Genomic DNA, 139,784 nt, shown 5'->3' with positions numbered 1-139,784 from the left:
ATCAAAAAACAGTTCAGACAAAAGTGGCACCAATCTCAAAACCTAACAAGAATCCAACATCTACTAGAAAGGAGGCTAAAGTTCAGAAAACTGTGCGGTTTGCTCCAACTGTTAAGGTTGCTCAGTGTGAGGAGACCTGTCAGCTGAGCCCGGGAACCAAAAATGAAATGCTCTCAGATCAGTCTGAACAGGGTCAGATGAATAAGTTCAATGATGTGAAAAACATCAGTGAGAATACTAAGAGTGAACAGCTCAGCCAAGAACACAAAGAAAGTGAGGTGTACCTTGAAATTCCTGAATATAAGAGCCAAGGTGAAACAATCAACAAGCCAGACCAAGAGAGTGATGTTAAAGAGCAGAACAGTCAAGAGATTCCACAAAATGATATTACAGCTCTGACTGGAGCAGTGGAGGAGGTTAATGACTCGCTAGACTCTCAAAGTCTCTCAGAAACTCTCAGTTCAACTGAAGATGACACAAAACAACAAGATCCACCTGAGAGACTGGATGTTATTCCAAGAGATCCAGTCAGTACATCTGATTCAGATAATCCAACAGCTCCACAAAGTCCTGCAGGACAAGTGAATGGAGAGGAGGTCAGTCCTGAAAGAAATGAAAACTCATTGGAAAAAACTGATTCAACCAATGACCAAGACAACAGTAGTAATCAGAAGAAGCCTGTTGCAAGAACAAATGCAAGAACTAAACTGGGATCATGGTCCAAAGGAAAGAGTCCTCTGTCAAAGCTGTTCACATCGAGTGGAAGTGACAAAAGCAACAAGGCTGAGCCAAAGGATGCCAAGAAACCAGATGTCAAACCTAGTGGTGGACTTCTTGGTAGACTGTTGCAGTCACCCTCTGATGTTACAAAATTGCCTGCACAAGATGAGAAAATGACCAAAACACACACTGATGAGAAGAATGCAGAGAAAGAAAAAGAGGCTGTGACAAAAGACAAGCAAGAGGAGAGAGACTTACCTGAAGCTGCACCTCTGGATCCAGATGTTGAAAACCATATCAAGTCAGAGTCTTCTGAGCCCAGTGTAGATAGTACTTGCACGTCTACAGAGACATCCAGCCTACCAGGAAGGTGTATTGATGTCACAGGTGAAGACCTAACAGCTCCAGCACTGTCTGAGAAAAATCCAGCTGATGATCAACAATCAGAATCCCAGAGCAGTGAGGCTGCAGGCCTGTCTGCCAGTGACCCTGCAAGAGACTCCAAAGGAGATCCCTCTGCTGTGCATTCACTGAATACTATGCATGAGGAGTCAGCCATGAAGTTAATACCAGAGAGAAGTAATGATGACATTTCAAATCATCTATTTAATGAGGATATTATTGGAGAAAGTGTCAGTTCAGCACTTTTTGGCGAAGCGACCACTCAGATGAATACAGATGAATCTGCACCGAAGCTGGACTTGCTCCCCGATGCATCGGAGGAAGGGACCGGAAACTTGATCAGTGATGCGCTTTTTGATCTCGGCAGTGAACCTCCACAACATTCCTCCACATTTTCTGACTCACCTGACACCCACAGTCATACATTTTCCTCTTCCCCGAGTGACACAGCTGTGTCTGCAGCTGCTTCTGCACAAGGTTTGAGCCTGATTGACTCAGAGCCAATGTTGGCTGAGATTGAAGAGGTTGCTGTCATGGCAGATCAACCTATTCTTCATGACTTGGCATCCATAAAGCAAGTCGACACCTCCGATTTTTTCGGGGCAGTTAACATAACAGGTGAGCAGAATACTGACTTTGATATCTTCAGCTCAAACGACAGCCAGTTTAAACAGCCTCCTGCTGTTAATGTTCCTGATCAAGGAGGGGCCGAGGCTTCCAAAGCTCTCTTATCAGCCTTTCCTGATGACATCTTTGGAGCTGGTGAAATCTCAAGCGGTGCGGATGTGTTTCATGTGCTATCAAGTAGTTCAGCTACTTCTGATTCACTGAATGACTTACTTGGATCTTCCCCATCTTTTGTCTCTGCTCATCCAGCTCAGATAGATCTTTTCTCTGATGGTATCTATAAGTCCAGTGATGTGAAAAACATCAGTGACAATACTAAGAGTGAACAGCTCAGCCAAGAACACAAAGAAAGTGAGGTGTACCTTGAAATTCTTGAATATAAGAGCCAAGGTGAAACAATCAACAAGCCAGACCAAGAGAGTTATGTTAAAGAGCAGAACAGTCAAGAGATTCCACAAAATGATATTACAGCTCTGACTGGAGCAGTGGAGGAGGTTAATGACTCGCTAGACTCTCAAAGTCTCTCAGAAACTCTCAGTTCAACTGAAGATGATACAAAACAACAAGATCCACCTGAGAGACTGGACGTTATTCCAAGAGATCCAGTCAGTACATCTGATTCAGATAATCCAACAGCTCCACAAAGTCCTGGAGGACAAGTGAATGGAGAGGAGGTCAGTCCTGAAAGAAATGAAAACTCATTGGAAAGAACTGATTCAACCAATGACCAAGACAACAGTAGTAATCAGAAGAAGCCTGTTGCAAGAACAAATGCAAGAACTAAACTGGGATCATGGTCCAAAGGAAAGAGTCCTCTGTCAAAGCTGTTCACATCGAGTGGAAGTGACAAAAGCAACAAGGCTGAGCCAAAGGATGCCAAGAAACCAGATGTCACACCTAGTGGTGGACTTCTTGGTAGACTGTTGCAGTCACCCTCTGATGTTACAAAATTGCCTGCACTAGATGAAAAAATGACCAAAACACACACTGATGAGAAGAATGCAGAGAAAGAAAAAGAGGCTGTGACAAAAGACAAGCAAGAGGAGGGAGACCTACCTGAAGCTGCACCTCTGGATCCAGATGTTGAAAACCATATCAAGTCAGAGTCTTCTGAGCCCAGTGTAGATAGTACTTGCACGTCTACAGAGACATCCAGCCTACCAGGAAGGTGTATTGATGTCACAGGTGAAGACCTAACAGCTCCAGCACTGTCTGAGAAAAATCCAGCTGATGATCAACAATCAGAATCCCAGAGCAGTGAGGCTGCAGGCCTGTCTGCCAGTGACCCTGCAAGAGACTCCAAAGGAGATCCCTCTGCTGTGCATTCACTGAATACTGTGCATGAGGAGTCAGCCATGAAGTTAATACCAGAGAGAAGTGATGATGACATTTCAAATCATCTATTTAATGAGGATATTATTGGAGAAAGTGTCAGTCCAGCACTTTTTGGCGAAGCGACCACTCAGATGAATACAGATGAATCTGCACCGAAGCTGGACTTGCTCCCCGATGCATCGGAGGAAGGGACCGGAAACTTGATCAGTGATGCGCTTTTTGATCTCGGCAGTGAACCTCCACAACATTCCTCCACATTTTCTGACTCACCTGACACCCACAGTCATACATTCTCCTCTTCCCCGAGTGACACAGCTGTGTCTGCAGCTGCTTCTGCACAAGGTTTGAGCCTGATTGACTCAGAGCCAATGTCAGCTGAGATTGAACAGGTTGCTGTCATGGCAGATCAATTTATTCTTCATGACTTGGCATCCATAAAGCAGAGAAACTGCCCCGATTTGTTCGGGGCAGTTAACATAACAGGTGAGCAGAATACTGACTTTGATATCTTCAGCTCAAACGACAGCCAGTTTGAACAGCCTCCTGCTGTTAATGTTCCTGATCAAGGAGGGGCCGAGGCTTCCAAAGCTCTCTTATCAGCCTTTCCTGATGACATTTTTGGAGCTGGTGAAATCTCAAGCGGTGCGGATGTGTTTAATGTGCTATCAAGTAGTTCAGCTACTTCTGATTCACTGAATGACTTACTTGGATCTGCCCCATCTTTTGTCTCTGCTCATCCAGCTCAGATAGATCTTTTCTCTGATGGTATCTTTTCTACGGATACACAATTACTGCCAGTGTCTGAGCCAGGTAATGAAACTGTGTTCATGGACAGTCTGTTGGTGTCTGAAAACATCAATACTGAGCAGAAATCAGAGAACAGCAGCTGGATGGATGATTTACTTGGATAATATAATGCTTTGTTTTAAAGATGAACTGCTGCGTGTGAAATCCTTTTCTAAAATCCACAGATATATATATATATATATAAAAAAAGAACATGAAACCTTAATCAGTTATCAGAAAAACATGTTGTTTTTTTTTCCCCATAGCATTCACACACAACGTGTAATATTAATATGATTTCAAGTTATTAGCAGATATATTAATGAACATTATTAAATGGATACGAACAATCACGAAACACTGCTTTTGTACGTTTGAGATTGTATTTAAATAAAGGGATAGTACAGAAATTTACCATGTACAAAGTCTTCAACATACTGAAATGACAATTATTTGCTCTAAATGTAATCATCAGTGATTTATGTTTAATAAAATTTCAACAATAAGAACTGAGGTAGTTTATGGTTGATTGCTGCCCCTAAACAAAACCCTTAATTTAACAGGGAGCTTTTCTTATAAGACTTAAAGAGAACAGATGATGGAACAATCGCTTTTTTTCTGTGACTGAGATCATATATTTGGGTGTCTAAAGTCCCTGCCAACTCAAAAGCTCAGAAATAACACAAGCCTGGCCTTATGCCCCATATATCAAAAGAGTGAGCCGTATAGTGAGCCGTTTAGATTTGCAGTGAAAAGTTAGTCACACTACAAGTTTAACCTGCCTTCTTCTTTTTTACCTTAACCTAACTTCAGCTTCTGTACTAGAAAGCTTAATTTAATTTGCTCTTGCTTTTTGCTTTGCTTTTAATGTCGGAGTTGATCATCAGTGTCATATCTTATTTAGGAAATGAATTAGTTATAATGCTCTACCAGTACCTTTAATGTTTTATATCTCAACAAGGATATTTGTGTTCTAATATAATATTTCTAATTTTTTTTTTTTTAAATTAGAGGGCCAAAGCTTCCAAAGATCTGTGACAAAATTTGACCAAATGATTTCACAGACATGTCATTAAGGTGCCTGGGACCTGTGTGAAGTGGTGGAAAAGGAGTATAATTGTTCTCCTTTAACCAAACAGTCTTAGACTTATTAGTCTAGACTCTCCCACTTGACATTCGGGCATGCAGCGCCATCCAATCTCCATACGCAGACTTTGTCACCAATAAATCCAACGCAATTAATGAATCTATGCTCCTGCTTCACACGTCTCACTTGCTGTAAGGCTGGGTTGATGCAAAATCTTTTTCATTTTGAGCACGTTATTAAAAGAAGTAAAAATAGCTAATGACATCATAGATTTGGGTGGAAAAAGATGTATTTACTCAGTGTTTAATCAGTACAGTTTCATCTTTTTTTAATCTAAATTCTGTTGGAGCCAGAGATGTTTTGGAACCAACACCTAGTGGTCACCATGTGTACTGCCCTTTAAAGCGTTTGCACAATGGCTTTGAGGCTGACAGCAGACAACTTTGTTCATCTGATAGTCGCAGCCAGTGTTCATACAACAGTGTAGTTATGGACAATCTGTAACTTTGGCACATTCATCACATCTGAATTTGAAACAATAACATCACCACGGCAGGAAGAGGAGCTCCTGTGCCGGCAGAACTACAAGAAAAAGAAAGTCAATAGATAAATGAATGTATAAATTTGTGTCGTTGCAGACCTTCATTTTTTTTTAATGATGAATGACAAATCTATGGATTGTATTTGTACTGGAAATTGAATTCCATTACGTTGTTTTAGTCCTGATTGATGCAGTTTGTTTGGGTGACATGTTGACATCCAAACTTAAAGTAATTCAGATGATGTTATTTTGATTTTCATGAAAAAAAAAAACTAAATCTTAAACGGTTGACTCAACCTGTGAATCTGTTTTTCTGAAATGACTTATTATTCTGACGGAACACAGGGAAAGTGAAATCAACGATATTTCCAGTCAGTGTGTACCTCTCTAATCCGTCTTTTCATTTCAAAGTTGGTGAATGTATTTCTGAAATCTACTAATTTCTTGTAACTTGCAAATTGCAGATTTTGTATGTGACATGAAAACATTCCTCTGGAAAAGCAGCTGTGGTGCAAACCAAGAATTGCATAAGGTGTTCAGCTGGAACTCACTCATACAAGTTATTAGTTTCTGGGCTATCAAACCCAAAACTTTTTGTAATATTGATGAGCTGGTTTTACAGCCACATTGAAATTTAGGATCACAATTCGTCTTCATGTTTGTATTCTTCCGTATGGTCCTGGATACAGTACTATGTTAGAGGCAGCCTTTTAAAGACAGAATAAAGTTTTTGGAAACACAAACACAGAAGCTATATTGACATCTATGTCTGCTTGTCTATGCCCACCACTTAGACCTGTGACTATGGTGGCTTCATCCAACATATGTACACCAACCCATTAAGGCTTAAGCCATTAAGCCGTATAGCCTTTGCTCCCTGATGGCCGGTGGTGTAAAGAAGCCTGGAGAGCTTGTACACCTTTAATTTTCATGTTTTTTTTCTCCCGATTATTTACTAATTACTTATTCATTCTTTCTTCTAGTTATTCATCTATTTATTCTTAAGCATCTTGTCAAGCAAAAAAATAAACATTGAAATATAATGACCACTTTGCCATAGTCAGTGTAGTATGGTAATGCTGTGGTACACGGTAGACTCGTGTATACCCTTCACAGCACTGCTGATGGCGCTGATGTGCACAGGGACAAACATCCTCCTCCCTGAGCGGAGTCATGTTCAGCAGCTGCTCTGGATCTGATTGGATAAAAAGAAAGCTAGCTACCACGGAAGCCTAAGTGAAAATTGGAAAGAAAAGTGCACACAGAGGGAACTGCTGGATTAACCCAAATTCTCCAAAGTCTGCCATGTTGATATCAGATTTCTCTTTTCTATAAAGATGGAGATGAATCTCAGACAGTAAATACTAATGTTTAACCATTATCTTAAAACAGATAACACACTTAATTAGATGACTTTCCCCTGAGGAGCACTAAAACCTAATAATCTTACAGAGGCCTTTTGAAGAATATATTTCCCAACAGATGTGAAATTGTTCTTATCTAACCTGAATTCCAGTGTGTTATTACTATCAGCACAGTCATATAAAACCATTTCGAATTTTCATATTTCTCCAAAAGCCTGTTGGTTTCACATCAACATTTAGCAAAAATCAGATTTTTTTTAAAGAGAAATCTGCAGCATATTGGGATCGGTAATAACTGTGGAAAAAAGGTCAAATGTTAAGAGTGTTATAACCCTAAAGTGTTATCATGAAAAAGCGTTTTAGTTCCACCAACACAAAGCTGGGGCACTGTGCTTTCAAAACTCGATTTAATAGCGACCTTTGAGATTAATTACAGCTTACTATAGCTATGAAATGGATTACACTAAACACGAGATATATTCAGAAGGATGAAAGACGTTTAGCTGGGAGTTCAGTGACACAAATAGAAAAAGTGTGTAAATAGCTTTAAAACCAATAAAAGCAGTTTTACAGCTTATTTTCCTCACTGGGTTACGTGAGGGTTTTCTTGCTGTAGCTGCTGATAAAGAAAATGGCTACACAGAAAGCACAGTGGTGCCTGTGCTTTCTGCGTAGCCATTGTTCAGTGGGGAGTTGTCGCCTCACACAATGTCTTTATTGTTATCTGTCACAGAAAATTTAAATGTGTGTTTACATCTTCGAATCCCAATAAAAAACTATAAATTCAACTACAAAAGAACTACATTAACTTTAAAGGGTAACTTACCCACATATATTTTACTGTCTTGGTGTAATCAGGTAGAATTAAAGCCTGCCACAACTCACGAGTGACCAATAAAGAATTAGTTAAAGTGTAACTAGTGAAAGAAAATGGTTTGGTTCAGTTCTTGTCCAAAGAAATGTGAGACCCACAAGATCTTGCTATATATAAGTTTATATCAGTTATCTGTGTTTGGGAAACTTTAGGGAGATATTTTACAATATTTTTAAAGCTACACATTTTGAAATGTAAGTTTTCTTAATAATATAAGAAAATTCATTTTGAGGCAATGATTCACACTGAAAAAAAGGCCATATTGGCAATCTTGTTTAATATAAGACATGCAGGAGAGATAAACCTACTTACTTGACAAAGAGACAAACAACCATGCCTGCACACATCCACATCCATTTCACATCCATTGAGAAGATCAGCAACAAATTAAAGAAAATTAAAGAAAGACTACAGGGACCAAAAAAAGGACCTTGTTGAAACGGCAACAGGCGACCAAGGAAGAACCCCCACTTTGATATTCTGTACTCGGTCCTCGGCGATAGACTGGCAAATAACGCCACCGGAGCCTTGTACCGAGCCTGACGTATACAGTGGCGTAATGACGTGGCTCCCCTTAGCACCCCGAGCTATGGGAAAGTAAACTGGTTCTCAGCTGGTTCGCAAGTTGAACGAGTTGTAAACCAGCACCAGCACTGGCCCCGAACCAGCCCTGGAACTGATTTGGTGGAAAAGGGGTATTTTTGGTTAGCTCCTTCAGACTGCAGAGCTGCACTTCTGGGTCTTTAGCTACTTGTCTGCTGTTGCACCACCACCTCTGTAGAATTTAGACTTTATGTTATGTTTATTTTTTTGCTTTGTAAATCTTTGGTTAATCTAAAGTATTTTCCTGTGTTCTTTCCTTTTTGTTTGACCAGACTGGACTTGAAGGGGGGAGCTGCCATTCTTGTTTGTTGTTAAAACCCATGTTTTTCTGTTTATCTTGAAGACAGGTTGTTCCTGTTGAAAGTTTTTATCGTTTTCACTTTTTCTTTTCTGTGGTTATGTTGGTAGTACTTTTTATTTCTATTTAGAATGGCTTTGTTTGTTGGGTTTGGCCATCCCTAAAGTGAAAGTGCCTTTCTGTTTGGATTACTGTTTAAAAACAACATATATATCTATACAACTGAAGGATAAACTGCCAAGATTTTTCTTCTAATTTTCCTTTTCTAGAGGTAAGTTTCTCCAGTCTTCTCTGAGACCAGCCTGGAAACGACACAACAACAGATAATTAACAAATATCATTCTATTGTGCCTAGTGGGTTGTAATAAGTTACATTAGAAGCAAAATTTTAAAGAAATGACAGAAATATATGTTTTAATGAATATCGTCTTTTCTGCATCTTTTCTCTGCGATGCCTTTCGTTTCAACAAACAGTGCTCATCTGGCGTAATTCGCACACAACAATAAGATTTTTTTTTTTTAGAAGTCTGGTAAACGTGTTTTAGAAAAAAAAAACTTCCCAAAGAATTGTTTAAATTTGTACATTGAACACACTGCTGTCGATGTAAAGTAGGTCAGCATTAGATAAATAATCGCGTAAAACAAAAGAAAAGGGCCATGGGACACATTGTATTGAAGGAATGCAACTGCTCTCAATCCTGGATGTCCTACAATCTCTAGGACATCCAGGATTTTTTTTTTTTAAAAGTGTTTATATTTATGTTGAGACAACTACCATAAACCAAAGTACACCAAAAATACAATTGGCAATTATACCATTAATCCGTGAATTGGTTGTTTAGTTTAATTTGTGGAGGCATGTTTGACAGCTACTGACTGCTGTGTGCCTAAAAGAATGTGCATTCTGCCTGAAGACTAATAGCATCTGCTATTATTAACAGTTTGAAATGGTGCAAATCAAAGTACTATGTAACTTGAGGGAGGTAGAAGATTTAAAGCCTCTAAAATGTACTTAGATTCTCTCCAAGGTCTTGTGTCATCAAAAGTTCTGTTAACTTTCAGCATCCTTGGTAACATTTAGAGCAATCGCCTCCCTATTATTTTGAGTTAAACTAAACAATGATCCCTCCCGAAAAAAAAAGAACTATTCAGACTACAGCCTGGTTGATATGTTTTCCGGTTTGATTGATTCACTTTGATTCTTCAATGTGCTCTTGTTTCTGTGGGTAAAAAAGGAATAGAGATGTTTATGGAATAGAAAAGTAAATTATATGAATATCCAGTAAATACTTAAAGAATATGCAATTGATATGCAGCCTGCTTACTTGATGCCCTCAGCCTCATCGGTTGAATCTGGGAGCTCTTTCCGTCTGGTCTCAGGAAGCAGAAAGCTGAGAACTCCACTAATGACTGTAAGGGTGCTGAAAACTATGGTTGGAATTGTCCAGTGGTACACGGCCAACATGTTGAGCAGCGGTGAGACTAACCCACCAGCTCGGCTCGCAATAGAGCCCAGACCAGAGGCTGTTTGTCTGGAACAAGAATGTAAATCGTTGTCTATACTAAACTCTTTCATGTCTGTACTGAGAAAAAAAAAGCCAAACCATTTTTACATGTCTTGGGGAAATGATAATCAGAATCAATCTTAAACAGTAGAGACTCAGCTTACCGGATAGATGTTGGAAACAGCTCCTGAATATACACATTGCATATGGATCCAGCCCAGTTAATGAAAAATCGACCACCAATTGCCAATGTGGTGACAGCAACAGCATTATCTTGAACAGAACATCAGAATGTGGAATAATATGGAATATGGAAATGTGAAAGAAATGAGAAAGGAACAGAGATTGAAAAAGACGAGTCTTCTAGAGTTTGCTTTTGGGATTTAGACTAGCGGTTCCAAAATGTTCCAAATTGTGACCTACAACAGTGGCAGAGAATTATGACTCCAAATATTACTGCTTGAAGAATAAAAACATCGCTAATAAGCCAATTAAAATGAGGGCATAATGACAGTCAGCCTCCAACAACAAAACAACTATTTTCATGAATTTATGACCATACATTAAAAATACAAAGTTTAAAATGCAAACAAGACGTCGACATTGGGGAAATTGTTTTTAATGTTGTCTGATCTGAAAGTCGGGGAATCACCGAAGTATTCAAAGATGTAAGGTTTCCACACAACAGCCACCTAACCTGCTAAGTCTATTTTGGTGGCTGGAAATGGAGAAATATGAAGGTCTTTACCTTGAGGAACAGCAAGGATTAAGAAGCACAATAATCCCCCAATCAGAAGTGTTGACATCAGTGACACTTTTCTCCCCACAGTTTCTAACAGCCAAATGCACATGATATGAGCCGGTAGTTCACTCAGGCCAAACATGGCCTGCGTCAGGAAAATGTCCAAGCCAAAGTTTCCCACGTTGAATGAAAGGCTGAAGTAGGTGACATTCAGTGAAAACCTGTGAAAAACAAAGAGAATCAGCTTCATTTAAAAATAAATAAATAAAAATGACTGCCGAATTCATGTGTTCATGTTTTTTTGGGTCTGATTTATAGGCTGCGGGCAGTTAATTTGTGTATCATGAAATATAACTTACCATGCCAATATTACCGTAAGGAAATACTTCCTAAGAACAGGTGATTTGAAAAGAACTATTACGCCATCTTTTTTCTCTGTTTGTTTAATTTCAATCTGTAATGCACAGGGGGAAACACAGCATGATGTTAACATTTGCTCCCCTTCGCGAATCATATCATGAAACTGCTGCAGTCTGGTGCTATCCCACTTTAACCTTAAAAGTTCAGCAGAAATCTCTCTGACAGTTCAATTTCGACTGGACGTGAGCACCGTACACTTTAAGCTGGCGAAATTCTCTCACGAAACAGATTTGCACATTAGACTACACACGGTGTCTACAGTTTTTTCATGTTCCTTTTATTATTTCCCCATTCGTGTTTTCATACAATCGCTGAAAAAAAGTGACGACGGGTACCTTTTCCAGCAGAGAGTCTGGAACTGTGCGTTTGTTGATGGCTGCCACTTTGGTGATCAGCTTTTTAGCCTCCTCTGTTTGCCCTCTGTCCAACAACCACCTGGCTGACTCTGGAATGAACCTGTCCGAAAACAAGTCAATGACACCTCTCACCAATCTGTTGCTCACATGTAGCTTGAATCAGGAGCGTGTTCGTGCATACCATATGTAAACAGTGACGACTGCAAACGGAATTGCTGTGACTAGTTGAGCCAGTCTCCAGTCTCTGATAAAGTAGATCATACTAGCAAGGATACTCTGTCCAATTGCACCAAATAGCTGAGTCACACATGCTCCCCATGATCGTCTGGACACCCCAATCCATTCAGTGGCTGGAAACAGGAAGCCAACTGTTAACATGTCATTAAAGGTACAGTATCTGATTCTCTTTAATTGCTCTTTTGGTCAGATTTGTTGACGTTCTCTCCCCATCTCGAAAGCGATCAATGAATTAGATTGAAAAAGGAAGAGAGAGTAAAATAATGTGTTTTGTAGGTCTGTCATAGGCCTGTAAAAAAGGTAAGCTGTGGAGGGGGCGTGGTGCATCAGCTGCAGGAGAGAGCTGTGGAGAGAGCTCTGGGGAGCAGGACTAGGTGAGTGATTAGTACACCGGCAGTCACTTGTCTAATCACTCTCCTCTTTTAAAAACTCAGTAGCGTGCTGGAGCTGGGAGGAGAATTGAAGTGGAGTCGGTAGCACGAACCGGGAGGGAAGGAAGGCCTGCGAACGACTCCACATTTGTGAAAAAGAGTTAAATAAACTATACGTTGAACCGTCCGCTGTCTCTGAGTCTCTCTGAGAGAACCTGCAACAGGCAACAGGCCGCCACATAAGCATTTTGTACGAATGCATTGATTGGATGGTCTATCACTTCAGCTCACGGTTTGCTCTCTCCTGGGCACTCTGAGCATTATTTTTTATTATACTGATTAGCTGACAGCCCGACTATGAATACATACATATATATATATTTATATATAACCCTGCATACAGCAATAGAAATCAAGTCAAATAAGGTTATTTTCCTTTTTACTCCTAACTATTTGATTATTTAGTTATTAAGAAAGACTAGTTACAAGGCTTATTCTCATTGTGGTTCCTGATGAGGACATGAGATTCATGCTGGGCTAATTTATGGCTTTAATTTGGCTTAAATGCCAACATCCTGATGTTGAACACAAGTGATGCTGGTTCGAAATCTTTGTTTGTTGGTGTTTGCAGCTATTTATGAACACCAGAGATTCAACAAGTAGGTTTCAACAAAAAGTGAACACCAGCCTTTGTGAAGTCACGATTGCAAGGCTATTGTCTTAGACTATTAAAAATTGTTACAACCTTATTTACAAGAAAAGTTGTGACATTGTGAGAAAAGCAAAAAAAAAATCCATTAATCTGGAAACCAGTTAAAGGAGGCCTACATTTAAACTGGTACTCAGAGTATCAAACACAAGTCTTATAATAACAATTAATAATACTTTAAATTGAGGAGATCTTGTAGTTTTGAACAAGCTCCAGTATTTTATCAGATTTACAAATGTGGCTTTTATTACACCAACTTTTATTTTAGACGGCATCAAATCATTTTATTGGGTGACAGCTCTGGAGTGCAGGCAGAGCAGGCGGGCACCTGGACTTCTTCACTTCAGAGCCGTGCTTTTGTAACATGCACAGAATGTGGTTTAGCTAGCAGAAATAAGACAGGTCTTCTTTAAAAAAGGTAACACTATGTGCTACTTCATCACCTCTGCTGTTCAAAGAAAATCACCTTTTAGTTGACAAGTAACACCTTTTCTTATTTTGATTAAAAAACAAGTATCCATAGTAAGTTTTTTATTTATAATTTATTATTTGATGTAAATCTTTGGGCAAATTCACACATAAATCAGTATAATAATCATCAGTGAAGGAACATATTCATATGCTTATTTAAATAATAGAATAACAGTTGTGAGAAGAACGCACTGATACTTTCAGTCAGCGCAGTTGTTCAGTGTGAAAAGATTCAGCTTTACAAAAGTTTATGAATTTTAGTTGTTATTTGTTGATGGATTTATAACATATTATGAAGAGATTTTTTTAGACTTATTTGTAAAGTAAAAAGTAAAAAAAAAAGTATCTTGTATTGATGTATCTTGAAGTTTTAAAAGATATTAATAAAACAAAAACAAAAACTGGGAATATCCCGAGCAAACACGGATGGTCTTGTGTGTGAATGCTAAACGCTGCTGCTGTTTTCTCTCTTGATCTTTTCGCTTTTGTATTTTCGCAGATGTTTTGGCGTCATGAATTTTTTGAAGCGCCTCCACAATGAGATCACTTCTGGGCTTTCTTCTTTGGGGGTTTCAGCGCGAAAAGGGGTTACAATTGGAATAAATTCCTGTGTTTCCACAGCTATTATGTCGACATCTTCTTGTTTTGGTTCTTGTTCTTGTTCTTGAGGCATGTCTTCGACATTTAAATGGTCTGGTGGTTGGGAGTCCTCTAAATGTTCAGAGACTGGTTCCATTCTGATGACAATGGTAATTTCTTCTTGAATCTCTTTTGGAAGTATTTCAGTTTCTTTTTCCTCTGCGGGTACAGAAATCTTCTCAATAGGTGGAGACATTTCCTCGATGTCTTGAGGTTCCTGGATGACTTCAGGCTGGTTGTTTTTTGCTGTAGGTTCTTCTATATTTTTATTCTATATTCTGTGTTGCCTGCGCTTCAACATTTGCAATATAACCATTTGTTCTTTAATATTGATGAGCTCCAACTGCAAATACAGCTGCTCCACCTCGGTTGCCATTGTTTAGTGTTGTTAACGGTGAAACTAGGCTTAAGAGAGCCAGAGCAGTCTCCAGAGTAAAGACAGAGTAACATTAATGCTCCACTATTATGAAGTTAAACATTAAATATGCTTTGCCTGGCTATAAGCATACATCGCATACTTTAAGAGTGCGAATGTTGGGGTTGAATACACAAACAAATATCTTTATGTAGTCAGACACTATGTGAGGGTTGTAAGCTACTCTCTGGCTCGCTCAATCACTCAGATTGTCTCACACTGTGTGTTAGATGGGTGTTTAGAAAGATACACATTTGTCCCTTTTAACACTTTTCCATGGAAGATTATTCACATTAAAGGTGATTGTTTTTTCAGAGTTATGGTAAGATAATTGGCTGGTTTGACCATATTGTACCATGTCAATCATATCGTTGTGTAACTATTTGAAAGCAACTTGAAAAAGATTCGGTACAGTTTTTTAAATAAAGATAGTTAGGTTGATTTCAGCTCCTTGGTGTTTGTATTTGTTTGCTTATCTTTGCAGTGCTTTTTGATTATTTTATCAAGACATTTCATTATACAGAGATATAATATGGGTCAACAAAAGAGGTGGATGAACAGGAATCTTCATTTGTTTTACTTACAGGTCTATTTGAGGGGTGCCTATGGTTTGTATGTTCTACATTTTATCATGAGTGTGTCATGCACTGTGGGATACTGGTCTGGTCTTGTCTCGGTCTCGACCCCTCAAAGTCTTGCTCTTGTCTTGGTCTGGATACACTGTGGTCTTGGTCTTGTCTTGGTTTGGTTTGGTTTAGGTGGTCTTGACTACAACACTGCCAGTTACGTTACTGATCATGACAGCAGCTTAACTATAAATTCACAATTAAACACCATATCAAAAATAAAAGGATCAGAGGAAAACTGGTGGAGTATAATACTGTACCCAGTATAACGCCATTAAGCCGATAACCTCCGTAGCCAATTCCCACAATGAACTGGGATGCCAAATATAAGTAGAAGTTGGGACATAATCCAGTTGCTATGGTAAATACGAGCATCAACACCACCGGAATCTGAGTTGCTCGTTTGCGACCAAACCTGGAACAAATAAGATTCCTCTTGTCAGTTTGGTTACTCCTGGATGAATTATGTATCATATTACATACTTATCTTAAGTGAACAAATGTACAATTACATATTATAATTAGGCATGTATCAACCAATATTCAACTTGCACTCAGCCTATCGGCAAATAGGATAACCTCAACTGATGGCCATGGCCACTGTTTATCTGAGATGTCCTGGTTGTGTGGAATTTACTTTGATCTGAAACTTACAAGATGTGTTTACACTTAATTTTGTATGGCACAAAAAAAAAATTTGCTGGGCCGTGTGAGCACTGAAAAGTCGTTGAGTTGGCAATGGTTTAACAGTCTAAACAAATCTTCCATCATTTTTCCAAAGGATCTTTTGTTTATGAGAAAGTGTGTGATACATTTTTCTTTTTAGACGCATTTGTATGAATAAACTGCACATTCAAAGACTGCATGAAGAGCTGAAATGCTTTAAAACTGTTCTTTTTTTTTCTATCATAGAGCATATGTCATCATTTCCCTGGCATGAAAAAGACTATTTGTGTCAATTAATTAATTTGTGTCAGCTATTGACCAAAATATCATGTTTAACATTGATTTCGGCTCAGAATGTCACAACTGGAGCATCCCTAAATATAATATAATATGAAACATAAGAAATAAACTAAATGTGGCTTGTACAAGACTTTGGGCTTACGATTCGGCAAAAGGACCAAGTAGGAGACATCCGACCAGGATACCAGCCATTAACACAGCTTGGGCCACTTCCAACAAATAAGACTGGTCACAAACAAGGCCAAACTGGGAAAAATTATAATAATAACACACTCTGTCAGTAAAAGAGAGATATTAAAAAAAAAAATTTCAATCCAAATGACTAAGATAAGTGTATCACTCACGTCGGTAACTATGGTGGTCTTATACAGCATGTTGCCATACACCCATCCATTCAGGCACCTGGTGGTATCATTAAGTCCATATTCCCTGATGGCATCGATGTCCCAGTCCACAGGGACAAACATCCGACACCTGCTGAAGGTCCCATCCTCCTCCCTGGGCAGAGTCAGGTTCAGCTGCTCATCTTTGGTGAGGTTAGGAGCAGTGGTGAGGATCCAGTCTGTGTTACAGTGTCGCTCCGGATCAGACTGGACAAAAAACACACTGCTAAAGTGAAAAGGCAGAAAGAAATTCGGGAAGCAAAGAACAAACAGGATGGTCTTCTGAAATAGTCCAAACTCTCCAATATTCCGTAGAATTTCTCCAAAATCAGCCATGTTCGGGGGTACAGGATTCCGCTTCCAGAGATGCTGCCAGAGAATGACCTTTAATCAAAGCCCATTAATGTTTAAACCCAGGACCGTATACTTGAGGAAGGTTGACGCAGCACTTCAGCTGCTGTTTTATTTTGTAGAAGGAGACGCTCATGTGATTATTTAACCAGATGTAACACATTTGTAGTTTTCATTGTGTAACACTCTTATAACATGTTTGTGCTTTGAACTGCAGTCCAAAGTTAAATTTGACTCTAGAGCGACCTTTTACAGGTGTATGACAACAAAACTAATAGAAATGTCCTGGATAAAGAAAAAGATATGTTGCCGTTTCCAGCACAGGCAATAAAACATGCACCGTGAGAAAGCACTGAGTCCCGTTCTTTCCTTATCTCTCTTTTGAAGTTCTGTTGATATTTCACTTTTACAGTTTGCTGACTTAGTATTACTCGAAAACCTGCTGCATAACATGGACTTTTACAACCTCAGAACAAGAAAAGTTAGGACAGTGTTTTGTGCGCTGTCTGCTCAAAAACACTGCATTTTGCATTATAATGTTTAATCCCATCTACTTTTGAATATCAGGCCTAAGACTCATTCCGAAAAAAAAAAACTTGGGACCTCAAGCTTTGACCATTGTCAACTAAAAAAATGTGGACACTATTCCAGCGGTAAAATAGCATCATATCTTTTAACATCAGTGGAGGTGCTGCCAGATTGGCACAAGTCATTTTTTCTTATTTGTTTTCCTATATGATGATTTACACCTGATATTTTGGTCATATGATAGAAGCGTACGCCCAGTTTTTAGGCAGATGTCTCATTATACTTATAAGATATAATAAGAACTGTGCGTATGGCTGTTTGCTGATCAGCTGACTTGTCAGGTGAACAGTTTTGCTTTATACTTGTACGAGGCGCCCTCTGTGTTCTTTCGTCTGAAGTGTGTTCACACTCGACCTGCCACTCTGTGAGTTGGCTATTTAAATGGTTTCCTTTGGAGCAGTGATGCTAGTGTGTGAAAATGATGTCCTTATTTAATCATTTATTGCTCCACCCAAGTTGCCTCTGAGCCCAGAGCCGTTGGCACCACCTCTGAACATGGTTAACATAAGGCTTCTTTTTTTTTTTTTTTTTTTTGCAGTAAAGTTTTGGTGGCTTTAGTGTTATGTAACTCTGGATTGTCGTCCTTGAGGGTTTTTCACAGTAATCCCACGTCCCTGCGGTTTTATCAGCTATGTATGAAAGAGAGTGGAGATCATGGCTAACCTGCTTCTGCTTGCACCTCTGCCCTTTAAAGACAGAAATTCCCTCATATTCCTTGAATCCTTTAATAATATTATGCATCTTATCCTTCTTTTTTTTAAGGACGTTGTTTTTAAACAAATTTGCTGAAAACCTGTTCAACTAAAAAAAAAAAAAATAATAATTCAGATTCGTGGATACTTCTTTTGTACCAGACAGTGAAAATGATCATGTTAACTTCACATGAGTTTTTTTTCTTTAATGTGAAATGCAAAAATGGAAGCATATTAAAATGTGAAATGAAGCTGACAAAGCATGTACTATCTTGGGTATATAATGTCTGCTAGGAGGTCAAAGTCAAACTCTCTTGCTTGCATTTTTTTATTTCAGTCCAGCTTTTTCAGCCACACGAGTGATTTGGTTGAATTCAGCTGCACAACATCAGTGCAGACGAGGGTCGTCTGACGTATCGAGCAGCTTTTAAGAGCACGTCATGTATGGAGAATTTCAGTGTCATGTGGGAACCTATCAGCTGCTAAAACCTCTTCAGACCTGTTCAAAAACATGTTTGAATAACACTTGAAATAAGAAATTAAAAAAGAAACAGATAAGCCATTTTCCACTCTTTATTTGCCTTTCAGGGTTTCCATAACTGTCTGCTGTTCACCAAATACAGCGTCTTTAATATGTGTCTCGTTCATTCCTTCGTGGGACCACCATCCAGCACTCTGCAGCGTGTTCATCTATTACACCAAATGCATCACTGCTGACGGGAGCTCACCAACTGCTGAGAGACTTTTAAATTAAAAGATATTTGTTACACTTTGTCACAAGCAAGCCAGGAGTACCATCTATTTCTGTAACACAACAGCAGTGGCAGCGCTATCAGAGTGCAACAAGAAATGATCTTCGAGTCGATGTACAGTTAAAATGGGACCTAGGAGAAGCTAGAGTTTGGTGGATTTTCTCTTGTCGTCTTCAGTCTTCTTGTAATCACTTCCAGTCTTCTTGTGGGTCGTGATCCTACGGGGACAAGGGAACACCCAGAGGTTTAAGCAATAAAGATCACAAAGAGTAGAAAACACTCAACAACAGGCAGCCAATGACTGGCCTGCAGTGACTGGACACGTGACCTTTTAACATGTCTTTGCATATTTAACCTGCGTGAATTACACTTTCCATTCATATTAAAAAGTAGACAGTTTGAAAGTTTTTAGCTTTAAAGTTTGTATTAATGTTGACCCGGTGTAGGGCTGCTGCATACAGAAATAAATGATGCTTACAGAGTTGAACTAACCTGTCCTGAAGATTTATCTATGACCAAAGGAAAGGTAAAGAACAGAGGAAACTAGCACAGTATAAGAAAAAAGAAAAGGCTCTTGAAATTGTCTCTATATACAAGACATATGTGCCTGTGTTTTTCTTGGCTGGTGGTAGCGGATTCTTAGAGAAAATCCTTGTACTATTTCATGTTCGTGACCCCATGTAAAAGCCAAGAGGCCTGGATGATATTTGCTTACCCATTGGTCTTGGTATCACCAGTTGACTCGGGCAACTCTTTTCTGCTGGTTTCGGGAAGCAAGAAGACAAGAGCGCCACTGACCACGGCCAGACTGCTGAAGACTATGATGGGTATAGAGTGATGATACACGGCCAACATGTTGAGCAATGGAGACAGCAAGCCTGCTACTCTAAAGGCGATAGAGCCCAAGCCGACAGCAGTTTGCCTAAACCAGTGGAGCACAGAATGAACTTTCAAATATCCAGTGAAGATGGATGGAATTATAAAATATAAGCATATTTTGATAGTTTTGCCTTCCAAACCTGACAGAAGTGGGAAACAACTCTTGAATGTAGACCATACAAACTGAACCGGCCCAGTTCAAAAAGAATTTCCCCGTAGTTACAAGAACTGTGACAACAACCGCGCTGTCTGGAATGCAGATGTCAGAGAAATGAACAGCTGTAAATGCTTTCACAGGGACAGACTCAGCATTTCTTCTTGGCATGAAGGGAGTTCACCTTGAGGAAAAGCCAGGGTTAAGAGGCAAACAAATCCACCTATGAGAAGTGTTGATATCAGGGACTTCTTTCTCCCCAACAACTCCAGACCCCAGATACAGAGGAGATGAGCGGGTGCCTCAGAAATCCCAAAAAGGAACTGAACCAGGAAGATGTTCAGACCAAACTTTCCCACATTCAAAACAAGGCTGAAGTAGCCCAGGTTTAACGAAAACCTTAAAAAAAAACAAAGTGGAATTAAATAGAATAGAATTAAATATATAAATGAATAAATTATAACTGCAGTTGGTTCAAATCTAAAGGAGAAGTGCATTCAATGTGCTTTGCTTACCAGGCGAAAGATATAATGAAGAAGTATTTTGCCAGGACTGCTGAGGTGAAAATTGTTTTGATTCCTCCACTTTGGACTTTCTGTTCACTGATTACCTGATGCATGAATGCATGACTTTATTACAGAGAACAGCTGCAATTTTCCAGCATTAAATAACTGACATTGAAAAAAAAAGAATACAAGTCATTGAAGATGATGTAAATCTATGACGTTTTCTTCCATCCTCCATCTCGACTACCTCAGTCTTACAGATCTGACAACAGTATTTGGCTTTGATCCATTTATTTTGTTGATAGTTGTCTCTAAAACTTCATGCATTCCTTTGATCTAGTTATTTGGTTTCATTAATTCAAAAATGAATGTAAGATAATTGGCCTACTGCGATCCTGTTTTTAAAAAAGCTGGGATGCCGTGTCAAATGTTATTAAAGAATAGGAAAGTCCAAACCGCTCTAATCTGTATCCATGTTCATTTCGTTCTGTTTTTTTTTTCCTCAACTGTTGCTGTTGGTTTGAAAGTCAAACTTTACGTGTTGCGCTGTATCAATTTAATCAAGCATCCAAACATTTTCGAAGGAAATTAGATTGTAGCAAGTTGTGAAATCTAAAAGGCACTTCCATGCTCCAGAAGTTTAAGATATTTGTTTCAAGGACCCTTAATCTAGAAAGATGCGAGTTCAAATCTTGGGTTGATGAGCAAATTCCTTAAAAATGAATTACAGTCCCATGTGTTCCAATGTGAATTTGATGCCAATAAACTCATTTAAGCACACTCACATCCAGTCATTTGAAAAAGGAAAAAAAAAGGCCCTCATTCAGCTCTGAGGTTTCACTTATCAGGAGATAATATGTATATATATATATAATATATATATATGAATCTGGTCCTTAATAGGTCTTGAAATGAGGTAAATACAACCTAAGATGAGCAACAACACACAGTGTAGTGGACCGTGTCATTACTTATTTAGCCAAACGCAAAAGAAGGGTGTGGAAAAAAGTACATCCTTAAGTAGTCCGGTGCTGATATTAAAATATCTTTTATCAATTCATCATCATCATCATCATCAGGGTGAGCACCTCTACAACAGCAGAACAGCACTTTGCTGGTCTGGAGCATTCAGGTGTGTGTTAACACAATGTCAAGGAGGAAAGACATCAGCAATGACCTTGAGAAGCAATTGTTGCTGCCCAGCAATCTGGGAAGAGTTATAAGGCCATTTCCAAACTATTTGGAGTCCATCATTCTACAGAGAGAAAGATTATTCACAAGTGGAAAACATTCAAGACGATTGTCTATTTTCCCAGGAGTGGACGTCCCAGCAAGTTCCCCCCCAATGTCAGACTGCTCAGAAAAACTGCAATAAAAACCCAGGAGATACATCTCAGACTCTCCAGGCCTCAGTTAGCTTGTTAAATGATAAAGTTCATGACAGTACGGTTAGAAACAGACTGAACAAGTATGGCTTGTTTGGAAGGGCTGCAGGAGAAAGCCTCTTCTCTCTGAAAGAACATGGCAGCACAGCTTAGGTTTGCAAAGTTAGATCTGAACAAACCACAAGACTTCTGGAACAATGTCCTTTGGACAGAGCAGACCAAAGTGGAGATGTTTGGTTATAATGCACAGCAGCACGTTTGGAGAAAACCAAACACAGCATATCAGCACAAACACCTCATACCAACTGTCAAGCATAGTGGTGGAGGAGGGCAGATGATTTGGGCTTGTTCTGCAGTCACAGGACCTGGACACCTTGCAGTCATTGAGTCCACCACAAACTCCTCTGTGTACCAAAGTATTCAGAATCAAATGTGAGGCCACCTGTCTGACAGATAAAGCTTGGCTGAAACTGGGTCATCAACAGGACAATGATCCCAAACACAGCAGCAAATCTACAACAGAATGTCTGAAAATGAAAAGAATCAAAGTGTCGCAGTGACCCAGTCAGAGTCCAGGCCTCAGTCTGACTGAGTTTGGCTTGTGTTGTGTTGTTGTTCATCAGAGTTTGTTTCCCTAATCCTAAGACCTGGGAAGGTTCAGATGATTTTTCTATTTTGCCCAAGACATAAACTCTTGGAACTGGAATAGGGTCTCTTTGTCCTTCCTTCCCTAAAGTCCAGTTTTAAAAAGGGAGCAATCGTAGTCTAACGTGATCTAATGCAACAACAGCTGAATCAGACTGACCTCATCCAGCAGATTCTCTGGGATTTCTTTTTTATTGATTGCTGCCACTTTTCGTATCAATATCTTGGCTTCATCAGTTCTTCCCTGTCCCAACAGCCACCTCGCCGATTCAGGAATCCACCTTAAATAGACCGCAAACCAAATGTGAGTTTTAAGAAACTGTAACAATTGCATCCAAACCAGTTTTTTCCGGATATTAATCGACACAAAACGTGTCAATGTCCAAACGCTGCCTTGTTAATAGTTGATCAAGGCTTTGAAAGGAGACTCTACAATCAGCACCCACCAAATGTATAAGCACACAGAGGCCTGCGCTCCTGCCATGATATACTGTGCTTTTCTCCAATCACGAATAACATAGACCAGCCCAGCCATTGCACACTGCCCGAGACCTCCGAACAACTGGCTCATACAGGAAGCCATGGACCTCCTGGTGATCCCAATCCACTCTGTAGCTGCAAAGAGAGTTTAAGCACCAAAATAACTGCTGAGCTAGAATGAGAAGGTTTTTTTTTTTTATTCCCCCTTAAGAACACAGATGAGAGCAGGGTACAACAGACTGAATAAAGGACACGTTGGACGTCTTTAACAGAAGTCATACCTAACACAATAGAGTTGATTCTGTATCCTCCAAGTGCAGCTCCAACAATGAACTGTGACACAAAGTAAACGTGGACATTTGGAGACGCACCAGCTGCTATGACGAACGTTAACAAGAGGACGACGGGTAACTGGGTGGTTCTCCTGCGCCCGAACCTGAAGTTTAAAACAGCCAAAGACGGTTTCGCGTTTAGTTTGAGCATCGTGTTCCTGAGCATATGCAGAAACTCTGACCTTTTGCGTAATCTTTTACAAGGCACTTACGAGTCCGCCACGGGTCCGAAGACGAATGATCCAGCAAGTAAACCCATCATGAGGACGGTCTGTGCAACTTCAGCCATTTTAGACTTTTCACAGACGAGATCAAACTGCAAGACAACACTGGAAAAAATCAGCAGGGTCGTGAACACAGACGGTATCCAGGAGAAAATGAAAAACCACGCGTCGTATTCTACTTACATCTGTGACTATGGTGGTCTCGTACAGCATGTTGCCGTACACCCATCCATGCAGGCACTTTGTGGTGTCATTGAGTCCGTATTTTCTGATGGTGCCAATGTCCCAGACCACAGGGACAAACATCAGACACCTGCTGAAGGTCCCATCCGCCGCCCTGGGCAGAGTCAGGTTCAGCTGCTCGTCGGCGGTCAGGTTCGGAGCAGCCCTCAGGATCCAGTCTGTGTTACAGTGTCGCTCCGGATCGGACTCGATAAAAAGAAAGCTACTGAAGAAAACCGGGAGCAAGAAACCGGGGAAGGCTAACCCAAGAATGATAAGCTTTTGGAAGAGGCCAAAGTCCCCGACTGTCTGCAGAATCTCTCCAAAATCCACCATTTTCACACAGCAAATGATCTGAAAAGAGTCCGGCAGACTGGCTTATGATGACTCAGCTGAAAATCAATCTGTAACCGTCTGTAAACTGTAACTCAGCACGTGGCAAAGCTTCAAACTTTCTTCACTACTGGTTTACCTGTTAAAGAACATTAGGAGTAAGGAGCTGTGTGAATAAAAGATGCCTCCACTCATTGGTTTCCATCATGTGACTTTATTCAAATACTAAAAATCAGTTTGTATGCGCTGAACAATGCAGATCATCGGTCGAGGAATCTCCTTTACATCTTATACCAAATATTCTGCTTCAAATTAGGTACGTTTGGGCATACACATTTTACAATTGGGCGTCATTTTTAAAATATCTGATATGCAAAAAAGAAAATAGAAACATGTACTTGCCAATCAAAATCAATACTCATCATTCAGTGACCTCCTGAAGAGGCAGAAGGAGTTTTCTCTGGAACAATAAAATAGATGCACAAAAAGTCTGGGTGACTCTCTTTGATCTATCACTCCATCGGCAAATCTCACACTCTCGCGCACACACACACGCACGCACACACACACGCACACACACGCACGCGCACACACACGCACGCGCACACACAGGCACGCGCACACACAGGCAGAGGCAGAGTAACGTAACTGTGCCAATGACCATCAGCCATGGACCGGTTTCAGTGAGAAAAACAATATGACTAACAGGAGAGCGTGCGACTACAAGCTCTGTATAGTTTCAAATGACGCATGTTAACATATGAATAAGGTGCCAAATGAACTAAGAATGTGTGCATGATTAGTAACACTCTGACAAAAGCCGAGAGTGGGAAACACAACAAAACAAATCAAACGCCGAGTTCTGAGCAAGAGGAGTCTTGAATCTGCTTGCCTCGATCGATATTTACAGGGAAATGTTCCTTTAATCTGACATGTACACTTACACAGTCAATGCATCTACATTATTACAGATAAACCTCATGATGTTTGTGTGACAGTGCACGGAGTTGCCATCTTATGTACATTTACAACATCTTTACAGAGACCATTTACACCAGTACCTGAACTGGGGCTATACGGCAGCCCTTTGCACGTGGCACACGACAACCAGACAGCTACAGCCGGAGTGACGACAGTGATTCGTTGGTGAGTGTTTAAAAAGCAAAGAAACTACAGTACTGTCAAGAAACCCCGCCTAGTGACAAAAAGCAAAAAAAAAGAAAGAAATTAACTAAAGCACTCACTGGCTGCTGCGGACATTTCGAGGGTTACTTCACTCAACGTTCGAAAGATTTAAATCGAGCGGAAATCCAGCCACGCAGACGAGCTTTGGGTTCGTTTGAAACTCCTGCTGCCTCTCAAGAGTAAAGCTGCGCGTTCGTGCTGACAAAGTCAAACCAAGCAGAGGCATTTTCATGCAACAATCTGAAATTTGGTGGTGGCCCGAGGGGAGAGTCCAAGGATCAGAAATCTGCATCTTTTTGAGGAAACTGAACGTCTTTTACCAAACTTCCCGTCGGTTGTAAATATTTTAACAGCAAACCAATAAAAATGTAAACTAACTGGTGGTGCTAGAAAAAAAAAGGGTGTCATTTTAGTCTAAAATCACATCTGTTCAAACACTTGAGTCAATCAAGCACACGTTGAAATATTCCACAGATAAATTGAGACACCGTCTCTCGGTGGCTTTACAGCAGATTTCATGGCACTCAAACCACCAGCCGCCATGAATATTCATCCTCACAGCGCTGGGGTGGCGGCTGCGTCTCAGGGACGTAAAGCAACGCTTCCACCAAAAGTATCGGCATGGCTGGTGACAAATCTGAACCAAAAATCGAGTGAACTGCCCCTTTAAGCTTTATTTCGCTTTGGAAGAACATTTTGGAGCTTTTGAGCAGTTCACCGGCACTCGGCCTGTAACAGAAGCCTCCTGAGGCTCGACACTCGTCACCAGCATTCAGGATACTTCCCCCAGCTGTTCGCTCAGCCATCAAAAGGCCAAACCATCTCTGACACAAGGGATCACAGAAAAGAAGCAATCATTACCCGCATCTGACTGTTGGCGCGTTAGCTTTTCAGTATTGGAACTTGCAACCTACTCCTTTCGCTGGTTGACACCTTATGAGCTCCTTTTGCGGTGCACGCACAGGAAGCCGTTTCGTGCAACACAAAAGCAGTCAGAACAGCAACCAGTGATCACATACGGTGAAATTAGCATTACCATTGCATAGTAAAGGAATATCAGGCAGGTCTCAGCGAGAGAAAACACAGGAGCTCATTTTAGAATGATTTCACTCCTTTTTTTAGGTTTTTCCTCAGAAGAACCACACCGACGAGGTGGAGGAGTACATTTTCCACACTGCTCAGGCTGCCTTATGCGGAATCTTTTTAGTAAATATGTCAAATTAAAATAAATGCATATGATTTCATAGATTCACAACACAAAAAATATGCTACTGTGTGTAAATCTTAAGGGACATTTTTTAGATTTTGTTTTTTTGGGGGGGGGGGGGTACAAAGAATACGCCAAATATTTACACACCGATCCAATTTTTCACCGAAGACACCGGCAGTCTGGTAACTAAGGCTGAACTTACACTTTTCAATTTCAGTGTAGCAATAAGGTGCCGTGTAAAGGCGGCACGACACGCACAAGTTTTGTGGCACGACTGATTTTTTTTTTTTTTTTTAAAGAAAGAAAAAAAGGCAAGAATTTTCCAGTACCGGCAGGAGATGGTCTGGATTGTGCTTGTGTATGAGGAGCAAGAAGAAAGAAAAAGAAACCGGGAACTGATGTAGTTGATTGCATTTCTTCTCCCATTTACTGTATAAGCGCACTGTAAACATTTCAAGTGTGATTCCTGTGATGAACTGAACCCCTCAATGTGGTCCTCATGCATCCTGCAGTAGTGTCCGCACTCCTGCCAGCCTCACACCTCCTCATCACCTCCCTCGTGCATCTCCTCTCTTTGGCAGTAGTGGTTTCTCGGAGTTGACTACAATGCAGCTATGCGATACCATTTGTTTCTGTCCTTTGTTTTCGGCTCTGCTTGACTTAACTGATGCTGAGCTGCGCAAATCCAATGAGTTTAATATCGTCAGGAATCTCAGACTCCTCCAAACCAGATGCCTGGGAGGGGGGTAAAAACGAGTCAAAAAAAATGTTTTACCAAAAGAAGTCATTATAAACTCAGAGCGTCTGTGAAAACTTACCAGTTTAAAGGTCACATTTTTGTTACTATGAGGATCGTCGACGATCTTTTGCAAATTGGCAGCAACTAGGTAGAGAACGAAAGGAAACAAGAGGACCACATCAAATGATAAAGCAATAAAAATGGGAGAAACTTCAAAGATTTAACAGCGTATAACTAACTAATAACCAGCTACTCTGATTACAGATCAGAGGGCCGCAAAGCAACTACAAATTGATTCTTGCGGCATCGTAATGTCCTGAAATATATTTGCTAAATATATTTAGCTAAATATATTTGCTAAATATATTTCATGAATAAGAACCGCTGCAAAAAGAAAAGTGGGCCTGTAGCAGCATACTGAATGAAGGTATTCTGACTCCCAGACGAGAAGTGACACAACCTGTTCTCTACAATGAGCAACATAATCGCACATTCACTCCCCGGCTGCCGATCTTCTCGGGCAACATACAGTTATGGTGACACAGGATTCTGTGGGGATCACATTTTAGAGCCACCTGGTTACCTGGTTTTGGAAAAATGTCATTCATAACTTTGGTTTTGATCTCTTTGCACAGGGTGGGGGATCACCGTGTGAACAAAATGTCTTTGAGATGGCTTAAAAGAGCGTAAAATATCACAGAAGCCCTGGTTCTGAGGCTGAATACGGACCCAACGCCTTGGCAATAAGAGGTTTAAAAGTTGCTTGAGCTTTTCCGGAAGGAGTTGGAAGCTTTCATGCTGCTGTGTTGGATGGTGCTCTGGTTTAGAGAAACTAAAATGCTTAATTTCCTCTTTACCAAGTCCCTCCTTTAGCATTCCATCAACGTTACCTCATCAATCAACTATTGGAAAATCTATTTTTGACATTTACGAAACAATTTTGAATTTCCCGTGTCTGATTCTTAATGCATCAAAGACTTGATTGCCCCCCCCCCCCATGAATAAATATACATGATTAAATGATGGAAGTCCATTCAGATCATTTAACACCAACAACACTTTTATATGAAAGCTGTACTCTGACACAATCATCTCAATAATACTGGTAACGTACCGATGACCAAGTCCCTCCCATCAACGAGACCAGCTGAGACCAACTCCTGAGAAACTCCATCAGCCGAGTCTGAGGACAGAAAAGGCAAAGACGTGAGCGTGGAGAGCAACGGCATGGGGGGGGGGGGGGGGTAAATAAAACCTGTGTTTCCCACCTCTGCCCTGCATGAACTCGAATCGGATGTCATTGAGCTCTTTCTTGGGGTTCCTCAATCTCAGGACGAGGCTGATGGGAATACTGGACGAAGTGGCCGGATCCTGCAAACAAAATGACACACGACAAAGAAAATGACTTATAAAAACGGACAAGCTCAAAGAGTTTTGGGACTCTCTTTTCTTTAAAGATCAGACTTAAAGATGCCCTCTTTAAAAAATAAAAAGCTTTTATTTCTATTAATATACTTGTTTTTGGTCCATTAATGAGTTAAATCAATGTTTTTTTGCCATTTCTGTCAATATTTACTATCTGCAAACTTTGTGTTTCACATGCAGGCTTTGGTCTTTTCAGGCCTTTGTGTTTTCACCTCGACAGCAGGTCCATGCGAGGGGCTCGCTGGCTGAGGAGCAGCCGGAGGTGCTGCATCCTCCGCTCTCGGACCCACACCGGCGGCTCTCTCGTGCGCTCCAGCAGGTGGCTGCAGGTGCGCTGTGGAGCCATCTGCTGGTGGGAAAAGCTAACGGATACAAATTTGAACAGACATTTGACCAGATCAGTTTGGCATGAATAAACTTAAAAGAAAAAATAACAATAATAATAATGATAATAAATAGAAGACAAACATATAACAGTCATGCAGATCACTCTGTCTTAGCATTATGCTAAAAAAATTTTTTTTTTAAAATAAAAGTCAAAATTTTCAGGTCATGTCCACTACAAAGTGACTCACCTCCATATTCTGGGACCCGTCCTTCACTCTGGGTGACTGCAGAATGGACATGACAAGATTGTCAGGATTATTTACATGCAATTTCCCTTTTATCCCCTCAGTGTCTGGACTGATGGAGTATTGTAGGATTGAAGAAATTTGACACAGAGGAGGTGGCACGTTAAACTGATATCACAGATAAGACAGAGAAGAGTAGAACCCACACCCAGAGAACAATTGAGTGTAAACACACACTGGAAAGTGATTTGAGCAATTGGTTTGGGCCCGTTGGGAGGTAGTCTTTTTTTTCTTTCCCTTGGGCATGAGTCTTAATCGTTAAAGGTGTTAAATGTCAGTGTGATTATTTTTTTTTTTTTTTTTTTTATTTTTTTTTAAAACCCAATTAAGCTTTACAGTTGCCAAAAAGCTGCAGCAGCATGTAAGTGCTGTTCAGGAGAAATTTTGAAATTGTTTTCTTTCTTTTTTTTCCACCCCAGTGACTTTGACTTCAGCAAAACACATTCCAGCCTGACTGAAATTGTTCGGACCAACAACTCAGCAACACCATCTGCTGTCCCACTGAAAGTGAGCACAGAGAAACGGCCTCGTAATGTAAACCGCACCGCCTGTCAGACGACGCAGGCGTGCGGGCTCTCACCCGCAGAGCCGCCACAGCAGCTTTCCCCTCCTCGCTCTCCTCGTCCAGCTCATCGTCGCTCCACTCCCACCCGCCGTCTTCTGTCTTGTGGAGGCGGCCGCTTGAACCAGGCACGCGACGCACCTACACAAGGCATTCAAAAAGGTCGCACTCAATACAGGCTCATCAATCACCTGTTTGACTCTTTACATGCATCTCCCAGCACGCCTCAGGCAGAAATCTGGGAAACTGGGACACACCCTGGGCAAGAAACACACCTTACCTGCCCTTAGCACCGTGATACAGCAGCTTACAAACACAATCTTCAGAAATTCAGTGTGATTGCAACAAGTGTCAAACCTTTTTGGATCGATCTGATATTGTTGGACCTTTATGTAGGAGCCTCTCGTGCAAGTAGTCCTTAGTCTGGATCGGAAAGAAAAACGTGCCATTCAGCATCTATAAATATTTGTTTTGAAACGTGCAAAAGTCCCTTCGGTTTATTTTCCCAACAGTGACACATGGCTCTCACCTTGGCTTTTGTGAAGAATTTGTGCTTCAGTAACTCAGCAGCAGTTGGCCTAGATAGCAACGAGACACAGGGCTCTTCATTATATTCATTACACAGCTGGAATATCGGATGGAAAGCAAAAGCAAAACAAAGCCGAATGTAATCTGAGAGGCGACGAAGAGAAGAGAAGTGTTGGGCCTAACTGACCTTTTTTCAGGATCTTTCTGTAAACACAAAGAGATCATCTTCCTGAAAGACTTCCCGTACTTCTTCACCATTTCCTTATCCGTGATACCCGTCTCCAGACAGGGAGGGTCGTTCTGCAAAGTCAGCATCAGCACCTACACACAGGCAAAAAATTCACCCTCAGTTAGCAAAAAAAACTAAGAAAATCTCTCTGAGCTGTCAATAACTAGAACAGCCCACATGACTCTAACTCTGAGAGTCATACATGTTCACCTTCATCGGCGGGTATTTGTGATACGGTGCAGCCCCAGTGGCCAGTTCAATGGCTGTTATCCCAAAACTCCAGATGTCTGCTTTGAAGTCGTAGCCACGGACCTGCAGATCAAAATTAGCACATCGCTCAAAGTCATTCTACTTGTATCTCAGCTAAAGCATTACAGAGAAAACTGAGGGAGATGAAGACTCGCACCTGCTCCATGACCTCCGGGGCCATCCAACACGGCGTCCCCACAAAGGTCTTTCGAACCTTGTTCCTCGTCATGTCTCCTCCGGCCGCTAAGAAGGCACTCACGCCAAAGTCTGTGGTGTGTAATTGTAAATGTAGGACAGGTTAAAGTCTGCACAGAATCCGTTATTCCAACCTGATCATACTGGATTATTAAACATCTCAGAGTGTAATATTTCTTCTTGATATGAGCAAACAAAGAAGAAAAACATGGTACCAGCAATTTGCACGGAGCCATCGTCTCCTAGAAGAATGTTTCCGGCCTTCAGATCCCTGTTCATGTAGAAAAGGCTAATTACATCACAATGACTGTGCCGAAACACATATGACTCAGCTTCACAAAAGAATAATCACTCTACTTTTATACACAAAAAAATGTTAAAGAGACCTTTGATCCACTCCTCCTTAATCCTCCTGATTTGTGTTTGCACACTACACACTGAGTGCACACTGTGCACAAAGAACTAGAATGGCTTAAGCTGGCCCCAACTGCTCCCGCCCCATCTTAACTGATTAGGTGTAAGTGAGTTAGTCACATCATCTGAGCTCAATCAGCAGCTGCTCTGTCTGTCAGCTGAGAAGCTGACAACGGCGCTCAGAAATGCATAAAAAAATACCAGCTAATCATATGACTATCTCACATTTTTGACAAAAAAAAGGAAACTGTTTTTTTTTTTTAACAAACAGAAAGTCGGTTAATTTGAAACGATCACACTTGTCACACACAGATGCACAGAGGATACAGAGAGGCCTTTATTCTCAGTGGTGGTTCACAGTGTTCCTGGGAGGAACTTTTATGTAACACAAACCTCCTCAATTATGCATTTTCTCTGTATTAAATATTGAAAGAGTGCGGTCTAGTTCAAACCTCACACTCTTGTCACACTGTCGTCAGACAGCAGTGCATTCTGGGACGCACTAACTAGGTGACATGTCGTTACAGCTTACCGATGAATTTGCCCGTTTTTGTGAAGGTACTCCAGTCCCTCCAAGACTTCTTTCAGGATGGAAGCGATGCTGGCCTCGTCCAACACTCCAGTTTTGTGCTCGCCGCGAGAGATGATATGTTTGATGATGTCCAACACGGAGCCTGAGAGAGAGGCAGAGGCTTGAAACAAGACATGCCGACAGTGGATGGACCTCCTAAACCTCTTAACTTACAGATGAGGTGATGCTTTTAATGTTGCTGTTTAATGTCTTTTGTCTGTCTCTGATAATACCGTTTAACTATCAGAACTCCTTGCAGGTAGACAAACAGAGGCAGACACTTCTCCCAAAGCACAGAAAACAGCAATTTACCAATTCAATAAATTCAAGAAGGCAAACATGAAGTTAGATTCATTGAAATTACAGAGCTGAAAGAGCAACAATAGAGCATTAACATGTAGCTCAATTTAACTGGTCTTCCAAAAGCTTTCTTGAGATAAAAGAAGGCAGACATGACAAAGAAAATGAAGACTTAGCAAAGAGTAAGGCAATTAAGAACCATGTCTCCTTAGTATTACAGCACTTACCACCACTTAGCAGCTTCATCACCAACCACAGTTCATCCTTCACCACAAAGGAGGTATAATAAGACACAATGTTTGGATGGTGGCACTGGCTCATAGCCTGAATCTCTTTCTGCACACAGAGGGGAAAAAAGTGCAGGAAATGGTCACTCATTGAGCAGAAAAAGTGTCACACCGAGCCAAATACGGACTCATATCAAACATTCAGGGATAAACCAAATCCCAGTCAATAAATTAAACTTTTTAATTCTGGCTTTATTTATCAAGAACTTACAGCAAGTGTGGCTTAAATTAAACCATCTAATTCCTGCTATCTTTGCCTTTACTTCCCTCCAAGTCAAACACTCCCTGTTAAAATAGCTCCATTTTGAACCAGGTGTACACACTTCATAAACCAAGAGCAGACAAGAAACAGTGGAGTAACTGCCATAACTGAGCCACAAGTCAAAGACATTTACAATGTAAAAACACAGACGTCGGGGGAGTCAGGACTTTGGTGCGTAAAATAAGCTATTGTAGGGTGAAAGCCTTGGAAGACGGGGCTTTCAATGTTCACGTCAGATAGCATACTTTGTAATGCTGGTATTTGGCACTGCTTGAAAAGCAGTCTAAGCCCAAGATGAGAAGGAAATTAATGACGCAGAACAAAGTGATCTCGGACGCTCTACTTTAATATGCTATGCACAGCTCAAAAAACTTAGATTATAAGGTCAGGAGTACTTCTAAAGCCCCTTTAGAGTCTCTTATTGTATTATCACACATAGCAATGCAATAATTTAAAGTGTTTAATTCAGCTCAGACAATTGTTCTGATTAACCACAAGACTTTTTTTTTTTTTTTTTTTTTTTTTTTAAAAGAAGCTGCACATAAGGGAGTAAGAACATTGCACTGTGTAAGAAACCTGCACGTTCAATGTACAAAATAGGATCCCCATAAAATGTTGCTGTGGCTTTCTGTTGCACCCACTGGACACTGCTCTGACAGCTGAAATATTGGCTGTACTCTAACAGTGATAACGTGTCGTAAACCAGCATTAATCACACCGAGTCTGTCATGACTAAGTATGACAATAAAGAGATAATGTGAAGAATACTTTAGTACTGATGACAAAAATAATAATAAAAAAAAAAACACATTTGACCTGTTCAGATATACCTACACAGAACTATTTGCTTCATTCATTGCACTGAGCTCTAGTATTTAGCAGTTGATGTGGGGTTGTGTTTTTGATCTGTCCTTGGCTGATATGACCCCACCAATTCAAACCACTCCCAGCTCAACAAACAGACACACTGAAATATATATAGAAAAATACTGGACAACAGATGTCGGCCTAATGTTTGCAATTGTTTCTTACCAGTAGTTCATCCATGCTAGTTTGACATTTTTCCAAGTTGATGCGTTTGATGGCCACCTTCTCATTTCTCGGCTTGCAGAAAGCTGCCTGGACAACTGCAGTGGCTCCACTGCCTGATTATATCATTAGCAACAAAAAGAACCATTAGTCAGAATATGACGACTCAATTGGGCAACTTCAAGTACGTTTTAGTACAGAAAAGTTGGTCAAACAGGTTTCTGAACAGATGCAATTTACAAGTCCATCCGCATTGTAATCAAATTAATGCAGTTGACGGTGACGAAAACATGTTTTTCCCCGTCATAAGTCACGTTATCTGGATTTGTCTTGAGGTTGGCTTTCTACAAGTTGTATCATCCTTTTGGCAAAGAGCAACCTCTCTCTAACAACGATTCTTTACGAATTGCCGGTTAAATTGCTTCAGCTAGCCCTTTAGCTTCATGGTGGTTGGCTAATGGACAGTTTCACTTTAGCTTTCCAACTAGCAAGAACAGTTGGCCTTGCCAAAGGGAAACTACCGGGCTGCTGACTATACTGTAGTGTGGCTACGGGTTGTGACTTGACTTCGGTTAGGTTCAGACATGTAATGCTAATAGGCTACTAGCAGTCGGCAGCCAACACTGTACTACAGGCAGGGGAGGCTAACATGCTAACATTAGCAAGCTAAGCTACTCACCTATCACCTCGTTGAGTTCATAGTCGTCCCTGTCGATTGACCAGGACTGAGAAGACTGGTCGTCTGCCATGGCCGTTTCTTAAACGATGTGAGCAATGCTTCTTGGCGAAAAAAAGAGACGCAGTCTGAAATTTGAGATTACTCCATTCGGGTCCGATGAAGCTGGCTGCTACTGCTGCTGCTACCGCTGCTGTTCCGCTGACAACTCCTGCCAACCCTGTCAACACAACTTCACGCGCGACTGACGCAGCCTATTACGTACAAACTGAGGAGGAGGAACCAAGATGTCGCCATCTTCAATGTACCAAATGTTTAAGATATCATTTGAAAAGCAGAACAACATGCATGGATGGGGTCTAGAGAAATTAGAAACGGTTAATCTACGATGATATTTGTTTTAAATGTTGAAGTAGTACCGCTACCATTTGCATTCACACTTCTAAAATGTTTCCAGCAAGCCCAGCAGGGGGCGCTAATGTCTCTGAGACGCGTGCGCCATGAGCTTTGTATTGACATAAAAAAAAATTCCAGTCACATTTGTCTTAAACAAAACACGAGGGTTCAAAGTTGTTACAGGATACTTTCTGGTTTGAAGTGTTACTCTGAAGAGGTTACAGTTCTCCAGGCATTAAAGAAAAGTTGAAGGAGCTAAACTAAAGATGCATGTTTCCATTTCTTTTGCTCATTATACTTGAATACAGTATAGCCTAACATGTCATAAAATACCCAGCAAATGCAGCTTATAGCTTATAGAGTGCTACTTCTATAACTGGTTGAGGTAGCACTTATTTCAGCGATTTATGTGATGCATAATCCACGATGATGCAATCTGCAAAACTCAAAGTGCTTTAAATGTAGGCATACGTACGTATTGTTTTGTGAAGTTATTTTCGCACAAAAGAATAAAGTATGGGACTTGCTGTAGACCGACCTTGAAACAATCCACTGTCTGGTGTTCACACTCTTTGAAATATGTTTTATGAAAACCAGATGGAGATTCCACTGTGCTAAAAACTATACATACTTAAGGATGAACAATTCAAGCAAACTGACTGAAGATTTTGTTGCGGGTAAGGCCTCGGACGCTTGTTGGAAAGTGTGTCTTTCTTTCAGTTTCTACATGCTTGCATGCTTCATGCTTTGGAAACACCAGCAATCACATGATCTGTTTCTGTGAGTTTTCATCTGTCTGAGAGAAATGCAGAACAGCTATGGATGGCATTAGTGGTATGTGAGGGAACAGCTGGGCCTGTTCTTGCTTGTTTTACGAGCCCAGACTCAAAGCAAATACAGACTTCTATCACACAAAAGAAGACTCTTAAAACTTCTGCTTCCAGGCTGGGGTCTCTCATGTTGTCTTTTATTTGGCATTTCAATCAACCGATTGAAAGGGTTGTTTTAGTTAGTTCCATTTGTGCTATAAAACGCATTTTTACCACTTTTAAAGTGCTTTTAGGATATGTAAGATAGAGAATGCTGCATTCAGGGTTCTTGCATGAACCCTGTCGATTTATTTTTTTTTTGGGGGGGGGTGCTCTGCGCTTTACCGAAGCTCTCCCTCTGGTGTATGCATTAAAGCTCAGTCATCCTGATGCTGACAGTGCGCCGAGGGTAAGCCAGGCCTGAAAGGGAACTGCTGAGGGTCACAGGAGCCCCAACGCACCAGTGACTGCAGTGCTATTATCCTGCAAAGGCTGAGCTGGACATGAAAAGGAAAGTAGAGACTTCATCTGCCCCATTCAATATCACCAATATCCTCAAGCTCAATGTCAACTATGTGGGCTGGAAACAAGCCAGCTGTGGCATTCAGGCCTTCTGATCATGTTTGTCCTGTGTTCAAAGGAAGGAACAGGTGTCCACGTGAAACTGTTTTGTTTGCCAACTGCTTCAACGGGAGTATGTTTTAATTTTGAATTTTCACCTTATAGAATGTCTCCAGGGCTGTAGGTTTTTCTCAGGTGAGCAGCCCCTCCCAGTTTATGCACATAAGTTTCTTGTTATTTTACAACTAGCTAAGAGTGTTTTCACACAACAGGATCACGACAGCACTGTGAGCTTTTTCCCCTGCAGGTGGACAAACAATGATGCAGTGTGCTTTACAATGGTGGTAACAAGGTCATTTTAACCAAGCCACTGCACGATGGCACAAGCAGGCGTAAAGGTGTTGCCTACCCCTTTGTGACATCAGCAGCGCATTGGATGACAGGCTCGTCAAACCGGTGTGGAAGCCTGCAGGCGCGCCTGCGTTCAGATTGCCAGCAGAAACCCACCTGTGTGGCTGCGTCGTCCTCATTCTCAATTCAACAGCCCCAAAAGCTGCTTTTATTTCTAAACTGCGCTCATGGAAGCAAGGAGCAGCTTCACATGAAAGGTTGGTTGAAGTGAAACGAGGTAAAAAGACCCTAACCCCAAAAAAAAAAAAAACGGATCTGACCTGAGTGGGAAAGAAGGAATAGAAACAAGAAGGAATGGAAACGAATGGGATCGAAAGGAAAACGACTGGTGAGATCATTTTGATTTTGTGTTCAGTTGTGCGAATTAAAGTGCGTTCAGCATCTATTGGGTGGTGCTACTTCCAGAACTGTCTTAACAGCGGGTAACCTTAGATCAAGGCATGTGAACACAATCTGAGAAGCTTTTAATATTATTTCTTATCATAGCCTAATAATTTTTAAAAAATGTTTTGCTCCAGCCACCCACTTCGTTCTACTTATCGCAGATATTATTGCTGCTGAAGCAAACTATGGTCATCTGTGCTCATTTGTTAAAATTAGACTATGCCGAAAGGTGTGGCCCCTTCCATCCACTTTGGTTTCACCTTGTTGCAAACACAAGCAAGCGTTGCCAAACCAAAACATTGCTTGGTGTCTGGTAAAACACTCAAAGCCTGTGTCTCAAGGGCTGCTACGGAGAGACGGTAGATGAACCACTATTTCGGTTTTGGTGATCTTTGAACTAGACCCGCACTTTTTTTTTTCATATATAACGACTGAAGCCTTTAGTTGCGTAGAGTTAGAATCACAGCACTGGGAAGTACCGCCGTGACACCGGTAGATGGCGCCATAAAATGGGGAATTGTCGAAGATTATAACCATATTCAAGCTGTTTAAGCAGTAAAGTTATTGATTGAAAGCATATTATTTATTAGGTTACAGCGTTGTTTAAACTATACTCTGCTTATTTTTCATGTGTGGTATTTTTTAAAAATTCTTTAATGTATTTTTTTTTTTTTTTTTTTGGCAAAAGTTTGTTTTGACGCTTATTGGCCAGCCACTAATGTAAGCTAGCTATTTGGCGTTTTGTAGCTTTACTGTCTCCTGCCTAAATTACTTTTTCTTAAAGTTAAATCTGGCTTCTTTTTTTTCCTTCTTTTTTTTTTCTTTCGAAATATTCAAGTGTCCTTAAAACATACAATTAGCATAAACCGGCCTGGAGTTTTAAAGTCGCCGGCTGTTGGGCAGCGGTCGAAATGAAAAAGGTGAAGTGGGTGTCAGCCTGGCTATCAGCTGACAGTTTCAAGGAAGTCCTGACAGAGATGAAGTCAACTGTAGGGTTGGTACACGCCCTTCAAACACACACACACACGCCTCGTGAATTCAGTCTGGTAGCGTTTCGGCACCCGGGAGCACCATGGCATGCATACGAAAACAACCTGAACTCAGCAAATCTGAGGAATTACGCCGCCATGCCAGAAGCCAGAAGGTGATACAAATGAACGTAAAGCTTCTAGGTAGGCTGCTCTGCAGTTATCTGATCGATAATCCTGAAGCAGATGGCACTAAAAGGTTATTCAGGGCCAGGCCATAGTGCTTCAATTTCACAGTTTATGATGTCAGCTTATTTGTAATGCCATGGAAATGAAACCTAGCTGAGTTTTGAGCATTCATTCTTTTAACTGAGTTTTCTGACTTTGAGATCAGAATGATGAGGCGGAGGCACCAGAAATGGGCTGGTTTCAATTAACTGTGGCGTGAAGTTGGTGTAAAATGGGAGTCAGCTCAGTGGGTTGGGATGATGTCTCCAGTTTTGGCTCGGGTTGAATTTTTTATTTTTTTTCCCCTGGTTTTACAGGCATGGAGGGCGATCCGGACCTCCAGTTCCTCTTTCAAGGGGGAGACCTCCTCAAGGTGAAGTCCGCGTCTTGGAAGAAGACCCGCTTTTTCAAACTCCAAGAGGACTGCAAGACCATATGGCGCGAATCCAAGAAAGCCTTCAAATCGGAGCAGACCTGTGAGTGTCCTCCCCACATCCCACCTAAACCTCTGGCACACATCAGTCTGGTCAAGCTCCACTCCTCGCCTTTACTTTTTTGCCTGTTATTTTTCTTTAATCATTACTTAGCAGCACACTGACACGCCTTAAATAGCCTGATAACTCTTTGGGTCGATTGGATTTTTCCCACACGGATTATAAAAGTGGAAGACTAATGACAAACTTCTGTCTGAGCGTCCTTGGTATTATCGGACACAACTGGGCTGCTCATGATAAGGGTGATAAGGTTTTACGGTGTGCTCGTTTCTTTTCTATTTTTTTTATACAGTGAGTGAGGAGTGGTTTAAATGGCTCTTGTTGTATTTTCCACTTTAATTACATCCATAAATTGTTGTCATGCGGTCGCAGGTTGATAAGTGCAGTGTGGGGACATCTTTATTGACGTTGCCTTGTGAACTAAGCTGCAACTCTCCAGCAACGGGCTCCTGTTTACCAAGCAGGCTGGGCAGCGATGCCCTCGGATACTAACAGCCGGCTCTTTTATTTAATTTCTGTGTTAGGACACTTGTTTTCTGAGCAGTTAGCATCTGGTAATGTAGCATAAATGGCAAATGGATAATGTTAAAAAACAATTTCTCCTGTCCTCAGTTCCAATAGATGACATCTCAGCCGTGCGGCTCGGCCGTCAGTCGGAGGGCTTGAGGAAGAACACAGAGGAGCAGGTGGAGGGCCGCTGCTTCTGCATCATGTTTAAGGGTCGCCGCAAGAACCTGGACCTCATCGCCAGCTCGGAGGAGGAGGCCAGGCGGTGGGTGAGCAGCCTGGAGAAACTGAAGTCCAACATGAAGAACCTGAACCGTCAGCAGACCACAGAGCAGTATCCTTACGTGGGCGTGGACGTCATCCCCTGAACCGATTCCCTGAATAACCGATTTACTCGAGCAGCTGTTGGTGAACGCTCCTATAAGTCTTAAGAGAGCTTAATCTTTCTTTTTTTCCCTCAAATAAAGTAAGCGTGTAAATAACGTCCCGAGCACGTAGACGGTTGTCAGATCTTCTCCTTACATCACCTACTTCCCAGCTGGATCTTCAACTGCCTGAAGAAAGCGGACAAGAACAAAGATGATAAGCTGAGTCCGTCTGAGCTCAAGAACTTCCTGCGTCTGATTAACATCGAGATGGATGATGACTACGCTGAAATGCTCTTCAAGGTGATGCAGATGTGTAGCTGATCTCCAGAGCTTTGAAACCTTGTTTTGTTGCGATGATTTAAACACCGAATCTTTCCTGATCCGATGGAACCAATAAAATGTGGACTGAAGAGGAAATGATTCTTAGAATTAAAGGCCAAATGTTTGGCTAATTGAATTGGTTTTGAAAAGAAAACATGAACTGATTTCAGTTGAAGGCCAGGCAGGCTCTACAGGCAATAAATCTTCATATAGCCGACAGTTGTTGTGATGCTGCATGGATGGGCATTTTAGCCTAATTTTCAACTGTGGCACAATGAAAATGCTTTGTTTTGTTTCGTGCATGTTGTTCTGTTCGGTAGGTCGTACATAAGGATCTGTTATTCAGATAACGTCTTGTAAACCCTTTTGGTCTTTAGTTTGGACTAACCCTTTGTGTTCTACAATACAGCAAAGTGACAAGTCCAAGTCTGGGTACCTGTCTGGAGAGGAGCTCGAACATTTCTATGACCTGCTGACCCATCGAGAGGAAATTGACGTCATCTACGGGGAGTACGCCAAAACCACAGGCTTCATGAGCCCCGAAAACCTGGTGGACTTCCTGCTGAAGGAGCAGAGAGAGAAAGCCACTCTGGCCGATGCACAAAAAATCATCGAGAAGTGCGAGCCAGACGAACAGGGTCAGTACTTATCAGGAGCGACACGGTTTCACTGGAGGTTATTACCCCAGAGTGGGCGTCAGACTGTGAGCATGACTGATTGAGCGAGGTTAGTGGACACGTACTGGTCCTCAGTCCTGGATGTTTCACCACTCTGACTTACTCTCTGCAGGCTTTTCCACTTTTGCCATTTTCAGCACTGACACACGGTACTATTTGCCTTTTGGAGGCAGGACACTGTGTTGCTGTGTTTTGAAGCCCATTCAAAACACAGCAATAAGTGGAACTTGGTCAAGTATTATCTTCTGTTTTTTGAGCGAATGGGTGTAAAGAGCTTTCTCTTATCTCTTTATCCATTGTGAGCTTTGCAGCATAAATCAGCACGAACAGGAACTCCACGTTAACAAACCAAAGGGAGCTCGGGTTGTTGCTCTGTGCACTGGACATAGATTGGTATCAGTCGTCTGTACTTTGGGGTGAGTCTAGACGAGGCCAAAAGTCCTAATGTGATTTTCAGCAGGTTAATTACGACTCTACCACAGTGAAGATTTGGTTGTGTAGTACTGTTCAATGCCTTACACCATGGTTTGTTTGTTTTTTTGTTTTTCAATCAAAAGGAAATCAGGAAATGGCTGCAATGATTTATTGAAACTTGTACAAACATAAATGAGTTTTTACAATATTAACAAGCTTTAAAGTCAGTATTTGGTGTGAGCTCCTTTGTTCTCCAACACAGCCTGAACCCTCTTAGACAAGCTTTCTGTCTTCAGGAATAGTTCTCCAAGCTTCTTGAAGGACATCCCAAAGCTCTTCTTTGGATGTCGGCTGCCTTTTGATCCGTTCTCTGTCAGATGATCCCACTCTGCTTCAGTAATGTTGAGATCCGGCCTCTGGGGAGGATTCATCCCTCCATAAGACCTGCTGCCACTGATTTTCAGTCCACTTCTTGTCTCATTTGGCATAGCTCAGTCTTCTCTCCCTGTTCCCCTTCCTTAAGAATGGCTTCTTGACAGCCACCCTTCCATGGAGACCATTTCTGATGAGGCTTCAGTAGATGGATCAGCTGAAGGTCCAGATGCATCTCTCTGGTCTTTGCTGGATTTTTCTTCTTTCTTAAGGACATCACTTTAAGATTTTTGGTTTTAACTTCTTCTTTTGTCCTCTACTTGTCCTGTTTCCTCTTTTTCTTTTTTCTTTTTTTTATAGACACTGCACAACACGTTGCGATACATTTTTGGCTAATATCTCTTTGCAAATCACCTCATTGTTACAAAGAGACTATTTAGTTTTTTGGCATTTCTTATAGATGAAACTAAAGAAATGGGGAACAAATAATGCGTCTGTGTGACCGGTTGCTGATAACAAAGTGCCTAAAGATACTAAATGAAGTTGGTTCTCTGATAAGTTGCCTGTTGTCTTGACACCACACCGGCTCACCCCTTGAGTTGGGCTCTTTTTATACTTGGATGAGTCATAGGTCAGTGTCGGGAGGCTTGACCACCAAAAGAAATAAACCTTTTGAAAGACTTTAGTATAGCCTGGAGAACCACTAAAAATGTTCACAAGAAATCCAGGCTCCTCTTCAAAGAAATGAGTGGTGGCTCAGGACTTTAGCACAGTACTGGACACATACCACAGTAGAATTACAACACGTCTACTGTGACTCCATCTTAATTAAGGGTGAAAGAGAGCAAAAAATGATTTAATCATGTGTAGTCTTTTCACTGGGGACGCTTCATCCTGGACTCCAGTGTCAAGTAATCACCTTGTGAATCCTCGCAGGAAGACGTTTTACTGTAAGAGGGAAACACTTTGAGTGGATAAATGACTTCTCTCTCCCTTTCTGCTGTGTTTTTGTGTCATTTCAGTCAAGGCGAAGAAGCTGCTGTCCAAAGATGGCTTCCTCATGCATCTGCATCACCCAGATACTATGATTCTCAATCCAGAACACAAGGTGGTGTACCAGGATATGTACCAGCCCCTCAACCACTACTTCATATCCTCCTCACACAACACCTACCTCATGGAGGATCAGCTCAAAGGGCCCAGCAGCACAGAGGCTTATGTCAGGTGACAAATTCAAGCTTTTTTTTTTTTTCCCTTCGACGTCTTGAACACTTTCCGCTGCTACAACTGTGACGTACAGATTAAAATCACTGCAGTCTGCAGGTATTTATCCGGCCTTTTTGGCTTGGTGTTTGTTAAATAGTGACTCCCCTGCTGTGGGTCACGTGTTGTGCATCTGAAGTTGCAGATTTACAGTGCGATCTCTTGTTCGCTGATGGTGACTGTCACTCTCTCAGGGCTCTGCTGAAGGGCTGTCGCTGCGTGGAGCTGGACTGCTGGGATGGATCAGACAACGAGCCGGTGATCTACCACGGTTACACTCTCACCTCAAAGATCCTCTTCAGAGATGCAATCAAAGCCATCAAGGAGTATGCCTTTAAGGTACGTTTAGCAGTATAAACATCAGGTCGTGTCCTGTGTATCACCGAAAAGCTTTAATGTTGTGGTTTTTTTGTTTGTTTGTTTTTTTCCTGTGTGGTTGCCCCCCCCCCCCAGACATCTGATTACCCAGTCATCCTCTCCTTGGAGAACCACTGCAGTGTGGAGCAGCAGTCAGTCATGGCCCACCACATGAGCTCCATCCTGGGGAGTGCACTCGTCACATCTCCCCTGTGCGACGGCATGCCCACAGACTTCCCATCCCCCGAGGTTGGTATCCACCCCCGCTTGTTACATCAGGATGCTTGTCAAGCTTGAAAACTGTGTTGGAAAATGGGAGATTTTTATCAGTCATTGTTACAGAGGTGTGTGTGTGTGTGTGTGTGTGTGTGTGTGTGTGTGTGTGTGTGTGTGTGCCTTCCTCTAGGAACTGAAAGGGAAGTTCGTGATCAAAGGGAAGCGATTAAACAAACTGGAGGCCATCTTTGCTGATGAGGCAGCAGCAGCTGAGGACACCGACGTGACGGAGGAGGAGGAGTCGAATGACGACGACGATGAAGATGAGCAAAAGGAGAAGAAGAGCAAGGTCGGTGTGACAAGAGCGGTATGTTTTCTAGATTAACACATTAGCAGACGTCTCATTACTCAGGATGTTTAACAGAAAAAGCTGAAATTGGCCAAAGAGCTGTCCGACATGGTGATCTACTGCAAGAGCGTCCACTTCCACGGCTTTGAGGAGGCCAGGAAAGACCTGAGCTTCTACGAGATGTCGTCCTTCAAGGAGGGAAAAGCCATGAAGCTGGTAGAAGAGTCAGGTGAGGAAATGTGCCAGACCGAACGTTTAAGTTAACTGCGCATACTCCAGTATTCAATCAGAAACTTTAATTTTGTCTCTAAATGTCTCGGTTTTGGGTTTTTTTCTCCGCAGCAAATGCCTACATCCGCCACAATGTGGACAAACTGAGCCGCATTTATCCTGCAGGCTCAAGGACTGACTCGTCAAACTACAACCCGGTGCCCCTGTGGAACGCCGGTTGCCAAATTGGTACAAAAACCTGACAAAGTCCTGATGGAAGATGGCTGTTTTTATGTAATTCTTCACATTCCCTTTCATTCTTTCGTTGCTTTTTCAGTGGCCTTGAACTTCCAGACAAACTGCACAGACATGGATGTGAACCAGGGCAAGTTTCTGGTCAACGGTAAGAGCGGCTATGTCCTCAAACCGGCCTTCATGAGAGAAACGGCCACGGAGTTTGACCCCATCACGCTGACCCGAGGTGACTGGCTGAGGCACAAGACACTGCATGTCATGGTGAGGCTACCGACCTGAGGAAGCATTCTGTTTGCAGCCGTTTGCAGCAGCTCACAGTGATGATATTTGTCCATCTGTCACCAGATTGTATCGGGCCAGCAGCTCCCCAAAGTCAACAAGAAGAAATCCTCAATCGTGGACCCGCTGGTCAAAGTGGAAATCTATGGAGTGCCGGCTGATGTTGCAGAGAAAGAGACCGGATCGGTTGATAACAACGGTACCGTTTTGTGTTAAGCTCTGTAAATATTCAGATTTTCAGAGTTGCTGTGAGCTGTTTAGACCGTTGATCTAAAATCATGAAGAATAATCATTATTACAGATCTTAAGGGAGACAGTCGCACACATCAGTGGTGACTTCAGAGCATAATGGCACAGACGATTGTCTGATGAGTCAGCATTAACACATAACACCCAAAGCAGCACAGACGGTGTATCCATGCCCTCTGGGATTCTGGGTCAGAATTCATACTGTAAAACAAGTTAAAAGCTGTTTGTCACCTAAAAACTCCTGAAGCGTGCCGAACATCAGAAATGAAAGACACAGAAAGTGAGAAATGACCTAATTCTGTTTCTCTCTTTAAGGTTTTAACCCCTCCTGGAATGTGAACTTCCAGTTTGATGTGTATGTGCCAGAACTGGCTCTGGTCCGTTTCACCGTTGAGGACCATGACTCCACATCTGGTAATGAGTTTATTGGACAGTACACGCTTCCTTTCAACAGCCTACAAATGGGTGAGTTTGCAGAACTGGCAGTGGATATTTACTAAGTCCCCCCCCCCCACCATAACCCAATGATGTGTAAAACCACTGACAGTCCATTGTTGTCACACTTCATAAATGAACAGCGACTGGAACTATCCCGTCTTTGGTGAAGCATACAGATCTGAATTCAGAGGCTGCACAAAGAGCTCGTGTTATTCCTCCTTTTCCGATCTCTGACAGCAGCCATTCTTTTCTCCCTGACAGGATACAGACACGTGCCGCTGCTCAATAAGAACGGAGACCTTCTCCCCTCGGCTGGACTCTTCGTACACATCATGGTGTTCGACGCTGAATGAGACGTCACGGATCGCTTGTCAGGACACAAGGACCTCCTGCCCAGAGCCATGTTTTAGCTGATCTATATTCAGGAGTCTCTTTTTTTTTTTTTTTTTTTCAACATACTTTTAGCTCAAAATTAACTTATTGGCTTAATTCCAGTGGCCTGAAAAAGCTACTGCAGAAGTCAGGTGAAGACCGCATTCTTGGCAAGGGACAGCATTGCCTTTTATTACATTAGACAGTGTTCAGTTTGTAAGGGTTTAGGTGTCCCAAAGTTTTTTTTTTTGTTTAAACCCTCTTATTCATATTAATATTTTATGAAATCCAGAGAAACGTAAGCCGATATGAATCAATGTTGTCACTTTAGTCATCAGTTTTTGGGTTTTTTCTTCGGTCATGTAACATACTTTTTGTAAAGCTCTAGAAATACATTTAAAGTGCTAAACACAAACAACCTTTTCTCAATGTTGTTTATTTTTTGCTCTCCCAGAACATATTTGGTGACGTATGGCTGCATACAAGCTCTGACAACAAATCCTGCATCCTTCACAAGAAGGAAGCCCGATTGAGGCTAAGCAACCTCTTCTGGAGACTCGATTCATTAACAAGTGACCTTTGAACGAACGCACCCTTAGTACACAGGCACTAAAAAAAAGAAAAGGTCCGGGATGGGATATACAGTAGCAATCAAAAGTGCGGGCGCCCCAGCTTTAAATTTATGTTCAGTGGCTTCAAGAAATTATCTCAAATGGCATAAAAGTTAAAGAACTTTTTTTTTTTTTAAGCAAGATTGTCTGTACTGTGCAGGGTTTAAACTTGAATCTGTCATTTTAATCAACTTGTTAGGCGTCTTGCATGTTCAGTGTTGGAAAGGGCAGATTATAGACATTTCAAAGCTTTACAAAGAACAATTCTGAGCTTGTGCATGTAGCTGCATATCACTCTGTAAAGTTATCGCTTAAACTGTGAACTGCTCATACATTTGATAATGAGGCAAATAAACGTCCTTTTTTTGGAAGGAAGAATGATTTGTTTAATGTTCAAGTTTTCAAAGTCAAAGTGAGGTTTTTTTTTTTTGGGTCACGAGGTGTACTTTAGAAAGAAAACGGGTGCAGATTTTGATGGAAAGACCAGCTCTTAAAGCGTTAAGAGGGACTGTGTTGCAGCCAAAGACACATTTCACTTTGGTCAGCGGTCCGTTAAAAAGAAATCTGACGCATCGACCTCAAGATGTTAAAGAGCGACGCGCCGCCTGCTGTAGAAACTGACACATTTCCACAGAAGAGAACAAGAGGACTCTTTGCTGGCAACAGCAAATGTTTACAAGTCATGTGACTTTTCAAAGGAAACTGTAGCTACTTCCCAAAATTGGTTTCGGCCCAGTTCATTAACAAACTGCAAAATGTGCACAAAAAAAAAAAGGGACATCGAGAAAATGTCATGAATTTTTGCCAAAATCGGGCAGATTTAGTTCAGTTCACAGCAACACCAAGGCAGGCTTTTCCACAGGACAAATCATACATTGTGCTCACATAGCAACGGTTTTGTATGTCAAGTTATTCGGCGCTACATGTGAAATGAAAAATAAAAGATACATTCCCTTTGAAAGAACACCCGATAGCGTGAGAAGATTAAATAAATAAAAAAACCGGGCTCGCCACCACTAACCCACTTATGCTGAACACTCATGTTGTCAATCTGTTAACAAAAGACAAGCAACATTCCATGAGAAAAGGTGCTTTATTGTGACATGTGGAGGGAATTTAAGGGCAAAAATAAATCCATCCGACTGGAAAATATTCTTAACAGAACACGATCGAGTCTCATGACTGTTGGACTGAACACACGACAAAGTACAGAGACGACAAAGCTCAACCACACCCGTCTGAAGTCATGATCTTTGGCCTCAAATAATGTACTGCAGAAGATGTTTGGGGGAGGGGGAGAAAAAAAAAAGAAGACATGACTAAATAGTTTCAATGACGCCTTTATTAAGGAAAGAAAGAAAAACTGATGCTCAGGATGACAAAGCTCTGCCGACACTCAACAAAAACGGACACTTGGGGAACAAAAGACAAAAAAAAAAGGTGAAGAACCCGACCCAAACAGCACAGTGACTTAAACTTAAGTGTTTTAGAACTTTGGTGGTAACCTAATACAAAATGCTCAATGTGTGATTAAGAGTGAGGTGATACACAATGAAAAACTGTAAGGAAGCAGAACACAAACACACTCGTCCCCTGATTGGAAACCCGAGACCTGACAGCGAGTTCTAACCAAAAAAAAAAAAAGGCAAGAGGGGGGGGGACGAAACAGATCTGAGAGAAAAGAACAGAAATCTAGATAAAATGAGTAATATACAGACTTTCAAACCAAATACTGACAAGATGTAGGTAGAAAAATATCACAATGATACAAACAACATTTCCAGAGAAAGGTAATCATTGAGAGGCGGAGAAGAGTCGACCGAATGCTTCGCATTAAAGGACATTGCACTGAAACCATCACGAGCTGAACACTCCCTGCCAACACAAACACGCTTCTGCTGAAGACCCAAAGATGTTCCGATATTTTCATCTGCCTGATGGAGCAGCAGCCTTTAAACTAACAACAACAACACAGAAAAATCAAGAGAAAACGATGAAGTAGTGTAGTTTTCTAACACTATGACTAAAAAAAAAACTCAAAGTAAAGATAGTTTGTTGGGGGATGCAATGTTAACCCGCCTGAACCACAGATGATCTACATATGTGGCTGAGCCGTTTTCACACTCCATTAAGAAATCAAAGCAAACCTGTTAATGTTAGCTCGGAGTTAAAAGGAAACATTGCTTTCCGTCTCCACGGGCAGTAAGGCATCAGTGCCATGACGAGGTTCCTCACAGTCCTTTTTAGGTGCCCCCCCCCCAGGAGTGTTTCATTTCAAGCTGGACCCTTACTGACTGAGGACCCATTTATAGGCTCGCAGGGCATCCTCTCCACGCTCTTCAACAACAAAAGCTGGTAACTATGGCAATGTAGTCGACTTGTCTGGCTGCCGTCAGTGAACTCAACCAAGCAACATTCAAGTTGTTCCAGCACTTTCTAACTTTGAAAGATAAATGCATGTTGAACAGTGGTGCCTCAACCAGTCTTACTTTGAACAAACCTCTACTAGCTTGCTAGTAGCTAGCAAGTGCTCTTAGACATCAGGATCAGACTGCTGGGGTGGAAACACGAGAAGCTTGAAAAAGGCTTATTGCCATGGTAGCCAATGTTGCAGCATTTGGTTTTGCTGGGCTCCTCTCAAAAGTAGGCACTGAGGTGAAGAAGAGAGACAAAAGCAAGAAAAAAGTCTGGGAAGATAAACATCAAATATGGTCTGCACTAGTTTTCCACCAAAGCTGGATAAATCCAAGCCTCGTCCACATGGAAATAAGGAGGATGGTGCGATTTTATGACACTTAATTCTATTCCTTAAATTACACCCATGTCATAAAAAAAAAAAAAAAAAAACACCATGGCACTCGACCAATTAGCTGTAAGATCCCAGACTATTTCCAAAAAAAAGAAAAAAAAGGACACCTTTGCAAATGTGCACCACTTTGGAGAAAGATCATCCCCCTTAAGGGTGAAGTTACAACCCTTAGTGTGTGCCAAAAAGAGAGAAGAGGCTAAAAGCCAGCCGTCTGGTGAGCGCGACAGACACAGAGCTCCAAAGAAAAACTAACGGACACGTTTTACATTGAGAAAGAAAACTAGAATGCTATACTTACTAATAGTTGAACAGTTTTAGCTCAAACCCTGGTAAAGATATGAAGCCTGTTAAAAAAATAATTTCCTTATTTGGCAAATAATAAAAGGAGATAAGGGAAGTAATGTGACAGAGACAGAGTAAATGGCACAGTTTTTATCTGAGATTTCAGAGCAAACAAAGAACTACGGGTACCTGCAGGCCGAGCTTGAGCTCTTAAGCTTGGAGAAAATAAACAAATAACAAAAAAAAAACAAAAAAAACAGCTATTTCTACATATAATGAAAGCAGAAAGAAAGTCACACCTATATAATGGCACAAGCATCCCGAAAAAGAAAAGAAAAAGAATGGTATGAGACAACTGCTCAGTGTGAGCCATGATCCAGAAAATAGTGAAGTAAAACTTTCATATAAAGATACTCGTGTCCATTTTAAAGCATATTGTGGGTGAAAAGACTGAAGTACTCTGGAAATAGACCATGTACAAAATAATTCCCCCATATAAACGACACTCACACAAGGCACTTCATTCAGTAAGAAAAGAGTCACAGTCCTTTCTACTACCAGAAACTGCCTGCATAGCAACAATATGAGGACAAAATCTATTCCAGACTTCTGTGTGGTACCACAAAAGAAGTCTCAGACGGAAAGTGGTGTTTTGTTTTTTTTTGATTGTGTTTTTTTTTTCTTTTGGTTTTAAAATGAGCACTTCACCGAATAGTAAAAGTTTGCCGATTTGAAAATAAAGACCAGAGTTCGTTCCTCTTAGCATTTTGTCCCCAATACCATCAACTACGGATGCTCTGTACACTTTCTGGTGTGGTTTTTCTGTGAGACACAGTGGTCCTGGGATAAGAAGTGTTTTTTTTGTTTTTCTGATGGCACTCAGAAGGCAGCCAGTCGCCAGGAGGAGAGGGCAGAGACGCGGCCGCACGGAGCTTTCCACAGTGAGACTCCTTAGTCGTCCCTTTGTGTCAGACGCGAGAGGGCGCCTGTGGGAGGATCTGCCTGAGTCTGAGAGATGTGGCTGTAGAGAGGGACAGAGATCGACAGAGAGGAGACTGGAGAGCACAGGCAGTGCTGCGGCCTGTCCTGCTACCTGCTTCTGAGATTCTGAAGGACTCCGTAAACCTCTTCTTCTTTGCTGAGTCCCTCGAAGAAAGGCAGCAGGTCCAGGAGCTCCATGTCATTCATATCGTCAAACCAGGACTGAACCGGGACCTGGACAGATTAGTAAACCACCTGCTGTTAAGCTTTTATTTACGCCAACAACAGTCACCACAAAGGACTGAACACCAGTAACTGGAAGTCCAGATTAAATATTAATGGAAACCATTACGAGCAAAGGCTCAGTGAGGTGCTCATCGTCTGTCTCGTGGTCCATCACTTCATAAAGTGTTTACTGTTGAATTCTATGCATTAAAAGCTGCCTTCCCTTTTATACACACTGGATATTCGTAGGAAATTTAAACTTAAAACCCAGAGTGGTGTGTGTGAGTTGAAATGACTGTCAGGACATCTGCTCGTAACTTTTTTTGGTTTTAAATTTTAAAAAAAACCTGCAGTGAAGTAAACATATCATCCATAAAGTAGGACTTATTTTCCAGGAGGGTGCTGAGTTAAAGTTAAAGAGGGGGAGGAGCTCAGGACAGTTGCATAAAAAAAACAGAGTTAAGGCGAGATTCAGTGTCACCGTAACAGCGTGTGTGTGTGTGTGTGTGTGTGCGTGCGTGTGTGCGTGCGTGCGTGTGCTGGTGAGAGTTCTTCCTCACTGCTGACTTCTTTGCTGCTCGCTCCCCATTATTTTGGGTACAAACCCTCATCTGCTAATCCCAAATTGAAAAGAAAACAGTGATTTCCACAGCGCGCTACCGACACCGGTTCCCTCGCACCCCGTAACCCACCCCCCCGCTTTGCATGTCCGGCACATCTCCAGCAGAAAGCCGGTGATGTGCTCGTATGAACAGAGATCAGATCAAACTATCCCCACAGTCTCCGGAACATCTCACACTGTTCATGTGGCTGATTAGGAAGAAAAATAATTGATGAACAATCGGGTTTGCCAATAATCATCTTTGCTGCATTATTAATGAATTTTGGTGGCTTTGGTATGAACCAGACGATTTCCATTAATCCCAAACCGTTGTTTTAATGTAAAGAAAGTGATAGCGAACAATGGAGTTTAGTTGGTGTCCATCTTAAATAAAAAGGTATTCCTTTTTATCAGGGAAGCATTTATCAGCAATTTAATGAGAAAACATGAAAGTTTTGAAATGATGCTCCTGTATATCATTTTTATGCTAAAAAAAGTGCTAAAAAACTAGACCTGAGGCCTGAATATACTTTAAAAAAAAACAACAACTACAAAGTGTTATTCTACATTTTTATCATGTCCTCTTATAAATGTACAATATTACTTGAGAAAACTACATGAAAACATCAGTTAGGGGGTCAACTTACAGCATTTTCTGGATGGAAAATGTAAGAGGCAGGTGAATTGTCAACGATAATAACGTTGCTGAGCTCTCGCCCCAGCCGGCTGAGATCTTTGACGTAGTTCCCTCTGTGAAAGACGCAGGATTCTCTGAAGAGCCGCGCTCGGAAAACGCCCCACTGGTCCAGCAGGTCTGCCACCGGGTCTGCATACTGTTCGGGTCAAACATGCACGGTAAGAGGTCACACGGCCACAAACACAAGCGCTGAAGGCACAGCATGAAGCGATCACTGTTTAGCATTTTGTGAGGATATAATTAACTGAAGGCACACTTTTCAGACCAGATTTTTAAGCAAAAAAAACCAGAAAACATGCTATGCAATTATTCTTACAGGCAGCAAAGCTCGTTGTCTGTCAGTAAGCTTTTAACTAACGAGGATTTATCTCTAAGGACATTCTAGACTAGAAGGACAGCTGACTTTTTACCCAGCAAGAAAAACACTGTCTACTGCAGAAGCATTAGTCACGTTACATAACTATCTCTAGAAAACTTACCCATGTATTACTGGCAAAGATATAAAAGAAACAGGCAGAGAGCAGATCCCCCCCCAGAAAGAGCAGGTGAATGTTCGGAGATGTCCACAAGCCTAACGAGTTGGTAACCATGACAGGTGAGAACAGAGAGCACAACCACATCTTTACTCACCTTGGCAAGACTGGCTGTGAAGAGCACACATTCAAACAACTCTCCCATCTTTTGAAGGAACTCGTCAACGTGTGGCCTTTTCAGCACATACACCTGGAAGACGACACAGAGCTTAGTTTTCATGAACACACACACACATACACACACACACAACAATAACTTACTGATATTACAATCATTCTGCCACAAAAAGAAAGAGCACATCATTATCCCTCCAAGTCTCTGAGTGTTCGCCCAGTAGCTGCCACCCAGTGCAAGTAATCACGAACAGGCCAACCGGGATACACACAGCCTATCCTGGATTACTTGAACGGGATAACAGCCAGTCACTTCGCTTAGGACCGGGAACGAGCCAACCTTCATTTCCATCCCAGGGGAAAAGGTGGGGACCACAGACTACTTTTCCAAGTCTGTGGTCCCCAAGTCCCCAAGTCTGTGGAGAATTCACTCATATCTGTTGGGGCAGCAACATCTGAACCGGAGACTTAGACTTAGAGTAGATCCAGAGCAGCCCCCGGAGGGCGCCGTGCACAGAAGAATGCTTTCAAGTTGATTAACACAGCAGACAACGCTGCATTCCTCTACACAACACAGTGAGGAAACGACAAAGTGTGTTCAAGTCAGAGGCGTCTTCAGCTCCCCTGCAACACAGAACAGTACGTGGAGCTCATTCCTGCCAGCAGCCATTACTGTAAATACGCAACAGCAGCTTATGATGGAGGAGACAAACAACCTACTAAAACATAATGATTCCCTACTGGGATTGATAAAGTACAGGATGTCCCTGAAATTCATCTCATTCAGTGTGTTCACACAAGAAGAAGACTCCCCACCTCCTAAAACAGGTCCGCTTTATTCAAATTTAAAAACAGAAAAGAGTAACGTCTGATTGTGCATGTACAGTACCTGATGAACGGTCCCATCAATCTCCACTGGTACAATGAAATCAGCATTGCTGATGGGCTGTGAGAAGAGAACAACACAAACTTAGTGGCAGCATTCGATTTGTAGGTGTAATATCTTAACTGACAAGCAGAGGTCCTACTAGCATTTAAAAAAAAATAAAAAATACACTAAGAGACTGTCAAATCTCTCAAAGAAAGAAAGAAAAAACTTTCGTTGCCAAAGTAACCCTTATCCTCGTGCCCTCTTTCTGCAACCTGTGCAGTCATCAAACAACACAAACAATGAGGCAGGCGTCTTCAGTCGAGGAGGAACGAGTAGAGGTGATGAATAAATTAATGTAATGAAGACGATCATAAACAAGAGCAGAATCAAGTCATCTAAACTTCCCAAATACTGCACTTAAGAAAACATTTTGATCAGAATTATTCAAGCTAAAGAGCAGACAGTACTAGACTGCAGTTTCAGCCTTTATAAAGGCCCAATCAGAACTCGAGTCCATGCTCCATGTACGGTGCATCCTCCATCACCTGCTCCTCTTATCACCGTTTACAAAGTCATCCAACGGATTCAACAAAGCTTAGACTTCCAGCATATGATTGGCTGAGCTTTGACTATGAAGAAAAAGACAATTCCACAATATGTAGACTTTTCTCTCTGCAAGGCCAGCGTAGATAAGGGTAACTGATTTACAAAATGTACAAAATATGTTTGTTTTTTAATGCGACTGGATGGTTTAAGTTAAGTCATTTGTAGCTACAAACTGATTTGGCAAAGCTTTCAAGATATTGCTAAAAAAGGAAATGTACGAGCAAGCTCGCTCCTAAACACTTACAGCTGAGGAGAAATGTGGTTGAAAAACTGAAACAGTAGGCATCATTATAGGTTTTAGCCTCTTCTTACCTTAAACGAGCTGTGCACGAGTGTTTCATCCAAGTCAATCACCACACACTTTTTACCATAGTCAGAAATTTTCATCTCTGGTAAGAGGTATTTGGCTGGTGGCTGTGGGGAGGATGAGGCACGTACATGTCAGTTAAACAGAGGGAGACAGAGAGATACTTTACATTTAACAAAGTGTGAAGAAAGAAAAAGCCCAAACCGTGTTAGGAGGGTGCAATTTGTATCGATAACAATCAAACAAAAGTCTACAATGATTAGTTAAATGGGCAAAAGCTTGAAATTGAACAGCAGCAGAAGCCCAGAAGTACACAAAGTAATGACGTTTTACAGTCAGGTTCATGACAATTTGGACAGTTCAAAGAATTCTGGAGTTGAAGGGAAGCATTCGAGCTGTGACCCAATCTTTCACTCTTTTTTCTTTTTTTAAAAAACAAAGCACCTCTATTTTTTTTTGGCATCTAGTATTTGGACAATTGACCCATAAGGAAGTCAACTTCCCTGGTAATTCATAAATCTGAGAGGTAAATTTGAAAGAGGTCAAACAAACTGATTATTTGACAGCTCCTCTGTCTCTGCTAACTCTTTGATCAGTCTGGAACATTCCTAAAAAAAGAGGAGATGCACACATAGGGCTCAACAACCTGGAAGACCACAGAGGACAACCAAAGTGAATCAGTGGAGAGAAAAACATCACTTCACGACCTCGAGCTGAGCCAGGAGAACTGTAGAGGACGCCGGCGTATCAGTAGCTGCGTTTAGATACAACAACAAATGGTACTGAAGCAAACTTTTAACATTTCACAGAAAGAGCGAACCAAATAAGTTTGATCGCTGGGGACACTTAGAGGGATAGGAACAAGATCCGTTTGACAGATGAAGTAAACACTTTGTAGTAGAATGATGGGAAGAGAAGCGTGTGACAAGGGAAAAGTCAGGATAATGATCCAAAGAATGCCAAATAAGACCCGGTGGAAGCTGTTGTTATGGCGCAGGACTGACTGCTGAAGGAACTCTGTCAGGAGGGTTTAAATATACTGTGACTGAGGACAAAAGTCACAGGATGATGTCTGAGGTTTATAGAGCCACACTTCCTGCTAAAGTGATGGAATGATGCTTCACTGAACAGAAAGATGATTTACAAAAATGGGGGATGGTTGATACAATGTTTTTGTTAAACCTCTTGAATTCAAGTTGAAAGTCAGATCTTTTTTTTTTTTTTCCAGCTGTTTTGGTTCAAAATATCAAAGTGACTGTCCAAATACTTATGCACATGACTGTAAAGCCAGAAAAAATGTTGTCACTTATGTGGGAATAAAATCAAACTTGGACATATTCTTACAGACAGAGAGCCATGCAAACATTAGTTTGTAAGTTTGAAAATGCCAGTAGCCCCAAAATGTATGTGTGAACATGACAGGATGAAATAAAATGAGAAATGTGCCTCGGTGCAGGAACACAGCTGGATTAGAGCAGATGAATCAGAGAGTTGAGCTACATACAGTCACCGATGGGTAACTTGACCAACTGTTGGCAAGGCCACAGGTAACCAGATCACATCTAAGTCCATCTTTGAGTGGCAGGATCAATTAGTTTCACCTTAGCTGAGGATGCAAACCTAAAGACGAGGAGCTGGTGTGGAGTTCAATTCTCACTCAACATTATTCAACCTCATGAATAAGTAGCACAATGAAGGGATTTACTTCCTGCACGGACGCTCCTGGCTATTGATGAGAAGGTTTTCTACTTAAAATGCTAAACAGTCTGTGTGGCAGTATTTTCAAAAGTATACAACGCCCAAAGTGTCAATCGTGCAGGTGAAGCAGTGAGAAATTTCCAACCGTTAAGTGCACATACACGTTCCAAACAGCGAGGGCTCCGATCGGCTGAAAATGAACCGCGTTAAAAAAAAGGAGCTCTCTGAGGATCACTGGAACCCACACTGAGAGGATGTGACAGCACCAGCCCACTCAGCCTGGCATGCAAAGGAAAAGAAATGAACACTATACATACACTAGGGACAGGGATGACCTCAACCTGGTCACACTACAACACAAGAAAGATTGACGGACAGGGTACAAAAACAGGGTGGAGGGTTAGAAGAATACACACACAAATAAAGTTTAAAAAAAAATAAAAAAGGGTTCATCAACAACAACGAAAACAATACACTATTCACACAAACGTACTGTTTCCAACAGAGAAAATACACTTGCAGATTAAAACCTTTGTTTGGAGTCCAAAAAAATAGCAGTTTTTATTAGCAATTAGCATGTTGAGTGGAGCAGCAGCTCACCTTGGGAGGTGATCCGTTCTCCTCAACGGGGGGAGGCAGGGGGCTGGTGTTGCTGTTAGTGGCTGGTGGCTCCACATTGTAGTTGCGAAAGCAGCAGAAAAATGTGCTAAATATGCTCCGGCTCCTCTGCTTCTTCAGGCTGCTGTTTGACTGGGATGCTGTCAAAAGAACAACAGCGGGTAAGAGGAGGCGAGGGTGAGCAGGTGCATATCTAAATCAACAATGGATAACACAGATGAAGCGGGCCGAGGCTGGAAAGCATGCGTGTTGTGCTTATCAACGTGTCACAGTACACCCTCTGCTTAAAGAACTTTTGAGCGGTCATCACTAAGTGACCACAGTGGTGCGAGTTGCACTCAATAACATTAGCCTTGACAGTGCGATTAAATGGCATTAGAGTTTGTTTTGTCGACTATCCCTGGCAGAACCACTGATCAGAAAATAACCTTGCCGGCCGGGTGACTTCATCACTCACGCACCGTGACAGTTCAGAGCATGCTCTGCTCCAATTGCAAATCGCCTCTCATTCCAGGACTACGAAGTACGGCCTAAAATCAGACACTGAGCTTTTATTAATAGTGACAAGTTAGAAGCTGCACAGTCCTTCCCCCTTTTTTCGCTATGGTGATTCCCATCACATGATTGGCCAGGGGTCTCCATTTTGAAAACTTGCTTAAGTTAAACCCCCCCCCACCCAGTTTCAGCTGGCAGGTGAGTGACTGAAGCAGCCTGGATATGCACAAGAGAGGAAGAGAAGAAGGAGGCGGCAGGAGGCCCTAAAACCCAAAGAGCCTATACAAGGCTGCATTCCACTCCACCCATTAGCCCCCCATGCTCATCCCACCAGAATACTTTTGGAACTGAAGACCACTGAGGAGCAAATAGCATTATGTCATGTCTTTTGGCATCTTAATATACTGATACTTTGCACTCTTGACTGTTAAAAAAAAAAAAAAAAAATGTCCACGTTCTTTTTTCAAAAATTAGAATTCGATGCAATATCTAGTGTTCAAAAAAACCTTGAGATGTGGACAGTACAGCAACACTGAAGCTACATGAAACCCTCTCTGCACCCTCCAGTCATTTCCTGTCACTAGCTTCCAGAAACATTAAATACAGCCTATCAAGTGAACACGTGCTGGGTATTTAGGGCATTTCTTATCAGTGGCACAAGTTCCTTCCCTTCAAGACACGTTAAGCACGACACATGACCAACAACAAGGAAAAAAACATTAAAAGGGCGACTAGATTGAGAAACTTCAAACTGATACACTCAAATTACCATTCAGCTGATTGTTGCGCTCCAAGTGTAAATGACTGATTTCAACAACTGATAAAAATGACAAACTTTTAACACAATTATTGAATGACTTTGTACAACAATTCTGGAACACGCTTATAAGACTTTAACAAGTTGTTCTGTGTGGTGCTGAACAATAGTCGTATTGGCCATTCTAAGCTTTGTTTAATCCCAAAAATAACCCAAATAGTGACACAGCTTCTATTCATTAAACTGGAATCTATCAAAACTCTGCACGGTAAAAGCGTTCAGCTTCCAGAGACTCACCACAAGCCGCCACAGCAGCAATTCATGCACAGAACCTCAGAAGAATCCAAGAACTGCCCGATCACATTGTAGATTGAGTCTCACATCAATCATTTTGTCTAAGGTAGATGGAGGGTCGTAACACACAAATAAGATCTCGGGTATTATTTGGGTCGCAAATCAAGCCGTTTCATGACTGACTGGTAGTGGGTCAATAAGTTCACTTCAATTCTAATCTCTGTTGTTTTACATCAGTGGAAACAGCAGCATTCAATGTAAGTTAATTAGCACATGACTAATTAGCACATCATGGTAGATTTCTATTGGCTGTAGATAAATGTATATAGATTACCTTTTCCTTACGTGTCCAAACCTGTGACTGCTACTGTGCATTTAGCAAGTACTTTGCTCACGAGTAAAATAACTGCAGCTTACCAGTGATACTGAATCAGGGGGAAATGGTCAATTTAGATGTCCCAATTTTACTTAAAATTTTTTTTTTTTTTTTTTAAACGCAATAAACTGCAATGTAACATATCTATGTTTCTAAAATGTTGTAGTCGCTCAAACACAGTTGTTTTAAAACAGCAGCACATTGATGCTGCACTTTGTAGAACTGCCTTCTGTAAAGCCTGTGTAGAAACCATCTTTGCTGCAAAGCATGGATGTACAAAAATAATAAAATGGCATATTCTATGATCACGTGTATGTATGTATGTATATATATATATATATATATATACACACATATACATATACATATATATATATATATACATATACATATACACACACACTTTTTAAAAAAAAAAAAACTTTAAGAAAATAAGAAACAAAGATATTTCGCCTTATTACACGGTCGAGCCACTGAGGTGTAAAGTATATAAATGATATTGATTTTAATCACTGTCATATACTTACGGTGTTTGGTTTGCAGTTGTGCTGCAAGAAAATTCAAGTATCAGGACTGATTAAGATTAAAATCAGATTTATTGTCATGTACATGCAGGGGAATGCATAAAAATTTCTCCTCTGCACTTAACCCATCCAGGTGGGCACCTGTTGAACGCACACATGCACGTGGTCACACACTCATGGTGACAGACGCCATGAACTGGAGCGGTGGGCAGCCATTCACAGCAGCCTCAGAGCATGGGGGTACGGTGCCTTGCTCAAGGGCACCTTGGCCGCAGCAACCCCTCCAGCTGTCAGTTCACCAATCTTTTTGAGTGGCAAGAGTGGGAATCGAACCGCCAATAGGACGACCAACTCTAACCACTGAGCCCCGGCTGCCCCTGAGACTGAGACTCTGTACTGACCCATACTATTTTAAATGACTTGAATTGGTATTATGGACAGAAAAACTTGATTGGAACACATCCATATTGATCACCAGATCTATCAGAGGCCTGAGGGTTTGTTCTATGAAGTTCTTGGCGTTTTTTTAAAACTTCGCTGTTCTGGACAGAGATCTCTGAAGTTGTCCCTTTAATCTGTGGGTCACGGCCCAAAGGGCTCCAATTATCACTAATACCAATGTTACCTTCACCAATGTTATCTTTCGTCTTTCAGTCCTTGGTATTTTTCGAGCTTCTTGTGCCTAACTCTTGATGCTGCTGTCACTTGGAATAACAACATCTATCATAACTGCTGCCTTCTGTAGTTTGAGGACCACCACAACAAAATATGCTTAGCTGTCCCACAGGATCTCAGCTCTGTCATTCTCTACCATCCTTGAAGATGTCTCCCACTTTGACTACGGGAGTCAAACCCATTCTCGGCACATTGTTCCTGTACACTGTACCTGCCGCTTGGTTATGGCATTCACTGTATGCCATATCTGCCTGCATCTTACATCCTGCCACTATGTGCTGGACTGTCTCAAAGGCCTGTCTGGTGTGGTCGACCCTGTCCTCTTTTGCACTTGTGCTCAGGGCCTGTTCTTGTGCTGCCATGATTAGTGCCTCTCTACGGTCTTTCAGACCAACCGTTTGTAGCCAGTGATAAGCCCTTCTCAACATCAGCCACTTCTTCAATCTGTGGTACCTGTGGAGGCACAGGCTTCGTATATAGCTTATATTATATACATATATATATATATATCATTGTCATATTTACAAGTATCACAAGCTGTCTTACTTGGCCTGAAGGTCAGTGGTGCCCAGCCCAACAGGGTGAGTCTAAATATACGCTGCTGCTTGGCAGTCAAACCAGTGAGAAAGGCAGACACATGTCATTAGACGACCAGCAAAGAACATGAAGACCAAAGGTGGTCAAGTTTTGTCCAGACTGTTTGGAGCCTTTTCAAGCAATGGAAGTACCTTTAAAATACCCCCAAGACAGCTGGTGGGATGGGCTACATGTGAAGAGATTTATGACATGATAAGGGACAAACAAAACAATGGCTGATTCTGTAGAACATCCAAGGAATAAAGCTGAAAAAGTTGTGTTACGCTGTCAATGAAAAATATAGTCTTGAATTCTATCTATTACATTAAAAATGCAACATGTTATTGGGGTTCAAGAGGGGTTTTTTTTTTTTTTTTTTTTTAATATATCAGAGCACATCCCTATGCCCCTTTACACTCAAATATTGCTTCTTTCAAAATCTCAAGAAAGCATGGGAGACGGGACAACGTCATGCAATTCCTTTAGTGATGGTAATATTTTACTTTACCCCACGGGAAGAATGCCGTACGACTCACTCTCAGGAAAAAATGAAAGAGGCAGGAAACAAACACCAACATCCCTGCTATACTTTGTCCTGTAACTCAGCTATGTTCCACTTTACACAAACTCTTACTCAGTAAGGTGCTGTTTTCAAACAGCAGCTCAATGCGCAACTGTGAATCCCCACAGTGCGACTGTGTGTAAGGCAACTCAAACACCTCAGTTGGTAAACAAATTAAGACCTGACTTGATGCCCTCAGAGCAGTAAATTGCATCCACTTCCAAAAGCCGGCCTCTAGTCTATAAATGAAACATTTTAAATGAACATTTCCTCGTGCTTGGGCCTGACTTGTGTTAAAAGGCCTGTGACGCGTCTTTAACCTACATAAACTCCCACACAACAAACCTTGACAAATGTGTCACTGCATGCGTGAATTTAAACTGGAAACTTTTCAATCAATAGTGCATTTCTAGACGTATAGATGCATACCAACATTTTTAGAGGTAATAATTATACCCTTTAAAAAGTTTAAAGCGGCTAACAATATATTTTTATACCCGTCACAGTCATGACCACAGTCATGACAATATGTGTTGTGCAATAACGTCAAGCTATTCTTAGACTTTTGTCGGCTGAGGAATCTGCATATCTTACAAAGATATAGGGATATAGTTTAGGCCAACCCCCATATGCAGTGTCACATTTGGCTATTAAGATCATCCCCAGGACACCCACACATGAGTCACAATGATTCTATAGTTGTGACAGGGGGATACGTTTGCACCCTCAGAGAAAAACGCATTGTTGTGTTTGAGAGACTTAAGTTCTCACATAACTAATGGTCCCAGAAGCAAGGTGGTGGCAGAAGATACTGACCCACAACACACAGACAGATCGACCCGGAAAGGGTCACAGAGACCTAGGAATAAGAATCAATGGAAGTAAATACGACATCCAGTGCAGATCATTGTCAGGTAGAATTGGGGGATGAAGAGGTTAACGCTTAAATCATCATAATGAGCTCTCCTAAAACTGATGATAAAACTGAGAAAGCACTCAGCTAACTGGTCGTAGATTTCACTGAATTATACAAAGGTCAGTCACCACAGAATAACTGGCGATAAGACGGCCTCACAGTTTGGGAAATAAACAAAGACATAATCTGGCATCAGTTTAAACCCAATACTGTGCATATCACGAGGTAATCAAAGACAAGGTGTCTGAAAGAGAATGCTGTTCCACTTTCATTTACATAAAGCACTGACAGCACATAGTTCCTGACGATGCCCTAAACCTGGGAATTTAAAATTGTCATTCATATCATGAATCATCTGTCAGATTAGCTGGACCAGTTAAATAAGTGAATCACAAAAAGAAGTACATATTGTAAATGTTTAGCAAAGGCTTGCCATCATTTACCTTATTTTGATATGGACTGCAAGCTACTGTTTGAATATTTAGAATATTTTACCCCGATTTTATCGGAAATATAAGTACGTCAATGTTATTCATATTTAACACTTAGCGAATAAACGATAGACTTATTCGCCGAGAACAAGACACATCCAAATAAACTTGTTGCTTGCAAAATATATTTTACCCGTTTTGATTAGGACCATTTCACACTAGCAACCAGTGCCTCCATCTACTGCAACAGCTAGCGAGCGCGAATAAAAGCTAACGTCAATTTTAAAAAGTAGTTAGCCCGCTAGCATTAGTTCGTTGTCGTTAGTTTTTCCACTTACCTTTTTCTTGGTTAAAGGATATTATTTCCTCCTCCTTAGGATTGGAAACTTGGGTTATTATGGACATGTGGTCCATTGAGACGGGTGGTTATTCCTGTTTCGTTTCCCACAATGTTGCTCGTACTAGCGCGCTTGCTTCGTTTGCTAGCTACTGTAAGCTAGCAGTTTAAGATGAGGGCGACCAGCTTGCCCACAAAGCGAGGAAACCGTCCGAGGCGAAGTGTTGTGGCAGCGGTGGTAGCCAGCCAGCTAGCACGGTGGTGAATGGAGGCCAGCGAATAGCTGTCATCTATGGCTTTCCGAAAAATATCATTGCTACAAACAAGTGTTTGTGAGCAACACCGACAACGCGTGTCTAAAAAATATATATATAAAAAACGACGTTGAATTGCTAACCAACTTTGGTTAGCAAGCAGCTTGGGTTAGCGAGCTAGCGCTGAAGCTCCGATCATCCAAAATATGAGGCCGTGTAGGAAACAACGCTGAAAACACTTGGAAGCCCGTCGGAGGGTTGCTGTCGTCCAAAAACACACAGCAAGTACACTCAAGTTGCCCAACGTTAAAGAAGGCATACAGTTTAAAGAAATGGTTCACATCTGCTGGCCCTACAGTCCCTGTGCAACATGGAGGCTTTATGTATTTTGAGTTGCATCTGAAGCGGGGGCGCTCGGGGTGGGAGGGGGCGGTTTGTTTCTGTGATGAATTCTTTCAGGCAGGCAGCACAAACTCCCCGCACTATATTGCTCAACCCATGCAGCTGGCAGGACGCTACCTTCTCAAGCTTACTTTCCTCTGTCATTACTGTCGGTCACACGCTGCAAATCATACCTCTCGATTAATTACACTTAGAGATTTACCCAAACAAATTACACTTCATGTAACCTTGAAAGCTCAAAACAAGCTGATTAAACATGTTCCCAACAGGTAAACAACAGCCCGTCTAACAGACAGAGCTAAAAGTTTATGATGATCCATAAACCACGGAGTGTGAAGTCGTCTTTTGTGGAGTTTTAAAGATCCTGGAGCGCCACCTAACGCGTAAATTAGGAAAATGTTTGAGTTACTACACCAGGTGTTGTGCCAAAAAGTAATCGACCGCAAGGGACTGATCTAACTCCGCGGGAGCGCGCGTAAGCTGTCTGAGATACTTTATCGTTCTTTGGACAAGAACAAAACTGAATCAGCGGTTTGTAATGCCCATTTGAAGACATTTTAGGTGGTGCAATTGATTACATAGGCCATTATCTGTTAGTTATATCCCTCTTCAATTATATCAAGTCAATTCAAGGCAGAAATAATTTGTTAGTCGCACGCTATGAGCTGATCTGGCCTTTTTGAGATGTTTCTAAGAGTACAAATGCTTGGGTGGGCTATTATTTCTAAAAAGTTCAATTAAGTAATTTTCGAGTGGTCATGTCATTTTCATGTCAAGCTAGGGATCATAAACACTTTTTTGTAAAATAAAAAAGGAATTAATCAGCTACGTGGTCATATCACCTTAAAGGTATTTCGTTGAATTAAACTGATTACATGGGCTTCATTCTTCATTCATTCTATATCAATAATTAATTTTGATTTAATCAAGTTATTCAAAGGCAGAAAAAACAATTCAGTCAAAAGGCAGAGCCATAATAACTTTTTGACAGGTTGAAAAAAGGCATTTAGGCTTTGTAATGCCCAATTCAAGGTGCAACGGATTGGATGAGCTATGAAATCAAGTCATTTTATGGCTGTGGCAACATTTTAGACACAAGTTATTAGCTTTAAGCTTCTTTTTTTTTGGTAAGAGGAAAATGTACATGTTTGAAATTACAGTAAAATTTGATCAACAGGCTTTCTGCTATGAAATACTCAAACATTGAAAATGATCGCCTCTAATCTACTGTACAGTGCAGGTTAATAAAGCAATCCCATTGATTGTACCCACATATATTTATTCAGTGTAGTTACAGTATAGGTTCTGAATATTAATGACGTGAACAGCCTAAACACTGTAAAATAATGGTCCATATCAATACTGCTACATCTCTAACAATCTACGCTCCCAAGGAGGCAGGTCAGTTTTTGGCAGATGATTATTTTCTGCCACAACACCACTACTTTAAAAGTTCAGCCTGCATTTGTAGGCTAATCAGTCTTAGCAGTTGTAGTTAGGATTTTGGACTGGGCGTTTTCTATCTAATTACCTTTTATGTGCTCGGTTTGTTTGATAGTTTGCAAAATCATATATTTTTGCATGAAAATTTCACCAGTGGTGAGGAATGACCTCACATAAAACTTCTTCATTTCTTGTCGGTCCAGATTTTTAGAAAATTAAATTTTTTTTAAAATGTAATCCTTGGTAAAGTTGTACTGACACAGACTTGTGTTTATTGTGTTTGTCCTAAGCATTATTGAACAGGAGAGACATTTTTGGTCTGACATGAGCCACTTTTGTCACCTATATGGTACAATAAGTTTATACCAACAAGTAATGTGAGGGTTAAACATGGCCCAATTCAATGAAATTCAATTTTATTTATATAGCACCATATTACAAGAAATGTCATCTCAAGCCACTTCAAAGATACAATCCAATTCAATCCAGTTACAATCCAATTCATTGTAATACAATCATAATCCAATCAAATTAGTCCCATTCATACATGAAGAAAGTAGTCTAGTTAAGGAACCAACAGATTGCACCAACACTTCTCTTAGATACAATCTTCCATCCTCAGCATGCATGAGGCCACTGTGGAAAGAAAAAACTCCCTTTTAACAGGACACCATAACACCAGACTGGGGATACCTGCTGAGAAAGATAAACACAAGTCAAGGGCAAAATAAAATGTTGTATGTACATAGAGAGAAAAAAAAAGATAACAGAGTGTGGAAAGGTACATCATGGGAGATACCCCAGCAGTCTAGGCCTATATCAGCATAACTATGGGATGTTTCAGGGTCACCTGAGCCAAACCTGCAGTTTGGGAGTGAAGTTAGGAAAATTTTGCACTATGAGATCTTTAAGATATGATGGAGCTCGGTCATTAAAAGCTTTATATGTGAGGAGAAGAATTTTAAAGTATTTTCTGAATTTGACAGCAAGCCAATAAAGAAGCTAAACCTGGAGAAATATGATCTCTCCTGTTAGTTCTCATCAGAACTTTGGCTGCAGCATTTTGGATCAGCTGGAGGCTTTTCAGGGTTTTTTTTGGACAGCCCAATAACAAAGAATTACAGTACTCCAATCTAGAAGTAACAAACACTTTTTCACAAGTTTTTCTGCATCACTCTGAGACAGGATGTTCCTAATTTTGGAAATATTACGAAGGTGAAAGAAGGCAGTCCTAGAAACCTGTTTATATGTGCGTCAAAGGATAGATTCTGGTCAAAAATAACTCCAAGGTTCCTCCCTATAGTGCTAAAAGGCAAGGAAATACCATCTTAAGTAATTATATAAGAAGACAGTTTCTCCCTGAAGTGCTCAGGTCCAAACATAACAACTTCAGTTTTGTCTGAATTTAGGAGCAGGAAATTCTGAGTTATCCAGCTCTTTATGTCTTTAAGACATGCTTGTAGTGTGACCAACGGATTGGTTTAATCTGTTTTTATAGATAAGTACAGCTGAGTATCATCAGCATAGCAATGGGAATTTATGTAATGCTGTCTAATAAGTTACCTAATGGAAGCATGTACAGAGTAAAATAATTGGTCTAAGCACAGAACCCTGTGGAACCCCACAACTTACTCTGATGTGTGAGGAAGATTCTTGGTTTACAAGAACAAACTAGAATCGATCAGATAAATATCACTTAAACCAGCCTAATGCAGTTCCTTTAATCCCAATAATATGTTCAAGTCTCTGTAATAAAATGCCACGATCGATCGTATCAAATGCAGCAGTGAGATCCAAGAGGACAAGCACAGACATAAATCTACTATCAGAGGCTAAGAGGAGATCATCGGTTACTTTCACCAGTGCTGTTTCAATGCTGTGATGCACTCTGAATCCTGACTGAAACTCTTCAAACGGATTATCTCTGTGTAAATTATCAAAAAGTTGAGCTGCAGCAATTTTCTCAAGAACTTTAGAAATAAAAGGGAAATTGGATATAGGTCGATAATTTCCTAACACTCCTGGATCAAGAGTAGGTTTTTTAAATAAAGGTTTAATTACGGCAACCTTAAAAGTCTGAGGTACATATCCTGTCAACAAAGACCGATTGATCAAATCTAATATGGAAGTGTCAATTAAGGGGAAAATCTCCTTGAACAGTTTAGTTGAGATTGGGTCTGAAAGACAAGTTGATGGTTTAGAAAAGACTATTGTTGTAAGCTCAGAGACTTTGACTGGACAGAAAAAGTCTAAACATACAAATCAGGTTCTAAAGATTCTTCTAAAGCTGCTGTACTTGATGATACATCAGTGATAATAGTGGGAAGGATTCCATGAATCTTCTTTCTAACAGAAACTATTTTATTGGTAAAGAAGTTCCCTCTCTCACTACAGAGAGTAAAAGGAATACATGGCACAACAGAGGTCAGACTCTTTGTCAGCCTGACCACGTTGCTGAAAAGAAAGGTCAAAGGTCATGGCTATGTTCAGTGGATCTAGGGCATAGTTTAAGCAGCAACATTCATTCTGAGTCAACGCCATCAATCAAGGCCAAAAGTGGTCTATAAGTAAACTGCAGATGTGGACCATATTTAGGCCAAACATTCTAGGGCTCAGGGCCCCCACTAGTTTTATCATGTAACATAAGACTATACATAAGGCTATATTCCACAAAGAAGCACAAAACAGCCAAAATGAGACACATAAAACAACTAAAGAAATCCTATAACCAACAGTAGTCCAAAACAAACATGAAGGAACACAACATAAGGTGACAGGAGGACCATAATAGATGTAGATAAAATACTTTGAGACACAATTTGCAATAAAAGGCACAAAATAAGATTTTAAAAAGAACCATAGAAACATGCAACATTTCCCACAGAGTCACCGCATGGTTCAAAGAAGATGCAAAAACAGACAGAAGAACGCTTGTGGCTCAGGTTTAGATAAACTCACGTTTACTTTAGAAGCTTTTGACTTCTTTTATCTCATGCCTAATCCGTTTTTAATTCTATCTCACAAAAAAATAAAATAAAAAAATGTCTGGTGAGCTGATGATGCGGCTACTGAGCGATGCAACTGCTACCATGCTTTTCCTCTCCGATGAGATGCGATGGGCTCGGTGTGGACCACCCCTCACTGCGGTACTGTAGTGAAGGATAAATATATCCCCCACCTCCACCTACTCCTCCTCCCCCTCCTTTCGCTCAGTCCGCAACATCCTGACTGACTGAGGCTGGTGATCGCTGGCAGCCTGCACAAGACGGATTAATTAAACCTGCCGTAGCCGCCGCTCGTTGTTCTTCTATATCTTTATTGAGGAGTCTTTCTCTAAACGCAGCGGTCAACAAACTGATAGCGTGAGGCGGATACAAGGTTAGTAAAAAAAGATAATTAAAAAAACAGTCTCCTTTTCCCCCCAAAGGATTCTATATTAGAGTTGTCAAATCATAATAATTAGAGTAAAAAGGACGTGTGTTAACTAATCAGTGCGCAGGGGCAGGGAAACACTAAGCCTGAATTTGTATGCAGGGCGCTTTGCTGGGGTCCTGCACAGCCATGGTTACATCTTGGCTTTGGCATGGCAGACTTCTTAGTCCAACTCCTTTAACTTCATCTGAGTGCGCTGCATGAACATGACACGCACACTTAACCAGGCGAAAGTACGCCATTCTGCAGTGGAAAGGAACCATCCTTAGTTTTCTTACTCCCGTGCACCATTCTTGGTCATTCAAGTCAGTGCTAATTATTCTGTGAAGTGAGTCCCCGGCGACGCTCAGATCACATAGCACTGCAGCTGCCCTGCTGTATGCGAGAGCTATAATAGGAAGGAGAGGTAGGGTTGCGCAGCTGACGATGCTGATTCCGAGGAGCCAGAGCTCTGCAGTCCTATTTAAGTCAATAGCTTGTGGATCCTGAAGGCTTATTGGTAAAATGTCGCCCCATTCATAACAATAAATAAATAAAAATCTTTGATCTTTTTCGAACATTTGTTAAGAGTTTTTGACAATAAATTTTTATCTCCAGCCATAAGTGTACATTTAGCTGCTTCTTCTGCAGATGAATTTGATGTGAAAATGATCATTCGATATTGCCTAATGTACCCACAAGTATCAGATGGCATTGACTGCTTACCAGTCACATTTAGTGGTTTGCATCACATATTTCTAAGAGAAAACTTTCAGACTGCCTGTTTTTATACTGACGTCTCTCCAAATCTTTACAAAACCCCTCAAAATATATAAAATAATCAGAAAAAGTACTGATTCAAGACACTTTTTAACATTCTTAGCTCACATGTTCAGACGTTTTAATGTGTCCAAATTTGTATCCATCTATTTGTGTTCAATCGTGAACCGTTTGCCTGTCACATCTAATGCTGTCTGCTAACTGCTTTTCAATCCCTTAGGCCTCCAATCTACAGATTCACCATGGGAATCAAGGCTGCTCTCCCCAGATATGAGCTGTATCTCTACTCTGTGGTACTTGCAGTGGCATTGATATGGGCAGGCAGTTGGATATTTGAAGCTTCAAGTGGTGAGTGCATAACAACGTCAAGAAATGTCCACAAATGTCCACACACAGTGCTGTGCAGAAGTCTTGGGCCAAGTACCCCTCATTTCTTTATATTTTGCTTCCAAAAATGCCAGACTTCCTTGTAATCCTGTAAAATGGTCTTCAGTAACAGTTCTCTGGGTTTTCTGATGGTCTTTTAAGGGTTTTCTTTGGATATTAGCTGATGTTTTTACTCTTTTTTGATCAGTACCTGAGCATTTTCAGGGGAATGTTTTTTTTTGTTTGGTTGCACTGTATGCAGTGTATCCTTTAAAAATATGAGGAAAATGAACAAGTGGAGGACAAATAAAGAAGTGGTCCTTCACCTGATCCATCTACTGTTTGCTGAATAATGTGCACTTTCAAGGTCCAACAACCAAGTTTAAGGATGAAAAAACCCATTCAATTCAATATTTCAAATGAAAAAAGATGAACTGAAAGACTAAGAACAATGGGAAATTATCATAGAAACTGGGTCTTCATCTATTATTGCACTCAGTTTGAACTAAAACTGTGCGGACCAAAGTTCACTCAGCAAATTAAAAAGAGACCTTTTCCCCAAAGGAAATCAGTCTTGTTCTTATTACTGTAACACAAAGACAGCTGAAAGATGATCCACTCATTTTCTCATCATGTCCCCGTTGGAGATATTTCACACTAAAACATGCGAAACCAACTGACTCCAAACCCATTATTCTGAAACAACGACAACTATTTGCACAGGCCATTAACTGCTTAAGCTAGCCTCTATGAACACTGATCTGAATGGACGGAGTGTAATCTGGTGGCTGGCACTATCTGTGCTGTCACATTTGCCAGGCAGAGTCTGTCAGTCACCTTTGTGCCCTGTTTTCTCGAGAATGTAACTCTCCGTCTCCTGAAATGGCCTGTCTGATGGCATTCATACAGTCTACAGTAGCAGTGCATCCTGGTAATAAAAGTCTGGCAGTATTCCCAGAAGTAAAAGGCTTTCCCTGTAATGACTCTCACATTTTGATGTCCTTTTTCACAGCCATTAATGTAAGCTGGCAAAGCTGTGGGAGCTGCTGCGGGGGTGCATGTCAGTCATTTGTGTCTGTGCACTGAATGTCTCTCCATCACTACAGTTACCATCCATATTTTGATTATTACAATAGCTGTTTTGCTCGTTACCGTCATAATTTATATTGTGGTGTTTTGTTCAGGCCACATAATAAATGAATCTCCCTGAAAAGATTATGAGTGGTACAGTTGTAGATTTCAGCATCAAAAATAGAAAGCTCAGCAACAAGTGTGTTATGTAATATTTGCTGTCATCAAATGGACAGATAGTGCTCTCACACCCTAAACTCACAATGTGAATAATCCAATAATCGTAGCAAAGCTTTAAAAAAAAAAAGTGATTTCCTGCAGGATCTTTTCCTTGCACAGCATTTTTTTTAAGTGCCAGAAAAATAAAGCTGCCCAAAGCTTGGACTCGACACTTCCCCTGCATAGATGTTTTAGCAATATTCTGCCATGTTTTGAAATCAGCTTGGGTTACTGATGAAACTCGCCTCCCCGTGCACAAATTGTGTACATTTTGTTTGGTGTTTATCCTCTATTTTATCCCCTTTATTCAGAGAATGTAAATAGAAAGGCCTTCAAAGAAAGTGTGAAACCAGGATGGCATTACTTCGGCAGGAAAATGGTGAGTTTCTCATAGTTAGTCTCTGTACGTGCTGCTCTACAGAATGCAATAAGCGAGTGGTGTCAAGTGTTGCTAATGCATCTGTCTTTATTACAGGATGTTGCGGACTTCGAGTGGGTGATGTGGTTCTCTACATTCTGCAATCATGTCCTTTTTGCTCTCACCGGTCATGTGATCTTTGCCAAGATATTTACCCTGTTAGCTCCGAAGGTGCGTGTGTGTTTTGGACTAAACGAGGTGCTGTGAATGTGCACTTTTTTTTAAAACTTCATGCAGGTGTAACTGCATGTCTCTTTTGTCCGTAGATACTCTGCTGTATGTGTGTATTGTACATGTATACATATGAGTGTGCTCTTGCGAATGAACACAAGCTTTGCTTCAATCAAGGCCATCCATCAGATTTCATTGGGTATGTGGTGTTCCCTTCAAAGCCACAACGCAGTGATGTGATCAATAGGCCTTGGGCTATATGAGTTATTGGATCCAGTGGAATTCAATAGAATTCTATTTTGTATTTAACACAAACATTTACGTAATATGTTTTTATGACCCAAAGTCTAACATATTATTGACTTGATGCATGAGCATGAGCTGCACTCTTTGAAACTGAGATTTGTCTGTTGAATGCACCTATCAAGTTGTCATTATTCTTGATATGCTGACATATTTAAAACTATTCATCATGTTTTAAACATGTTTTCTGTCTTGTTCCATGCTTACAATGAAGATTGGTATAGATGGATGTAAGGTAACACTGATAAATTTGTTGATATTATAACATTTGTCATGACATTCATTTCTGATTATGGGACAGTAGTTACATTTGTTTCTTATTACCGTTTAATCATCATTCTTAATGTGTTTTAGATCCAACAGTGTTGTACTAACACTGCCCTCGTATATGTTGTGTTGAATTCTAATTGAAGAGCAATTCCTTTCGAGATGTCACACTGACACTGGCCCCTTTTTACCTACAGCACAGATCCTTGATCTTTGCCTTGTATGGGGGTTTGGCAGTCCTGGTCACGATGGGCTGGACCTTCATGGCTCTGGTTCTGTCTCACTGCATCATACTATATAGCGTTGCTCTGGTGAAGAAGAAATGGATGTGCTTTGCCGCAGGTCTGGGCACGCTGGCCTCCATCAAGCTGGAGCCCTATAACTCCTGGCAGGTGAGTGGGTGGTTCCCACTTAGGCTTCACAAACACCGAAAGATCTGTTGCCTTATTTAGAATCAGCAGTGGGGACCTGAACGCCGTGTAGACCGGGCTCATTATAGAAGATCTGTACATAGAATTCAATATGCACATCACAATAGCGTCTTCAGCCAAATCGTTATTGTTGCACATATGTAAAATGTTGATGACAGATACTCACAACAACCGGCTCCTTCTGCAGGAGACCTTGGTGACTGGTTCTTTCGACCTGCAAGACATCTTGTTCTACGGAGGCTGTGGCTTCAGCATCATGCGCTGTATGAGTTTTGCTTTAGAGAACTGTGACAGGAAGGATGGCAATTACACTTTTTCTGACCTGCTGAGATACAACTTCTACCTCCCATTCTTCTTTTTTGGACCGGTGATGACTTTCGACTGCTATCATGTCCAGGTGAGGTCTCAAGAGTAAAAATAAGCCTGAAGATGAACTCAGTGTGTCGCAATGCACCTGTATTTCTGACAATAGTGATATCAAGAGAATGAAATATCGTGTCGATAATACACGTCATAATATCAGGTTTTGGAAGTAATTTTATTGCCAAAAAAGGAGATAAAAAAATAATAATCTGGAAAAACAAAGATCAATTTGATATTGCGATGATATTGTTATAATAAATGCTTTTCACCAGTATAATAAGAAAATTAGATATAAAAAGTTAGCAGCTGTTTGATATTTGACAGTAGATGTTCATTTGTCATATGAAGTACTCACTGTAAAAGAGACTTTAAGAGTGCATTTACACTTTCATTTCAGTTAAAATGTCTTTTATTCTATTGCAGTTGCGTGATCCAACTAATATTAGAGCTCTTTTACCGCTATAGTCATTTAATATTTACAGTACCGTGTGACACAGTTGCCACTGTAGTCTACTTGAGGAGATTACTGAAGGATTGTATTTCACAGGCAAACAACACTCAACTTACCCGCAAGGAGAGGGAGATGTGGAACATCACCACCAAGGCCCTGTTGCACCTGGGAGTTATTCTGGTGGTGGATGTCTTCTTCCACTATCTTTACATCCTGACAATACCCAGTGACATGAAACTGGTTACCAAGCTCTCTGACTGGTGTTTAGGTGAGTGAATAAAATATAGAGAATATATCTCGCGCTGATAATGCTGAAGTTCGTTTTTGTAAATGTAATGTGCGATTGTGTTATTGTTTTCATTTTTTCTATCGTAGAAAAACCCAGCCAAACAGTTTAAGACAGCTGCAGTGAGTTTAAGACCTTTACTGACAGATCTCAAATCAGCTTTAAAAGAACCTCACTATTGGGACAGACCGAGCAGAGTTCATTTTCACTGAAACAAACTGCTTAAGTTATCAAACTTGTTACACAGAGAACGTAACTGTCTCACAGTGGGCATGACCTGCCAGAGATTCAGCTAAGATATTGAAGAGTGTGAACACGCCAGTGAGGTGGGGAGTAACTCAATCTGCCTGTTGCAGAAGTGTATCAGTGTATCTTTTATCTTTTATCTTTTTATTTCTGTCAAGCCTTAAAAAAAACCTGAGCAGAAAATAAAGAAAACAATCCAACTCTAGAATTCAGGACAGCATCATTTTCAGTCTTTTAACGTATTCAAAGCAGTGAAGCATATAGCATCTTTCCATGCTAATTTCTTCATTTGCTTGATTAGGACCGAAACGATTGAATTATCATCAGCATGTGTTCTCTGTTTGTGTGCTTTGCAGCTGGACTAGCATATTCCAACTTAGTGTATGACTGGGTGAAAGCAGCTGTAATGTTTGGTGTCATCAACACCGTGGCTACACTCGACCACTTGGACCCTCCTCAGCCTCCCAAGTGTATCACCATGCTCTATGTCTTCGCCGAGACGTATGTGTGACTGGCTCTACAGTTGTGTGCAGCCTTGTTCACTGTGTAGTTTCTTTGCCCACAGAACTAAGCCTTTAAACTGGTTGAACATATAGTATCTTTATAAAGAAAAATGTCCCTGTTTTGCAGGCACTTTGACAGAGGCATCAATGACTGGCTGTGCAAGTGAGTGGTTGAATTTAGATTCCTGAGTTTAAATGGCAGGACCTGCCATATACAGTATAAGGTGACTTTGAGGCGTCATTAAGCTAAATCTGAGTTGAAATTTTGCAGGTACGTTTATGACTATATCGGTGGAGATCACGAAAAAATCTTCAAGGAACTCCTTGCAACAACCTGCACATTTGCTATCACCACCTTGTGGCTGGGCCCATGTGAGCTGGTTTACATCTGGTCATTTTTCAACTGCTTTGGTCTCAACTTTGAGCTGTGGGTGGCCAAGTTCTTCTCCTTTCCACCATTTTCTATTATGGAGGTGAGAAATATTGAAAATTCCCTTCTAAGTATGTCTGTAAATGTCTAATAATACTCTGCTTTGAATATTTACTTAGTCAGTAGTAGATGCTAACCATTTGGGCATTTAAATACAGTAAGTTTCTTTATTGATGTGGCCAAGTCTGAGTCAGCAAGAATTAGCATGTTTCTGTCTGTGTGTCTTCTGTGTGTAGAGAGCTATGGGTGAAGCCATGTCTCGCAGGATCAGAGGTGTGTTCAATGCTGCCAACTTCTGGGCCATCATCCTCTACAATGTCCTTTCCCTGAACAGTTTGGAGTTTGCCAAAATGGTTGGCAGAAGACTGATTTTCAAAGGTGGGAACAACATGAGTGTATTTTAGTGTTCCCCAGCCACTCAAAGAGAGATCAGGACAATAAGTTTTAGTGTTTAAGTTTAGTAATTTTAGTAGTCTTATTCTTGTAAAACTGGCTGTTTTCCTTCAGCCGGAATAAAATGGTTGTTCAAAGAATTATGGATGGTGGGAGGAAACGGGAGGACTCAGAGAGAACCCTTGTCAAAGCACAAAGAGAGTCTTTCTATTTCAAAGTCCTACCTTGCTGTTCTTACATGTGATTCTTCCCCCCTCTCTCTTTCCCCTCTCTTTCCTTATTATTTAGGATTCCCTCTGTCCACCCTGTCTGTGCTGCTTGTGACCTACTGTGGTGTGCAGCTGGTGAAGGAAAGAGAGCGACAACAGGCCCTGTTGGATGATCCGGAGCCGGTAAAGCCAGTGGATGGTGGCAAAGACAAGGAAGAATAATCCGACGGAAAACCAGAGTTTCTCAGAAGTCGTGATCAACAGGCCCTCCTTCATTGGCCTCGCCAGCTGTAACAGAACCAGAACCAGACTGTAACGATCAGTCGGCAACTGTCACACAAGCCGGCATGTTTGCATTTGCTTGTCAGAAGCAAGGCGATTTTTTCAAACTGAAAGTATCCTCAAGTGCACTTGCTGTTGATAATCACCACACCCTTTGGCACAAATACACCAAAGGCGCATTTTTGTATTTTATCAGAACACAATATTATTTAGCATATTACAAGAATAATTATGAAAGTATATGTAATGACATTTAGTATTTTACAAGAAAAACTACTTTGTCCTGTGTGGTTGTGACCTTAATCATTTTTGATTTGTCTGAAATTTGAACATTCTTGCTTTTTATCACCATCATTACCGTTCAGTTTAAACAGATGGTATCCTTATTTTTTCGCCTTAGATGTTTTAGACCCTAATGATCACAGTTGTTAGTTCTACACAGAGTGGTAAGACTTGAGAAACTTAGTGCAAACTTTTTTTTTTTAACAGAGTGCAATAAGGAAAACAAATGGTGCTGTGGAGATCCTCCACATACAGTAGCTTGCAGCTGATTGCAATGTATCTTCGTTCCACTGTCACTAAGCAAAAACACAACTTATGGTGGAGAGGATAGTCCACTGGGAAGATGTATTAGATGTCTTATGATGTTGAAGAACTGATTGTAGTAGAGTCACTGACAGCTGTCTGTAGAGCTATTGCCTTACTCCGCCACATACCGTCCACAGGAGATTACTGTGGCATGTCAGACTATCTTTCCTCCACCCTCTCACATGCTTCAGGCCTTCACTTTGCTATGAAAGGCAATAAGCCCAGCAGGGAATATGGGTCAGTCTTATCCTGCTGTCACCCAAACGCACAGCAGGAAAAGAAGAACACTGTAAAGAGTCTAATGCCTTTTTCGCATTTAAGGATTTTCCTTTAAAGGTTTTCATGTGACTTGAAATAAAGTTCTGTTTCACCCAGGGGTGACACCTCTGCAATGAGTTTGTTTTGTTGTAGTGTGTGGTGAAGATTGAAATGGATGTTATGTTTATGTGGATGAATTCAGCATTCAGCGTCCTAATATATTCTTTTTGTTTAAACGGAAGAACAAGGCTTTTGATAAGTAAATGATATCTGTGTGGGTTAGGGTTGATCATGGCTGTTAACATGTGGTTGTCAACACACGTTTACATTATGAATAACAGAAACATTAAAAATGTCTCAGCCATGCTTGCTTGTTGTAGGTGTGTATCGATATCTTCTTTCTCGTTTTTAGTTCAGAGAAAAATCCCCTTTTCCTCCCAGCCAAAGATTTTCTATCATTTCTATGGAAATTATATTTCCCCAAGTAAGTTTTCATTTTAATAATCACCACAGTGACAAAAATATCTGCTATTCTCATAGCAAATAAACTCACGTAAGTGTTTTCAACCTCCAATCAGCTGATGGTACACCATACCTATCTACGAGGTATTTTAAAGAACAAAATAAATTAAAAGCTGTGTCAAAATATGTCTATTTCTGTTTTTACACAATCTCCATCATCCCACAATAACATTTTGTACATGCTATAAAACTCAGTTTTGCAACGGTTTGGTTAGTTTTTATATAGATTCTCACCACAAGTGACAAGTCTTCACACAATACCTCACCTGTTATCTCTCTCATGCCCAGAACTTCTTATTTTCATTCGACTTGTCCTAACTTAGAAGCACGGACATTTGTTGAAATAGATGTTTCGACTTAGTTGAAATTAAAACATGCATGTGTCATTGAAAGTCAATTCAGTGTAACACCAATTTCTGCTTGGCTTCGCAGGTGTTGTGACACCAAATTGGGCAAAAAAAAAACGCAACAAAACCTGGCGTTCCCTGTCAATCATTTTCAACCAGTAGATGTCAGTGTTGTTCAACAGAACCTCTGTTTCAGCTGTTTGAAAGTAAGCACACGGACATGAAAGAGATATGGAAATATGTCCGAGCATGGATCACAGTCTTATGAATTCCACATGTAATGAAAATTTAAATGAAACAGATTCAGTCTATCGGTTTTTGCCTGGCTTGATATTCACAAGCACATTAAAAAAAAAGAAAGAAGTTGTTTAATGTTTTGAAAATAGTGCAAAAACAACAAATGGTGAAACAGAGAGGAGTTTTTGGCAGATCAGAAGGACCGTGCAGCTTATCATGGTATAGCAGTGTAGAGGCAATAATAGCCTATGATATATAATGTTTTATCTCAACAACAAGTGATGACAGCAGGTGATTGTAATCGGGATCTGTTATGTTTATGCATTTGGCAGACGCTTTTATCCAAAGCCACTTACAAATGAGGATATAACAATGCAGCTAACATCAAAGCTAATGAAAGCTACATAGAAGGAAAACCACTGGTCAGGCTCTGTCAGAGGTGACGGGGTGACAGTGTAGAAATAGAGTGCAGGCACAGAGGGAAGTACAGAAAGAGAAAGTGCAGCAGAGGGGGTAGGGAATTGCAGGGTAAATGCAGGATAGGAGATGCTCTCTTCAAGAGTTTCTGAAAGATAGACAGGGACCCCCCTGTTCTTGTATCGCTCGGTAGGTCATTCTACCATCGTGGAACGACACATGAAAAGATTGTCTTGAGCCTGGTGTAGGCACTGCTAAATGACAATCCTTTGACAACCGGAGTGACTGAGTATTCAAGTAGATGGGAGCTGTTCTACTGAGCACTTTGTAGGCTAACAACAGTGACTTGAATTTGAGGCTACAAAAGTATTTTTCCATAGAAGGCTTGGCAAAGATTAACTCTTTTTTTTGTCAACAAATACACTGGGAAGTGTTTAAAAAGAATAAACCTGAAAGACCGTTTAGAAGTGATTTGCATATTCCCCCACACTGCATAATATCATAAAACAATTCGAGCAATCTGGTGAATTTTAGTGTGAAGGGCAGCAGTGTAAGTCTAAATTGGACACCTGTGATCCGTAATCCCTATGAAAGCAAATCATCATTATCTGTCATTCAACAATGGCTGATGAACCACAGTGGCGAGAAATTCAGAGTTACATTCACAATACAAAGTCAAACCGTATGGTGACCTTGTTGAGAGGCATCAACATCAACTTGTCAGGGCTCTAAGGCATCTGGGATAGACCATTACATAGTATGAATATGTATTATGGTAAGACCAAACAGTACAATATGTCTTTATATACAAATATATATCTATATCTATATCTATATCTAGATATAAATATGGATATAGATATACATATCTACATATATATACATGTATATATGTGTGTGTGTGTGAGACAAATGTTCAGAGATTGTGTCACCTGTTGAATTTTTACAAAAAAGGAACCTCCGTCAAGTGATGCAGTAAGTATATTTATATAGCAAAGTCTGTCACTTTCTCTTCCTGTAACCAGATGAGGGTTCGCTTGAACACTGTTGATTATTGACAGGAGTGTTCACTGTCATTGTCACTGACGGATTACAGAGAATGACGGTTAAAAAAACGTGATCAAACCCAGTAAAGCTGCCTGATGAGTCGTTCTGCTGGATTTAACAACCCCATCGTTCAGCTGTTTGTCACAGGCCATGTGGGAGTGTGTTGCACCAGTGGATAGGAACTCTTTCTTAGCTTTGTGAGGTTCACTTCTATAAATACCTCTGACTTCCACCATGACTGACAGTCACAGACAGCTGCAGTCATCAGCCAACCAACCAGTGGAGACTATCCACAGCAATCTGAACAGCCCCGTGAATACTGACAGTGCTGCTCTGCTGAGGAGAGTAAGTAGGGAGCCCACGAAAGTCTACCAGGACAAGGCAACAAAATGGCTGCCATGACAATTGACCCGGTACAGCAGCCTCGGATGTACCAACAGACTTTGCTTCAGGATGGACTCTGTGACCTCTTGGAGAACGACAAGTTTGTGGACTGTGTCCTCAAAATCCAGGACAAGGAGTTCCGCTGTCATCGCTTGGTTTTGGCTGCCAGCAGCCCCTTCTTCAAGGCCATGTTCCTGTCTGACTTGGAGGAGAGCAAGAAGCGTGAGATAGTCCTCAAAGACGTTGACGCCGGTGTTATGGGCATGATCCTGCGCTACTTATACACATCTGACATTAATCTGACAGAACAAAATGTCCAGGATATATTCATGATTGCTAACATGTACCAGATACCATCCATCTTCTCTGTATGTGTGACTTATCTTCAAGAGAAGCTGGTGCTGGCCAACTGCCTGGCTATCTTCAGACTTGGGCTTCTTCTGGATTGTCCCAACCTCGCTCTGACTGCGAAAGAGTTCATTTGTGAACGCTACCAGATTGTTGTCAGAGACCAGGACTTCCTGCAGCTTGGCGCCAGCGAGCTGGCCATCATCATCACCTCTGATGCCCTTAACGTTGAGCGGGAGGAGCTGGTGTTCGAATCCATGATGGATTGGGTCAAGCACGATGAAACAAAGCGACTAAAAGATCTACCTGAGTTGTTGCACTGTGTCCGATTCAGGCTCATACCGACAGATTACTTCAAAGAAAAAGTTGAGCGTCACCAGTACATCCGGTTCAACCAAGAGATCATGAAGGAGCTGGAGCTTGTCAAGGATGCTCACAAAGGGCGTTTACCCAAACCCAAGAAGCACACCAGCGATGGGGCAAAGGGGGGGGAGGGGAGTGAGGATGAGGAGACGGAGGAGGAAGGATGCCTGCCGGGGATACTCAACAACAACCCTCGCTTTGGGATGTTTGAAATGGACCTTATACTTATGATCAGCAACACAGGGACTATGGCCTATGACCCGATAGGAAATGAGTGCTTTATGGTGTCAGAATCGACAGAGATTCCTAAGAACCACTGCAGTCTGGTGACAAAGCAGAACCAGATCTTCGCTGTTGGAGGACTTCTCTACAATGAGGAGGACAAAGATGAACCATTCAAGTCTTACTTCTTACAGGTAGTGTGTCAGTCATGAAAACAGTCAGTAGCTCATCACAGACTGAAACCATACAGTTTTTTGTCTTAATACTTTAAAAATCTTTTAAAAAATTGAATAGCTTTCCAGATTTGCAGATTTCGGGTAAATCTAATTCCCATATGACCTTATTCTCATCCGTAGCTTGATCCAGTAAGTTCGGAATGGATGGGGATGCCCTCACAACCAAATCCTCGCTGCCTGTTTGGCCTGACTGAAGTTGAAAACTCCATCTTTGTTGTTGGTGGAAAGGAACTGAAAGAAGGAGAGCACGCCCTGAACTCAGTCATGATCTATGACAGACAGTAAGCTCAGTCTACGTCATAGCACTGACTGTTCACTGTATCCACGATCAAAATCTCTTCTGGAAAACAAAGCCTGTTATTCACTAAATAAGACTCCACTTCGTACACTGAAGCACTTTTGTAGATTTTCTCAACTTTTTTTTTCTTTGTTGCTTTTCCATTACAAAAACATCCCATAGAGTAGAAAAAAGAGAAGAAACAAACAAATCGGGAATGATTTGGACTCCTCTTTCTGCACCCTAAAACAAATGTATAGTAGAGGTACAAGTTCATTCTCTTTTTTTATCATTTCCATTTCTCACATTTCTCTTGACACTGCTCTTCTTTGAATCTTCTTTTATTGTTGTGCATTTCCTCGACAATTTTCATCCTCGACAATTTTTTCAGGCAGCCAAAAGGGATTTTCCTGTCCTCTCTCTGCTCATTAACTTTGCATTTCTCTTTTTGATGATCTGAAAAATGCAAACTCGGCAACTTCTTTGCACACAGGTCATTCAAATGGGGAGAGTCTGACCCGCTGCCTTATGAAGTATATGGTCATGGAACGGTATCGCACAAAGGTCTCGTCTATGTTATTGGAGGAAAGTCTGAGAGCAAGTGAGTAACACATGAAACGCATTTTGAAAATGCCTACTGTTAATATTACCATACATAAGATTATCATATGGTGGAATAGTTAGTTTGCCTAATTTTAAAAGATCAAGACCATTATCTCATGATTATCCCATGAGGCAACTCAGCATAATCTGTCATTACAGTGCTGCTTGAAAGTGTGTGAACCTTTTAAAGTTGACTTTACTACTGCTAAATATGACCTAAACCATTGTCATATTTTTACAAAGAAAAAAAAAAAAAGAAAAAAAGAACCCAACTTTACTTATTAATGAAAATGTTTCAGTGTTTCTGGTAAATGTTAATCAGTCCTACACAACAAATAGGGATATTAGTCCTTCCCTCCAGACAGAAAAAATCCAACTCTGGTATGTTAGCAGCTTTCCTCACAAGAGAAATATTTTTATGAAATATTATGGTCAAGATTTTGGCTATTCCAAAATACTGACCTTAGTCTTCTTTAACAATATTTTAGTGGTATAAACTGAGCTTTAGGTGTTGTTTTTCTATGTGCTCCACTTGCTCCTGAATATCAGTTGACAGAGAGGAATCTTAACTTTTTTTTGTTTTCACAATAAAACAAGCCCAAGCCATGACACTACTGCCACCAGGTCTCTCATTTCTATGAAGTCCTCAGAAATGTCTTTAGATCAGACTTTAATATATCTCTGTTAAAAAAAAGAACAGGATGAACGCCAACACTTGGTTATCATCCCACTGAATGAAAACATCTGAATCTAAATTCACCCTCAAATTAATAGCTCATTTTGGCGGTTCACACATTTTTATTACTTACATATATTTGATATTCGATGAGTATCTTTGATTAAGTTTTAGGGCTAAGTTTTTAGGGTTAAGTTTTTTAAAATAGTTAATTCAGATTCCTCCGTTTTCCTCCTCCCCACCTCCTAAGTGTTCACTTTATTCAAACCTGAGACGTCCAGGACTGTATATATATCTGTTAAAAACAGATACATATATATATATATGTGTATAAAGTATGAGTCCAAGCCAAACTGGATGGCATCATCAGTTATTTTCAAAACAATGACAGGATGAGTTGTACTACTCTTACTACTCTGTACTACTACTCTTAAGTAGTAAACCAAATTCCATGTATAAAATCACAATGGAACACAATGTATGAATTGTTTTTTTTTTTTTTTGCAGGAAATGCATGAGAAGAGTCTCTGTGTACGATCCTACTAAGTTTGAATGGAAGGACTTGGCTCCTCTTAAGACAGCCCGCTCTCTGTTTGGCATCACCATCTACAATGACCAGATCTTTGTGGCAACAGGAGTCACAGACTCAGGCCTTACCAGCTCTGTGGAAGTCTATGACATAGCCGCTAACAAGTGAGGCAAATCTGTTTTTTTTCTTCTTTTTACATTTTTTTTATGGACCACTTAATCTTATAGTTATGAGGTGAAGCATCTGTCCACAGTAGCACAATGACTCATAGAGCACAACTAGCAGATCACTAGAGCATAAAATACCACTTGTTATTCTGGCGCACGTGTCATACATCATACCAGCTAATTTAACACCATTCCTTCCATGTGTGTGTGAATGTGTGTGTGCTTCTGTTATCCTACAGGTGGTCTGAGTTCACAGAGTTCCCACAGGAGCGTAGTTCCCTCAATTTGATCACAATGGGAGGTTTACTTTATGCAATGGGGGGCTTTGCCATGATGCCCAGTGAAACCAGTGAGGATCCCGTCCCAACAGAAATGACAGACGTCTGGAGGTGAGAGCCTACTACACATGATGACTATGATGTGATGAGAAGAGCTTTGTTTGATGGTGCAGTGAAACGATTCAGTGGTTGTGATTTCAGTGCAGTTCACTAATTTCCTAAAGAGGAAATTAAATGAATGCCATATGACACGAAAGAGTTTGAAAAAAATGCAAGCCCCCTTCCACAGAAAAGGTTTACCTTCTTCTGCATGTATACGTCCTGTACAGAAAGACAGAGTTGAGAGTTTGTCCAAAAGTTGACATTTTCTCAGATTTGCGGCAGCATTCTGGAAAGGAACTCGTAGTGACCACATCAGTGACAAATTAATATTGTTTTTCAATATATTCAGAAGTGTCAGGACGGGACACCCAAACAACACAATGAAGAAAAGTTAGATGCCGTTCACAGATAATTTGTTTTCAACGGAAAAGCACGAGTTTAGTTTGTAACCGAAGTCGTTGTTTTACTCATCATCAGCAAATGCAATTAAAAACAAATCAAAGCATTCCATCCAATTAAAGAGCAGCATAGTGCAACTGAAAATATATCCTTCCTGCGCTCCTGCATGTCACTTATCTTCTTTTAAGTATTGGTCAGAAATGTTGAGATGCTGTTTAAATGTGAATGAAAACTCAATTCAATGATTTGCAAAGCTCATAATCGAACAAATTTATCCACAACAGACAATGTATCAATTACTGAAAGTGTGACCTTTTACTATTTCACAACAACTGTTAGCTTTCCTTTCAATTTGATGCTTCTCAAAAAAGTTGGGATGGGGTAAACAAAAGGCTGTAAAAGTAAGTGTTACCAAAAAGAAACAGCTGGAAGAACATGCTGCAATTAATTAGGTTATATTTGACAACAGGTCAGCAACATCATAGAGATAAAAAAAGAGGACTTCAGAGTTTTTCTCAGAAAAAAGCAAAACTGCTTCTAAAACATGTTTTCTCTGTGGAGAAATTCCTGAATAATGAAGACTTCTAATATTCCAAAATCTGCTATCATCCAAAGATAAAAAGATATAGAGGTTTGAATGCCCGTGATCTGCGGACCCTCAGTTAGCAGCATGATTGCGTCGTGAACACAGTTCAACGTGCCATCCACAAACGCAAGTTTAAGCTCTATGGTGCAAAGAAGAAGCCAACCGGTAAAATAATAACGTCACCCCTAGACCAACATATGCTGTCAATCAGTCTTTTTAAGGGGAGTTTGTGCATATTTCAACAAGACAATCCTAAACCACATACTGCATCTATCACAGCCTGCAGTCTTGACTTTTCCCTAATTGAAACCATTTGGTGCATCATGAAATGCAAAATATGACAAAGACCCAGGACTGTTGGGCAGCTAGAATCCTATATGACACATGAATCCAACAACGTTCCTCTTCCAAAGGTCCAGCAACTGGTCGCCTCAGTTTCCAGACATTTACAGATTGTCATTAAAAGAAAGAGGGAACTTTTCTGAGACGTGTTGCTGTCATCACGTTCAAGATGAAGGTTTTCAATAGAATTGTAGAGTTTCTCATTTCTATTATATCATGTTTTCTTCGTTCTATTGTGAATGAAAGGCAAAGTATAGAATACAGCCTGGTTTCTACTTTATTATGACAATGATTGCAGACTAGCTCCATTTCCATTGTGGTAGACGTAAGCTCATGTAGGCACATCCCCGCTAACCTGAACATCACATCACAGCAGCTTTGCCTGCAATAACAAGTTTTTCTGTGAAAAAGCTGTTCTGTTCTCAAACGTATCCTTCCAAAAAGAATTGTACACTTTAGCACTCAAGTACACAAGTTATTTTTGGTACAATAAAGGAAATAAAACTGCCTTCAGTTTAAAAGATTATTAAAGTTATTTAATGGAGCAATAATTTTTTGTAGACCTAAATGTGGGTTACTGAGATCTTGTTGTTACTGTACACTATCTTAGGGAACTACAAGTACAACTAACATTAACACATGTATCTTTCCCACAGATATGATGAGTCAGAAAACAGCTGGAATGGGATTTTGCGTGAAATGTGTTTTGCAGAGGGATCCACCGTTCTTCCAGTTCGTCTCAACACTCTCCGTCTCACCAAGTTATAACCCAACTGAACTGTTCATCCCACAAGGTCAATGATGTAGGACTTAACTAGCACTGTAATAAATGAACATACAGGCCCAAAATACAAAATGATTCAGGGTAACAACTAAAATTGAGGGAAAGATTATGAAATCAGCATCAAATTGTCTTATCCATTTTTTTACAGCAGGGGGAGACAGACACAGTAGAGTTGGAGGAGAAGATAGAGCATCACACCCAATTTCAATATTAAAAGCTAAAATGTGTATTTGTACTTTTTTTTTTGGTATTGTATCTCAATAAATCTATTTTCTACATGTAATGCTGTATTCAGGTAATAAAGATAATCGTGATTATGTTGATTTCAGTGCTGATTCTTACTGACTGAGCAGGAACAATATAGTTCCACTTCCACACTGCAAACAGTCGTATTCATTTTCATTTGTTCAATAACATCTTTATATCGTACTCCACATACTGAACAGTACAACAACTGTTTAAAAACGCTACATGGCAACAAATAAGAAACACCATCAACTTTATACTGACATAATGCAAATACGAGTGAGGAACGTAGTTCTAAATGTAAACATTGTTTCCTAGTTCGACACCTGAGCACAAAGAGTATCACTGTCAAACACATTATGAACACATTTTCATTCATATTTACAGCTTAATCATATATACAACAAAAGCTGAGACATTTAGTTTGAGGTACGTTCAGTTATTTCAACTTTGTTTTTAGTTTTACACTCGCTGGTACAATCACAAGAAGCAGGATCTACAAGAAACATGAACCCCTCCCCATGAGTCCTATTGTTACAATACCATAGCCTGTATGTACGAGGATATGGCTTCAAATAAATCCGATATTGAAGAGAACACCAGCAATCATGATGAATGAATCATTTAGCTCGATAAATTATATTTACATCGAACAAGACAGAGTCCAAAGACGAGCTAGCAGAAACTATTCTTTGAGATAAATACATCTGTATGTGAGCATGCTCTCAAGGAACAAGGCTAACATGGTGACATTACACAGATTAGATGATTACTATTGTCATCATCTTAGATTAACATCTCATAAGTGCTAGACATAAAGGACAGCTAAAGCTGAAGACATAACATTAGCTTTGCAGAAATTTGGTCACAAATCAAAAGTATTAGAAAACTGAACATGTGACACTGATGGCACATAGTGGTTGGGGTTACAGAATATATACTTTTGTTTGAAAGAGATATTTCAGGCTTTTTTAAGTGGGATTGTGTGAAGTACTTAAGAACAATTTGTGTCGTACCACAACTTTGATACTTAAAGGGGAACTCTGGTATTTTTAAACCTAGACCTTATTTCTGGCATGAAATACGTTTATCTACTCACCGAGAACAGTTTGGCGAAAGTCGGCCTCCTTCGGAAGCTATTTAGATAACTCGCGACCCGTGTATTTCCAAATAATTGGAAATAATTGGCTTAGACGATGCAGCCTCTAAATAAGGCATTATCTGTCTTTATTTCACCAATACTTTTAGACGAATGAATGAACGAACATGTACTATAGCTCTGTAAGCTCATTGGTGCTGTTATGTGGCTACTTGCGGCTATAGGAGAGCTACCAGAGGGATTTCTACACAGGCACTCTACTGGGAGGACTTCATCCACACGCCCCCCCTGGAGCAGTTTATTTACTCCTTTCTCTGTGACAGTCGGCTAACTTCACACGGAGTTTGCTACTGCTAGTTTTGTGCTAGGATATTTATCAAATTTTGACAACGTGAACGATGACTTTGAGTAAGATGGACATTCTTACCGGAGTGAATGAGCTGTGCTGTAGCCATACGTGTGGATGAAGTGGTCACAGATAATGCCTTATTTAGAGGCTGCATCGTCTTTGCCCCGTTCACTCCATTATATGGATCGCGAGTTATCTAAATAGCTGCCAAAGGACGCCGACTTTCGCCAAACTGTTCTCGGTGAGTAGATAAACGTATTTCATGCCAGAAATAAGGTCTAGGTTTAAAAATGTAAACTCGGTTCCCCTTTAAAATGTTTGAGCTGCTTTAAATGGTGAAAAATTAAGCTTCTGGTGGTTTACTTTCTTAGAAGCTGTTAACTTGGCTTGCCTGTCAGGAATCCTTTTTAATTTTCCAGACTGACAGAGCCCTGACTGCTGTGTATTGTAGATAAAGCCAGGTTCATGCAAAAATATTTTAAACCAGATTTCCACATCACAAACAAATGTCCAAGTTCTGAAAAAAATCAGTGGCTTAATCGTTCATCACCGCTGTGTATATATGCTTTTAAGATGTGATTTGTGAGGGTTGAGGATTTTTGATCTTTTAGAGGAGTCAGCGTGGAAGGAGCTGTGAGCTGGCCAAAGCAAAGAGCTGCAGCCAATGAGAACACAAGTGAAAGGGTGAGGGGCCACGAGAGGGGGAAACCCAGAAGATGAAGACAACAAACATACAGCAAGCGTGAAGGAGAGACAAGGGGAGAAAGTCTGGTCTGTTTGGACATGGGGAACTTTCCACTATGCAACATCATAAAAAAGTTGAGGAAAGTCGAGGAAAGAAACTGCCAGTTCCATTAAACAACCAGATAAGCAATTATTGAATATTGAATCATCAGTTGTATCACGATGGGACATTAATGAAAACAGAGACTTTTCTCTCTCACAGCATTAACTGCTTGATAAAGATCAATCAAAACCGCTGAGAGTTATGTTTGGTGAGAAATCTTGTTTAGCACCTGAATCCACTCTTATGCGACCCCTCTCTGCTGATCATTTGTATAGTGTGGACCCAGTAGGACTTCAACACTCCCTATAATAAAGCAAGTATGCCAAGCAGTAATCTAACAACACTAAAATTAGCTTTAATCACAAACTACTCATGAATACTTCACACAACCCCAATCCCTTGAGGGAAACACAAATGTCTGAAGTAAATTTGATGGAAATCCATCTTGACTTTGTTTTGGTAGCATAAGAGAAAAGCTATGGAATGAACTATTGTGACTTATCACCTCAGAACTATGTACATAATCGTTTATGACAACAGTACAGCATTGTCTCGCAAGTGAAAATCTTTACCTGCTGGTGGCACTAGAACAAAATATCAACAATAAATGAAATCAAATGAACTATCCATGCAGTCTAATTACTGGAAGTTGGTTACTGTTACCACTTCATTGTCTACAATTCTGTGTATGATGGGCTAATGCAATGCATCTGCTCCATCTGTTATGAGACTGTGCACTTAGACAAAACTAAGAGCCTGTGTCATTGGAGCCAAATTTCACAAGCCACAGCTTCAGTGTCTCCTCTGGAATGTTATCTGGCAGTTGCCCCATATGCCCCATATAAAACTGTCACAGACAGGATACAAACGTCCAGTACGCTGGCTATGCTATCGACTCTTCTCTACAGTTTATAACATCCTGACAATGTCATTCATGTTGTTACCATTTGTCCCCTACACAACATGGGTCATTAGATTAAGTGGTCTTCTTGTGTAAGAGATCCTTGTGATAAAAAAAAACAAAAAACATCTTGCTTCTTATGGAACAGGCTTTATCCATCCATTGCTTAGCATCATATGAAAAATACTGGCCAAGAGTCCCATTTTCTGTCGGTGACAAGCGGTCAGAGAGTTATCTGTGCCTGCAGTAGCATGTTACCGGACAGTCACTAACATTGCTCCGACGACTGATTTTTTTAACCATTGCCAATGGTAAATTCGAGATGACTAAATGTCGTTGGCTCACCTGCTTACCTATTTGTCAATGTGTCTCTGACCTTTGTGTAAATACCTGTCTGTCTGTGCAGCCAAGTTCCAGTGTCATGAAACGTCTCCTGACCAAACTTACCTTAATGCAATCTGTAAAAATGACAGTGTTATTTTTTTGTAAGAATTTCATCCATTCTTTTATAACACAGTGTTTCCATGTTAGTGTCAGATGACCTTCCACTCAGGTAAGAAAAAACACTGAGCAGCTCTCATTTTTTGACAGCTAACGCAGAAACGTACAACAAATAAAATCAGTTTCAGTACTGAAATGTCATGTTGCTGCTGCTGATGATGATGATGATTATGATGAAACGTGGCGAGTCAACTTTCGATGGGCTTCAGATTGCGGACAGGTGCTCCTGACATGCAGATGCACGCCTTGTTGAGGGGCTGTATTTCGTCAGCATGGTGATTTGGGTGCTAAAGTTGTTGCCGTTGCTGCCAATGGAGGGCTGCTGGTACTTAGTGTCAGCGCCCAGGAACCTCTGCAGCATCCATCTGCGCCACTTACGCTTAATCTCTGACTGCACCTGCGGCAGAGGTGGGGTGGTAGGCAAACAGTTGAGGAGGAGTGTTAACAGGGTATGACACACAGGAGGGTTAGGTAAATGGGGATTTGGTGACATAAAGGGACGGTAAACATCTCAAAGAGCTGTGTTTTGTTTGAGTTTACTCACCTCTCCGTTCAGAAAGCAGTACAGGACTGTGACACCAAAACCCTGTTGAAGAGAAAAGCAGATGAAAGTAGAGCTGCTGTTGAAAAGAAAGCTGTGCTTGATAGCACAACTGGAGAAACACTCAAAACATTTTTTCTATGAATAATGATGGTAAGATTATGACCAACTTCAGGCTCAGACAGGAGGTTCATCATGTAGATGTCTGGGACATGTTCCCAGGAGATATCATTCTGAGCCAAATGGTTATAAACTAGGAATACTTTCCACTGCTCCGTTTCCATTGTTGCACTTTCCTCTTAGCGTTTATATCATCTTTAATCCTCAGTAAATCAGCTAACTCACCATCAAAAATACAAAATTAACCATTCAAATGCAACAGTCCAATCTCACCTCAGATCCTGTTCATTGTATTTGTCAATAAGTAATAAACCTCAGATTGATTTTATGGGATGTATTACCTGAAAAGACCCCAGAACAAGATCGAACATCATCCTCATTTCTGAGTGGATGTTCTCAGGCATAAAGGCAAATATTATGTAGTTTATGCCAAAGAGAGGTATCAGCAACAGTGTAGATCTAGCCAGTCTCCTAAAAGCAACAGGAAAATGAAAAGTGAAGAGAAAGCTGGTGTTCATATGTCTTGAAATTCACAAACATGAGCTTCAAGGCTATATTTACTTTTATGCAAGAGCTATTGCTCCACAACAAAACTTAGTAGCCGGAAAAATAATTCAATCAATCTCAGATGATAAGACATGACTGTAACCTTTGCTATGATAGAGTTGTTGACATTTGGCACTGAAAACCTACGAGTACTGATTGGACTCCTTCCTTCCGATGTCAGGGCAATTCATTTTCTGTAGCAATATCCGGATTATACAAATGAAGAGGAAAAAGTTCACCTGCCATGAGAGTAGCACATTTTTTGATGTTGCATTATGCTTTGTTATATATGTGAAATGTTACAAGAGGACAGGTGCGGTTACTCACAAGTATGGCAACCAAAATAGGTGTTTTGATGATCCACCAAGGTTTGTCATCAATTGTTTCCCAGCATCTGACAGAGGAGAGTGAAAATCTCACAAAATGACAAACTATTGAACGCAGCGCAGTAGCTGCACAAACATAAAGAAAAGAAGTTCTGGAGCTAAAGTTGGCTAAACCCAACGAGGTACCTTGAATACACAGTGAAAAACACAAAAATATGTAAAGATTTTATTTATATATTTATAGTATAATAGTATATCTATACTATATATATATATGATATGATCTTTCTCCTTCATTTGGGTGAGCATACTCTCTTACTAATGTGTTGTTATTATCATTATTATTATTATTGATCATTTCTCAATAGAAAACATCTTGGGTGGAAAGTGAAACTTCTGCTTAAGCTGTGAAAAACAGTGCATTAAAAAAGTTCCATCATGTGATTTGTTATCTTTGTACAATTACTAAATAAACATAGGGTTTTGTGTTAAAGTGAATTTTTTTTAATTATTGTTTCTACTACATACAGCTATTGCATTTTAAACAATTTGCAATCACATTCTTTTTTATTTACTTTTAGAATTAAACACGGAGTGTTATAAAATTGAATGTCATTAAAAAAATGTTTGGCTTTTGGACTCTTAAAATGTAACAATTTTACTTTTTTCTTAGACATAATCACTTTTGGTGTCACTGAAATTGAGTAAAACATGACAAATGAATAACAAATAACACATTCATTACCTTCTTATTGTACTTTAATAATACCAAATGAAAAAAGAAGTATTTTACACAGGTTTTCCCAGGAAATGTCTTGATGTGCTCTTAAAAAGGTCATTTTGAAGACTCCTGAATCATTAATATCCACAGTGCCATTTGTAGGGTTAAATTACATCATTATTAAAAGACACCTTAATACAATTTCTCTATCAGATTCACTGACCACGAATAAATGAAGCATAAACACACAAAGCTTTTTTTTGCCCCTACTGACACTAAATTTTGTGCACGTAAAAACACTTCACTGCTACAGCAAATAAATGCTTCCGCCACTTCTTTTGTATATCAACCTCTGTTCCTTTTGCCATATTTTACTCTTAGAAACAACTTAGTTTATGATTTTTATGCACAAGTGCACAGGACACTGCTCGTCTGCTTTTGCTGCAGTGCTTTTGTCATCAGACAATCATTTTCTAGAATTCTTTGACAATTTGATGCATCAGTAATCATGAGGGTCGTTAGCAACTGGCTCTGTCTATATAAGGAAGAAGAGTGGCAGGCAGCTCCTTACAACTTGGACCCTCAGGCTGTGGACAAGACATAGAAGGTCCTATAGGTGCAAGATAGATGGCACTTTTGTAGAATAATGAAGATCAGTGGATCAGGAAGAGTTTGTCTTTTTTTTTCATTTGTTTTATAGTTTTTCGCTTTCATCAAATCTCAGTGGTGATTGTTATTTGAGAAAGAGCATACCTTTCAGATGTTGAAAACAGTCAAAACTCACCCAGGGTGATCTAAATAAGCCTTTGTAATCACCCAAGCGGAGATAAAGATGGTCGGAACTCCTGAAAACAAACAAAACGGATTGGCTCGGAGTTACACCAACATTACAATTATCTCTAGATCTCAGACAAAAAATAAATCATTTATGTCCACTGTCTTCAAACCAACCACACACAGACTCAGCACGACCAAATAAGCGGCCAATACTTGAGCATGTGTACACTGTTAATCTTTTGAATGGCTTTATAGCCAAAGCAAAATTGAATTTTGGTTATGCTTATCATTTTTAACAGGAATCATGTGCTCTGTGCCAATATTGGTTCATCTTGGGGTCTCTGCAGGAAAGTCAGAAAGTCTTCTTTCCATTCTCCTGCTGGCACACACAACATTTCAGGCCTATTTATGGTCATTTTGTTGGTGTGGTGGAAGAAAACATCAGATATTTGGATAATGATTCTTACACGTGCATTTCAAATGGAATTTTAGGACCAAAATGAAAAAAAGATAATTATTCCACAAAATAAATGTAGATAAATGCAGTCAAGGACTCTGTTGGCTGTTTTTTTATGAATATTTGCATGTTGACCAAAAAAAAAAAACTGCTGTTGAGAAGAGAGTATTGATCTTTAAAAGTATAAAAAGTACAGATCAATGTGCTAGATCTCTTATTCATGTCTGCCATATATGCGAAAAGCTGCTTTTCCATTAAAAGCATGACCAGATTTTTAGACTAAACTATAACAAGAGCAGAGAAGCTGCTGCCTGCTGCTTCCAATCTAAATAAGCCTCATTTGTATGGAGATGAAAATGGCTCAACATTTTTCTGAGGCAGCTGCATCCCAAAAACATCACATAAATAAATTGTTTACTCATCCTACAATACATGTTGAAGAAAAGAGTAAAGAAGGCCTTGCAGCTGTCCCGTGTTTGAATTTGTTGATTTTAGGTTGCCACAAATGGACAAACATGTAAGCATCAGTTCATGGCCTATGATCACTTACCCCAACCAATCAGAATATACCACCAGAGGTACTTCCTCTCAGAGAAGAAGGACACGGCCAACAGCGCGTGAAGATACAGGCCCTCCACCAGCAGCCAGAAGTAACTCGCCATGACCCCGTAATGGAAGAAGACCATCACTGCCTTGCAGCCCACCTACAACGCATGCATGTGTCAAAGTCTTGTTATTTCTGAGATTATATAGATGACTCACTAATAAGATCATTTGTCTGTTAGATCTGGCAAGTCAAAAGCAGCCAAGAGGAGTTAATGAACATGAGCATTACATGAATACAGGAGATTCTAAGGGTGTCACTTCATAGTTGTACTGCTAATACAGCGAATTAGCCAAGCATTTAGTGTTTGTGTATTTCAGATTCACGTTTATTGAAAATAGAAAATAGAAAAGAAACTTTTGGTAGATTGAGCAGTTATGGTCGGACAATCTGTGTATGCCAAAGAGGAAATGTCTAAACTCCAAAGAGATAGTAAAGCAGATGATTTACAATCTACTGATCTAATTTTCTCTGTAATAAAGCAGTAAATTCAGCTGGGGCGAGATCTGAGAAAACAACACTGACGTTGATGGCTTACGCCATCAAGAAAGATGACAACAGATGTAACATGTACAAAACTGCACCGCTTCCAGGAGTTTATCTAGCAGTTGATGTTAACTCAGCACTCATGATATTGTTGTTGCCAAGATAAAGTGAGTCAGACTGAATATCGGAGCCCTGAAAGTGATTTATTGATAACGCGGTCTGCAGTTCAGGTTTAATGTTGAGCAAACAGGAACTCTCAAAACATCCTGTTTAACAGATGAATGGGAAACCATCGTCTCAGGAGTGGAAAGGACTCGGTAAACACTGCTACACCCAGAATGTTAAGTAAACTCTGAAACAATGTATTTTAGTCAATAAAGTCTGGGCGAGTAATTGCCCGAGCGATGGACAGAAAGTTACAGTTGGAAAAAGTAAATTATGACACACAGCTTTTGGAAGGATCATCAGTCAACTTTGCCGAGTCATTAGATACAGTCAGACAACTAAGATAGTACACCCTCTTAAAAATTTTAAGATTTTACATAACATTACATCATAAAAAGATTAATCTGTTTCATAAAAATACGTCAATTCAACTTCAGATTAATAACAATACATGACATATTAGACTGACCATTATTCATACAGAACAACAAACAGTGTGTGAAAACCACCCATACTGCAGTCAGGTACTGATAACTAAATACACTTGTTTAGCTGATCACTATAAAAGCAGAAGGTTTGTCAGTTTGCTGGTCTGGAGCATTCAGGTGTGTGTTAACATGATGCCAAGGAGGAAAGACATCAGCAATGATCTTAGAGGAGCAATTGTAGCTGCCCATCAATCCGGGAAGGGTTATAAGGCCATTTCAAAACTATTCAGAATCCATCGTTTAACAGAGAGAAAGTGGAAAACATTCAAGACAGTTGGCATTCTTCACAGGAGAGGAGGAGTTCAACCCGAGGTCAGATCAAGTAATGCTCAGAGAAACACCTAAGAGCTACATCTACAGACTCTTCTCTACTCTTCTGAAACTGACAGGATTAGCCTGCAGCTGCAGATATGGCAAACATCCAATAGGTAGCGGCCTAATTCCACAGCAGGCACTTCATTTTTCAAAAGAACATTTTGCTGGACCAATTGAGTGCTAAAGTAATTAAGTAGGCAACAGTTTAACAGACTAAAGTAAAATGAAAAGCTCATTTATCCAGCGATGGACTTTTCTCACGTCAAGGTTAATGCATTTAAAGTATGAAAGAATTTGTGCTCATTCACAAATATTGTAATGAAGGGCTGAAATACTGACTGTTCTATTATTCCTTTAAAATGCATAGCTCAATGTTTCACAGATATTAAAGGAAGAAAAATATAGCAAAAGTAATCGGTTGTCAGCTAATGACTATTGGCCAGATTATTCTTTTCCACATGGGTATCCGTGTTGGCCCACAATTTCACAATCGGTGCTTCCCTGATCTGAACAAACCACAAGACTTCTGGAGCAACGTCTTTGGGACAGACAAGGTTTGATGTTTGTGGAGATGTTTGGTCATAATGCACCGCAGCACGTTTGGGGAAAATTAAACACAACATACCAGCACAAACACCTCATACCAACTGTCAACGGAGGGTTGGAGGGCAACGGGACCTGGACACCTTGCAGTCATTGAGTCCACCATGAACTCCTCTGTGTACCAAAGTATTCTAGTCAAATGTGAGGCCATCTGTCTGACAGCTAAAGCTTGGCTGAAACTGGGTCATCAACAGGACAAAGATCCCAAACACAGCAGCAAATCTACAACAGAATGTCTGAAAAAGAAAAGAATCAAGGTGTCGCAATGATCCAGTCAGAGTCCAGACCTCAATCTGACTGAACCTTAAGGGACCTTAAGAGAACCGTAATTAAACAAATACTGTAAACCTCAATAAACTGAAGCAATGTTGAAAAAGAAAAGTGATCCAAAATTCTTCCACGACAAGGTGAAAGACTACTAACGTCATACAGAAAACATTTACTTCATGTTATTGCTGCTAAAGGTTGTTTGTAAATCAATCGAATCATGGGATATATTTTTTTGCATACGTGGCCTCCACACCTGCAATTTGTTGATGAAATAGTGGCACAATATAATATGATATGAGAGGCAGCATTCATTCATCTAATTTGAAGCCCTGGCAAAAGCCAAAAAAAACATTTTATCATGTTGTCATATATAAAACCTTGAAGTTGACGAACGGTTCATTTTTCATGTTTTATGCATGCTGGCAAGTGAAGTGCAACTTTCAATGGTATAAAGAGGTGAGAATGAATGGTACTCACCGATGACTGGCAATTTTCCGTCTCATTGACCTCATACAAAACCACATCCTTAATGATAACAGTCACAGCTTTGAGTATGAGCGACACAAACAGATTCAAGTGGATGTAGTTTCTTGTGCAATGCAGCTTCCTGGGGGAGAAAAAGGGGGTTAAAATGAAAACCCTCATATCAATTAGGTACTTTCAAAGAGCTGCTCAGATGATCCACATAAGTATTCACAAGAAATCATCATGCATCAATTTCAGTGACTGCAAGACGAGCTATGTTTGACACTTTCACTTCCAGTGAGGAATGTTTATTCATCAAGCAGAAACAATTGCAGAATAAATAAATAAAATAACTCCAGCTTGACCTTCACCAGAGAAGTATACAAGAGCAAATGAAAAGCTTGACAGATAAATATTCTCCTCTGGGTGTTTATGAACAAATGCCTTTCTACTGAGCTGATGACTTGGGTTGAATTGTGTAAACCCATCGGGCAAGTCAGCAGGTCGGGTGAGATGACACACAGCATCAACCAGCTGCCCGAACACTGCTTCTGAAGCCGAGCAGAAACAGGGAAGGATGTTCACATCCTGTGTTTCTGCTCCGAAATACAAGCCAATCGCGTTTCATAACCCCATGGAGTAAACACACCCTTTGTTGTTTAGCCCATAACACACAAAGAGTTAGAGTCTAAACTGAGCAGAGTGGGCTTCTTTCTAGAAGTGACACACACACACGCGCACACACACCAGTTAAACCTTTCTAATGATCAGTGTCACGTTATTGTTTCTCTGCAACCCCCTGGACATGTGGTCAAGAGGGAGAGTGATGAGAACGACAGCTTCCCAGCTAATTGGTTTGACTTTATAGCTGCTTGCAGGTGATCGCTCTGAAGCGTCGATGCGGATGATGTGTACTTTTGACGACGCCTCCTGCAAAATCCGTTTACGTTACTTTGTGAAAAACACTGTAAAACCTATAAAACCTATAAAATACAGAACATGATTTGTGAAATGAGAGATTGACAGGGTTTTATTGCTCTTGTTGATGAAGAAGGGTTTATGCTGTGACATTAGGCAGCTTCTTGACGAATCTCCTTACCGAAAGAGACACAGTATGACGATGGCGACCATCAGAGAAATGAGCGACACGCTGTGACCAATGGTGTAACCCACTTTGATGGCGCCGTAGAATTTCCCCTGAAACTACATATTCCATTACACTAAATGGAGACAGTTTGACATTTAAGTTGACGCCACAGCAGCAGTTGGTTGCCATACTCACTGAATGTTCATCCACGGTGTGGTTGGGATTGTAATCACAGTCGAGTATATAGGAGTCCATGCTGACTGGCTTCCAACCACCCACAGTGCAGGTCTTTGACAGATTACCTAGTGGACAGAAGGACAGAGGGAAGACTTCAGTGTATTTCATGAAAAAAAAAACCAGTAAAAACAGTGCCTTTTTTCAAAGGAAAGTTAACTACATTTACTCATTACTTAGTTATGTCACAAAGATATGGTTGAGTCTCACTGGAATACTTCCAAATACTAAAAGCAGAAGAAAGGAATGACTGAAGGGGATCAGTTGTCTAACTCGCTCAGAGATGCTGAGACATCTCCCATGTGTATTCGCTTCCATCAGTTTCTAAATTATTCTCAGGCTGCACAAACACTCACATACATCAGGAGGCCTATTCAGAAGCAGAGATGTTTTATTTCTGGCCTGCCCAGAGGGCAGAGATGAAGGGTCCAAGTGCATTACTGTTGGCTGAGAGAGGAAGGGCTACTCTCATCTAGGACATTTTACAAGCAGAGCAAAGCTCGGTAACAAACTTGCCAGACATCGGTGCAATGCTGTGGAGAAGAGATCAGTAGAAAAAGAGAGGAGCTCTGAGAAGCTCAGCAGAATGGAGCAGAGATCAGAGGAGCTCTGTAGACCGGATCACAATTTAGCACAGTTGAGTAAAGCAAAGGCAAGGAGACTTGAGCTCAGTAGAGCAGAGTGGACAAATATGGTGGACAAAAGCCCAAAAGCAGAACAGAGCATCAGCTCTGCAGAACAGATTACGGCAGAGTACAGCTCAGCAGAGTGCACAAGACCAGAGTATAAGAAATTAGAGATGTCCTCACACACACAGTTTGATTGCTCTGCTCCAGACCAATTGATGAGTCTCTCTTTAGTTAATTTTCCTTTCATACAGATGAATCACAGCTGTAGGTCAGTTACCTTGTGAAGCAGCCAAATTCACGTGAGAATCACAAGGTCACAATCATAAGAGAGCCCATCTTGCAAGGCTCAATGCTATCCATTTATGGCAAAAACACACAAGTTTGGACTTATCAGTAGCTGCAGATAGATTTTACATTTTTTTGTTTTCAATATTCAAACAGATGCTTCATACAAATAGGTGCTTATACAGTGGCATGCAGTATTTTTTTAAGTGCTTCCATTTCCCAAACAATATCTGGTGAGGAGGTACTAGACAGTTCTGTGAAACAAACCATGTGAAGTGTGGAGTGGACAAAGGGGGGAGAAAAAAGTTTAAAAAAAAAAAACATTGTTATCTGGGTGATAACTAGGCAGAACTACCAGCAGAATGGCATAGCTGCCTTCTGGAAATGTCTTGGAAAAAAAGAGCAGAACAAAGGAGCACAGTTGGGTTGAGATTCACAAGCAAAGTGAAGAGATCTTTTGAAAAGGAGCGAGAAAGAAATGTAAATCAGGCAGCATGTGGCAAAAAAGAAAATGTGCTAATAAATGTTTCCATGGACTGATTTAAACCAAATATACTATGCTGCCTTGTGTAATCTGAGGATTGTGGTATAGGCTATGTTGGTAGTGGTTGTAATCCAATAGAAGTAGTTGTCCGAACCGAAAAATAACCTTGAAGAGGAAAAAAACAACTGCAGTTGGCCATCTATGATAGATAAATGGAGAGAGCTGTTCTTCGGGGAATAATATAGGGGATACTACATCATAACTGGGAAGACACCAGTCAGGTACATCAGTTTACTGTGTGCCAGCTCAGAGTGGGAACAGCTAGTGAGTCATTTTGTCATATTACCAGTGTGTTACATCACCCTTTCTTTAATTAATTAATTTTGGGAATACTAGAAACTAATTTCTGCATTTTTTTGCAAGAATTTGCAAAAGAATTGTTGAATTACAAGACTTCAGCTGCTCCTTACAGTCCACAGCTGTTGTGGTCAGATGTTTCTCTGTATGATACAGCATACATGTCAATGGGACACAGATGTGAACAGCAGGCAGGTATGACCGTTTCTCATGTTTCACATGTGGGATTGAAGGTCCCACACGTCTAACACTGGTTTCCATAATTGGCCTTGAATTGACAGAGATTCTCCCCAGACTCCTTGAATTTTTTTCCGTGATATTAGACAGTGTAGATTTTAACAAACCAAGTTTTTTTTTTCTTCCGTCTTGCATTGCAAAATACTTTTTGTAACTTTGTGATGATTCTTCACTGCAAAAGTTAAGGATTCTGAATTTTGCCATGAAGCAGTGAGCCACAAACCATCTTTACTTTGAAAGACTAAATATTTGGTGAATGCTCCTATTATACTCAATCCTGGCACCCTCATCTGTCACCAATTAATCTGCTGATAGTAGAATCTATGAGAATGGGGTTACTTTTATATTCTAAAAACTTTTCTGTCTTTCAGTGGCTCCCTGCCAACTTTCATTGAGTGTGTTACTGGCATCAAATGCAATTAAGTGGTCAGTGAAGACACTAATAAATCATCTCTTCTGGACTTTTGTCTGTCAAATACGGGTTCATATGAATAAACAAACAACAGATTTAGGTTTTTATTCAATTTTAGAAAACGTATCAAGTTTTCTGGCAATGGGTTTGTAGTAATAAATAAAGTTCTGTTTGGAATTTATTTTCTCATTTCTGTCTTTAGTTAAGACATTACTTTTGAATGATGTTTGCTGTAAAGAGAATATTAACAAAGCCAAACTGCACTCCCACTTTGTGCTTGATTTTCTGTTTATGGGTATGAGTATGTATGAGTAAGGATAGAAGACTAGACTTCAGTAGCGCCGGTAGACATGAGCCCACAGAGTAAAGCAGAGTTGTGTAGATAACACTTGGCTAAACCTCAGTGGAGTACAATAGACTGGAGCTCAGCAGATTACAGTAAAGCTCTGGGTGCATTGTAAAAAACTTCAGAGCTCAACAGCTTCAACAGACAAAAGGGGGGACAAAGGAGGGGGGGGGGCTAATAAACAAGTGAACGGATTTGAATCTTTTGAATTACATTTCATACAGCTGCAGAAAGCTATATTATTTCAAAGTACAGTTATGATCAAGTAAAATGATCACGCGATATAAGTTCATACTTGCATGACTTCAGAATATCATCAATCTAAATTAGATAATTTTTGTTTTCACTCAGCTTTTTTAGTAAATGTGTAGCACCTACCAATTGAAATATCATGGGCCCTCCTGATGGCCCTGTACTTAAGATGCATACCATTAAACAGAAATGTCCCCTGCCTGATTCTTTCCAAGGATTTTTGCCGTATAGCAAATCCCCGTCTCTCCCAGTGGATACTGTCTGTTCTTGAGGTGTATGTAATCCTGCAGTTGCAAGACAGACTGACAGGTCTGCTATTGTGTCAATTTTTTTACTAGCATTTCCTTATCTCCTTTTGTGACAAATAAAGAAAGAAACCTGTGTACAATGCTGACAGAGTAATCTGTGGCCTGAAGGCTGCCGCAGAAATCGAAATGCTGGACATTCCTCACATTTCCCAACCGTATTGCTCCAGTATAGCTCCGTCAAATCAAGCGAGAGTTGGGAAAATGACCAACAAGCCAAAGTCTTAGAATATAGTTGGCATTAAAATTTGGTCAGCTCGCAAATACCTAAGCAGCATATTGCTGAGAAGACTGAGGCTTAGCTTCTTCAAACAACATGACAAGACACAAAGGCGAAGATAAGCCCCTGCTGTTTCAGCCCATGCCACCACTGGATTTTGCTTGTTTGAGGGATTGCCAGAAGAATGCTTTCATCATTCCCCAAAACATGACTGCAAGGATTTTCAGAGTCATGCGCTAAAACGAGGAGGCTCAAATTAGTTTATCAACCCATAATCGTTTTTATTTACAGGCTTACAGTAGGCACTGTCCATTCTAATGCTTTATCCGTTCTAACAGTGGAAGATTTATTTCAGGAACATCGTATCAGCTTCAGCAATATTATGGCATGTTGGTGAAACCATTGACAGCCAGGCACTCTGTTACTGTAAGGCTGGAGGGAGGGTGAGACTCCTGGGTTGTTAAAAGAGACGAATGACTGAGTGTTTGTGTTCAACCTACTAGGTAAAGAGTTCATGAGAACAGCAAACTGTCTGATGTAAATTTTACGACTTGGCCCCTGAATCTTTGTGGCATCGTGTTTCGTAATGCTTGTTTTTAATGTATGAGCCTAACAAAATGAATGGCTCAGCATGTGTCAATAGCTTAAGTCTTTCACAACCGCTTCGGAACAGGGAAGCTGAACTGGCTTTTTTAACAACTTGTATAATATATTCACCACAAAAAAGGAAACTTATCGGCAAGGAATTATAAAGTTTCTCTAACCTCCCGGGGGTCTGAAAACCCTAACTAAATGAATACACTGAAAAAAAGCGCAACACAAGCTAAATTAAAATGCACAAAGCCCCACACTGTTAATCATCCCTTAATTAAGCCCTCCCTACCAGACCTGAAAACAGAGTAGGTTTAACCGGCAGACACCTTCGCTGATTAGTTGATTTACTACACAATTTATATCACATGCATCAGTGATACAAAGGTCACTCAGAGCAACTTCTCTTTCTGTCCTCTGTTCTCCATCATCACGTGCACAGTTGGGGCCTGTTGATCCAGTGAATCTTTGACATTTTAGGAAAATATACTTCTTCTGCCTTGAACCCTATAAAACTGGTGATTCTTCATCTTCCTCCCTCTTTTCCCTGGAGTGCTATCATAGCCCAGGTCACACTATTTCCCATCTGGGTCACAGCACAGCTTCCCACAGAGGCCTTCGTCTCCGTACTGAGCCTTCAGATGTCCATGATAAATCCTTGCTTTCATCCCCTCCCATGTATCGAATATATAGATGTGGAAAATACCGTCATCAGTGCTTCACCATGTCTGAGGCACACAAGTTGAGCGTATAAGCAATGCAATCACTTATAGGTGACATGTGCAATAATAACCTAGATAAATATGCTGCAAAGGTTATGAAACACTAGGAGCCTGACGCATAAAACCTGGTGTACACATGGTCTTCTACGATATAAAAACACTGCGCCACAAAGTTATTTGATGTGCCAGCAGCAAAAAAGAGTCAATGCATCTAACACACAAAGATTTGTGGCAATAAGCTATCAAGAGTACCACAGTTACAATAATTTAAAAAAAACAAGAGGTTCAGTAAACATAAGCATGCACTCAATCATCATAGCGCTGAATTTTCCACCTCACTACATCAGATTATACTTGCTTTAAGAAATGTGCATATGGATGGTCTGAAGAATGCAAAGCATAGAACAGTCTAACCTTTCGAAATACAGGTTTTTGCGTTGCTACATGCGCATCTGTTCAGTCTGTAATTCTGTCTGACATACGAACTATAGGGACCAGCATGAGAAAATACACATCTTTCCAGATGAATAAACATCACTGCAGTAATGTCGAAGGCTAATTTTAGCAGTTGCCTGTTCAAATTATTGGAATATGTGCATATAACTACCCCTAATCAAATTATGCTCATAATCGAAGGCGAGCGGTCATTCTGTTAAAAGAGGTTGGTCGGCCTGGTGGTTATTGTTAACTGTTATAAGATGCATGAATTACTATGCATGCAATATGGACATTGTACAATTTCAGTTCCATTTAATCATTATCCAGCATTGTACTACAGTTCATCTAGAAAGTATTCACAGTGTTTCACAAAGTGCTTTTTCCACATTTTGTTATGTTTACAGCCTTATTTCAAATGGATTAAATAATTTCTTTCCCTCAAAAATTCTGCTAAAATGATAAAATGATACTACAAGCTTGGCAATCCTATTATTGGGCAGTTTGTCTGGGCTCTGTCTGGGCCACTCAAGGACATTCAAAGAATTGTCCCTAAGCACACCGGTTGTGAGTTGTCCTTCTGGAAGGTTCTCCTCTCTCTACAGAGTAACACTGGAGGCCCTTCTAAGGCCCTTCTACCCCCATCATTGAGACTGGCAGGGCAGCCAGTTCTAGGAAGAGTTCTGGTGGTTCCAGAGTATTTACGGATGATACGGGCCACTGTGCTCACTGGGACCTTCAATGCTGCAGAAATATTTCTGTATCCTTCTCAAAATGTGTGCCTCAATCCTTTGGAGGTCTACAGACAATTCCTTGGACTCATGGCTTGGTTTGTGCTCTGACATGCACTGTCAACTAAGGGGACCTTATATAGAAAGGTGTGCGCATTTCCAAATCGTGTCCAATCAACTGAATTTACCACAGGTGGACTGCAATCAGGTTACAGAAACATCTGAAGGATGACCAGTGGAAACAGGATGTACCTGATCTCAGTTTTGAGTGTCATGGCAAAGGCTGTGAATACTTTTTTTTAAAATTCTATTTTAAAAAACAACTTTTTTTTCACTTTGTCATTATGGGGTATTGTGTGTAGAATTTTGAGGGAAAAAATAATCTAATCCATTTTAGAATATGGCTGTAAACATAATAAAATGTGGAAAAAGTGAAGTACTGTGAATACTTTTCAGATGCACTGCAAGTTCCAGTTCTGGCTTATACGACTCAGTTTTTCACTTCAATGTGTTCAAAACGTAGTGACCAGTTTGACTGACAAGCTTGTAGTTCATTAAACTGTAAGCTAATTCGTTTATCAAACTTCCTGGCACACAGGAGATCTCACAGCAGACACATACATTCCATTCCTGACCAACCTGATCTGAGTATTCTTATGCAGAACATGTTAAGCACAGTGTGGAAGTGGTAAAAACATATTTGACTAATCCTTTACCTGCAGAATATTAAGCTTTGACGACTGTTTGCGCAGTATGTACTAGTTAGTGATTTCACTCAAACAGATAAAAGAAAAAAAAGTACAGCTTTAAAGAACCTGTACAGCTGAAAAGTTTGAAACCAATTTGAGTCTGCTTCAGTTTAATTTTATGAAATTTCTCAAGGCTTCAATTTCAAATGGAAGCTTCTCTGCCTGCTGAATACAAATAAACAACTCCTTCAACTCTTAAGGCGTAATTAAACTAAAGCGACTCGGTGTGGTAATTAACAACAATTTGAGAGATGCAGGAAACTCTCAGGGGGATAAGCTAAAAAACACTACAGTGCAAACCTCTTGCACATCATCCAGTAAATTCTCTGTACAGTGTTCTCCCTTCTCTGCATAATTAGCATTACTTCCCTGTGAGGCTTCCGCAGATTAAAGAAGGAAAAATAAACAGCAAGTGTCTTTGATGGCTAGATGGTGTTGGGATGGGGGAGTTGTTTATTTTTTGTCACTCAGCTGTATCAGATGTTCTTATTTTTCTCATGTTTTTTCTCTATAATGTTTGAGGAGAGTCAGGAAAGATAAATGATCATGGACCAGCACCACAAGTCTGTGGGGCGCTCGGCTTGCTCTGTAATTCCTATTTCATATTTTGATTATGGAGTGTGATGATACTGGCAGAGATTCAGGAGCAGGGAATGTTTGCAACACCAAAATGGAAATAAACGAAGGAAGAAGATGAACAGCATGCAAGCATTGTCTGTTATTCTTTTAGATATCCTGTACCAAACTCCTGCCACCATTTACACCCTCATTAGATTTCATGTTAATCTCAGACTCAGGCATATGAATATACAGGATTGGCATAAAGACATGAATCATAATCATTTGTGTAATATTTTAGGCTGCTTAAGAATGGTTTTGTTGTTGAAGACAAAAGGCCAAAACAGATTCATTCTTCTGGACAGTTGGTAGAGGCCCAAAAAGCATCAAAAACAACATGAACACATAATAATGTGCATATATGGGGGTGCGTCAGCAAGCTGTCACATCCAGCAGAAGTGGGGCAACATCCCACATGATCAATATACAAACTCCATTTTCAGAAAAGTTTGAACGATTTCTAAAATGCTACAAAAACTTGAATCTGTAATTAGATGAAATTAAACCTTTATCCAACAGATAAAAGTATAAAGAAATGATCTGAAGTGAATTTTACTTCCTTTATACTATACTAAAAATGCAAATTCGAGCTTTTGTAAATGTACTAAAACAACACAATGCTTTAGCGATACAAAAGCAATAAAATGAAGTACTAGCAGTAAGTAAAAAGTACTTACTGCTAGTATTATATAATAGTAAGTATCATACTGTTTCATATTTCACTATAATTATGGCATTATAATCATACATCCACATAAAAGCAGCATTTCACTGTTGCCAACAGAGGCGTAGGGAGCAGCTACATATTGGGCTGAAACTTATTTTCAGTGAAGCTTTAATCTGCAAATTGTTTTCTATTAGTTTGTAATTAACAAAATAAAAGAAAAGAATAAAGTTAGTCACAGTCAAATGTTTCAGCACCAAGAAAACACGGGTATGCATTGAGGAATAGTTTAGCACGACCGCCAGGAGACGGCTACAGGCAGGCGATCTGTGGCCAATCATGTGTTTCATGCCCAGAAATAAGATGAACAGAAAATAAATCACTGTCAAACTCTGATTTCTTTAACTAAAATAGAAGTTGATAAAGATTAATTATGGATGTTGTCCTTCAACGACTGCTGTTGACAAGTAAGTAATTTGTGAGAATTTTTGTTAAGCCTATTGATTAATGTTGCAGTGAAATAGCAACTTTATAACTTAGTTTTCCAGAATTTGACCAAGTAGTATTCGTTTATTTCAGTCTGTAAGGGACAGGGCGTATAGTGGTCATATAGTGCACCGGTTGCACACTGTTCCCTAAGTAGTCATGCCGATGTTGCACGTTAGGCATAGTTATTGTATCACTTGCTCACACTTTGGCAGAATTTAGCAACACCCATGAGGAAAGAAGAATAAAACCAAATGACTACCACCACGACCTGATGAGATTGTGAAACTACTGAAGGAAATAAAACACAAACGACCCACTCTGGAAGCATTGCTTGGTTCCGATGATCTGGGCTACTGACTCAGAAAAACGGCTTACCTCATGGAAGACGATTCACACAATCTGTGTATATAAAGTGCTTGTTCCAATATAACAAAAATACAGTTCTTATTTTCATGAGATTCTACCCCACTTCAGGCATAATCTTCATAAGATCTATATTTGCCAATAGACTCCCCTAAATGTTATATCAGATTTCACAAAATGATGACTCCATAAATTACTCCATGAATCTAAGTGATTGTTGATCATCACACAAAAAAAAAGTTAAACAAAGGTAATTATCAGGTGCAAACACACAACCCGATTTTTTAACTTGATTCTTACGTGGAGGTACGTCCCTGGAGAAATAGAAGAGAAATTTGGGGCAGGGGATGGTAACCACCTCTCCAATGTCAGCGCTCGGCCAGCAGGTGATTCTGTCCCACGTAACGTTGCAACCTAACAAAGAGATGGAAGGAGAGAGGCCAAGAGGAGAGGTATGTTGTTAATATTCAAACAAGGAAACTGTAAAATCACAGAGATTAGAATGAGGACTTTTGCTCAAACAGTGTTTTACACTTGTGGCAGGAAATGAATTGCGTTTCCTGATTGCTGCAATTACTGACCAATCAGGTCTCTGCTTGCAGTATATAAACGCTAGATGGCGGTTTACATATGCCATGCTTTGAGCTCTCCTTCAGTGTTGAGTGCATGCCCTGTTATCTGACTTCCGTTGCTCCTGCAGATCAGCTCGCGGTGCAGATCAGCTCCTCCTGTTCCCTTCTGGATTGTTCCCGGTTTATACCACAGCATCATGCTGCCTCCTGTGTTGGTGTTGGGAGTCACTGCCTGATCGGGATCCTGGGCCTGTTTTGAGCTCTTTGGCAGCTGGGACAGGACCATTGCTAGCGCTGCTGCAGCTGTGATGTGGGCTACGGGAACGCTGCTGTTTTGCCCCGACCGTATTCATTCATCCCCATTATTTTGATCATGTTAGCCTTCCGACTTCGTCATTTTATCTTGTCACCACAATCTGACTGAAATGTAATCTTCCACAGTTGTTTCTTTAACAGATTGTGTTTTATGTGATTTTTCTTAAGGTAGTTGATATATTATATTGTTTATATTTCTTTTAATTTGTTTGTGTTTCACTGTTGGCGGGAGGCCTTTTGTAGCTGTTGATCACCACAGTGTTTAGGCTGATCAGTAGTGTGAAGGGCTCCCTGTTATTCTCATTCTTTTACAAAGTGTTTCTTGTTTCAGAAGCTGAGCTGCCAGTGGTGGTGGTTGGGGCTGTTCTGGTGGCGACATCTCCTTCCCGTGTGCTTGGATTTTGGGTTGCAAAGCTGTTTATTTTGGGTGTGATGCAGGTGTGACGCCTTTTAATTGAGGCATATTCCCCGGGTGAAATTCCCAGGGTGGCGTTGTTGGTTTTATTTTACCCACCTTACTTGGTAGCTGGATGCGCGCCACACACTGCTGAAACTTTAATCAACTCCAGTGAAAAAAGTAAAGTGAAGGTGGGGTTCCCATGGCAGCCACAACATGTATGCTCATATTGGCTGTCATTCCAGCCCTGGGTCCAGAACAGCAGATAACCTGAGGTAACATGCTGCCACCATGACTATTAAAACAGCTCCTTGTCCTTCGTCACACTGTTATTTGAATTCAACAGATCACTGTGACTTCCCTCAGTGTGTGCGCTCTCGGGATGCAGAATCAGGTCACAGACCTTTTAAATCCGCACCTGCTTAACAATTTGTCACAATGGAAACTCACTGTGCCAGCTGTTATTTACAGAATCCCCTTGAGGAATTGGCAACATTTGCAACAAATGGAATCCATATGTGTGCAAATGATGACTAAATTAAAAAGATAATGGGTGTTTAATGTGACTTATGTGCCGTATGAAAATGAACAGTCAAACAACATCCCCAGCTAGGATCAACAAGATTTCAGTCACACAGAGACAATAGAGGCTCACGGAGCACAGTCATGACTGAATGGAATATAATCATGAGCTACATGCTGAGTACACAGCACCTCACTTAGTAACATGTCATTTTAAACCTGCCTAAAACAACAAATCAGCAAAGTGACTTTTATTCCTGCCTACTCACAGCTGTGTTTTTAAAACAAAGGTATTTCATGCTAATGAAATCTCTTTGTCTCTCGCTTTTAGCTGTCTGTTTTGTTTTTTCACAACCCAAAGAGGGCTTGTCTCACTTGCACAGAGGACTCTATCAACAGCATAATGTGGGTTAACAGCAGAAACGTCCCACCTGGAAGCAGCTCTCGACTTCTTGCTTTTGGTCTCGTAACAACGAGGTGTTTATACATATCAAAAGGCTGTGACTCAAATTAAGGCTGCACAGTCAGCACTTTAAGCCAATTTAGGAAATTTAACTATGACGTGGATTTTGTTTGCTCCAAACTCTACGTGACTAGAGGCAGGCATTAGGTGGAAAACAGTGTTAAGTGTGACATAAAGCCAGGGGGACGTTTGAACAGCTTTTGTAGTCTTCAGAGCTTGATGCGTCAATCAGAGCCCACCTTTGGGGTTTGCAAATTAACATGATACAAAATAAGTGCAGCCACTAAAATAACGTAACGGTAGACACACACACACACACACACATACCTGTTGTTTTGTTTCCAATCTGAGCCTCACACATGCTCTGCTCCTTGGCTATTTCCAGAATCAGGTCACACATCGGACTCTGCGCAGGAAACACCTGTCGAGAAAACATAAGTTCTCTGCACAATTTACACAAAACCCCAAAAGCCTTTTAATAAATGTTGCTGCACTGTCCTTTTCATTTTACAAACTTTACTAAACTCAAAAAGAATTAAGCTCTATTGTTACCTTCACCAAAGAGGTGATGTGGTTAGAGTGTTTGTTCTGCCTTTTTAAAAGGATTACTCAGAAAGTTACAGTCAGATTTGCATGAAAATGTTGCCAGACACGTGGCATGGCCTATTATAAAAGTGACAAACTTTCAGTTTTAGTTTCAATGTGGATACAGGATTTCTTTTATTTATTAATTTAATAATTAAATCTGAGTTAGAGTACATTCACAGGTCCTGGAGTAGATCAAGTCAGCATTTAAGAGTGGTGATAATTCATATGAATATAAAAAAAAGTTTCAAATCACCTCTCATTCCTTTACATTTTGCTTCCAAGAACACAGACTTTCTTGTAATCTTTTAAAGTAGTTTTAAGCAATAGTTCTCAAGGCTTTTTGAGGGTCTTTCAATTTTTTTATTTGGACATTGGCTGTTTTTATCCCTCATTTTCAGTCTTGTTCTTGTACCTGACCGTTTTCTGAGGAATGTGTTTTCTGGTTGTTAAACCACTTAATACTGACCTGTGAATCCCTAAAACATACAAAAGACACATAATTGAAGGGATGAACCACTGTTGTGTCTACATATAACAGAGAAGTTAGCAAAGAACAAATTTTAAATTGTGTTGTGAGGCACTTTATTACCAGCGGCCTCCCACAAAGACATATCTTTTGTTCCAATTTCAGTAGTTGCATCAATGAAAAATTCCAAATATAACCAAATATAACACTTACAAAATTAAACATGTCTCAGCATAATATACAGTGTGTCCTAAAAAAAATGAGGAAAGAGGACAAGTGGACAAGTGGAGAACAAAAGTGTCAGGCCTACAAAAAATCTAGCAGCAGATAAACAGTATTTGAAAGTGATGTCCTTATGAAATCCAGCAAAAACCAGGCACAGGACCTGAGAGATGCATCTCGACCCTCAGCTGATCCATCTAAGCCTCATCAGAAATGGTCTCTATGGAAGGGTGGCTGTCAAGAAGCCATTCTTAAGGAAGGAAAGCAGGGATGAATCCTCCCCAGAGCCCGGACCTCAACATTATTGAAACAGTGTGGGATCATTTTTAAAGAGAACGGAACAAAAGGCAGCCGACATCCAAAGAAGAGCTTTGGAATGTCCTTCAAGAAGCCTGGAGAACTATTCCTGAAGACTACTTAAAGAAATTACAGAAAGCTTATCTAAGAGGGTTCAGGCTGTGTTGAAGAATAAAGGTGCTCATACCAAATATTGACTTTCAAGCTTGTTAATATTGTAAAACTCAGTTTATGGTATACATACGGTATTTTCATTTATGTTTACACAAGTTTCAATAAATCAATGCACCAAGTTGCTGTTTTTCTGGCAATATATAAAGAAATTAAAGCTGGCTCAAGAATTTTTCTGTCTAAAGTCTGCAACACATCTGTTGTCAGCACTCTTCAGCTAATATGCATTTATTCACTCAATCGGACTTCCACAGAAAAAGCAGAACTGGTGTTTTTGTCTGTGACCCATTCTCCTTAGATTTTGAGAGTGCAACTGTTGACGATGTGGAGGGAATAAAATGAGCCAACCTATTTGAACATTTTAGGTCACATCTGGACTTCATCCAGAGTCCCTGAAAACAAGATGTTTAAATGTGCAACTGTGACCAGATGTAAACACACTCTATGAGGTTTCACCAACACAGTTTATACATACTCTTTGCAGGACCAGAAGATTTATTACTTCTTACTTAGCTGGATGAGTTCCTCTCTGTGGGCATTAATCAGACTGGTGGTACGTGGCTATTGTTAGCCAGAAAATGAGCCCATATGACTCCAGCTCCTCCATACACACAAGGTGACTCCCTCATATAGGTTATAATTTATCTCACTCCTCAGGCAACGCAGCCCCTCTTGCATTTCTTCCTCCATAGTGATGATTGGGCAACTGACAATGATGGATCAGAGCTGCCTTCAGCTTTACAAGTTACAGTAATGGGAGAAACCTTCCAGCAGGATCATCATAATCATGATCTCAGTTATAGTTACACGAGCCTCCTTAACATCTCAGAGCAGAGAAACAGTGCGAGTGTGCGCAAATATGCACATGTTCTGATCTACAACTCTGAGGGATCTGACCTCTAACTGGATTCCATTATGATTCATAAATGCTTAGGGAGAGGATAGTTAAGTGGATGAGGAAGGTGGAAACCAGAGAGGACAGAGACTGAGAAAGAAAGCAGTTGCCATGGTGTCCTGATGGGAGACCAACGGGCTTCTTTTGGTACTTCATTTTAACCTTAGTCATGAAAAGAAACTGATGAAGAAAAGAAGAAAAAGCTGTTAAGCGAGATCAAATATCGTTTGCTGGTAAAACTCTTTCTCTAACAGTGGAAACAACGGTGAAAACCGTTACTATCTAAACTCATCCCTCCATCCCCAGCCGCTGACCAATTAACGAAGAGCCAGATGCTCGTGAGGCCACATTGGTGCGCCTTGGATCCAGGGCACTTTGGGAGCGCCCGTGTGCGTATCACTTGATATGTGTCTTCAGCGTGTCACTAGAAAAGATCTGCATGGTCACCGTGACACTGCCCAAATTAGGCGATCATCTGTCTCCTTCTTGACAACGAGCCCAAGTTAAGTCATGTGAAAACTCAACGGCGTATAAATATACTCACGGGTTCCAGCAACATCCAGGAGAAAAGGAGGGAAATGCCGCTTGAAATGTGCACCGACATATCCTCTGAATTAGTCAAATATTAATGATACTTAAAAGAGAAAAATTCTTGTAAGAAAAAAAAGAGGATGTGAAAGCGTTTTTAAAATGCTGAGATAATCCGACTCAGGTTTGAATTGGTCCGTTTGCTGACTCTGTGCGTTTTGCGTTTGGTGGAGTGAATTGCTCCGCGCCGAGGGTCCTCCTCCTCCGAATCCTCCTCCCTACACCTTCACACTACACCTCCTCTTCCTCCTCCTACTCGAGCATTACCTTGAAAAGCCAACAAGTGACCAATGAAATGTCATCAATGAACATCGGGGGGCAGTACACAAGGATGTAGAAAGTAAGAAACGTTTTTTAACACGCATCGTGAGTGTTACAAAGGTCTATAGAAATACCAAATACTGATATAATAACTCTGTGTTATCAAATCCATACGATTTTTTGACGTTTAGAGGCTGCTTAGTCTTCTATTCAGGGGGAAATATTTCACTTTTATTGTGTTTATCTGACAGCTGTGGTTATTTTACACATTCTTTTTACGGTTCATTAAGATATATTGAAAATGTAACTGGTGGCTCTCAACACTTGTGATATATGGCCACTTTCAACAGAAAGATTTGCTGGAAGGCTCCTATCACGTTACAGATTATGGTATGAGCCCACTTTTCTAATAGATTATCTAAAAACTTCAGTCACGGCTTAGAACTCATTGGTGTTTAACACAGTAATTTGAGTCCTCTACAGACCTACAAATCCAACAAAAACACCTGAATGTCTCCACAAGGAGTTCATATAAGCATGATATGAACCATAGATCAAGCTCCCTTAAACAATTTTTAAAACAATGTTTGTCACCTCTCTGCATGGTGTATATAGTCATTTAAAAAGAAAGTACACCCTCTTTCTAGTTTTTATTTCAGTTTTTATATAACAAATCCCACCTGCTGAATAATATGTGTCAGAATTAGGTAAACATCACGAACAACAACAATACACATATTAAAACATATTCTAATTCATTAAACAAATCGTAGTTTGTACCCCCAACTGCTTCCATTAGAATTAAACAAATTGGAGTCAATGTGTACAGTAAAAAAGGTTATTCACATGTGAAAAACATTCAAGACAGTTGACAATCATCCCAGGAGCAGACGTCAGACCTCAGAGAAACTGCAAAAAACCTTAAGAGTTTCTAATCTCAGACTCTACAGGCCTCAGTTAGCTTGTTAATTGTTAAAGTTCATGGACAGACAAGACCACAGTGGAGATGTTTGGTCATAATGCACCGCTCCACATTTGGTGAAAACCAAACACAGCAAATAAGCACGAGCACCTCATCCCAACTGTCAAACACGGTGGTGGAGGGCTGATGATTTGGGCTTGTTCTGCAGCCACAGGACCTGGACACCTTGCAGTCATTGAGTCCACCATGAACTCCTCTGTGTACCAAAGTATTCTAGAGTCAAATGTGAGGCCATCTGCCAAGCCAAAGCTTGGTTAAAACTGGGTCATCAACAGGACAATGATCCCTAACACAGCAGCAAATATAGGACAGAACGTTTGAAAAGAAAAGAATCAAGGTGTCGCAATGACCCAGTCAGAGTCCAGACCTCAACCTGATTGAAATGCTGTGGTGGGATATCAAGAGAGCTGTAAGTAAATGACTGCCCATAACACTCAATGAACTGAAGCAGCCTGAAGAAAAGCCAAAATTCCTCCACAATGATGTCAGAGACTGATAACCACAGAAAATGGTAATACTAAGTTATTGCTGCTAAAGGTGAGCTGTTGAATCATGAAGTTAATTTAGTTTCTCACACACTGGTTCTGCATTTTGACTCAGTTTTTGTTAAGCAAATGGTGACACTGTGTTACACGTCATGTGTTGTTTCTCAACTTAGCATGTATTTACATACTCCTACGACCTGGTAAAACCCCAGTGGGACTTAAACCTGAATAAGGGTTGACCTTTTTTATATATATCACTGTAGTATAGAAGGTGGCCAAATACAACTGATATAATCCTATCCAACGTCACCACAAACCATAATTCTCTGAAATCGCTATAAAGTTGAGTAACATCTGGAACTTCCCAGATATGAATCATAGCTGGCACGATGCTATGGGATAAGGATAATGTTACCCTTTTTAGATGAAGAATGATACATCATGTGTGCATGTACATATGTGAAAGATATGTCAACATTCTGTGGAGAATCCAGCTCATACTTCATGAAAAGTGGGAAGACCAAAAGTTTTTGTGCTCTCTGGCATTCTTCACTGGAAAGCAAATGGTGAAAACATGCAGCATATGTATGCGTGTGTCTGTTTGTTGCCGGCGTAGCATAGTGTCAAAAAATTATGTTACTTTCCTTCAACCACGAGGAAGTTGGTAACAATGCACAAACCGAGGCCTTGTTTTCAATGTCTCCATCATGTGCTGCAGCATATGCTTGATTTTCAGTTCTGCAAAGCAAATCTTGTGGGATAACAGTAGAAACAGAGCTTCTTCCTGTATTTGGTTTGTGCCTTCATCGTTCCAATGGAGGTTTCTGTTGTGCACGCAGACTTTGTCTAAACAAAGCTTTACCGAATTGGTTTATCTGTTAGAGATGAGATACATTTAATAAAATGATAATGATGAAATTACTGCAGCCATTTGATACCACTGATGTTTATCAGTGGTGTTTTATTGCCGCTGTGTCACACAACTTAGTGCATGTTTCCAATGAACATAAAGAGTTTCTTTGATCAAAGGTTTATTTTTACGCTGAGAAGAAAAAACTCTTTTTTTCTTAACTTTTTTTTTTCTGTTTACCGTCTACTTCTGTCAAAAAATCCTACGCACTGTAAACCTTAAAGTTTTCCGCATTTAAGCAATCAAAATTACTTCCTAAATCTGCCAATCAAGTGCGACTGACTCATCAAAGCATCGACTGCTGCAGATAATTGCTGCATAAATTGATGCTGCAACACTCCACACAAGCCTCTTTGAGCAGCTGATAGAAGAGGCTGCATCGAGCTACAAGCTGTCAGTCAGCACCCTTAGTACTTCACCAAGAACAGCGATAATAATTACAAAGATGCATCAAACTCATTAAGCTAAAGTGAAGACCGTGGAGTGAAATCATGCTTACAGCATGGAAACTAAAAGCAATGTAAATCTGTTTGAGGGTCTGTGACAGTTAGCTTTAATGCACGATGAGGGGGCACATGAATCCTGACAAAGCCGTAATGTGACGACTACTGTTTCATAAGGGCAACTTCAATGTCACAAAATTGTCCTTGGAAGAACAACAAGTCTGTTTTGGTTCGCCACATATTTTCCAGTGTTATCGCTCCAGTTCTTTACGAGCTATTTGAAAGTCAATGCTTCTCATTCATATCGTCCATCATTTGAAATGGGAGCCTGATAATGTGCAGCATACTGATGTGAGCGTGAAGCTGAAAGCATCACCAAGCAGCTTCACAGATCCACACACTTCCACGACCTACAAACCTCGTTTCCAGAAAAGTTTGGAAATTTTCTGAAATGCAATGAAAACTTGATGTGGTTTTGTTATGTCTTTTTAGCCCTTATGTAACAGACACAAGTCCCGAAGAAATTGTTCTCAGTGTTTTCACAGACAAACTTCATGGTGTTCCGAAATGATCTACAAACGTAAGAGTTAAGACAGCAATACACTAAAGAAAGGCAAAGAAAGACAGAAAATTTTTATAGAACATATCTATGCAACATCGTTCTGGGAGATTCTACAATCAGAAGATTAGTTGTTCACAGGTGAGGGTGTCAGCATTGGGTATAAAAGGAGCATCCACCAAAGTTTTTGTTTTTTTAAGTAATGATAGGTCATGGTGCATCGCTTTGCTCATCAATCAGTGCAAAGAAAAAGAAAAAAATCTTCAGTGCAAGATTGCATTGGTCTATCAACATCGACAGCATATGATACTGGGAAAGGATTCAGGAGGTCTGTGCAAATCTCAGTGTGAAAAGGCCAAGGATGGAAACCACTGTCTGATGCACATGAGCTTAGATCATTTAACAAAGGTGCATCCTCAATGTTTTCTCAGCAGGACAATGCCAGCCCTCCTTCTGGACGACTTCAAACATTGTGGCTTCATAAACACAGAGGGTGTGGTGTTGACTGTCCTGTCTGCAATCCAAATCTGTCTCCTATTGAAAATTTTTGAGTCAGAGAATCTGAAGACAACCACAGCAGACAGTTAAGCTGCTGAAATCTTACAGCAAGCAAGAATGGGCACAAGTTTCGCTGCAGGCTATAACAATTAGTATTCTCATTTCACAAACAAAAAGTAATTGAAACTAAGGGTAATGTAACAGAAAGGTAAGCACTCCTATAGCTCAACTTTTGTGAGTGTTTTCTGATTTGTTTATATCTCCTGAATTTATGAATTATAAAGTCTTTCAGTGAAGACCTAAATAGTTTCTTTGGACTTATCTGTTAAAGATTGATGATGATTTTTTTTTGGCAATATTATAAAAGATCATGTGTAAAGATCCGTTCTGGATATTTCAGATAGGAGGGAGATAGTTCAGCATAAACAACCTGACCTATTGCTGGAAGCAGAGTGTGTTCTATTTCCACTAACTCACCAGTATGGAAAAAAAGGCCAAAACAAGGGAGTGGATGCAACTTTAAAACAAATATCAGAGGATTTAGAGCTGTAAAAGTCAGCAGGGAGGATTTTGGGCCATTTTTGCAGTTGAAATAAGAAATAATATTTCATTAGCCAAAGGGGAGATAATTCCCCTTTGGGCTCTTTTTTTAGTCCTGATTTATTGCTCTGTCTTGCGTGGATCCTCTTTGTAAAGCCACTGCATTCCTCCACACATGAAGTAATTCAGGATCACAGCTGTTTTCCAGTCAGGTAAGTTGCTGGCTTGATGTTAGCTGTCTGTGACCATCAAAGGGTTTTGTTCAACACAGACTTGCTGCAGTAAAGTTGCATATGTTTTATTGAAAGGTAGTCCAACAACAGGCAAACTGACGTCATTACTTTGAATGTCATTTCTTCTTTCAACAAGCAGTCAAGGTCGAACACGCTGAAAAGGAAGCAAGGAAATAACACCTGAACCAGGATGAGGCATAATAAAGTGACAAAAGAGGTTTGAAATGAAGAAATTATTTAGTGATGTGCTATTTCTCTCCACACATCTCCCGCACAGTAATAAAGCTGTGAAGCCAGAGATGCCCCTGAAGATTTGTTTCGACTTCTGTGGAACTGAATGGACCTGCGGAGAAAAGGCAGCAATCAGTTTCCAGCAGGAAATTTACATTTTCAGTATGAGCCGCTCTTTTCTTTAACGCAGCATGCAAAAGGGCTGTAAACAATGGGAGAAGCCAGCATGCAAATGACAAAAGAAAACATGGGTACACATTTTAAGCAGGTGTGTGCTCACTGTTTACCAAGAGAGCACACAGCCTGCAGTGTAGTTCACAAAGACAAGCAGGGAAAAAGGGACGCCGGCAAATTCTGTGACGCTTGACTTTATGAGTCATGAGAGTATAGGGGAGGTCACCGCTGGTCAGCGCAATCAGAGGATTAGCTGCAGCAGAAGTGGGTGTACCTAGGTGACCTGGATCTCTCCAGGGGGGCCGCAAGGTAAATATGTGAGGCCATGAGATGATTAACAGAAACAGACAACATACACCAGGAGCTAAGAATTCTAATTTCCTGTATGGATCATAACGGAGGGCTTTCAACCAGTCAAGTTCTCATTTATTGGAAATTTTGTCTGATATTAGTATGTCGGTCACATGACTCTGTGCAGGGGTTATCATTTATTGAGCTCTATCAGAAATCATCATGAACAGTGTGAAGCAGGACCTGCTTAGCAAATATGTATCAATTGTACCGTCTACTGTCTTTTTCAAAATAACAACACAAGATAATGAAATTATTACTTTTGTCTTAATATGTGGTGAAGAAAAACAGTCAAACAGTGATTTGTGTGTGTGTGTGTGTGTGTGTGTGTGTGTGTGTGTGTGTGTGTGTGTGTGTGTGTGTGTGTGTGTGTGTTGTTCAGCAGCTCTTGTATTCCTCAAAATACTTTACAAGATTCTGGGAAGAAGGTTTTATTATGTTCAAAACTTTAGTTGCACAATCGTACCTGTTTAGGATTTAACAGGTTGGGGAAAAGAAAAAACATAATTCTCCCTCACAAAATAAGTTTTATTACTATTTTGTGTCTTTTTGCCTCATATATGAAACAATGCAAAAGGTCACATACTAATACCCCCCTTGCAACCTTTATGAGATTGGGCACTGTTACAGTCTCCATAAATGCATAATTGACTCAGCCTACAAATCATGCTGGTCATGACTGCATCATTCAGTTTGGCAGCATTAGTCAGTCAGTGTCACACCACAACAACAAGCAGCAGTAAGTGCTGAGGATCAAGATTAGTCTTTTCAGAGGACTAAACCTGAGGCAGGAACTAAACAACAGTGGTTTCATGGAAATCCTTTTTAAAAATTCCCTGTTGTTTCATTTATGGGATGTATGGCCTTGAGTTGTCCAAACAAGCTTCATGGAATCTTTGCCTCTTCTCAGATGCCTTAACAAGTAAAACTATACAGTATTCTACAAAAGGAATTTTTTAATAGTTCACATGATTGTTTACATTATATTAAGCTATTTTTCAACCATCAAATGATCACAAGTGATTAGAATCACTTTATTTGTTACAAATGTCAATACTGGCATTTTAGATATATTGTTTCAGGTGGTAGAGGGAGGAGCACTGTCACAGTCCAGTTTATTGATACTTTAAACAGGAATAATGTGGGAGAACATAAACTGCATTGCAGTGGAGTAAACACACAGTACACAGACGCCACACTGCTGCCATCTACTGGACAAAACGCGCAGATATGCTGTTTAAATCCTATTGGTTAAGCCACAATGATGCAACTTGGAAAACAAGGAAATGAAACTAATGGAGTTTTTGTTTCGATTTCTAGGACTGAACCAGGTATATGCCACAACTTCACGGTGTAGTTTTAACAGGTAAGTTTTGTTTTTACTTTTCAGTCCTTTATTTTATTATATTACAGTATGATAAGACATTTCTAAACACACGTACTTCAAACCTTTTTAGCGTCTGTGAGTAGTTTAACGCGACCAATGTACCTTAAGTCACATTAAAATTGTGAATGGTTTCCCTTTACAGATACAGATATGAGTGACTCTCCTCTAAACCCACTGGTAATGATTGGCATTGGTTCCAGCTTTGCCTTCTCTGGCCTGTTTTATCATCTATACCAGGAAAAAAAGAAGGAGTTACAAAAGCTGAAGGCAAGTTCAGCATCGATATAAACCTTCAAGACAGCTCAAATTTTATGATGACTGAAACTGTTCCTCTCGGTTTCAGGAAATACCCATTTTCAAGCCAGATCAGCATTTGGTTAAAGTACTGAATGCATCCCTCCACAAGCGACTCCAGTATGTTGCAGTTGAAGGTAGGAACAAGTTTGAATTATGTCGGTCATAAAGGTCATTTATAGACTCACAGTTTCCTTCATGCCTGTTTTAAGGTCTTGTTCAGGCTGACGGGGAGCCTCTGACCAGCCAGTTTGTCCCTCGATGCTCTGGTGTAATTCAGAAGATTGTGGTGGAGGAGTACTGGAAATACTGGAACTCTGTTACCGGGACATGGTACGTCAGACTCACAAAAACACCAAAAAAAGCTTTTGTTCACAAATCTACCAGTCTAATACAGTTCTTATTTCAGGAACTCTCAGACAGTCAACAGGAAAGAGACCAACAACTCTGTTCCCTTCAGTCTGGTCTGCCCTGGATCCTACATCTCTGATGTTTTTGTGAAGGTGCAGAAGCCTCTGGATGCGTCGGGGTGCTACCTGGAGAGGGTTCATTTAAAAGTGAAACGTCCTGAGGAGGGTTTGGTGGACATAGTTGTGCAAGGTCTGAGCAGTCAGAAACCTGTGGCGATGAAGGAGAGCGAGGAGCTGCTGCGCGTGGGGACGACTATGACAGGCTTCGGGGAGGTGGTGCTGGAGGGAGGCCAGGTGATGAGGCTGCAGGCCCCGCAGGACGGCCGCAAGTACGTCCTGGTGCCCAGCGATCACAGGAGCTTCATGGACAGACACGAGGCTTCCGCCAGCATGTGGAAGGTGCTGACTGCTGCAACTGGGATAACAGGGGCTTCTCTTCTAGCTAATGTCTTATATAACTTTTTCGGGAAACAGGATGACAGGTCAAAGTAACCTTGAAGAGGGTGATTTTGCAAGCTGCCAGACCTGTGTTGCAGCCTTTCTTTTCTTTTATTACTGCCTCAGGAGTCGATTGCACAGCCATGTTGCAACGTAATTAATTTGCATCTCATAATTAGTCTCACTGGAGTTAACGTGCAACCAAGAGAAATGCAACCAGAATACATCAAAACTGGAAACAAAGACAAAACTGTAATTCTTTAGATATTTTTCTAATAATTTTGTGCAAGTGTGTGTGTGTGTGCGTGTGTGTAAATTAGAGACACGTGTAAAGAGCTTTGTAGAACCTAGACATGGTTAACAAGACGGACCAAATGTTGACCATTTACCACCTGTCTGTCCTTAACGGATCACCTGAAAGCCCTGAAGCTGCTTCCGTCAGTTTGTTTAGTCAAAGCCCATGAATGAGAACGTGGATGTGACAGTCAGCGAAGACACAACAAAGCCTAAATGGTCTGACGTGAAAATGTCACGATGGTGCGAAAAGCTGATGCCTTGTGGCTCCGTGTTGTCACAAAATGTTAGAAGTATGCGTCACGTGAAACAAGTCAGAGGCCAACAGAAATGTTTTATTCCTGCTTTAAGAGGTGAACAGGTTATTCTGGTTATCGGGTTAATTTTTCTTTAAACCAGTCTGGATAGAATTAGTGTAAGGCTTGAGAAAATGTGTGGCGTCCCTCGTCCTATCAGGTTTTGGGGATCAAATCTTTTGGGGGACGGGGCTCCCTCTTCCAAGATTTTTCACTGTGAATTTGTCATCCGACTAAATCATTAGTATTCTGTTTAATCAGTGTCAAACAAATAATCCTCTACCTCTTTGATGATTGTTTTTACCGTACTGTATTTAGTGTGTGAACTATCAATATTTAGCATATGCAAAAAAGACCAAACAGTTATTTTGAAAAGTGGTGGTTTTATTCCTGTAACATTGGACTAAATAAAGCAACAGTCGTGTTATGGAAAACAGCGAGCAACGTGCACACACTTCAATCCTGGCAGGCCGAGGGCTGTTCTTTATTTTAATAGACCTTCGCAGCACACGAGCCCTTACATAATGCGGCACTGTGTGATTGAAATGGATGTCTGCTTCAACTGTACGGATCCTGATGGGTAATGGAGGCAGAAAGCTGCTGTGGAAGGAGGGAAAAAAACCAACCCAAATCCCTTCTGTCACACGCGTTTGAAATGTTTCCAGAGTTGTCCATCCAGAAGTGCTCCTCATTATTCTCCATCCTCTTCTGAAGACTCCTCGGCCTCCTCCAACCACTGGATGAACTTCAGAAGCTGTTGCAGGAAACAACAGAAAACAAGGCAACGAGGCCATTAGAGAGTCTGCAGTTTAAGAGTGGAAAAACACTGATTATCGTGTGCTTGGCAGTGGATGGGATAGATTAGGCTCAAGGCAAATAACCTGTCCTTGAAGACATGGGGAGTGAAGCTAATAAAAGAGCGACTGTAACTTATATTGCTGAAAGTTAATATTGGTTGCGACAGAAAGGCGTCTGAATACCCAGAGCATCACAGTTTGTTGGGGGTGGGGCTGCCTGCTGACCCGTGTCCAAGGCCAAAAGTGCCTAAAAGCAACAGAACTGGACCATGGAGCAATGGAAGAAGGAAGTCTGGTTTGATGAATCATGTTTTCTTTTACATCGTGTCTGAATGGGATCTGACACTGCAAAATTGGTTCAAAAATGGTATGAGGAACACCACAAGTTTGAGGTGTTGACTCGGTCTCTAGATTCTGAAGATTTCAGTCCAACTGACCATGTATGTGATGTGTCCAATACGTTGTGGCCCTTAAAAACATTGGCCTCAAGATGGCTTTTGCTGCAAATTGTTGCCATATAAATACAATTTGATTAATTTGATTAAAAAAATTGATGGTGAGTAATTTTGGGGCTCTTTCAGAGGATCTTTAAATACACCAATCAGCAAAAATGGTGAGAACTGGCCAAACATCAAGCAGGAGATCCTTTTTTTTTGGCTAAATAATTCCTTGACCTGTTGAGGCATAAATTCTGCCAAACCTTTGAAAGTATGCTGAGGTATCTGGCACCAAACTGTCAGATGTGATAAATAAATAAAAGTTTTTGTTGCCTGAACACCAGCAGTTATTGGTCTGATATGGTTTTATAGTTTTTATTAAAACAGTCATTCACTATCCAAGCCCTGTATAATCCTGCCACTGAGGCACCACGCATGAGTTAGCTCAGATCCTCCTCGTGCAAACTCCCAGAACTGCCTATGTCTTTCAAAAGCTGCTGAAAGCTAATGTGTAATGAGCAACATTTTGTAAAATCAATGTTTTAGCACTTTATCTAATACAGTCCCAAGTGGCCGTGCTCACACACCACTTACCCCTTGGTTTTTGCGGAGCTGTCGGCTTTGGTCTGTGGTGGCTCCCTGAGAGAACCAGCGCATTATCGTCTCCTCCTCCAGGATCTCCAGCTGGTACATATTCATCAGGACCTCGGTAACAAACACAGCTGCATTACAACTCAGGCTGCTTTTATAACCCACTGTTGTGTGTTTCGCAAGATCCTTACTTTGACCATCGCAGCCCAGTGGCTCTCCTGCTCCAGGAAATGTTCCTCAAAGGCAGACAGGCAGTCTAAGTGGTCCTGTGCTCTCTTCACGTAGTTCTTAAACACAGGCGCCCATTTCTTCAACAACTAAGAGCAGAGCAAAGGGAAAAAGGAGATAACTTAAGTGTTCCATCATGTCTAAATCAGCAGGCCTGAGCTGTAGAGAATCAGCTGTATTATTCACCGGCAGGAGCAGAGCAACATATTGAGAAGTGGTGAGCTGTGGGCCCTGCTGCTGGAAAGGGTACTCCAGCACCACTCTGGTTAGAATCTGCATTACCTCCTTCAGGGTGATGTTGTAGGCGTACCTGGAGAAAGGACAAGGTGTCAAACGAGTCAGCGAACTGCAAAAAGAAGCAGCACAGCTTTGGGCGAGTTCAGAGCGTCGACTTACTTCAGAGAATTGATCTCAAGTACAAGATTGTCACAGCCGATGTTCTCCTCCAAACCTCTCTGCAGAGTCCCGAGCACCTCCATCTGGAAGACTGCACAATAGCAGTCAAGCAATGTGTTGCTTGGTCACTTAAGTCTTGTTAGAAACTGACAAGTCATGTACTGAAATAAACCTTTAAAAATCCAATAAAAGTCAACGAGAACAACTGATTCAGTTGTCTGTGTTTTGCGTCTGTGGCCAGCAGGGGGCAGTCATACTCGCTAACCTTTGACATCGTCCATCTCAGGGGAGGGAATCACCAGATCATCGGGGCCATCGGGCTCACTGTCCTCACTGTCGCTTTCAGGGTCCGGGTTCAACACCAAACCTGGTCAACAAGAAGAAGAAAAAAATCATTAAAAAGCACTGAGCATGGCAGCCTGGGATCAAGCTGTTCTCCTACCCCAGAGACACTGTGAGAGCTCCTCCTCCTCTGTGTCGTCCAGACCGCCGGCCTTCCACATGTAGCCTTTTCCTTCGGCTCCAACTTCTGCCGGGTCGAAAACTGAAAGAATGAAAAAACAGCGGGTCACTCCCTGAAACACATAAGCATGTTTGGAAAACATACTCATGATCAAAAGTCAAAAGTCATTCCGCACCTTTCTGTTTGGTCTTGTCTTTACTTTGACCGACCTCAGCATCGTCACTGAGGAATTCGTCGTCGTCGTCTTCCTCCTCCTCCTCCGGATGGTGCATGGACACCACTGTTCCTTCTGGTAAAGAGATGCTTGGCCCAATCACCACCTGGAAAACAAGTTCACAAAAAGTAAACAAACACAAATCTAAAGAGGCAGGGAATTATACCATTGTTCAAAATGACCGCTGGTGGTAAATCAGCACACAAAAACCCAGGAAGTGAAACAGAGAGGTCATTTTCTGACCGATTTTAAGATTTAAGATTTTTTATTTTAGTATTCCTCCACCTCGGCTCTTGCCTCTGGGGAGGAATAATGCAGAAACTGAAGAGCACATCCTTCGACATACACGGCGGTACCGGTACTGCTTTAATGCGTTTTTCAACAAACCAAAAAGCAGAGTTATTGTGTCAAATCACTGATTAGGTAACCGAAGGCCTTAGCAGCTCCACCGCAGTCAAAATGACTACATCTCACAAATGCATCTTCATACAATCAGCATCACTACATCCGTACAGAGGGATAACCAGAAGTGTAATAAATGTGTGTGGAGCTTACATTATATGCCAGGACACACTGTTTATTAAGAGTCACGCCGTCTTTCACCTCGGCCTTGTCACAGACCACAGACTGGCTAATCACCACATTACTGGCGATGTTAACGTTATTCCAGACGTAGGTGTGGTCCAGGATCACATTGTCACCTGTTGTAAAAAAAAAGACAAGAAAAAAAGACAAGAAATGTTAAAGAAACTTCTACAAACTGCTAATCTATTATCCTCCAGATGGGATGGCGGCAGGCTTGTGAGCTCACCTATGATGCAGTTGTTCCCAATGACGCTGTTAGAGATTCTACAGTTGGTACCGATGCTGGTGTCGCAGCCGATGAGAACGTTTTCCTCCATCTGGCTGCCGTGGCCCAGGCTGACTCCAGAGCCCCGATAGACGTTGTGGCGAGAGTATGTGCAGATTCGTCCCTCCTGGTCCGTGAAGTTGGACTCGGGGGTGAGGGGGTAAACCCATCGCCGCACAAAGTCGGACGACACAGAATCATACATGAGCAGGTTGGATACGCGGACACCGTAGCCGTCCTTGGTGACATGAATGTGTATCTGGTTGCCTAGGATCTAAACAGAAACAATGACTTATAGCACTTCACTAAACACCATGTGTAGCATAACATGGAGCAACATGCCACGCGAATAACTACGGCTGAGTAACACCTCTTCGTTAACCAAAAGCCCTCGGACAAAGTCGTCCCTCGTTTGGTAGTCAAAATTGTCAGTGAAGAGCTCAGCAACCTGAAATAAAAAAAAAAACACTTGTTACTGCAGCCACAAATAATGAGTTTAATTTACTCTCGGTCTGTACTAAAGCTGACCTGAGGGGAGCAGATGCTGATGTGGCAGTCCAGGAGGTCATGTCGAATTTCAAACTCATCACTTCCACTGTGGAAGATGTTCTGCAAAACACCAACAGGGGCAGCTGTCATCAGTCAGTCAAACCCTAAATACTCACAAACTACCAGTGGAACTGCTGCTCACCATGGGAAACTGCAGCTTCTTCAGCCCTTGTGTCTTCTGGTAGTGTAAAATCTGCTGGCTTTTGCCGTCCACAGCTACAATGACGTCTTCTTCCTCACAACGGGACCTGTGACCTGGCGAGGACTCCTTAAAGATCATGGTCATCACCGAGATGTTCTTTTCCATCTTTCGCCGATACCTGAGGCCCGAGCAACCCATTACATCCCAACAAACTCTCCTAACTGCCCAAAAAGGGCTCCCGGCTTTATACAAGGACATGGGAGGATCTCATACCTGTGCTCATGCAGTGCCCGGCTGACGTCAATGTTGGACACAACATCTCCATAAACCAACACAAAGTCAGATCGCACCAGGGACTTGGCGTCAACATCCCTGAGCACGTCTCCAAGGGAGCGGTACAGGTCCGAGGTGATGATGTGGACTGTGTTTGGAGAGGTGGGTCGACACCACTTTGACTTCCTGTCACAGACAACGTCAGGTTAACCTCTTTCACTGAGAACAGTTTGCACAGCACTAACTCCACACACTGCTAATAAAACTCACAACAAGTGTGCCTTGATTTTACTGGCCATCCAGCAGCAGAAGACAAACGTTTCTTGCACCCCAGTGGAGGTGAGGAACTCCAAGGTGTAGTCGATCATGGCAGCATTTCCTAGCGGCAGCAAAGCCTGGCACCAACAAGAGTTGACAGATGACGTTAGCAGAGTAGGTCAGGTGTTTCAGCAGTTTCATGTCTCTCCTAAAACAAAATACTTTCTTTATATCATTATTGTACTTAACAAACAAAATAACCGGGATATAAGGTGTCTTTTGTATATGTAAGTTAACGGGTTCCCATCAGGGTCAGTGCAGTTCTGTCACTGTTTCCAGCATGGGCATCACTTAGCTACCATTAGCATTCCGGTTAGCTTAGCTCGCCGCTTACCCGTGGCTGGTCCTTGGTCACCGGGAAAAACCTCCGGTTGAAGCTGTCAGCGACTAAAACAGCCTGCAGCGGCTGATCTTCTTCCTCCTGCTCCCCTGCGCCTTTCCTACCTGTAAGACCGGAGCTTGAGCGACTCTGTTTCCCCACTTTACCAGCCATGTTTGACTCCCAGCAAGTCCCAACTCTGTCATCAGAAAGTACGGTGGCGACGACAGGACAATCTTGTGCTTGTCTCCGTCGAGAAAATGGTCTCACTCGAATCCAGAGGGCATAAACGGAAGTTCACAATGATTTTAATCGCTTTGTTTTTTGTTCTTGCTTACTTTACTTTCTTAGCTGACTGATATATTAAATCTTCGTATCATATTTTTTTGGTTTCTGAAACTGTGACTGCAGTGCAGAGAACAGTGTAGGAACCGGTTAATACAAAAATTAGGTTTGTGTATACATGCAATCTGTTGAAAAAAGTAATAATTACAAGAAATAATCAGAAATTGGATTTGAAGGTTTTTTTGGCTTTATTTCCAAACAAAGAAGAGTCAGTAAACATTGCAAAAAGTCTACCATTTCAGCCGGACAATACACTTATAGTGTCACACATTGGATGCATAGTTGTTTTGATCATATAGCCATTTGAGGTACAAGACCAGTTGTTCATAAAAATATCAGTAACATAAAACATTACTGGATGGGGTTTTCCCTTATTTGACATTGTAGATTTTATGTGCATCAGACAAAATAAATGCATATAACTTTTTTTCTTTTTTGTTACCATTGTCCCTGGTCAATGGTAAATAAGTCCATTTTTTAATATTTGATGGTAATTATTGCAAATGTGGCACTGTCTACAGAAAAAAACACAATCAAAGTGAATATAGGGTATGAACAACAGTTTTATCTTCATTATGATGAGCTTTATCATAGTTGTTCAACATACTGTATGTTCTACTAAAGGATAGAAAAGATGATAGGGATTGAGAGTTTTTTTTTTTTTTAAACACTTTCCAGAAAAGAAAACGAAATAAAGTCTAAGAACATATGAAGCAACTTGTTTAACTTCAACAGAGACAACAACAAAAAACATCAGGCTCCTGCCACCAAAAAAGTTTAGGCAAGAACCTTCATTCACTGCTCTGAAAAAGCTCCACGGCTCTTCAAGATGTCCTCAGCCACCTCACACTGGACACAACCAGAAAACTACTCAAGGTGTTTGGTAATCTTCTTAGCATGCTCCAGCACGGAGTTGTATCGCAGGGTTAGGGTCATCCAGGATGCTGGGATTCCCTCAAGCCCAATCTAAACAGAAAATGAATGAATAAATAAGTCAGACCCAAAGTGCCGGCATTTTAGTGAAAATAATAAAGTACAATTAAGAAACAGACCTGAGCTCCAAGACAAGCTCCGATGAAAGATCCTCTACTGCAGGTGCATCCCCCACAGCTCATGGTGTCTCTGACGGCCGTCTCATACTGCTTGGCTGTCAGCACTCCATGCAGAGCTGCCTGGAATGCACCTGGCAAACCTGAAACAGCACCAACAGCTAGTGAACAGATTTGTCTGCCACTGTAATTCACAGCTATCCAAGTTATCGGTACTACTCCGTTATCAATCTTTACATATCAAGGCTGTGTTTTAATGGTGATAGTTTTTAAGATAGAGGGAGCTGAGTGACAATACCTCATGTGTTTGGAAACACAGTGGGGATGAGCTCCTGAGGAGTCTTGGATAAAGTCTCCTTCACCTGATGAATGTGCCCTGAAGTCAGCCAGAAAATAGAAAGAACACATTGAGTCAGTATGCAGAGGAGAGTTCATTATCAAAATAATACATAAATGCGTAAATCTTTATCTTCGCAATGTGGAATGTAATACTGGACAATATCTAAGTAGGATCGTGTTCTCAAAAATATAACATGAAACTTTAACAGAATAAGGAAGGGTAAAGTCTTTAATCCCATGACTCAGTCCCATGACTTCACCAGGAGGGGAAGCAACAATGCGGCATTAAAGCGACTACACACATACCAATGACTGCCTTGTCCAGATCCTGAGGCTGCTTTCTGTTTGGGTCACTGAGCTGATTTAGCACCACCTCCAAAGCCTTGGGGTCTGGACCGTTCAGGATGAAATGCTCCAGAAACCTGGGGAAAAAAGGTCAAAGTGTCATGAAACTGCATTTTGGGGTCCTTTTGCAAATGCCTGTTGTACTTTGCAAGAAAAAACATCATTTTCAAATCTCAACAGCACCTCATCAGCAACACATTTAGTAGAAACAATAAGCTAAAGTAAAATGAGTGCCTGGAAGATATACTGACCTTGCAGCTGCTAGAGTTTCTGCAACACATGCATCGTTGTTTTGGGTGACGCGGATGGCCCGTTCAACCTTCTCCAGCATGTCAGGCTGCCCTGCGTAAAAAGCCACTACAGGAGCCATCTTGGCTATTCCATCAATCTGACAATCAGTCTCACAGCCTACGGCAAAGACACCACATTGATTAGAGGGTTTTGGGGTTTTTTTGGTCATAATGTCGAGCTGTAAATAAATATTAGAACTGTACCTGTCTCTTCCTTCCCCGCATCGACATTCTTTAGGAAGCTCTTCACACTTCCATGTCTCCATGGCCCCTCAATAGGCAGCTGAGGTCTTGGTCCTGTCACAGACCAAAGTATAACAACCATCAGCATCATCTTAATAAATGAGTCGAAATGACATAAAAATCATCTTCATCCACATCAACTGGGGAGCTCTCTTACCACTCCTGTCTCTGTAAGGATCATTGATGGGTGTATCGTACTCTGATCCTGGTCCAAAGAATTTCAGTGTGCGCTGCTTCAGGTCGTCAACGTTTAGACCTGGTGAACAATGTAAAACAGCAAAGTCACATGATAATAATGTTGACTTGATATCTAAAGGAATTTTATATATGCATCTTAAGTTGTTGATAAGCTTTACATCTTTTCTGACCAGAGACCAGCCAAAAACTGACGTTGTTCTGTGAAGTCAATCTCATAACAAATTTAAAACATTCTGAGAAGATGTCAAAGTTCAACATGACCATGAGTCAGTCTGTTGAGTCCATAAGATAAAGATAGAGACCCACCTCCACATTCAGAAAGGGACTCCAGGAGGACATATGCCTGGTCTCCGTAGCAGCTCTGCTGGCCTGTCTGTCTCCTGTAGAAAGGGTTTGCTGACTCGGAGCGGAACTCAGGGTTTGGATTCAGAGCTAAAATCCCCTTCAGCTTCTGGAGGTCGTACACCCAGTGGAGGGGCTGGGCTACAGGGGATGAATCACAGAGGTATATATATCACAAACTGAGGTGACTCAAAACTTAACCGACAGGGATTCAAAAACACCACAACAACCCATAACTCAAATGCTTCCAGGAAACAGCTGAGCTTCAGAGCTGAAAGACACACACTGTTACTGCAAAAAAAGAAAAACGAAGCCCCTCTGATAATTCAATTCCTTCAACTTTATACCATTAAAAAAAAAAAAGAGAACGAGGAAAAAAATAGTTTTCTCTTGTCAAATGTTCCAACTGCATTAGTTACAATATAAAAGCAAAGTATGACAAACTGTCATCATCATCACCTGCAGCATCTGCAACAGCTGAGCCTACGATGGCTCCTATTGCTCTGTTGGCCACCGCTGAAGCCATCTGTCACATAAAAAAAGAGACAGAACTGCAATTAGAATTGGGGTTAAATATTGACATTTCTATGTCTTGGAAAGGAAAATGAGATTCCTGCTTCTATCGGTTGTGTAACAATGCGAACTGATCTATGCGTTTGGGACAACTTGTCAAACAACAGACACCTCTAAAACATTCGGCCTTAATTTTATTTAAAGATGATAAACGTACGCAATTATGGTAGCACGTGACGAAAGGTTACTGACGGTCACGTTAAGCTTCTTTAACTGTTCTCTGCCTCCTTTGTGTTTTTCATCCAAACAGCTCGGTAGTAGCTCGGTGTAAGCTATCTTTCAGCAGTAACTACAGACAGTAACGTTGTTTGGATGCAGCATTGTTTGTGTCTCTTCTACTTTTAGCCACAACAACAACCGTGTTCATCACTGAGGATGCATCGGTTCAGTTTCGATATTGCAAAGCACAAGTTTACGTTAGCTAGCAAGCAACCAAGCATAAGTATATGCTGACATTGAAATATCTGACCTTGTCCTCGGTTAATATGGCGCAGGACTTACTTCAAATCTTGAAAATGACCAATTGCAACTTTATTGTTGCATGACAGCTGAAGTGTTCCTGTAACATGTTATGAAAGTGTTAGCGCTTTAGCACCGCCCATACTGGGGATAACCCCGCCCCCCTCTGACACCTTTTGAACTGGCTAATTGTTTGTTCAAGTTTTACTGCATTACGCAGTGAAAAAGGCTGCGAGACAATAAATCTGACGCCTTTCAGTCTAACGTCGTGGCATTGAACGACGAAAAAAAGAAATTGTCACTAATGTAGTTATGGACACAGGGGTAAAAGCCCCTCATTCGGTTCACCAAGGACACCCAGAAAGAAAAATACCTTTCAGATGATACTTTTTTTTGTTTGTCCTGACAAGTTTATCTTGCAGATGTTTAGTAAAAATCTAGCATCTATTTGTAGATTATTTATTTATCATTTTGGTTATTTTGTGCATGCTTTAGGTTTTGCTTTAGGTTTTTAGTTGTCTTATTGAGACTCATTTGAGTGTTTTTTGTGGTTTTTTGCTTTATCGTGGATCAGTAAGCATCTCTTTATGCTGATATTCCATCTCTTGGTGCTTATTTTGTCTTCCGTTTATCATTATTTGCATCGTTTTTGTGGTTGTGGTTTTTATGTGTGACACATTGTGGTCAAACTGCATCTCTTTGTCACCAGTCGGTGGATGTCATCAGTAAAGCACTGTGGCACTTCTTTATTTTTAGTACATATTCTCTCTTAAGCGGTTATTTTATACCTGTTCAGGATGCCCCCTGGCTCGTTGGGGCCCTGGGCCGGTGACTGCAGGGCTCCTTCAGTAACCTGTCAGCGATAATGGTAATTTCACTCATTTTACAATACTTTTGCCATTACAGATTCACACTAAAGCAGATAGATAATGTATTCAAAGTATCACATTTGCACGGCGTCAAAGTAAGTCAAGTTTTATCCATTTGTCAAGAACAACAGAGTCAAATCATTAGATTGAAGTGTCTTTCTGACCAGCGAGCTCCACCTACGGGTCAGAATAAGTAACTGCAGAAGGTTAATTCAGCATCAGGGTCCTTCTAATGCAGCATGTCTCTGCTCTAACACACCTAATACAAATCAGTAAATCAGCTTTTCATCAAGCTCTGCAGAAGCTCGATAATGATCCTTTTACGTGTGCTGGTGCATTGAGACGTGTAAAAAACATGCAGGGTGGTAGTGGGTGAAGAAAGTATCGTGTAGAGGGTGTCCACCTATATAAAAAATTATTACACCTCTGTCCACAAGTACAGAACGTTATGATTATCAAAATAAATTGAACACCAGTGTTTAGAGTATATTCTTTATTCATTTCAACTTTTGAGAGGAAAAAAAAGTTTTTATTGTGCTCAGTGTTATTGTGCTAACCCTTCATTAAAAATAAGTTTGAAGTGTATATGACCACATGTTCACTCAATATTCCGTCAATAACTCAATAATCAGTTTGACGGAAGCAAAACATGTAAAACTGGAAGTTACAGAACTGATAAGGATAAAGGTAGAGTCAGATTTCCAAAAAGTATGTCCAACACGTCAAAAGCAGCTGATGTGCGGAATGTGGACACATTGACTGCCAATGTGGATGAAACACTGTTGACAGTCCCATTGTTCAGTAGACATGGAGATAAATCAACAATGAAGGACAAAAGGCAAAATAAATGTTACTGCACTTTGACCAGATTCATGATGCTATCTCTGGCTTATCAAGGACCTGACTGTAATGATCAGCTTATGGCCAGAAAAGTGTCATGTTTGAGTCTGTTGAAAATAGCAAGATAATAATTTTGGTTGTCATTTGCTGCATTCAGAAGCAAGCAATAGTAAGCTGTGTTGTCTGGATATACAGTTCAGCCACACGTACTTGAGCTGAAGACACCCCCCTCCACCCCCCCATTCTTAGGCCTGTATATTTGTGATATAAGAACTGAAAATAGTTATGCAAGCTGTCACCGCATGAGGTGTAAACGAGGAACTTGAAACTCTTCCCTGTTTCATTTAGAGCCTGACACACTGCATTAGATGTTTACAGTTACACTGAGAAAGCACAGTTTGGCTTGATTCTCCACAGTCACTTTTAACACACATATTAGAGATGTATCAGGCCTGCGTCACGACACTTAGTCACACAGACGCTCACAAACACTCACAGTGTATATTTTTCATCCCTGAACATATATTAAATCCCGCTGCTTTAATACTGTAGGCTCACACGTCTTGTTACAGAAAAAAGGGGTGTGTTGCACATGCATTACGATACCATGGAGCACATATCTATAATTAGCTTACATCTTCTCTCTCAGTTTGTAAAGTAATATCACGTGCTATCTGCTTAAGCATACTTTGCACAGGATGCATGTGTTATATGTTTAATAGATTTTAAAAAATAACTGTCGCTTTCCCCCACCTGTAAAATTATGTTTCACTTTCTTCTTGAGTCAGGGCTAAGTGACACCTATGCATGAAGCCTCAGCAGGTGCACCGCCCTCTCCTCTCCTTTCCTCTCTTCTCGCCCCATGTCCTGGAGTGACCCAACTCCACATTCTAGCGCTGCAACGATGCCAGCAGCAGCAAATTAGACACCAGCAGCAGCCCCTCCTGATATGTACTTCTCTGTCCTACATCCATTATTTTTAGATGGGATCCAAGCCTCCATCTTCACTTAATAAGGGAAAAGAGTGTCACATATTTGCAGCCACCTCTCAATCCATCATAGCATTCTTCTTCTTCATTTGGCAAAAAAGCACACAGGCTCACACACACACATGGGTACAAATTCCATGTACCTTCTCCCTTCACTTCCATCACTGTATTTAAATGTTCTAGGCCTGGTCAGGGAGAGAAAAGAAAGCCGGTTGGCCCATCATCATCTCACTCCACCCCAGTTTTACTGGCCTGTAACATACACTCAAACACGCACACAAACACACCAACACACAAAGCTGTCACCCAAGCAATCGCCTCAACCCTGCCTCATCTTTCCCATGCTCAGTTACACCCCACATAGACACATGCTCACATCTTTGTCAAACTTAGCCCTGCCCCTCTTGCACCCCGTGCCCCACTGCCAGTTTCCCATGTGGGTTTTTTTTTGATAAGGTGGATCAGGGAGTTGGTCTTGCTCTCTTCTGGGTGACGCGGATTGTAAGGGGTTCTGCATACTTTCGCCAAGCTATCTTTTTAACCTCACTGTGTAAACTGTACGAAACTAAATCAATCTAAATAGTCTCGGAGAGGAGCCATGAAGTGGACCTGGGTGCTTGTGGCAGTCTTGCTGTCCTTTGGGGAGCTATCAATGGGCATGGAGGCCCTGGACTTCCTTGAGTATGATGGCAAGGACCGTGTGCATGACCTCCACGCCAAGAACTATAAGTCTGTGATGAAAAAGTACGATGTCATGGTGGTGTACTACCATGACCATCCAGGATCCAACCACGTCGCCCGGAAACAGTTTGAGGCCGAGGAGTTGGCCCTTGAGGTGGGTTGAATTGGGAAGTTTGGGTGGAATTAAGGGGCCAGTATAAGTAGTACTGAATTTAACACCCTAAACAGGCCTAAGGCTGCTTCCAAGATTTTGGTTGAAGACTCTGAAAGGGTTTGACTTTATAGTAATCTTCAGTTTGGTTCTTTGGGCTGAAAATCAAGCCCATCTGAAGTAAGGTATGACAGTGCTGTTGGTTCAGGAGTCTTAAAATGAATTAATTAATACATTTGATACAAAAAAAGAGGGCTGTGTTTTTTAAGTGAATTTTTAAATATCTTGACAACAAACCTTCCTCTGCCTATGTCAAAGGCTGAGTCCGTGTACAAAGCATGTGTTTGTGAGGACACTTCCATTAGAATGCAAATCACACCTCAGGCCTGCTGTCAGCCTGGATACTCAACAGTTTCATCACATTAATCGCAGAGAGACATTACGTCACCCTTCAGCACAAAGTTTCGGTGTCAGCTCTCAAAGTGTCAAACAGCAGCTTACCAAGGCTCGTTCTTAGATTACACATGACTTTACTGTATATCACATGTCACATTTCCTTGCAATAGTTCGGTTTAGTTTTCAATTAGAAGATATTTTCATGTTTGTCGTCATACACATGTATGGGATTCTTTTAAAGCAATGAACAGAATTGACATTTTTAATGGAAGTATGTCAAATACAACATGGAACCAGCACTTTAAACAGCATTTTAGACCGACCTGATACCATTAAAATAATATTGAATATTGAATAAGATATGACTATTACAGATTAAAAATAAAACAATAAAAAAAGGGTTATGGCTGATATAGATATTACAGATTATCATGTACCAACAGTCTCTAATGACATTGGGCATATTTATACTTGCATGATTTTACCTTGAAGACAAATGAAAGGCGTTGGTACAAAACACTTTACAAAACTTACATGTAACTTAAAAACGGATTTGGCCATCTAGATACTATAGATGATTAAAGGGATACTCAGCATCCTTATCTGGTTCTACATCTGGCAGCTAAAGTTATTGATCTATCAGTGAAAATGAGAAGGGAGAATAATGGTGGCATATGGTGGCAAAAAAAAAAAGGATAATAATTGAGAGGAAAACGTTACGAGCCAAAGCAGCAGGAGAGTGATGCGAGAGGCTGCCCTTGGTATATCACGTAATCTCAACAGGCTCTGGCGTCTCAGTAAGGGACAGTGGGGCTCAGACTTGGGACTGCAGGCCAACGCGGCTCCAGTGCTGCCGGCTCAGCTCCCTGCTGTGAGTGACACTTGCAGTACTGTACTTGTCAGCGTATCTCTGAGCATGGAGCATCACTCCTGCCACGCCAAAATAGTCCCTGGGCTGGTGTGGCTCCTGGCACTATATTTATCCTGTGCTGCATTTGTGATGGGTCCAGTTCCCTGAAGGCTTGTGTTTCTCCTTATGAATGTATCATGATTTACATTTAATAGGATTTATTATTAGTAACAGGCAAGAGCAAAAAGGTACTACATTATTGAGGTCAAAGCATACTGTGGGGGTTGGTGAAAGGCAACTGACACATGGAGTGATGAAAGTGAGGAAGTTCCAAGTAACCATTTCTTCTTTTGGTCATTTGAAACAGATTTGTGTGTTAAACTGGCTTCCCATTGTGTCTACGGTTGATCAGTGTGCCCATTTATATTTGAGCATCTCCCCCGTCTACACTAAATGCATTTATTCCCTTTTGAATTGCAATGAGCATTAATAACATAAAGCTGCAACATAATTCACATGTTACTTGGCTGGAAAATATGCAGATGAAAGCTATAAAACCTAAACTCAGATACTACGAATTAACTTTACATGTAGATAGGGCTGTTCGGTTACCTTGAAGAGGTGATTTCATCCACATTACTATTGATGCACATTATTCACACTGAAGTAAAATAAACTTTCATGTTATATGTTTGGATGGCAAAAATATCCTATATATGCTGTAAATAAGATGATTTAGAAATCAAAACATCAGGTTGGCACCTGGATGAAAAAAGATTTATTTATCTTTGCTATGTAGATTAAATTATTTCCTAGAAAAGCTTAAATTTTGAAGTTTGATATCTCTTTAAGTTGTCCAACAGAAAAATTCCCAATCAGGTAACAAATAGGCTTGATGTTGAAAACCTCATGGATATCAATAAACAAAACGCCTTTTTCCCCAATAGAAGTTCATTTTAAAGACAAGAACGTGGTCAGCAACAAATTATCATGCAAAAGTCAATGTAAAACCACAGAGGCGGTTTTCTGTGCTCTACCCATCTGCAGTTTAAAAGTAATGTTGACCATCTGCACAACAAACTGCAGGATAGCCTGGCTAGTGTGACTATTTATGCCAAGGAAGCAGCTGCTGAAGATCTCTGAAACAAGTGCGCACGCATGTGTGTGTTTGTGTGCGTGTACGTTTTATCCTTCAAATGCGCCGGGACGTCCCTCAAACCACTTCCGTAAAGCAGATTGGCTGCTAGTGTGCCACCGCTATTGGTGGAATCAACTGTCAGTCACAAGGTTCAAGTTTCATACAGATTTAGAAAGTGCAAACACAGCCCTCCGAAAAGCAGGCTTTTATGGTAATGCAACTACTGAGTGTGGCAATTTAGTCAAAAAGACTACATCATCGAGAAACAGGCTTTCGAAAACTGCATAGCATTCACTCACACAGCCGTGAAACCATATAATTGTTTTTGCACCGAGCTGACGGCCCAGGATCATCTCTCTTTTCATGTGACAGTGTTTGTGTTTTGCAGCGCGCAGCCCAGGTCCTGGAAGAGTTTGACGATGAGGATATTGGATTCGGTCTCATTGATGCAAAGAAAGACCACATTGTTGCAAAGAAATTAGGTAAATATGGCTTCAGACAGCTCATGCATTGCTAATGGTGCAAAAATAGCCACATTTTTTTCAAATGAGCCACTTTTAACAAATCGAGTTGGCAAAAACCTGCCAACATAGACCTTCAGCAGGATATTTTAACTATAGGATTTCTTGTTCATAAAAAAAATAGAATGCCTGAGATCACAATCTGAATAAGTCTGTCCTTTTTCTCCAGGCCTCGATGAGTCCGACAGCATCTTTATCTTCACGGATGATGAAGTCATAGAGTATGATGGCGAGCTTGAAGCAGACACTCTGACGGAGTTCATCTATGATGTTCGTGAGGATATAATCTCCCAGTTAATAGCCTGCCTTATTTTAGAAAAGGAAAACAAAATCTAAATACACATTTGTTTTCCACAAAAATCAATCTCCAGAGTCTTACCCTGGTTCCCTCCTCTCTCTTCTTTCTCCCCTCCATTTTCTTCTACAGGTTCTTGAGGACCCTGTAGAAATTATTGACAATAGAAATGAACTGAAAGGCTTTGAAAACATTGAAGAAGACATCAAATTGGTGGGCTACTTTAAGAGTCACAAGTCAGAACGTAAGGATCTGTGCTGTGCTTGCATGATAACCTGTATAGAGCTACAGCTTGAGATGAACATCAAAGTGCTTGACTTAATACTTAACTTCATGCTTTTATTCTAAATGAGCACATGACAAACAGCAGCACTGAAGAGAATAACAAGTCTAAATTCTTAGATATTTTATACAGGCGCTGATCTACTGAAACAACTTGATGGATGCCTGTAAAATTTCAGATTTCGAGGCTTTTGCCGATGCTGCCGAAGAGTTCCATCCTCACATCAAATTTTTTGCCACATTCAATAACAAGGTAAGCAATTTTTCTAAATGATATTATCGTGATTCTTTCATATCAACAGTAATATGAAAAGAAAGTGCACCATTTTTCCATTATAAGGTTTTACTTATAATAAAAAGCATCTGGTCCTTGCCTCTTCTCATGAATAGTTAAATACAACCTCAGATTAACCTTCATATGCTTTATACTCAGATGCTGCATGTCATGCCTTTTGCTCTGTGTTATAGGTCGCCAGGGCTCTGGAGCTGAAGCTCAATGAAGTGGACTTCTATGAACCCTTCAATGATGATCCAGTGGTCATCCCTGGAAAACCTTACTCCGAGGATGAGCTGGTGGATTTCATTGAAGATAATGACAGGTGAGCCCCATTTGCAGCTTTGTTACAACGTTCAACTTTTCACCCTCTGAATGCAATACAATCTAATGGATCTGTGCTTATCAAGACCAACCCTGAGGAAGCTGCAGCCACACAACATGTATGAGATCTGGGTAAGAACTTTTAAACTCTTGAATATGTGGAACTATTTTTCCACGAGGTAGCTTTAATGAGATCACAGTTTGCTAACTAAAAATCTTTAGTTAGCAACAATAAGGCCTCACAGAGTTCAGTTTGTCTTTATTTATTCCACAGGATGACCATGTTGATGGTGAACACATCGTTGCTTTCGCAGAAGAGGATGATATAGGTAAAGGAACTTGAAATCTGATTAAAAAATTTTCTGACCCATGAAGAACATGACTGATCAAATCAGCCAATCTAACACCATAGCATGAGGTGGATACATTAAAACATCACATGAACATACAGCGTATAGTTAAACTGTAACCTCCTTCTCCCCTCCTCAGATGGTTTTGAGTTCTTGGAGATCCTGAAGAAAGTTGTAGAGGAAAACACTGACAACCCTGACCTCAGCATTGTCTGGATTGACCCTGACGACTTCCCTCTGGTAAGAATATGAGCAATATGCATAATAGAGACGAGACTTAAATGCATCTAAAAACCATGATTTAAAGACAAAGTTGAGAAACTGCACTGTATAACTTACTGCTGCTAACAGCATTGCATTCATTTTTTATTTTTTTTCCCCTGTAGCTCGTGCCACACTGGGAAAAGATTTTTGGAATTGACCTGTCCCACCCACAGATTGGCGTCGTTGAGGCTGATGATGTGAGTACTTTGAGTAATATTTCAGTGACTGGTTGCACCTTTGTGTTTTCTGCTGAATATTATGATACCTGTATCTATACTATATATACTCATGGCTATGTTTAAGGCTAGACAAGTTTAATAATGATAATCTGCACCTATAAGAAGTAAATGTCATCGAAATTCGCATTGTAATGGAGCGTCTGCACTGTTTAGAGGTACTCTGTGGGGCTCCCCCGCATACTGCAGGGCCCACACGCTAGTGCATGTAATGTACATGACAAAAACAAATGAAGACCCTTTGACATTGCTCCACAGACTTTTGCCTCCTCAAAGAATCCAGAGCTGAGTTGTTTTTTCTTGTTGATGCGCAGGGTGACAGTGTGTGGTTGGACATGGATGATGGCGATGACATGCCATCTGTAGATGAGTTGGAGGACTGGATTGAAGATGTACTCTCCGGTCACATTGATCCAGATGATGACGACGATGATGATGATGACGACGATGATGACGATGATGATGATGACGACGATGATGACGATGATGATGACGACGATGATGATGATGACGACGATGATGATGACGACGATGATGATGACGACGATGATGATGACGATGATGATGATGATGACGACGATGATGATGATGACGATGATGATGACGATGACGACGATGATGATGACGACGACGATGATGACGACGATGATGATGACGACGACGACGATGACGACGATGACGACGACGATGATGATTATTAAATAATTAAGTCATAAATTTACTCATCAAGTCTGACCAATGCCGCTTTAAGAGTCAACATCATTAACTCAACTCAATTCTCCTCTTTTGTAACTACTTCTTATGCTGAACTCGTCTGTTCGTGTTGATGTCTGATCTTTTCATCATCTCGCTGCATCTCACCAGAATGATATTCCATTATTTGTTAGTTCTTCTCCCTGACACATTCACTAACCCTCCGTGTAACATAATACTCTCCAAGATTCCCACATGTAACACGGTCAATAAAAAGGATATTCTTTCAAAACCTTGCCATCTACTGCTATTGATTTTTATAGAATTAAAGTTTTTATTTTCTTAAGAACTGGAGGAGTCACATTGTTTTATGCAGTATGTCTGAGTCCATCTGTGGAGTCTTTTGCTGTTTGATTGTGTTTTATTTCTGTTCAATTATTTTCTTGTTTACACCAGTATTGAATTGAATATGATCAGATCCACAGGTGCTAGCAGTCTTGTGATGGGTCTGGAATATCACCAGCCTACTATGTAAAATCAGTGTGCTGTACTCTGAAAGTGCTGTACATCATATGGGTGTTTTCTACAATGATGAGTTATGACAACAGCCAGATTCTATTTTTGTAACAAGAAAATATTAAGTTACTGTAAAGTCTTAAATAAATGACACCTTGGACGGAAACCCAACAACTGTATAGTTTTTAAAGATGCGAGTGTGTGTGAGTGTGTTAAATATGCATAACAGCAAGTCTGTAACATTAATCTATTAATTTAAAGAATCAATTCATAATTATTTTCTTCACTGCCGTGTGCTAACACAACACGGCTACCCAAACTTTACTCACACAACATGTTTGTCTTGTTGACAGCGCCACAGCTTCAGTGCATACATCA

General features: G+C 40.7%; 12 protein-coding genes across 18 annotated transcripts; 5 read left to right on the top strand and 7 right to left on the bottom strand.

The window, feature by feature from the left end:
• Positions 1-9,418: 9,418 nt before the first annotated feature.
• On the bottom strand, positions 9,419-16,861 carry LOC140268854 (solute carrier family 22 member 13-like). The gene is made up of 10 exons (XM_072363844.1): positions 16,439-16,861; positions 16,237-16,340; positions 15,389-15,543; positions 11,842-12,010; positions 11,640-11,760; positions 11,244-11,338; positions 10,891-11,105; positions 10,307-10,415; positions 9,963-10,169; positions 9,419-9,857 (listed from the first exon to the last, which is right to left on the bottom strand). Exons 1-10 carry the CDS (start codon positions 16,811-16,813, stop codon positions 9,791-9,793), a joined length of 1,617 nt encoding a protein of 538 aa, XP_072219945.1. The 5' UTR covers positions 16,814-16,861; the 3' UTR covers positions 9,419-9,790.
• A 2,141-nt stretch (positions 16,862-19,002) lies between these two features.
• On the bottom strand, positions 19,003-24,023 carry LOC140268216 (solute carrier family 22 member 13-like). The gene is made up of 10 exons (XM_072362986.1): positions 23,649-24,023; positions 23,454-23,557; positions 23,191-23,345; positions 22,876-23,044; positions 22,590-22,710; positions 20,409-20,503; positions 20,078-20,292; positions 19,880-19,988; positions 19,576-19,782; positions 19,003-19,078 (listed from the first exon to the last, which is right to left on the bottom strand). Exons 1-10 carry the CDS (start codon positions 24,021-24,023, stop codon positions 19,003-19,005), a joined length of 1,626 nt encoding a protein of 541 aa, XP_072219087.1.
• A 195-nt stretch (positions 24,024-24,218) lies between these two features.
• On the bottom strand, positions 24,219-34,765 carry LOC140268397 (serine/threonine-protein kinase OSR1-like). The gene is made up of 17 exons (XM_072363223.1): positions 34,517-34,765; positions 33,841-33,953; positions 32,487-32,595; positions 31,921-32,062; positions 31,190-31,245; positions 30,937-31,046; positions 30,741-30,842; positions 30,489-30,622; positions 30,303-30,351; positions 30,131-30,196; positions 29,792-29,914; positions 29,155-29,190; positions 28,792-28,941; positions 28,423-28,525; positions 28,269-28,337; positions 27,234-27,298; positions 24,219-27,150 (listed from the first exon to the last, which is right to left on the bottom strand). Exons 1-17 carry the CDS (start codon positions 34,584-34,586, stop codon positions 27,076-27,078), a joined length of 1,572 nt encoding a protein of 523 aa, XP_072219324.1. The 5' UTR covers positions 34,587-34,765; the 3' UTR covers positions 24,219-27,075.
• A 2,167-nt stretch (positions 34,766-36,932) lies between these two features.
• Positions 36,933-45,476, top strand: LOC140268629 (1-phosphatidylinositol 4,5-bisphosphate phosphodiesterase delta-1-like). 3 transcript variants are annotated; one of them, XM_072363569.1, is made up of 15 exons: positions 36,933-37,018; positions 38,588-38,746; positions 39,377-39,605; positions 39,810-39,939; positions 40,370-40,598; positions 42,446-42,647; positions 42,881-43,025; positions 43,140-43,292; positions 43,450-43,608; positions 43,684-43,837; positions 43,951-44,067; positions 44,156-44,334; positions 44,419-44,551; positions 44,917-45,066; positions 45,301-45,476. In XM_072363569.1, the coding sequence occupies exons 1-15, from the start codon at positions 36,985-36,987 to the stop codon at positions 45,390-45,392; spliced, it is 2,265 nt and encodes a 754-aa protein (XP_072219670.1). In that variant the 5' UTR covers positions 36,933-36,984; the 3' UTR covers positions 45,393-45,476. The 3 variants fall into 3 exon arrangements, with proteins under 3 accessions (XP_072219670.1, XP_072219669.1, XP_072219671.1); XM_072363568.1 differs by lacking the exon at positions 36,933-37,018 and adding an exon at positions 37,945-38,246; XM_072363570.1 differs by lacking the exon at positions 36,933-37,018 and adding an exon at positions 38,200-38,218.
• Positions 45,477-47,346: 1,870 nt separating this feature from the next.
• Positions 47,347-63,223, bottom strand: LOC140268422 (CTD small phosphatase-like protein). 2 transcript variants are annotated; one of them, XM_072363267.1, is made up of 8 exons: positions 62,309-63,223; positions 56,347-56,504; positions 56,064-56,096; positions 54,054-54,155; positions 53,154-53,210; positions 52,248-52,340; positions 51,568-51,753; positions 47,347-50,328 (listed from the first exon to the last, which is right to left on the bottom strand). In XM_072363267.1, exons 1-8 carry the CDS (start codon positions 62,382-62,384, stop codon positions 50,203-50,205), a joined length of 831 nt encoding a protein of 276 aa, XP_072219368.1. In that variant the 5' UTR covers positions 62,385-63,223; the 3' UTR covers positions 47,347-50,202. The 2 variants fall into 2 exon arrangements, with proteins under 2 accessions (XP_072219368.1, XP_072219369.1); XM_072363268.1 differs by lacking the exon at positions 56,064-56,096 and having other exon boundaries at positions 62,309-63,221.
• Positions 63,224-67,534: 4,311 nt separating this feature from the next.
• hhatla (hedgehog acyltransferase like, a) lies at positions 67,535-75,989 on the top strand. 2 transcript variants are annotated; one of them, XM_072364213.1, is made up of 13 exons: positions 67,535-67,784; positions 68,818-68,945; positions 70,565-70,632; positions 70,729-70,842; positions 71,360-71,380; positions 71,610-71,804; positions 72,031-72,240; positions 72,754-72,925; positions 73,546-73,690; positions 73,820-73,855; positions 73,964-74,165; positions 74,359-74,500; positions 74,804-75,989. In XM_072364213.1, the coding sequence occupies exons 2-13, from the start codon at positions 68,840-68,842 to the stop codon at positions 74,944-74,946; spliced, it is 1,554 nt and encodes a 517-aa protein (XP_072220314.1). In that variant the 5' UTR covers positions 67,535-67,784; positions 68,818-68,839; the 3' UTR covers positions 74,947-75,989. The 2 variants fall into 2 exon arrangements, with proteins under 2 accessions (XP_072220314.1, XP_072220315.1); XM_072364214.1 differs by lacking the exon at positions 71,360-71,380 and having other exon boundaries at positions 67,536-67,784.
• Positions 75,990-78,682: 2,693 nt separating this feature from the next.
• LOC140269328 (kelch-like protein 40a) lies at positions 78,683-85,041 on the top strand. The gene is made up of 6 exons (XM_072364375.1): positions 78,683-79,933; positions 80,096-80,256; positions 80,746-80,853; positions 82,039-82,224; positions 82,467-82,616; positions 84,591-85,041. The coding sequence occupies exons 1-6, from the start codon at positions 78,812-78,814 to the stop codon at positions 84,700-84,702; spliced, it is 1,839 nt and encodes a 612-aa protein (XP_072220476.1). The 5' UTR covers positions 78,683-78,811; the 3' UTR covers positions 84,703-85,041.
• Positions 85,042-86,694: 1,653 nt separating this feature from the next.
• LOC140269256 (vasoactive intestinal polypeptide receptor-like) lies at positions 86,695-111,215 on the bottom strand. Its single transcript, XM_072364285.1, has 13 exons — positions 111,148-111,215; positions 108,292-108,385; positions 105,996-106,109; positions 96,768-96,874; positions 96,585-96,688; positions 95,498-95,627; positions 92,640-92,793; positions 91,640-91,700; positions 90,136-90,202; positions 89,956-90,047; positions 89,604-89,733; positions 89,146-89,187; positions 86,695-88,998 (listed from the first exon to the last, which is right to left on the bottom strand). The coding sequence occupies exons 1-13, from the start codon at positions 111,205-111,207 to the stop codon at positions 88,807-88,809; spliced, it is 1,347 nt and encodes a 448-aa protein (XP_072220386.1). The 5' UTR covers positions 111,208-111,215; the 3' UTR covers positions 86,695-88,806.
• Positions 111,216-118,126: 6,911 nt separating this feature from the next.
• mul3 (mitochondrial E3 ubiquitin protein ligase 3) lies at positions 118,127-120,413 on the top strand. Its single transcript, XM_072363338.1, has 5 exons — positions 118,127-118,224; positions 118,388-118,512; positions 118,589-118,676; positions 118,752-118,872; positions 118,949-120,413. The coding sequence occupies exons 1-5, from the start codon at positions 118,194-118,196 to the stop codon at positions 119,439-119,441; spliced, it is 858 nt and encodes a 285-aa protein (XP_072219439.1). The 5' UTR covers positions 118,127-118,193; the 3' UTR covers positions 119,442-120,413.
• Positions 120,341-125,760, bottom strand: eif2b5 (eukaryotic translation initiation factor 2B, subunit 5 epsilon). Its single transcript, XM_072363337.1, has 16 exons — positions 125,570-125,760; positions 125,188-125,312; positions 124,918-125,103; positions 124,645-124,822; positions 124,482-124,562; positions 124,324-124,401; positions 123,915-124,227; positions 123,659-123,804; positions 123,065-123,209; positions 122,869-122,970; positions 122,692-122,793; positions 122,427-122,517; positions 122,217-122,340; positions 121,994-122,119; positions 121,806-121,916; positions 120,341-120,731 (listed from the first exon to the last, which is right to left on the bottom strand). The coding sequence occupies exons 1-16, from the start codon at positions 125,726-125,728 to the stop codon at positions 120,669-120,671; spliced, it is 2,130 nt and encodes a 709-aa protein (XP_072219438.1). The 5' UTR covers positions 125,729-125,760; the 3' UTR covers positions 120,341-120,668.
• Positions 125,761-126,444: 684 nt separating this feature from the next.
• On the bottom strand, positions 126,445-129,872 carry LOC140268967 (crystallin J1A-like). Of its 3 annotated transcripts, none has more exons than XM_072363968.1 (10): positions 129,780-129,872; positions 129,165-129,231; positions 128,670-128,846; positions 128,323-128,421; positions 128,127-128,219; positions 127,884-128,040; positions 127,594-127,709; positions 127,247-127,324; positions 126,952-127,091; positions 126,445-126,865 (listed from the first exon to the last, which is right to left on the bottom strand). In XM_072363968.1, the coding sequence occupies exons 2-10, from the start codon at positions 129,229-129,231 to the stop codon at positions 126,767-126,769; spliced, it is 1,026 nt and encodes a 341-aa protein (XP_072220069.1). In that variant the 5' UTR covers positions 129,780-129,872; the 3' UTR covers positions 126,445-126,766. The 3 variants fall into 3 exon arrangements, with proteins under 3 accessions (XP_072220069.1, XP_072220070.1, XP_072220071.1); XM_072363969.1 differs by having other exon boundaries at positions 129,748-129,858; XM_072363970.1 differs by lacking the exon at positions 129,780-129,872 and adding an exon at positions 129,436-129,455.
• A 3,018-nt stretch (positions 129,873-132,890) lies between these two features.
• Positions 132,891-139,572, top strand: casq1a (calsequestrin 1a). Its single transcript, XM_072364204.1, has 11 exons — positions 132,891-133,270; positions 136,040-136,133; positions 136,342-136,442; positions 136,600-136,711; positions 136,929-137,002; positions 137,218-137,348; positions 137,434-137,479; positions 137,622-137,676; positions 137,837-137,937; positions 138,084-138,158; positions 138,512-139,572. Exons 1-11 carry the CDS (start codon positions 133,034-133,036, stop codon positions 138,896-138,898), a joined length of 1,413 nt encoding a protein of 470 aa, XP_072220305.1. The 5' UTR covers positions 132,891-133,033; the 3' UTR covers positions 138,899-139,572.
• Positions 139,573-139,784: the final 212 nt, after the last annotated feature.

The sequence above is a fragment of the Leuresthes tenuis genome, unplaced genomic scaffold (assembly GCF_036924035.1).
Source record: "Leuresthes tenuis unplaced genomic scaffold, fLeuTen1.0.hap1 SCAF_14, whole genome shotgun sequence".
In the NCBI taxonomy this organism is placed as follows: Eukaryota; Metazoa; Chordata; class Actinopteri; order Atheriniformes; family Atherinopsidae; genus Leuresthes; species Leuresthes tenuis.
The sequence above is the reverse complement of the archived record's forward strand: the minus strand, read 5'-3'. Positions and strand labels throughout refer to the sequence as shown.

Coding starts and splice junctions, on each gene's coding strand:
- LOC140268854 (XM_072363844.1), bottom strand. CDS start 16,813: ATGGCTGATTTTGGAGAAATTCTACGGAATATTGGAGAGTTTGGACTA. Junction 11,761..11,841: donor GTCGTCACTGTTTACATATG/GTATGCACGAAC, acceptor GTTTTCGGACAG/GTTCATTCCAGAGTCAGCCA. Junction 11,339..11,639: donor CAGACTCTCTGCTGGAAAAG/GTACCCGTCGTC, acceptor TGTGCATTACAG/ATTGAAATTAAACAAACAGA.
- LOC140268216 (XM_072362986.1), bottom strand. CDS start 24,023: ATGGTGGATTTTGGAGAGATTCTGCAGACAGTCGGGGACTTTGGCCTC. Junction 23,346..23,453: donor TTCGGACCCGTGGCGGACTC/GTAAGTGCCTTG, acceptor TTTAAACTTCAG/GTTCGGGCGCAGGAGAACCA. Junction 23,045..23,190: donor AATCAACTCTATTGTGTTAG/GTATGACTTCTG, acceptor CTCTCTTTGCAG/CTACAGAGTGGATTGGGATC.
- LOC140268397 (XM_072363223.1), bottom strand. CDS start 34,586: ATGGCAGACGACCAGTCTTCTCAGTCCTGGTCAATCGACAGGGACGAC. Junction 30,197..30,302: donor AATTCTTCACAAAAGCCAAG/GTGAGAGCCATG, acceptor TTTCCGATCCAG/ACTAAGGACTACTTGCACGA. Junction 28,338..28,422: donor CGAGTTCATGCAGGGCAGAG/GTGGGAAACACA, acceptor TTCTGTCCTCAG/ACTCGGCTGATGGAGTTTCT.
- LOC140268629 (XM_072363568.1), top strand. CDS start 38,147: ATGGCATGCATACGAAAACAACCTGAACTCAGCAAATCTGAGGAATTA. Junction 39,606..39,809: donor CGTCAGCAGACCACAGAGCA/GTATCCTTACGT, acceptor CCTACTTCCCAG/CTGGATCTTCAACTGCCTGA. Junction 43,026..43,139: donor TCAAGGAGTATGCCTTTAAG/GTACGTTTAGCA, acceptor CCCCCCCCCCAG/ACATCTGATTACCCAGTCAT.
- LOC140268422 (XM_072363267.1), bottom strand. CDS start 62,384: ATGGACCACATGTCCATAATAACCCAAGTTTCCAATCCTAAGGAGGAG. Junction 56,505..62,308: donor ATCCTTTAACCAAGAAAAAG/GTAAGTGGAAAA, acceptor TTCTTTTGACAG/CATCCCAGTCAAACAGCAGC. Junction 52,341..53,153: donor TTGATGGGACCGTTCATCAG/GTACTGTACATG, acceptor GTCGTCTTCCAG/GTGTATGTGCTGAAAAGGCC.
- hhatla (XM_072364213.1), top strand. CDS start 68,840: ATGGGAATCAAGGCTGCTCTCCCCAGATATGAGCTGTATCTCTACTCT. Junction 68,946..70,564: donor GATATTTGAAGCTTCAAGTG/GTGAGTGCATAA, acceptor CCCTTTATTCAG/AGAATGTAAATAGAAAGGCC. Junction 73,856..73,963: donor ATCAATGACTGGCTGTGCAA/GTGAGTGGTTGA, acceptor GAAATTTTGCAG/GTACGTTTATGACTATATCG.
- LOC140269328 (XM_072364375.1), top strand. CDS start 78,812: ATGGCTGCCATGACAATTGACCCGGTACAGCAGCCTCGGATGTACCAA. Junction 79,934..80,095: donor TCAAGTCTTACTTCTTACAG/GTAGTGTGTCAG, acceptor TCTCATCCGTAG/CTTGATCCAGTAAGTTCGGA. Junction 82,225..82,466: donor TATGACATAGCCGCTAACAA/GTGAGGCAAATC, acceptor GTTATCCTACAG/GTGGTCTGAGTTCACAGAGT.
- LOC140269256 (XM_072364285.1), bottom strand. CDS start 111,207: ATGTCGGTGCACATTTCAAGCGGCATTTCCCTCCTTTTCTCCTGGATG. Junction 96,875..105,995: donor CTCCAGGGACGTACCTCCAC/GTAAGAATCAAG, acceptor TCTGTCCACTAG/GTAATCTGTCAAAGACCTGC. Junction 90,048..90,135: donor CTATTTTGGTTGCCATACTT/GTGAGTAACCGC, acceptor CTCTCATGGCAG/GTGAACTTTTTCCTCTTCAT.
- mul3 (XM_072363338.1), top strand. CDS start 118,194: ATGCCACAACTTCACGGTGTAGTTTTAACAG. Junction 118,225..118,387: donor TCACGGTGTAGTTTTAACAG/GTAAGTTTTGTT, acceptor TTCCCTTTACAG/ATACAGATATGAGTGACTCT. Junction 118,873..118,948: donor AACTCTGTTACCGGGACATG/GTACGTCAGACT, acceptor TTCTTATTTCAG/GAACTCTCAGACAGTCAACA.
- eif2b5 (XM_072363337.1), bottom strand. CDS start 125,728: ATGGCTGGTAAAGTGGGGAAACAGAGTCGCTCAAGCTCCGGTCTTACA. Junction 123,210..123,658: donor AGTGTGTCCTGGCATATAAT/GTAAGCTCCACA, acceptor CTTGTTTTCCAG/GTGGTGATTGGGCCAAGCAT. Junction 122,794..122,868: donor GCTCTCACAGTGTCTCTGGG/GTAGGAGAACAG, acceptor CTTGTTGACCAG/GTTTGGTGTTGAACCCGGAC.
- casq1a (XM_072364204.1), top strand. CDS start 133,034: ATGAAGTGGACCTGGGTGCTTGTGGCAGTCTTGCTGTCCTTTGGGGAG. Junction 137,349..137,433: donor TTCATTGAAGATAATGACAG/GTGAGCCCCATT, acceptor GTGCTTATCAAG/ACCAACCCTGAGGAAGCTGC. Junction 137,480..137,621: donor ACAACATGTATGAGATCTGG/GTAAGAACTTTT, acceptor TTTATTCCACAG/GATGACCATGTTGATGGTGA.